This window comes from Astatotilapia calliptera, chromosome 3 (assembly GCF_900246225.1).
Source record: "Astatotilapia calliptera chromosome 3, fAstCal1.2, whole genome shotgun sequence".
In the NCBI taxonomy this organism is placed as follows: domain Eukaryota; kingdom Metazoa; phylum Chordata; class Actinopteri; order Cichliformes; family Cichlidae; genus Astatotilapia; species Astatotilapia calliptera.
This window is the reverse complement of record NC_039304.1, coordinates 43503951-43645684: the sequence shown is the minus strand read 5'-3', so window position 1 is coordinate 43645684 and position 141734 is coordinate 43503951. Positions and strand designations below refer to the sequence as shown.

The 141734-nt window shown below is 44.8% G+C and overlaps 7 protein-coding genes, 1 long non-coding RNA gene and 3 pseudogenes across 12 annotated transcripts; 5 read left to right on the top strand and 6 right to left on the bottom strand.

The window, feature by feature from the left end:
- LOC113019599 (CST complex subunit CTC1-like) overlaps nucleotides 1-3780 on the bottom strand; it is a 6292-nt pseudogene extending 2512 nt beyond the window's left edge.
- A 1579-nt stretch (nucleotides 3781-5359) lies between these two features.
- Nucleotides 5360-11250, bottom strand: LOC113010199 (uncharacterized). 2 transcript variants are annotated; one of them, XR_003270297.1, is made up of 3 exons: nucleotides 11099-11250; nucleotides 5969-6022; nucleotides 5360-5853 (listed from the first exon to the last, which is right to left on the bottom strand). It is a non-coding gene; the product is annotated as an uncharacterized LOC113010199 (long non-coding RNA). The 2 variants fall into 2 exon arrangements; XR_003270298.1 differs by having other exon boundaries at nucleotides 5851-5880.
- Nucleotides 11251-22244: 10994 nt separating this feature from the next.
- LOC113019594 (NLR family CARD domain-containing protein 3-like) lies at nucleotides 22245-46156 on the top strand. Its single transcript, XM_026163366.1, has 9 exons — nucleotides 22245-22333; nucleotides 22418-22537; nucleotides 34097-34175; nucleotides 34853-35078; nucleotides 35292-37083; nucleotides 38033-38206; nucleotides 41100-41270; nucleotides 45364-45410; nucleotides 45568-46156. Exons 1-9 carry the CDS (start codon nucleotides 22245-22247, stop codon nucleotides 46095-46097), a joined length of 3228 nt encoding a protein of 1075 aa, XP_026019151.1. The 3' UTR covers nucleotides 46098-46156.
- A 10101-nt stretch (nucleotides 46157-56257) lies between these two features.
- On the top strand, nucleotides 56258-59772 carry LOC113014911 (E3 ubiquitin-protein ligase TRIM21-like; annotated as a pseudogene).
- Nucleotides 59773-62676: 2904 nt separating this feature from the next.
- LOC113019577 (CST complex subunit CTC1-like) lies at nucleotides 62677-77740 on the bottom strand. Its single transcript, XM_026163349.1, has 25 exons — nucleotides 77425-77740; nucleotides 77108-77192; nucleotides 76624-76723; nucleotides 76326-76548; nucleotides 74526-74755; nucleotides 74320-74449; nucleotides 73954-74250; nucleotides 73751-73873; nucleotides 73435-73664; nucleotides 73170-73314; nucleotides 72894-73096; nucleotides 72652-72821; nucleotides 72459-72573; nucleotides 71910-72315; nucleotides 71741-71830; nucleotides 71288-71425; nucleotides 65851-65897; nucleotides 65625-65710; nucleotides 65317-65452; nucleotides 64972-65040; nucleotides 64736-64898; nucleotides 64480-64535; nucleotides 64217-64373; nucleotides 63422-63542; nucleotides 62677-63355 (listed from the first exon to the last, which is right to left on the bottom strand). The coding sequence occupies exons 1-25, from the start codon at nucleotides 77608-77610 to the stop codon at nucleotides 63264-63266; spliced, it is 3798 nt and encodes a 1265-aa protein (XP_026019134.1). The 5' UTR covers nucleotides 77611-77740; the 3' UTR covers nucleotides 62677-63263.
- A 1781-nt stretch (nucleotides 77741-79521) lies between these two features.
- Nucleotides 79522-85705, bottom strand: LOC113009859 (uncharacterized). 2 transcript variants are annotated; one of them, XM_026148430.1, is made up of 10 exons: nucleotides 85537-85705; nucleotides 82211-82264; nucleotides 81799-82095; nucleotides 81535-81709; nucleotides 81385-81441; nucleotides 81144-81289; nucleotides 80937-81017; nucleotides 80652-80836; nucleotides 80277-80522; nucleotides 79522-80187 (listed from the first exon to the last, which is right to left on the bottom strand). In XM_026148430.1, exons 3-10 carry the CDS (start codon nucleotides 82083-82085, stop codon nucleotides 79850-79852), a joined length of 1515 nt encoding a protein of 504 aa, XP_026004215.1. In that variant the 5' UTR covers nucleotides 82086-82095; nucleotides 82211-82264; nucleotides 85537-85705; the 3' UTR covers nucleotides 79522-79849. The 2 variants fall into 2 exon arrangements, with proteins under 2 accessions (XP_026004215.1, XP_026004219.1); XM_026148434.1 differs by lacking the exon at nucleotides 82211-82264 and having other exon boundaries at nucleotides 85537-85704.
- LOC113014909 (tigger transposable element-derived protein 1-like) lies at nucleotides 83858-85301 on the bottom strand. The gene is made up of 2 exons (XM_026156734.1): nucleotides 85294-85301; nucleotides 83858-85206 (listed from the first exon to the last, which is right to left on the bottom strand). Exons 1-2 carry the CDS (start codon nucleotides 85299-85301, stop codon nucleotides 84450-84452), a joined length of 765 nt encoding a protein of 254 aa, XP_026012519.1. The 3' UTR covers nucleotides 83858-84449.
- Nucleotides 85706-90272: 4567 nt separating the features above from the next.
- LOC113010135 (H-2 class II histocompatibility antigen, A-U alpha chain-like) lies at nucleotides 90273-97341 on the top strand (annotated as a pseudogene).
- A 64-nt stretch (nucleotides 97342-97405) lies between these two features.
- On the top strand, nucleotides 97406-103036 carry LOC113009967 (H-2 class II histocompatibility antigen, E-S beta chain-like). 2 transcript variants are annotated; one of them, XM_026148697.1, is made up of 6 exons: nucleotides 97406-98265; nucleotides 98352-98624; nucleotides 101701-101914; nucleotides 101995-102062; nucleotides 102147-102272; nucleotides 102711-103036. In XM_026148697.1, exons 1-6 carry the CDS (start codon nucleotides 98217-98219, stop codon nucleotides 102734-102736), a joined length of 756 nt encoding a protein of 251 aa, XP_026004482.1. In that variant the 5' UTR covers nucleotides 97406-98216; the 3' UTR covers nucleotides 102737-103036. The 2 variants fall into 2 exon arrangements, with proteins under 2 accessions (XP_026004482.1, XP_026004475.1); XM_026148690.1 differs by lacking the exon at nucleotides 102711-103036 and having other exon boundaries at nucleotides 102147-102686.
- A 1243-nt stretch (nucleotides 103037-104279) lies between these two features.
- On the top strand, nucleotides 104280-117111 carry LOC113009897 (putative C-type lectin domain family 20 member A). 2 transcript variants are annotated; one of them, XM_026148525.1, is made up of 5 exons: nucleotides 104280-104400; nucleotides 104539-104700; nucleotides 104889-105263; nucleotides 105424-105762; nucleotides 116197-117111. In XM_026148525.1, the coding sequence occupies exons 2-5, from the start codon at nucleotides 104631-104633 to the stop codon at nucleotides 116535-116537; spliced, it is 1125 nt and encodes a 374-aa protein (XP_026004310.1). In that variant the 5' UTR covers nucleotides 104280-104400; nucleotides 104539-104630; the 3' UTR covers nucleotides 116538-117111. The 2 variants fall into 2 exon arrangements, with proteins under 2 accessions (XP_026004310.1, XP_026004320.1); XM_026148535.1 differs by lacking the exon at nucleotides 104280-104400 and having other exon boundaries at nucleotides 104532-104700.
- A 15710-nt stretch (nucleotides 117112-132821) lies between these two features.
- Nucleotides 132822-136456, bottom strand: LOC113009916 (chymotrypsin-like protease CTRL-1). The gene is made up of 6 exons (XM_026148575.1): nucleotides 136324-136456; nucleotides 135765-135785; nucleotides 135312-135516; nucleotides 134145-134395; nucleotides 133942-134060; nucleotides 132822-133482 (listed from the first exon to the last, which is right to left on the bottom strand). Exons 1-6 carry the CDS (start codon nucleotides 136379-136381, stop codon nucleotides 133126-133128), a joined length of 1011 nt encoding a protein of 336 aa, XP_026004360.1. The 5' UTR covers nucleotides 136382-136456; the 3' UTR covers nucleotides 132822-133125.
- Nucleotides 136457-141734: the final 5278 nt, after the last annotated feature.

The window sequence follows — 141734 nt, the reverse complement described above, 5'->3', positions numbered from 1 at the left end:
CTGCAGGAGGAGGAACCATCAAACTTTATTAGTCGTGGCTGCACGAACACAAACGGGCATGATGATGTCACGTCATGTGACTCACCTCCACTCTGTCTCCCGCCCTCAGCTTCCTCTTCGCCGCCGGCTGATAGGCCACGCACAGACCCACCTTCCCATCCAGCACGTAGAGCCCCGCCCCCTCACTCACAACCTCAGTCACCGTGCCCTATCACAGCAGAGGAGGCTTAGTAATCAGCACACAGGTACAAACCTGTGGTAGCCAATCAGAGCTCACAGCACTCTCACCTGGTAGCTGATGACTTTGGATTGCTTTATCCTCACAGCTGATTGGTCCAGCTCCACCTCCTCATGCTCCGCCTCCTCACAGTCGTCCTCAGCAGGCTGTGACAGCAGGGACTCAGAGTGTGTGTGTTCCTGTGTGTGTTCCTGTGTGTGCGTGTAGTCGGCGTGCAGCTCGGAGCGCTTCGTCACACACAGGATGTTGTTTCCTCTCCAGCCTCGTAGCGCACACACACGTAGAGCTGTCACACACACGCTCTGCCCGACACACACACGCTGGATCCAGCTGAGCCGGCTGCTGTCCTGCACACACACACACACACTGAGCTTCATCGTCCCTCCTCACCATCATCATCCTCAGAGAGCTGGTACCTGTACGAGCACGGGCAGCGAGCGCGACTCATCCGTCAGCGTGAAGCAAAAGAAGGTCGTTCCTGCCACGGCCAGCAGAGGGCAGACTGAGCCCACCTCTCCGAACACGCTCAGCCGCTGACCTTTGACCCTGGAGCACACACACACACACATCTGTCACACACACTGCTCAGAAACTCCACTGCAGTTCAAAGATCATGTGACCCACCTGTGCCTCAGCAGCCTGCCGGCCTCTCCGACTCCCACCGCTCCGCTTAGCTCCACCCTTCCAGGAGCAGCAGCCAATCCCTGCTCAGCACCAGGACACAACAGGACAGGGGAGCCAATCAGCTCCAAGAAGCCTGCGGCCTCTTCCTGGCCCGATGCATTGTGGGGGATGTAGTTCCAGTGAGGGAGGAAAACGGGACGATCGAGCCACAGGGGCGAGAGAGACAGGCACTGGATGAGGGAGAGAGAGAGACGCGGGTGAGAGAGTGGCGGAGTGTGTCCTGGGTGGATGCTGGAAGCCTGTACTGATGATGACAGCTTCATCAGCTCTGATCTGCAGTGATGCCGTTTGTTTAATAGCTGCAGTAGATCAGATTAGATCAGATTAGATTAGATTAGATTAGATCTGATCAGATTAGATCAGATCAGATTAGATTAGATTAGATTAGATCAGATCTAATCTAATCTGATCTGATTAGATGAAACTTTATTGATCCCTCGGCTGCGTTCCTCCAGGAAATTCGGTTTCCAACAGCCCAGCACCGACAGAAGTTACAGAAGGTGAGCAGAAATATACACATATACAAATACAGAGTATAGAAATGGGAAGAATAGAATAAATAGCAATAAGAACACAAGGGAATTGCACATTTCAAGTACTGTGAGTCATTAATCCGTGCGGTGATGCTAGGACCACACTGAGCCTGCTGCAGCTGTCTGACTGTAATCTGTCAGGTTACTGCAGGTGATGCTATCTGTATACTTTATGTGAGGAGGAGGCTCCACATCTTTATAAAGCTCTGCTGTCATCACGTCTGTGCCAGCACAGTTACTCACTTGCTGACAGACTCTGTCTTTACATCCTTACTTATCGATCAGCTAAGTGAATCCATATAAACACAGCTCACATTTAACAAGTCCTGATGTTTCTGAGTTACAGAAATGAAAGTCAGCTGTTGAGCTTGTTTGCTTGTTTCATGCTGATGTAAACATGAGCAGAGAAGCGTGTGATGACCAGACTCTATCAGCACTTGTGTCCCTGCACAGAGAATGAGCTGAATTAAAGAGGAATTCGATTTCATTCACGTTGCACATGAACACCTGCAGTTTGTTGTGACCTCGTTACCATCAGTTCTGACCAGATCCGGTTTAGTGACGCTGCTGTGAAGAAGCTCCTGAGAACTAACCAGCTGATGGACCATGGGTTAAGGTTAGGCTCCTCCCCCTCTGACTCACCTCACACATGACGCTGCCGCTGGCGTCCGTCAGCCTGTACTCTCCGTCGGGGCCTTCTCTCAGACAGCCAATCAGCAGCAGGTTGACCCTCGGCAGCGCCCTCTGACCCGGCACGGCGAGCTCCGCCTCCCTGGCCCAGGCTCTCTGCTGATTGGTGCTCCAGGACAGGTTGCTGACGCAGGCCAGGTGCTGCTGGGAGACGAGCTGGGAGACGGACAGCAGCCTGCGGACAGACGGGAGGACAGCGGTAAGGCCAGGTCACGTGACCTGCTACAGCGATGATGTCAGCGGGCGTTACCTGTAGCTGACAGGTAAGCTGTGGGCCACACACATCTGCTGCTGGATCGCCTGCACCGCACACATGCTCAGATCGAAGAGGCTGAGGTCACCGTGGTTACCTGGGAAAACAAAGTTTAAAGGGTAAACACAAACATAAACAACTGAAGCCCCGCCCACTGAGAACACCTGAAGTGGACACCAGAGCTGGTGTGTCAACAGGTGGGACCACCTGGAGGAAGCAGCTGCTCTTCATCCTCAGACTCTTAGTCCTCCCTGTTCCTCACTGACAGTCGGTCACCTTCATGGCTCTGACCTTTGAACCACACTCACATCTACACACTGGACTGCTCTGATGACACCTGTGAGGGCAGGTGAGCCCTGCTTTCACTGTTTAAATAATGGTTTAAATAGTATTTGGTTTCATAAGTGAACATCGTCATTAAGGATTTAAAGTACAGCTGATTTATCAGCCAGCTGTTTCAAACAAACAGGAACTCACCTGTCTGCGAGGGGGCGGAGCTACACACCACAGGACTCAGGTGTTCAGAGATGGAGGTGAAGATGTTCTTTAACCACAGGGACTCCTAAAGAAACAAAGCAGCAGGTCGGAGGTCACAATAATAAATGTAGAACAGGCTCACATCCTTATATTCTCTTTTCTGTGTGGATTTCTGCTATAGAATTAGCTCGAAACAGCGATCGGCTGCTGCTCTGCCTACGTCATGACGCAGACAGTCTACGTACGCAGGGCTGTGCGTGTACGTAGACTGTTATTTATCGCTCAGTTCGGGCAAACAGGGTCAGACTGGGACTCACCGCCTCGGTGCTGGGCTTGACCCGGTCCAGGAGCTCCTGCAGGGGGTCCATGTCTTCGCTCCGGGTGCCGGTTTCTCCCCCTGCTGACAAACTCCCGCTCACGGCTTTCAAACAGCTTCCGGTCCTCCTCCTGTTGATGTCCTCCCTCTGACCGTCGCCCCCGTGTTCCCGCCTCTTACCGTTCATAAAGCCGCCATGATGCCCTACCGTCCTACTTTGTTTACTTTTGTTCTGTATTTTAAACAAAGCATCAAACTTATTAAACTGACTAGTCTCTGCTCACGCAGGATCTCTACCGCGCATGTGCGGAACAACTTTTCCCTACCCTGCATTTCACAATAAAAGCCCTTCACGTTCACATACACTCAGTGGTCTCCTACCTCCTTTCCTAACCACTTTTCCTTGTTAGAAACGCTGTGAGGTGGAGGAAATGTGTTTAGGAGATGTGATAAGAACTCAGGAAAGGAAACAGCTGTGTTTGAACTACAAGTCGATCACGTGACTCCAGCCCAGCGTGTTCTCAGCCTGATTAGTGCAGGTGAAGAACATGCTTTTATTATGAAGGGGTCAGACTTCCTGCTGAGGCTCAGGGTCATGTGACTGACAGCACCTTATGCAGCTCACCTGACGCCACAAGGTGTTTCCTTTTCGGGAGGATGACACCGTGCGAATCTCGGGAATCTCAAACAAAAACACATTTCTGTCAAGTGGAAACTTTAAAATAAAATAAAATTATATATATATATATATATATATATATATATATATATATATATAATTTTATTTTTTTATTTTTTGAGCTTGCAGAGCATAGATGCAGATCAAACTGAAGGTTTGTCACTGTTTTTTGTTCACTTTTTATCCAGGCTGCAGGTGTCTCAGTGGAAGAATAGAGCGTGGCTGAGCGCACCTGTGCAGACCAGTGATACAGTTTAAGATCAGAGAATTGTAACCCCCTCTTTCATATGGCAGGTACAACAAGCCAAGTCTTCATCTAGGACCTTTGTTATTCCAAATTAACCAATTAAAGATATCGTTTAACTTCTGAAAGGATTCTTTTGGAGGAGGCAGAGGACGTGACTCAATATAAAAACTTTGCATAACCTTTCATCCTTGTTCAGGAATAGGACGGAGGAGGATTTTGAATCATTTATAGCCAGAAAATCGTCTAAATAGCTCCATTTGTAGCATTAATTTTGCAACTTGGCTAACAGACAGCCAGTCTAGGGCCTAGGGCCAATCTCTGCTCTCGATCTCCTAACTGGAAACCAAATAGTACAGCTCTCATTGTAAGTGTCATCACCAGAGGTTCCATAGTCAGAATGAATAGCATTGGAGATAACGGGCACCCCTCATGAGTGGAACACTCCAATGTGACGGGTTAAGTTGAACCCATCTGAGAAAATGATTTCCAAATCCATATCTTGGGAGAAGGTTAAATAAATCTGACCAGTCTATTCTGTCCGAGGCCTGACGAGCGTCCAGTGATAATAAAGCTGCATCGTTAGCATCACATCTCTCATGAATTATATGAGAACCCTTCTTATATTGTGAAACCCTTGATGCTTTGGTACAAAGCGAATCAAATGTGGGATCCAAGGCTCTGATCTTCATGCTAAAGATTTAAAGTATTTTAGTGTCAACCCCCGTCAGACTCTAAATGATGAGTGTTCTGCAGGTTTAGCAGGTTTCTCAGTACTCACTGCCTGTCTCACAGTGGGTGGAGAGCCTCCGTGTGATATGCTTCTACATACATGTTAAAAAGTGGAATTATTCTTTCTTCTGGGAAGGTTTTGTAAAGTCAGAAAGCCATCTGGCCCAGGTGCCTTACCACACAGCAAATCCAACATGTCCAAATGAAGACTGTCAGATTTGATTTCAGCTCTTTTAAAGTGTCTTTATAAGTTAATTTAACTCTTATTGGAGAGTTGGAACGTTAACTCTGACTTAGTGTTGAATACCAAATCTGTCTGGAGTTGATCGTTCAACACTTATTCATGCTAACTAGGTGTTAAGAGTTTATATACTAACCCCCATAGAGGATTTTAGTTTAACTACATCAGAGTTATCTTCTAATTCATTCTGTGAATTTTACTGTTCTCAATTTCTAGAAATTCCTTTGGAAATAAACATTATTGCAAAGAGGACTGCATCAGCTGAGGCAACATGGTGTCCTGTGAGCTCAATTTCCTTTTAATCAGAAAAGGTCAGACACAACAAAAGCCAAGCAAAGCATCAAACAAAGGAAAAATAAAGACAAGTCAAATGTCCAGCCAAAGGATTTATGGGAGACTCCATCAGGGATGGATCGAGTCAACCGGAGCCACAGCTGGACTGGCCAGAGTGGCAACAAGCTCATCAGACCTCTGTGTTGGGCAGGTTTGGGGAGTGTCTGTGATGATAAAGCCACGACTCTGAAGGCGACTGCAGAGTTTGGTGCAAGATGTTGCGTCCTTGCAAAACTCCTGCAGCTCCGAGAAGCTCCAGAGTCGACCTTCCCTGGAAAACAGCTTCTGGGAGGCTTTAGCTCTGGAAGCTTCTTGCTCCCTCTCCTGTGCTGTGCCGTGTTTCAGGCACACTCCGCTCAGGTGATTCCAAATGAACAGCTGGGGCTTGTTGCACAGCAGGCAGTACACAATGTTTCTATCCATGTTGTTTGGACTGCAAATACAAAGAGAGAGACAAACTCTGCACATCACTTTATAGCACCAGTAGCGTGTCTCGGTATGATGCAAAGCTAGCTATGTCGCTACACTGGACACAGAGCAGTACCTACTTTAAAACTGAACCTTTGTTGATCCTCTGCTGTTTCTCCAAAGCACACAATGTTCTGCACAAAGACATTTAACTTTAGCACATGTATAAAACATGCACGCACACCAGCAGTTCGTTCAGCTAAAAGAAACGCTTCATAGAAACCATTTCTACAACCAGCAAACGCAAAGAAAACAAGCCATGACTAAAACAGCAGTTACGTAAATGAGCAGAAGTTGCTAAACAAACAAAACTGAACCAGAAAGTCTCCAGACATCATGTAACCACTGTTTGACAAACGGTCCTACCGTAGGATGATGTTACGGTGATGTCTGACAAACCATCCCACTTAACCGAAGCTGCAAATTCGATAGTTTTGTGCCAAAAGCAGATGGCGTTTTCACTTTAAAATGAACAAACATTCACAAAGGCTTAAAACAATATAGTATCCAAGTCAATAACATGCTAATACTTCCAAGTATGAACACAGAGTAGCGTTAAATCACCCGGTGTTCCAGATTAACTGGTGACGGTGGAAACGATGGTGGATTTTTTAATATTTTGTTGTTAACAGCAACAAGACTGGCGGAGTGTGTCTGAGGGAACCTCACAAATGTCACAGCAACACACTGCAGTGGAACCCCGACTTACGAAATTAATCTGTTCCCGACGGTTTTTCGTAAATCGAAGCAGCCATCGCGCCTTTTGAGTGCTTAGATGCTGGCTGGAGACGGAGTTCTTGGTGGCGGAGGTGGTGGAGGCTGAAGAAAGCATAGGTATGCATGCATACATACAGCACCACCACGGGGGAAACTGGCATAACATTAAGGTGTAAAGTTGTTGATTTTTTAATTCAAAGATTAATCAGGCTTTAAACATCAGGAGGTAGTGCAACAGACACTGAAGTGCACATTAAAGACCAGAGAGAACATTATTTTTATTAACAAAAAGTTTTAATCCACCAACAGCCCTGACATCTAAAACACTACAAGTAAAAAAAGAAAGGCAACAAAAAACAATTCAGACATTTTTACACAATTAGTAACACTTCAGCTTTCTTTGTAATGTCTGCTTGTATTTTAAGAAGTATCGCATTTGGGTAAAAACATTACCAATAACTCAAAATTAGAGGAATAAGTGTATATATGTGTCAGCTGTATGCATGCATACATATGCTGCATGTAGGCACACTTTCACCTGAAGGTTGACTTGTTGCTGGCCTCTTTGTGAAAAATCTATCCAACGACGTCTGTCTCTGTCTACTTTTCAAAATGGATCTGAAGTGGGAGATGTCAACAAAATGCTCTATAGCATGAGCGGTAAAGTTCTTTTCAGGGTGATTGTCCTTGATATCGGCCGATGGTATGACGGCCTCCTCCTCCTCCTCGCTGAATTGTTGCTGTACTGATGAGTGCAGCATCGCCTCCAACTCTTGCAGCTCTGCCGTTGACAGCTCCTCTCGATGTTCATGCACAAGGTCGTTTATATCCTCCTCGTCAACCTGCAGTCCCAGGGCAGTGCCAAGATTTACGATCTCCTCAACCTTGACTTCAGGTTGAGGTTCCCCCTCAAAGCCTTCAAAATCTCGAGGGGCAACAGCATCAGGCCACAGCTTCCTCCAAGCAGAATTTAGCGTTCGACGACTCACCTCCCGCCATGCCAAAGAAATCAACTTGAGGCATGCAACGATGTCGAAATGATTTTTCCAAAACTCCCTGAGGCTGAGCTGCGTACTCTCTGTTATGTCCGAACACTGTTTGAACATGTGTTTCGTGTACAGTCTCTTTAAATTAGAGGTCACTTGCTGGTCCATGGGCTGGAGGAGAGGGGTCGTGTTGGGAGGGAGGAGGAGAACCTTGATGAACGAGAACTCCTCCAGGATATCGTCCTCGAGGCCAGAGGGGTGGGCGGGGGCGTTATCGATGATCAGAGGGCACTTCATGGGGAGCTCGTTCTCCTCGAGGAACTTCTTGACAGCAGGGCCAAAGACCAAGTTGACCCATTCGACAAAGAACTGTCGGGTCACCCAGGCCTTGGGGTTGGACCTCCACATAACCTCGAGCCTCTCCTTTAAAGTTTTTGTGTTTCTTGAAGGCACGCAGATTTTCTGAGTGGTACACTAGGAGTGGCTTGACCTTACAGTCCCACTGGCATTAGCACACAGGGCGAGGGTGGAGACGGTCCTTCATGGGCTTGTGGCCTGGCATCTTTATTTCCTCTGCGGTGATGTACGTACGCCGCGGCATCTTTTTCCAGAAGAGGCCAGTCTCGTCACAGTTGAATACCTGCTGGGGGATGTAGCCTTCTTGATTTATAAGTTCAAATTTTTTAACAAATTCTTCGGCAGCCTTGTGATTGGAACTTGCTGCCTCGCCGTGACGCACAACGGAGTGGTTGCCAGTCCTCTTCTTGAACCGATAAAACCACCCATGCGATGCCCTGAACTCTGGGGAGGTTAGGGGTGCCTCCTGCGAGGACGTCGATGCCGTTGGCTGCTCATCGGAAGCTGCCTTACTTACTAAATCATTATAAATTGAGGACGTCTTCTCGCAAATGACAGTCTCTGTGAGGGTATTGCCAGTCTCTCCCTTGTCTTTAATCCAAACAAGGAGAAGCCTTTCCATCTCGTCATGTATGGGGGTCCTCCTTTTGGACATGATGGTGGTGCCCTTTGAAGGTTTACCTGCTTTGATGACTTCTTTTTGTTTTAGAATTGTTCCTATGGTCGAAGGATTTCGGCCATACTCGCGTGCAATAGCACAAAGTTTCACACCTCGCTCATATTTATCAATAATTTCTCTCTTTGTTTTCATCGACAGTACTTTACGCCAGGGCTGGGTTTTTATAATCGATTCATCGATTAAAATCGATTCTGGCTTGGATAACGTAAAATCGATTCATTAAAATCCTGAATCGATTTTTAATATAAATTTATTTTGTCCGAAATGCCAGAATCTCAGGTGACATCTCACAAAATTTCAAGAACCACCAAACAGTAAATGAGAGCAGGAACAGGGACTCTGCACATAGACTTAAACACACAGCGCGACCCGCGGATCAGAATCAGTTAGATGGCGCCTTTCTCACGGTCGGGGCTGAAAGCCGACAGCTCGCTGATTCTGATCTGTCGGCGGGTCGGCGCTTTGTGTTCACGCCCTTTATGCGCTGATTCTAAAGCTGTTAGTTTGATGTCTCTCCAAACAATATTGACCGAACCAGCAGCAAAAGAAGATCCAAACTAAGCTTCACATAAACATCGTCATGAATTCACTTTTACTGTTTTGCTTCCATCGCGATGCGCAGCTCTCTCTCTCTCTCTCTCTGTACTTCAAGAACAGTTTCCCTTTCTTCATTATTCGCTTGCTTGTTATGCACAAGTCTACCGTTGTTTACAGCGCTGTCGGCCGCTGTTTTTTTCCCTTTTACATTCTTCCGAAAAGAAAACCTCATTTCTGCCGTTCAATACTGAACAAATTTAAACTTTTTAAAATTATTCAAAATGCAAAATGCTTAGCCGTGTCTCTAATAAAACCGCTGTAACGTCAGAGGTAATGTTCATATGTTGATTAATGGTTTTCTTTCGTTTTTGATGTACTGCAGAATATTTTAATAAAATCCCAGGCCAGGAAAATCACCTTCATGTTTTTCTGTGTTTTATCCTCAGCTACTTTGACACAAAGGCCTCTGCTGTGACGCTCACACCTGTGATAAAGTCTTGCGTGTGTCAGCTTCCTTTTTATTGATACAAAAATATGTAAATGTACTGATCTGAATTATATTTCTGACTGTCAAAATTTCCCAGATTTAAATCGAATCGAACTAAATCGAATCGATTCGGGACCTTGTGAATCGGAATTGAATCGATTCTAGAAATCAGTGACGATACCCAGCCCTACTTTACGCTTCATTTTGCTAGCTGCGTGGTTCAAGTGGAACAGCGAAGCGCAGGTGTCACTACCCGATCCGTACCGGAAACCCAATCCGTACCCCGCATGCGCGAAAGGTGTCTACTTCCGGTCGTAGCGTTTTACGATAGTTACAGGTCAGAGTATCTGTTAAGATGTTAAGAATAACAAGTATCTCTTAACATGTTTCCGCTAATGAAACATTTAATATAATGTAGACAAAAATAAAAAAATTAAAAGATAGTGACGGATCGGGACTCCCGATCCTTACTGCGCATGTGCAAAGTCAGACCGTACAAATCGGTTCTACCCGATCCGTACCGCGCATGTGCAGGGGTTTTCTTCTTCTTCTGTTCCTTTAATGGCAGTGTACTCCCCAGTGTACGAGGATACCGCCACCTGCTGACTGAGCGAATGAACCCTATTGTAAACTGAATTGGCATCATTACAAACGTGTGTTAAATTTGATTTAGTGATAATCGAGTGTGTTTATGCTTGTCTGTGTGGAGAGGATTGTTGGAAAAGTGATGATAATGTCTGCTATCACTGTCAATTGCCAGTAAACACTTCATCTGGCTGCTGAATCTTCACGTGACATATTATAAAGTCTGTATTATTAACTCTGTCATTAGGCACCATTCTTCTTATTTTACGGCGCTGTTGTTCAATCGGGGAACGCTTTCTGTTGAGGAGAAAAGCAAAAATTTGTTGCGGATACGGATTATTCATTGTTTAAATGTCCTGGTAGTCGAAAAGGAGGCAGAGCTGCTGAGAAATGCTAGGAGCTAACTGGGCGCTAACCGTATCATTCAAATATATTGAATGTCGCAATGTTGGCAAAGAGAGGAAGTGACGTAAGATTTGCGCATGCGGGGTACCGATCGGGTTTCCGGTACGGATCGGGTAGTGACAGCAAGTACGGAAGCCAAGGGGTTGTCACATGATTTGGAAGGCACTGTGGGCATTGAAGGCTCAGCCAATCAGAGCCAGCGGATTTCGTTACGCGGGCATTTTGCCGTAACACGGGCAGAAGTATTGCCGTTCAGTGCCTTCGTAACTTGAACTTTTCGTGAAAGTCGGGGCTCCACTGTATTCTGCACTAGCCAAGTCGCTAGCATTAGCATCCATCAACCTGCAGCCTAAAGCCACAGTGTACACACAATGACCCGCATCCTGATGTGCGAATGACCGAACAACAGCCTGTACTGTGAGGTGCGCCGTGCACATTCATTGTAATGTTTACTAACCTGAGGCAGTGAAGCTGCTGTCAGCCTGGGTAACAAGTAGACGAAAACACAATAATCTTCTGTAAACCGTGAACACAAACGACACACATGCTGTGCTGGGGTTAGCTTCACAACAGGAAGTTCTTTCTGCGAAATTCTTCTTCTGCGCCCCAAAACACTGCTCGGTACCACCATCGCGCTCTGCGCCCTCTAGTGTCCGGATGTAGAATTGCATTTAATGCCTGAAACTCACAATCCAACAGGTTTCTGCAACGTTTTTAAATCACTGTAACGTTTGAACCGTTCGCTCAATTGAAACTAATCCAATTGTTTCTGAAAGCAGAGACTCTGCGCTTTCTCTGCATTTAACTTTAGCGTGAATATGCATGCACAGTTTGTTCACCTGATAGAAAAAGTCACATATAAAATTACCCGAGCTTAGCTTTAAAATAAGTGAGGGATGTGCTTTTCTATCTCCAGTGCACCCAGGAGGCATTTCTGCTGCACACAAAGGTAACTGAATGTCATTTCTTCTTTTCAGGTTGGAAATGTGTCCAGACTCTAACATGGACCCACGGGCCCCACCCTTGGGATTTATGAGGAACAGGGAAAATGATCGGGAGAGAAGCAACAGACTGACTGAAAGAACTGGAACGAGCTCGTATAGAATCAGCTAAACAATATTGTGGATGAACAAATAGAAGCTTAAACACCTCAGACAAAACTATTATAAAACGGCCCCAAAGCTAAAGAATAACAGCACGGAAACTGTGCAAACAGTTAGAAACATTAAAAATCCACCTGCTTATTGCTGCAAACCCAAAGATACAGAAGAATCCTTTTGGTCCTCCTTCATCACTTCCCTGCTCCTCCTCTGCCTCACCTCGTGCTCTCATCCTGGGTTTGCATTGAAAGTGTTCCCCACCTAATCCCTTATCTATGTAATGCTGAGCTTGCTAAACCTTTTTTATACTTTTTGTTTTATTGGTGACTCCAGAACTCGTGCAGCTGTTAGTGATCACAGCAAGTTTCCCAACCCCAGTTTTAGTTTCCACTCACCCTTTATTTACAGACAGACATCAGTAACATTGTCAGCTCTGTCTTGCCTGTTGATGGTCTTGTTTTCACATTTTGGGGTTAATCCTTTTAAATAAACTATAAAAACAATCCATGTGTCAGAGCCTCGTTTGTGCTGATTAGAGTCAAGTTTCTTTATTTGTCACATGCACAGTTATACAAATACAACACGCAGTGAAATCTATCCTGACACGCTCCTGCACTGTGAAGGGGACAGAAGAACATGATGTTATATACATTAAGTATAGCAAATATACTTTGATGTATATATTATATACACTGTAGGTGTTGGAGCTGTTATCGATGAAACACTGTCCTTCTCCCTGCCGTCTCTCTTCATGAGATCCTCCACCGATGGGCCAAAGTCGGCTGTCATTCCCAGAATGGTCCAGGTCTCTATCTTACAATGAAACACAGACCGATCTCTGCTTCCTCCTCTGCCTCCTTCATCCCCTCTGAGGATCCAGAAAAGGCTTCAAAGACTCTACTCCCTGTCAAAATTAGGGCTTAAAAAGTTTTCTCCCCCAATAAAGATTAAACCATAAGCTGGGAGGGCTGGGTTTGTTTGCTCTCACTGGTCTGATCGAGCATCCCTGACGTTTCACACTGGTTACCAGTTCTTCAGAGGGAAAAACACTGGTGGGAACAGGAGAGAAACAAGGCACAAGATAAACAGCTCCCCACGGGGTCACATGGGACTATTTCACACATGGTGTGTTCAAAAGCACATCATTAACCACGTACATTCTAAACCCTAACCAGCTTCACAACATCATTCACACTATATGAGGGTTAGTGTTGAGGAAAAGACTGCAGAAGCTGGTAATCCACAAGTGCACGGTGCTTCAGGAGACAGGTGGTCAGGAGCTGCTGAAAAGAAAGCTCACCATGGTAGGGACAGTGAGGAAGAACAAGCCTGAACTTCCCCCTCAGCTGGTATCAACCAGAGGAAGGACTCTCATCCAAATGTGCTTTCACTGACACACACACTCTTGTGTCATAAGTTCCCAAGAAGAATAGAAATGTCATCCTGACATCTTGTCGTCCTACACAAAGACGCCGCTGTCAGCACCACAGAGGACAGGAAGCCTCTGATGATCCAGGACTACAACAAGAACAAAGGAGGCGCTGAGAGCCTTGATAAGGTTTCATCCATCATACATTTTATTTTTATTTATGTGAATCATAGCATTTTTTATTGTTATATATAATATATATAATTATATATATTATTTATTATATTATATATATATAGATTCAATATTGTTCCTAATCTCTTATTTATTGTTCTTGTTATTACAGCTTAATGGTACAAACACCTGCAAGTGAATGACAGCACGCACACACACACACACACACACACACACACACACACACACACACACACACACACACACACATACAGCACAAATTAGTTCTTAATTAATTAAGTAAGTAAGTAACTTTTTTAATGACCTCAGTGAACTGCTGTCTGTGATCTGTGTTGATTTTGACTGTGTAATTATTGTTGGGGATTTTAACATCCATGTGGACAACCCTCAGGACAAAGGGACTAAAGACCTGAGTAACACTCTGGGCAACTTTGGGCTGACTCAGCATGTAACAGAGGCCACACATAACAGAGGACACACTCTTGACCTACTGATCTCCAAAGGCCTGAGCATTTCAAAGGTTACTGTGTCTGATGTGGGCGTGTCTGATCATTACTGTGTTTTCTTTGAAAGTAAAATCTCAGCCCACACAAATATATCAACAACAGTGATCACAAAACGGTGTATAACTGAACACAGTAGTGCAATTTTTAACCAGGTCTTCCCATTAACACCTGACCTGTCCAGAGGGTCAGTCAATGAGCTCGTCAATAGCTTCAATGCTAACATGTTAAATGTAATGGACACTATTGCTCCCATTAAGGTGAAGGTTATCTCTGGAAGGAAAAAGTCTCCATGGAGAAACTCCACACTGGTGAAAAATGAAAAAAGAGAGTGTAGGAAAGCTGAGCGCAGATGGAGAAAAACAAACCTCCAGGTTCATTATGACATTTATAAAGAGAAACTTCACAATTATAATTTACAACTGAGGAGTGCAAGGAGGTCCTACTTCTCTGACATCATCACTAAAAACAGCCATAATGCTCGGGTCTTATTTTCTACAGTTGACAGGCTAACAAACCCTCCTGTGTCAGTGGCAGCTGAACTTCATTCAACCATGGCCTGCAATGACTTTGCCAAATTCTTCACAGACAAAATCCAAAAAATTAGACAAGCAATTGTTACATCAACAGCAGATCCAGGATATGTACTGTGTCCACCAAAAAACTGTTTAAACACCATGAAACAGTTTCAACCTATTAACAGCAAAGACCTGGAGGACATCTTAGGTCAACTGAACTCCTCCTCCTGCTGTTTAGATGTCCTGCCAACAAGTTTTTTCAAAAAGGTCTCAAAGACTTTAGAGTCAGACCTGTTACAGATCGTCAACTTTTCTTTATTATCAGGTGTGTTTCCAGAATCACTAAAAACTGCTGTAATCAAACCTATACTGAAAAAGGACAATCTTGACAAGACACAAATGAACAACTACAGGCCGATCTCAAATCTCCCATTTTTAAGTAAGATCATTGAAAAAGCAGTTTCTCAACAGCTCAGTTACTTCTTAAAACAGAATAATTGCTACGATGCCTTCCAGTCAGGTTTTAGACAGAACCACAGCACTGAAACCGCTCTGACCAAAGTGTTTAATGACATATGTCTGAATACAGACAGTGGAAAAATGTCAGTCTTAGTTTTACTGGATCTCAGTGCAGCATTTGATACAGTTGACCACAACATATTACTCAAACGACTGGAGAACTGGGCAGGTCTTTCAGGAACTGTACTAAACTGGTTCAAAACATACTTAGAAAACAGGAAATACTTTGTATCAATAGGTAACTTCACATCTGAGCAGACAAGTATCACATGTGGAGTTCCCCAAGGTTCCATCTTGGGACCCCTTCTGTTTAACATCTCCATGCTCCCACTGGCACAGATTATAAAGAACAACAAAATAAACTACCACAGCTATGCAGATGACACACAAATATATATCACAATGTCACCAGGAGACCGAGGCCCTGTACAGGCTCTTGGTAAATGCATTGAGGAAATCAATGACTGGTTGTGCCACAATTTTCTCCAGCTAAACAAAAACAAAACTGAGGTAATAGTCTTTGGCGCCAAAGAAAAACGATTACAGGTCACCAGAGAACTTCAATCTATACACCTAAAAACCACAAACCAGGCGAGAAATTTGGGTGTAGTGATGGATGCAGACCTAAACTTAGAAAAACACATTAAGACAATAACAAAGTCAGCTTACTATCACCTCAAGAATATATCAAGGATAAAAGATCTGATGTCTCAACAGGACCTGGAAAAACTAGTCCATGCATTCATCTTTAGTAGGCTTGATTACTGTAACAGCATCTTTACAGGTCTACCTAAAAAATCAGTCAGACAACTACAGCTCATTCAGAACTCTGCTGCTCGAGTCCTCACTAAGACCAAAAAAGTGGACCACATCAGTCCAGCTCTGAGGTCTTTACACTGGCTGCCTGTCCGTCAGAGGATAGACTTTAAAGTTCTGATGCTGGTCTATAAAGCTCTGAATGGTTTAGGACCAAAATACATCAGTGACCTCCTGACCCAGTATGAACCTTCCAGATCCCTCAGGTCATCTGGATCCGGTCTTTTATCAGTTCCCAGAGTCAGAACCAGACACGGAGAAGCTGCATTCAGCTTTTATGCTCCTTTATGCTCCACCGAGGGCCCGGTGGCGCCAGTGTCCGGCAGCCTCGCCTCTGTCAGTGCGTCCCAGGGCGGCTGTGGCAACAATGTAGCTGCCATCACCAGTGTGTGAATGGGTGGATGACAGGTTGTGTAAAGCGCTTTGGGGTTCTTAGGGACTAGAAAAGCGCTATACAAATACAGGCCATTTATATCTGGAACAAACTCCCAGAAAGCCTCAGATCAGCTGAAACACTCAGTTTATTTAAATCCAGGTTGAAGACTCACCTGTTCTCAGCTGCATTTGAATAAAACAGCAAATCTGCACTTTTAAGCTTAAATTTTAAATTTAAATTTTAACTACTGATTTTATCTACTGTTCTGATTTTTATCTACTGTTTTTTTAAATCAATTTTAAATCGTGCTTTTTATTTGTTTTTGTTTTTTAATGTCTCTGTAAAGCACTTTGAATCACCTTGTTGTTGAATTGTGCTATATAAATAAACTTGCTTTGCCTTGCCTTATTGTATATGTACCTGATTGTTGTGGAGACACTTTCAAGTATTTGTACAGATAATAACTGAGTTTACTTTTGCTTCATTTCATGTAAAGCTTGTTTATAGATTTGGTGTTTGGAAAGATCTTGGACATGAACAGTTTCTCTAAGTTCTAAAAATGATTCATTAAACATGTTTGTGGCTTTCACAGTAAAACTCAGACTTTTCTACTGTCAGCTGGGAGGACTTCAGTGAGCCTCCAAACATGGCTGCTGCTTAGTTTTCCACACATCTGTACACATCTGTGTGTTTCAGCTTTGTCCTTCAGTCACAACATGGTTCATCTTAACTTCCTGCTTCTGTCGTGGTTAAAGCTGATGAATCCTCTGGACATCAAACACTGATGGTGTTATTGGAGCTGAGTGAAGTTTGATGGCTTTATTATCCAGGCTGTGACACATGGCAGCTGTCAGAGCAGAACACAGGAAGTCAGCAGGTGTGTTTCAATGCAGCCTCTGCTTCCTCTGAAGGTCCATGACATCACAGCGAGGCCACGAAGGCTGTCCAGACTCCCAGGCTCCCACAAACCTGTCCTCCTTCTCCCTGGATTTGAAGGACAGGTAGGCCCACCCTATCCCAGGATGCATTGCAGCGTGGTGGTGGAACATATATTACGGTCCAGAGATGGAGCAGCGCTCTCTCTGAGTCTCTGAGGCTGTTTTCTGTTTGAGTCTGGCTTCAGTCTAATTTAGCAGCTGTGACATCAGAGATTGTAGGGGAGGAACAGCCACACCCACAGCTGAGATTCCCACCTAGAAACAGAGTGTGGACATCACCTCTGTCTGCGCTGTGTTGGTCACAAGCTTTGTTCTGGGCTTTTAAGTGGAGGCTGGAGCTTGTGAGTGATGGAAGCTGAGAGCTGTGTTTGCACATGCTCAGTGTGACAGGATGTTGGCTGCTGTGTTTGCACATGCTCAGTGTGACAGGATGTTGGCTGCTGTGTTTGCACATGCTCAGTGTGACAGGATGTTGGCTGCTGTGTTTGCACATGCTCAGTGTGACAGGATGTTGGCTGCTGTGTTTGCACATGCTCAGTGTGACAGGATGTTGGCTGTTGTGTTTGCACATGCTCAGTGTGACAGGATGTTGGCTGCTGTGTTTGCACATGCTCAGTGTGACAGGATGTTGGCTGCTGTGAAAGCTGAATGCTCTCTGGTAGTGATGATATACATTAGGATGACTGTGCTAGCTCTCTGTCAGACTACCAGGGCCTCGCTTTGACCACATGACCCTCAGTACACAGCATGATGTGCGCTGTAAACAGGAAGCAGAGGAGCAGGACTGAGGTAAACCTCTGAGGGGTCAAACTGAGACTGAGCTCCAGATGTTTCCACATGTTTCTGCTCTGCATGTGTTTGGTGATTATTTCAGGTATAGATGATGGAATATGACCAGTCTGATGTCAGCCTGCTTCTCTGACAGCGCCTCGCCTCTCTGTGCTGCCCCCTGCTGGCTCTGATCATTCCTGACTTAGTCCTTGCTGCCACTTTATTAGGTACAGCTCACTAACACAGGCTCAGACCTGCTTTGCCTTCAGAGCTGCCTTAAATCTTCATGGCTCAGATTCAGCGAGGTGCTGGAAACATCCCTCAGAGTCATGTGATCAGTAAAGTGCATCCACATAAACAGGATATATAATAATAATAATAATAATAATAATAATAATAATCAAATGCTGATTTTTTCAGCCCTTTGTCTGGGTGCTGATCCAGCTGTGTGTGTTTGTGATGACATTAAATAAATGTCAGACTTACAGCTCCTGCTTTACTGCATTAAAGTGATCAGATGAGTTCAGCACTTTGACATGGATGGAAGTGAAAGCAGGAAATGTCAAATGTAGCACAGCAGCAGCGTTTAACACGTCTGAGCTGGAAACAGAAACTCTGGTATGAATATCATTCATAGAACAGCTTCCAGCTTCTTTTGTTCGGCTACAGTCTCGTTGGATTTGCATTTAAAGATGCAAAGAGACTGAAGTGGATAGGGTCAGGAGGTCAAAGGTCAGAGCTCCTGTGGGTCTGAGGGCGGCCTCACGCTGGAGAAGGATGAAGGAGTCTGACCTGAGCCAGTGTTTGACATGAACACATCAGCATTGCTACACAGCAAATTCAAAAGTGTTAAATGTTTTGGTGTTAGTAGTCTTCTTGCAAAAGTAGAGTTAATTTTACTCTAAGCAGAGTCACATTTTTTAATGTAACTCTGAGGTGTAAAATGATAGTAGTTAAAATCGAGTGTTAAAAATGAGTGTTTCTATGTCAAATCTGGAGGTGTTACAATGGAAACATTAACTCCTGACCTCTTAACTCTGAACTCCTACAGGGGCTATGACACCAACAGAGTAAATTCACAGACTCCGCCCCCAGCACGGCTCCAATCGAAGCTGAAGTGAAGCCGTTTCAGAACATTTTGCTCTACATATTTGAGTTGTTTGCCATGCTTGGTAAGTCATTTTTTTAAAGATTGTTTCAATTATTATTATGAGCTTTTACTTCTGTGGCTCTTTGGAGTTGAGACAAAGCTGTGTGAAAGGCATTAGCCATGTTGCTCGCTGATAGCATAACATTCTGTTTTAGCTAGCTGAAAGGTATTGTTTGCAGGCAAATACCACAGCCTTGAAAAAAAGCTTGCATGTGAATTTTCAGTCAAACTTTTGGTCAAATACGCCTAAAACAATGTGTAGAATGTGAAATGTTAGTATAATGGTGCTACTTGAAGCCTGAAAACGATCGCCCATAAAAAAAAACGAGCAAACAGCAGTAGCAGGCGTCCTGACTCGATTCTACGTTAGCATAGATCCCTCCAGAGTTTTGTGCACACGGTTTAGGTAAAAATGAAAAAGGTTGAGGTTTTACATTTAGTTCAGTATTACCTGTTGCCTGTGTCTTTGTGTTTTGGGAAAATACTTTACACAAGTAATGGCTCAAAGAGGATTCCTTTTTTTTTTTTTTACTGTGCTGCAATTGTTTACTGGATTATTTGTGCCATTAATTAGTGTCAACTAATTTTTATTCAATCTCCGCACAGGATATGCTTGTGAAGATGGAATATGGGGGAGAGCAGAAGTGCGTTGAAGTTCCACAAAGGGATGAATGAAGGACATGCATATTGTATTGAAGAAATAAGTGATGAGACTGCTGTTATTTGCATTTACCATGTCAGACCTTTTGATAAACAAAATTCTAATGAAAGTGAGAACATGTACACTGTTACATCTTTCAGAAAATGTTTTGAAATTGTGGTGCACAGTTCAGAATAAATGTTTTTCAAAAACCATTGCATCTTTTTAGCAAATGTTTATTTCCAAAAGAAATTTCTAGAAGTTCAGAACAGTAAAATTCCCACTTTTTAGAATGAATTAGAAGATAACTCTTACGTAGTTAAACTAAAATACTCTTTGAGAGTTAATATATAAACTCTTAACACCAAGTGTTAAATTATCAACTCCAGACAAATTTGGTGTTTAACACTAAATCAGAGTTAACGTACCAACTCTCCAAAAAGAGTTAAATTAACACTCTCTGGTGTGGACCCATATAGACACTTTAATAGTGTTGAAATCAAATCCGACAGTATTAATTTGGACATGCTGGATTTGCTGTGTATCAGTGAGCCTAACGACAGCCGTTAGCATCATTTCAGTGTTTCAGTCATAAAAACACTTCCTGTCTCTGTGGTGGTTACAGTGACATCATGCAGTTTGTGCTTTGACCTCCAGAGGGCGACAAATCAGCACAGACAGAGAGCTCCATTCAAACTTTGCTGCCATCAGTAATAATTCTTCAAATATAATCATCAGTGTTTGAGCAGTTATGATATCAGGGACAATCTAGACATGTGTGACAATACTGAACATGTCACATGACACACCTTAAACATCATGTGATCCACTCTCAGTCTGCACTTTCATTCATGACTTCAACAGGTTGAAATGAGCTTTGAACAAACATCAGTTCAGTGTTTAAATATTTAAACGCTGCAGGAAGAAGAACAACAAAGTGATGCATGATGTTTGTGCTTCAAACAGGAAAACCGAAATAAATCACGACCTGCCAACAATCTGGGAGTTTCTGAGGTGCACCTGAACGCAGCACACAGTGTTTCGATGCTCGTGAGTGTCCTCAAACGCCTCTCTGGGTGTTTCCGTCCTGCTCAAAGTTTACTTTCACTTTCCTGAGCTTCGTGGAGTGGAGCTTGTTGTTGGTGTGTATGTTTGAAGAAACTGTAAGTTTGCTTTGTTTCCTCCTTTAACAGTTTGTCTTTAGGAACTTTACTGCTTGTTCAGCTCATGTTTGAGTTCTTCACACAACAAACTGTGTGTGTTTTTATTTCCGGTCTCTCCATTAAAGTCAGTGTGTAATGTTTTTCAACGAGTGTCGAATGTGTCCGCCATTTTCTCTAAGTGTGTGTGATCAGATAAAACACACTGAATGTTGCCTGAGCTCGACCGGAGAGCTCCGCGACTTTTTATTCGCAACGACAGCAGCAGACGGAGAGCGGACATCATAAACGAATGTTTTGTTTACATGTGTGTTAGGTATAGATTCAACTTGTTGTTCTTCAAAAAAGAAGAAGAAGAAAGTGGAGACATCAACTGTTGGCTCCGCTCCAACCCTCCTGAGCTGAGCTTCAGGTGGAGCCCCGCCTCCTTCCAGGAAGCAGCTCACCTGTGTGTCCGTGTTTAGTGTCTGGGTGTGGCGTGGAACCTGTAGTTGGTGTGCGTTTGAAGAAACTCTAAGTTTGCTTTGTTTCCTTCTTTAGCATTATAACAGGACGTGGGACATTTCTATTTACATAACATAAATCAGATCAGTGAATTAGGGTGCAAATCAAATAAACTGCTGATGTATGTTAGTCTTTATATGGCTCTGTTAAATAGCATGTTGTTATTGTTGATACTTCACAAAGGTCAGCTGTGCTGCATGGGGTTACTAGTTTTGTTTGTTTGAACTTTTATGAAGTATCCTTGGCTAAAGCACCCAACATCATAAAAAAGCTTGTTTCCCTCCTCATGAGTATGACGTCACATAGAGGAGGGAGCTGCTTGTGTTCTTTTTTCTTGGGTTTAACCCCAATAAGCAGCTCCCTCTACAATATAAGTCCTTCTGTATCTAATGTCTGCATATGATTCCTCATCTTCAACCACGAGTATTTAAACTCTGACAGTTTTGCTTTGCTGTATCAAAATCCCACGACCAAAACCATGTGAGGCTCAGTTTTGAGATCCAAAGGGAGATCACATCTATATGAAAAAGAAGCTAAAGCGTGTTCTTCAAGTCAGAGAGCTGCTCAACATGTTTTCATGTTAGTGTCTGTAGGACTTGATAAAAAAAGCCCTGATTTAATTCACTACCCAGGTTAAGTGGAATGAGTGGAATATTTCCCAAACAGAGAAATCCAATAACAAAAGATAAGATCAGTTTCTTTTTTCTATCGTCTCTTTTCTTATGCTAGATTTATTTCTCTGAATCTCCACAGCAGCAGGTGGAGGAGATGATCATAGACTCTGTTTATAGAATCAAACTCAGTGGAAAGGCTAGACTTGAAGGATAATTTAAAACACTTTCAGACATCAGTATATGTAGCCGGTTGGTCTAAATTTGCCACGAGAAAGTTCTTTCACATAAAAGGAAAAAGGAGGAGGTGAGCACTCAGGGCACAGAGACCCCCCCCCCCAGCACACATGATAGAAAGGAGGATTTCAGTTGATGTGCACATGAATGATTTGTGTTTCCTCTGCAGGTAGAAAGTGTGTGTGAGCTGAGCAGCATGGATCAGTGTGAGGACAGAGAAGAGGGAGCCCCTCCCTCTAAAAGAACTCTGTGTGGGGAACATGAGAGCCAGACCAAAGCTCAGAGGTGAGATGACCATCTCTAACTGTCCATGACTCTTCTCCATGTCACAGCTCAGCACTCACATCACTGCTCCATCATTATTCACAGGAATAAACGAGGAACTAAATGGAAACATGAACCTGGACCCAGCTCTGTCTCCTTAAAGAGTGACCGGTCTAAAGCTGACATTATTGATTTTAAAGTCCAGCCTGTGTCTGCTGCAGAGAGGTGAGCTGTTAGTAACATGAACTCTTTGATTTAACTGCTTGATGTTGTTGGACATAAACTGTAGTGCAAACACTTCACTGCTCCATCATTATTCACAGGAACCAACGGGGAACTAAATGCAAACATGAACCTGGACCCAGCTCTGTCTCCTTAAAGAGTGACCGGTCTAAAGCTGACATTATTGATTTTAAAGTCCAGCCTCTGTCTGCTGCAGTGAGGTGAGCTGTGAACTCTTTGATTTAACTGCTTGATGTTGTTGGATATAAACTGCAGTGCAAACACGTCATTCCCTCAATCCCCTTTAAACTGTCTCTTAAAAACAAGCCTTTGGGTTCTAAACAACTGAAAATCGCCTTAAGCAAACCAGAAGTAAAACATATTAAAAAAAAATTTGGTCTTCTCCAAAGTGGTTAATGTAGTTGTTTGGGATCCGGCTGAGGAACCTTCACATTACAAATTTTAATACTGCATGAATTACTGGAAATAAAATGCCACAACAGAATGAAATATTTGCTTTGTGAAGAAACACCAGTGAAATAAAATCATTAATTTTAAATCAGGCACGTGTCCTCCTGCAGAGAGGTAATGTGTGTGAAAATGTTGTTGTCACTCAGTGTTTGTGAATAAATCCTCCATCATGTTTAATGTCAGCTCAGCTCTTTTTCACACACATTTCTATGTTCATATGTGAAGCGGTGTGTGTTGGACTGTTTCAAAAAACACAGCAATCAGAATGTACAGAATGGATGTTCTAGGAGGTGTTTCTGTTGCACACACACCCATCATGGTCAAGTGCATCGAGTGGTTCATTATGAGGCATATTAAGGCCCTGCTACCACCATCTTGGACTCATTGCAGTTTGCCTATTGCCCAAACTGGTCAACAGACGAGGCCATTGCCACCACCCTACATTTTGCTCTCAGCCACTTGGACAATAAGGACACATGTGTGAATGCTGTTCATAAACTTCAGTTCAGCATTCAACACAGTCGTTCCTCAGCACCTGATTGGAAAACTGAGCCTGCTGGGTCTGAACACCTACCGTAACTGGATCCTAGACTTTCTGATGGAGAGGCCTCCGAAGTTTTCCGATGACACGACTGTGGTGGGTCTCGTCAGCATATAGAGAGGAGGTGCAATAGTTAATGGACTTAGCAAATAATTTATAGCCAAAGTATTCACTCACTGTGTCTCTACTGTTTCATTAGCTTAGTTTAGCTCGTAGCCGACTCGTTAGCACCACGGCTTCTTCACCAGTTCCTCCTGCACTTTCTTGCTCATTGTGTCAGATGTTTAGTTACTCCTCGGCCTCCTTTAGCAGTAATGATATCTGTAACAAATGTAGCATATTTGCAGCTCTGGAGGCCAGGATTACTGAATTGGAGACTTGGTTCCCCCCCGATACACCCGTAGCTAGCCAGGCCCCTGTAGCTGGTGCAGCCGAAGATAGCGTAGCTAGCTGTTCCCCGGCAGACCCCAAACAGCTGGGGAAAGAGGGCGGCTGGGTCACGGTGAGGAGGAAGCATAGTCCTAAACAGAAGCCCCAGGTACACCACCAACCCGTTCATGTGTCTAACTGTTTTTCCCCACTCGGCGACAAACCCGCCGAGGGTCAAACTCTGGTAATTGGTGATTCTGTTCTCAGACATGTGAAGCTAGAGACACCGGCAACCATAGTCAATTATCTTCCAGGGGCCAGAGCAGGCGACATTGAAGGAAATTTAAAACTGCTGGCAAACTGTAAACGTAAATTCAGTAAAATTATAATTCACGTCGGCAGTAATGACACCCGGTTACGCCAATCGGAGGTCACTAAAATCAATATTGAATCGTGTGTAACTATGTCGGACTCTGTAGTTTTCTTTGGTCCCCTCCAAAATCAGACCAGGAGTGACATGTTTAGCCACATTTTCTTCTTAAACTGCTGGCTGTCTGAGTTGTGTCCAAAAAACGATGTGGGCTTCTTAGATAATTGGGAGACTTTCTGGAGGAAACCTGGTCTTTTTAAGAGAGATGTCATTCATCCCATCCTTTGGATGGAGCAGCTCTCGTTTCTAGAAATATGGACAAATTTATTAACCCCCCCCCCAAAACATGACTATCCAGAGTTGGGAACAGGGAAACAGCCAGAAGCTTGATGTCTGTAGTGCACAGCTTCTCCCTCACAATGACTGTAGAGCACCAGCTGCTGTTTACATGCAGACATGCCGCCGCCATGTTGCTTATGGTGCGTTCATGGTCTCCGTCCAGATGAAGAGGTAGTGAAAAGCCATCAATGTGCAGCGTGCTGTCGTCATCACTTATGCAAGTGGTTGACGCAGGCTTGCAGCTCGTCCAGCTTGTTGCAGAGAGAACACACATTAGGTTAATGGACAGGAGTGCTCGTTGTTTGTGTGTCTCCCTCTTGAGTCTGGCTCTCACCCCTTCTTCTTTAATCCCCTCCTGGTTACCTTGTTTTTGTGAGTTTTTTGATTTCCGTGTCCAAGAGTATTTCCTCGGGAAAATAGTCTGTAGGAGCAGAGCGGAAAAGCCGGAGCCTGGGCTGCAGCTACAGCTGAATGAGGGACTCTCTGGTGTAGGTGAGCCTTGGGGTCATGTCGAAGTGTCAGAAACAAGTCCACAAAAATGAGAAAAAGGAAAGAATACGAAATGTACAGAGTAGACGGCAAAAAACAACAATGGAAAGAGCATTAAAGTTAGAAAAGAATGCAAAACTGCTCAGCTGACCGGCCATTCGACCACACGAACAGTGACCTGGAACTGGAAACCTCAAATCACAGGCCGAGGGGGCGGTGTGGCAGCAATTTTTCACACCAGCCTATGTATAAACCTTACACAGAGTTTCTGTCTGATTTCTCAGACCTTTTATCTGATTTAGTGCTCAGCTCAGATAAAGTAATTATTGTGGGTGATTTTAACATCCATGTAGATGCTAAAAATGACAGCCTCAACATGGCATATAATTTTTTCATTAGACTCAATTGAAGTATCTCAAAATGTAAAAGAACCCACCCACCACTTTAATCACACTCTAGATCTTGTTTTAACATATGGCATAGAAACTGAACATTTAACAGTGTTTCCTGAAAACCCTCTCCTGTCTGATCATTTCCTGATAACATTTACATTTACAATAATTGATTACACAGCGGTGGAGAGTAGACTTTATCAAAGTAGATGTCTTTCTGAAAGCACTGTAACTAAGTTTAAGAATATAATCCACCCACTGTTATCATCTTCAATGCCCTGTACCAACACAGAGCAGAGCAGCTACCCGAACGCTACCCCAACAGTGGTCGATTATCTTGTTAATAACTTTGCCTCCTCTCTATGTTTAACACTGGATACTGTAGCTCCTGTGAAAACTAAGGTCTCTAATCAGAAGTACCTGACTCCGTGGTATAATTCTCAAACATGTAGCCTAAAGCAGATGACTCGTAATCTGGAGAGGAAATGGCGTGTCACAAATTTAGAAGATCATCATTTAGCCTGGAGAAATAGTTTGCTGCTTTATAAGAAAGCCCTCCGCAAAGCCAGAACATCTTACTAGTCATCACTGATTGAAGTAAATAAGAACAACCCCAGGTTTCTCTTCAGCTCTGTAGCCAGGCTGACAAAAAGTCAGAGCTCTTTTGAGCCAACCATCCCTTTAACGTTAACTAGTAATGACTTCATGAACTTCTTCACAAAAAAAAATGTAATCATTAGAGAAAAGATTACCCATAATCATCTCACAGATAATGATATTATCTACAGCTACTCTTAGTACCATTGATGTTAAGTTACTCTTTTTCTCCAATTGATCTTTCTGAGTTAACTTCAATAATTACTTCCTCCAAACCATCAACGTGTCTTTTAGACCCCATTCCTACAAAACTGCTCAAAGAAGTCCTGCCATTAATTAATTCTTCGATCTTTTTTTGTAAGTATGTTTATTGAGATGTTTTGATATAAGGAAAAAAGAAAGACACAAAGAAAACAAAAAACAGACAACATAACAACAAGGGCTAAAACACACAAATAAGACAAAATATTACACTGCAACGACAAAAATACTACTTCAACATCAGTTGAAGTAGTATTACTAGTAAAATTACTATTGTAAATTATTCAAAATTACTTCAACTGGCAATAAACAGAAATAAAACACTAAGGTGGTAGGCCGAGTTATTGGTGATCGATCAAACAGGACTTTGCTTTAATACATGGTCTAAAAATGGCTGCCACACATCAAAGAAATTACTAAGTTTGTCCGCTAATGTGTACCTAATCCTCTCCATATGTAGTAGAGCAGTCAGTTCTGTTTGCCACATTTTGAATTGAGGTACAATATCCGACTTCCAGAGAGTCAAGATAATTTTCTTAGCAATTACCATTCCGAACAAAACTGCAGTTTGTGCAGCAGGGCTGAGGTGTAAAAGGGAAGAGGAAGTTCCAAACAATGCAATTATTGGGTCCGGCTCTAATGTGCAATTATAAATACCAGAAAAATATTTAAAAATGTCCAACCAATAGTTAAGCAATTTGGGACAAGTCCAAAATAAATGAGTGAGAGAACCTTCTCCAAGTTTACAACGATCATATATCACAAATCCTGTGCAGTTTAGTTTTTGAATAATGAAGTCTGTGAAGCACTTTGAATTGAATTAACTGATGCCTTACATTTATAGAGCAAGAATGGATCCTACACAGACTCCTCTCCCACACCTCATCTCCAATTTGCAAACCAAGCTCCTCCTCCCATGCCATCTTCAAAAAGTCAGATTCAAAATTTAAATACTCAGAAAAAGCTTTCACAAAACCAGAAACCAACTTTTTAGAGTCCGGGGAACTCAGAAGAGTGTAAAAATTGACCCCTCTTCCGGAAGAGATGGAAAATTAAGAATACTCTGACGAACATAGTTTCTTATCTGTAAATAATGAAAGAAATGTGATGCGGGGAGAGAGAACTTGTTCTGCAACTGGGTAAATGATGCAAACTGCCTGTCAATAAATAAGTCTTTGACAGTAATAATACCTTTCTGTGTCTAGACCTCAAAAGAGGCGTCTAAACATGAGGGTGGAAATGCATGATTACAATATATTGGAGTATGGATCGAAGTATCTGGTAGAGCACAACCTTTTTTGATCTGACTAAAGATTTTAACGCAGTTCGAAACTATAAAATTATTGACCTTGGTTCGTGGATTAGAGGATGAAAAAAGAAGAGCAGGGAGGGAACTATTCTCAACCCCACCACTCTCTATGACCACCCAAGGTGCGGTATCGGCAGACATGACCTTTTTGTACCCTTCCTGCCAGTAAGCAAGAGTTCTAGCATTTGCAGCCCAATAATAAAACTGAAACAGTGGCAGAGCAAATCCACCCTTAAATTTAGACTTACATACATGAACTTTTGATATCCTGTTAGTTTTAAAGCCCCAAACAAATGGTAATACTACTGAGTCGATCACTTTAAAAAATTGCTTATTCAAAAAAATTGGTAAATTAAAAAATAAATATAGAAATTTAGGAAGGGAAATCATTTTAATTACGTTAATGCGACCTACCATGGGAATAGGTAGAGCCCTCCATTTCTCAATGTCCTTTTTCAATTTTTCAACTTGTTCAAGATAATTCAACTTAAACATCGATTTAGGAACCTTAGGCAAAATAACACCCAAGTATTTCAATCTGTCTGTAATTTTAAAAGGCAAAACTTTCAAAATTGCAGTTAAAGCCACAAACTCACTCTTCTGCCAATTAATTGTATAACCTGAGATTTCCCCAAACGACCTCACCACATCTAAAAGTACAGGAACCGATTGCTCAGGATTTGACAAGAACAAAACAACATCATCCGCATATAAAGAAATGTAGTGCTTGATATTCCCCAATCGGACAGGGTCAATAGAGGGCTCATTCCTAATGGCTACTGCAAGAGGTTCAATAGAAATTGCGAAGAGCAAAGGGCTCAAAGGGCAGCCTTGTCGTGTCCCGTGGTGTAAAAAAAGAAAAGGCGCTGATCTATCTTGGTTAATAAGAATGGAAGAAGAGGGATGTCTATATATCATATCAACCCATGATATAAACTGTTCGCCTAAACCAAACTTCTCCAGTACCGAAGCATATAGGCCCACTCGACCTGGTCAAACGCCTTTTCAGCATCTAAGCTCAGTACTGCGATCTTGGAAGCTCCCTAGTGCCTATGATACATAGTGTTCATCAACATTCGAACATTAAAGAAGAAAAACCTCTGGGGGACAAACCCAGTTTGATCCGGATGGATAATTCATCCAACATGTCCATTTACTGTTTGCCAAAATTTTAGTGAAAGTTTTCATATCCAAATTCAACAAAGCAATAGGTCGATAAGAGGGACATTCTGTTTCATCCTTTCCTTCTTTCAATAACAAAGAAATATTAGCTTCATATAGCGTACGGGGAAATCTTTGAGTATGGAAAGAATGCTTAAACATTCTCAATAAAAGCGGGGCCAGCTTTTCAGAGTATTTTTTATACAGTTCAATGCCAAACCCATCTGGGCCTCGGGACTTTCCATTGGGGAATTACTTAATAGCTTTCGAAACTTCTTCAATAGTAATATCTGAGTTTAAAGCCTCTCGTGCAACGTCATTCATTTTCGGGAGATCCAGCTTCCCTAACCAATCAGTAATATTGCCCCATGATTTCGACATATAGAGCTCTTCATAATATTCTCTAAATCGCTCATTAATAGCTTTAGGGCTAATTAAAATTTCGCCTGATCTTGATTAAATTTTGTGTATAGCCCTACTGGCCTGTAGGCCTCTTAGCTGCCGAGAAAGAAGCTTATGGGGCTTATCTCCAAACTGAAAATGCTTCTGTCTGATCCTAAATAGCTGATCTGTTACTTGACTAGATAAAATTGTGTTATACTCAAACTTCCTTTTAATTATGTCTTGGAAAAAAAGAGGGACAAGAGGAGGCCTTGTGGTCCTGTTCTGTGTTAATTCAGCTTCTATTTCGAACAGGCGTTTCCAGCGTTCTTTTTTTTTAACGAAGATTCAAAAGAAATAATTTCTCCTCGCATTACCACTTTAAATGTTCCCCATAAAATCGAATCAGAAACGTTTATCATTAGCTTCCAAGAAATCTGATATTTTAGTTGTCATAAATTGGCAAAAGGATGTCTCACACAGGCGTGACGGGTGAAAACGCCAGTAACCCTGTTGTTTCAGAATCAGAATCAGAATCAGAATACTTTATTGATCCCTGGGGGAAATTATTTTTTGTTACAGTGCTCCATTTTAAACCAACATTAAGACAAGACAGACAATACGCTAACTAAGAATAGTACAATATATACATATATATACATACATACATACATAAGTCACTTATAAATAAATATTTGGAAAAGAAACATGTGTAGTTGTAGCAGCAAACAGTGTGTTAAGTGGATGCGTTGTACAGGGAGATGGCCACAGGCAGGAATGATTTCCTGTGTCGTTCAGTGGTGCTTTTCGGTAATCTCAGTCTCTCACTGAACGAGCTCCTGTGACTGACCAACATGTCATGGAGTGGGTGGGAGGTGTTATCCAACATTGTCTTTATCTTGGACAGCATCCGCCTCTCCGACACCACCTTGAGGGAGTCCAGCTCCATCCCCACAACATTGCTGGCCTTACGGATCAGTTTATTAAGTCTGTTGGCATCTGCGACCCTCAGCCTGCTCCCCCAGCATGCAACAGCATAGAGGATCGCACTGGCCACCACAGACTCATAGAAAATCCTCAGCATTTTCTGGCAGATGTTGAAGGACCTCAGTCGCCTCAAAAAATAGAGACGACTCTGGCCCTTCCTGTAAAGTGCTGTGGTGTTTTTAGCCCAGTCCAGTTTATTGTCAATGTGAACTCCAAGGTATTTATAGTCCTCCACAATGTCAACACTGACCCCCTGGATTGAAACAGGGGTCAAGTGTTTCCTGGTCTTCCTGAAGTCCACGATCAGTTCCTTGGTCTTTGCCACGTTGAGCTGCAGATGATTCTGCTCACACCACGTGACAAAGGAGTCGACCACAGCCCGGTACTCTGTCTCATCATCCCTGCTGATGCATCCAACCACCGCAGAGTCATCAGAAAACTTCTGAAGATGGAGGTCTCTGTGCAGTGGCTGAAGTCTGTGGTGTAGAGGGTGAAGAGGAAGGGGGAGAGGACAGTCCCCTGTGGTGCCCCTGTGTTGCTGATCACCTTGTCAGACACACACTGTGGGAGACGTACATATTGTGGTCTTCCTGTCAGGTAATCAACAATCCAGGACACCAGAGAAGCATCCACCTGCATCGCTGCTAACTTATCACCCAGGAGGGTCGGCCTGATGGTGTTGAAAGCACTGGAAAAGTCAAAAAACATGACCCTCACAGTGCTCGCCGGCTGGTCCAGATGGGTGTAGACACGATTGAGCAGGTAGATGATGGCGTCCTCTGTTCCGAGACGAGGCTGATAAGCGAACTGAAGGGGATCCAGATGTGGTCTTACTATGGGTCGCAGCTGGTCCAGGATGAGCCTTTCCAGGGTCTTCATGATGTGGGAGGTCAGTGCCACGGGCCTGTAATCCTGGGGGCCACTGGGACGAGGCGTCTTTGGTACAGGGACGAGGCATGATGTCTTCCACATCACCGGGACCCTCTGCAGACTCAGACTCAGCATAAACAGTTTATGAAAGACTCCACACAGCTGGGGGGCACAGGCCTTGAGGACAAGGGGACTCACTCCGTCTGGTCCAGCAGACTTGCCTGAGTGAAGTCTCCTCATTTGCATCTCAACCTGGTATTGAGTGAAGGTGATGGGTGGGGGAGGGGTGTCAGGAATCTCACAGGAGGCAACATGTGAAGAGAGAGGCTGGCACAGTGGTGTGGCTCTGGATTCCAGGCTGACTGCAGGTGAGGTTGTGGGGGTGGGAGCAGACACTGTGGTGTCGAATCTATTGAAAAACAGATTCAACTCGTCGGCTCTATTCTCACCTCCCTCAGCTCCCCTGCTGTTGGTTGGCCTGAATCCAGTGATGGTCTTCATGCCCCTCCACACCTCTCTCATGCTGTTCTGCTGGAGTTTCCACTCCAGCTTCCTCCTGTAATTGTCCTTAGCCTCTCTGATCTTGTCCTTTAGTAACACCTGGACCTTCCTCACCTCCTCTTTGTTGCCCCCTCTGAAAGCCCTCTTCTTGTTGTTGAGGAGGGCTTTGATGTCCTTAGTCACCCACGGCTTGTTATTTGGGTAACAATGAACAGTCTGAGCTGGAACAATGGAGTCGGTGCAGAAAGTTATGTAGTCTGTGATACACTCAGTAAGCCCATTGATGTCCTCGGCGTGAGGCTCACAGAGTGTTTCCCAGTCGGTCACCTCGAAACAGCCCTGTAGTTCCGCTATTGCCTCCTCTGACCACCTCCTAACAGTCCTGGTGGTCACAGGTTCCCTCCTCACAATTGGCACATAGCGGGGGGTGAGGTGAATCAGGTTATGATCTGACCGACCAAGTGGGGGGAGGGAGGAGGAGCTGTATGCATCCTTGACGTTAGCATACAGTAAGTCTAAAGTTTTCTCTCCCCTGGTGGGACAGTCCACATATTGTTTGAATGTTGGTGTATTGTCCAGTGATACATGGTTGAAGTCACCCGAGATCACAATAAAGGCACTCGGGTGCTGAGTCTGTAGCCGAGCTATGGCAGAGTGGCTAGTGTCACATGCAGCTGTGGGGTTAGCAGAGGGGGGAACATAAACAGCCTCCAAGATGACGTGAGAGAATTCCCTGGGTAAATAATACGGCCTGAGTCCAACAGCACACAGTTCAGTGTCGGGGCAACAAATCCTTTCTTTGATTGTTATGTTGGCAGGGTTACACCACCGGTTGTTAACTAAAACAGCAAGCCCACCTCCTTTACGCTTACCGCTAGCGATGCTGTCCCTGTCCGCCCGAACAGTGTGGAAGCCTTCCACGGAAGCATTCTCATCGGGAATGACCTGGTGCAGCCATGATTCGGTGAAACACATCAGGCTACACTCTCGGTATTCCCTCTGACTCCGTACCAGTGCTGAGAGCTCGTCGATTTTACTTGCCAACGATCGCACATTTCCCATCACGATAGACGGCAGACACGGTTTAAACCTCCTCCTCGCTTCGAGCCTCCGCTGTCTCACCGTCACCTTTTTTCTTCTCTTCTGTCCTTGACCTCTGCATCCCCGATGTGTTTTCCTCCAAATTTCAGCTGGTACTTCTGCGGGCACTTCTGCGGGCCTGGCCAGCGAGCCGGCCGGCATCAGGGCGATCAGCTGATCTCTGGAGTAAACAGTCCGTGCGTGTAGGAGATGTGCCGCGGTCCCGTTCCATGATAAAAGTAACAGTTCCACGGCCACCAGAAGAACAAAAACTCTCTCAATCCACATGATTGAGTAAGAGATAGAAAACGGAGGAAAATACAAGTCAGAAAAAAAAGAATACGTAAGAAAAAAGAGCTAAACTAAGAGAAAAGCAGGAGCGACTGTAACAGGCTGCACGCTGGTTGGCGCATGCGCACTTTCGTACCACAGAAGTCCAGGACTAAAGAGGTTGGAGAGTGATCCCAGATCAATATGTTATGATAAGTTGAGCATACAACTTTAGACATAAATTTAGAATCAAGCAAAAAATAATCTATTCTGGAGTACGATTTGTGCACTTATGAAAAATAAGAGTAATCTCTAATCTCTTAATGCTTCAATCTTAAATATGATCAACCTATCTCTAATAATCGGCTATGTACCACAGGCCTTCAATCTGGCTGTAGTTAAACCTTTACTTAAAAAGCATCTCTAGACCCAGCAGTCTTAGCTAATTATAGGCCAATCTCCAACCTTCCTTTCATGTCAAAAATCCTTGAAAGAGTAGTTGTCAAACAGCTAACAGATCATCTGCAGAGGAATGGCTTATTTGAAGAGTTTCAGTCAGGTTTCAGAGCTCAGCACAGCACAGAAACAGCTTTAGTGAAGGTTACAAATGATCTTCTTATGGCCTCTCACAATTATACATGCTTCCCTTAGCCTGAAACGCTCGCCTGATATTGACACTTAAGTATGGGTCTGTTGATTGATTTAACTGACTGGCTTCAAGTTCCACACCACATGGCCGCTGGACCTGCTAACCGGTCCTTCCTCGCTAGACTGCTATTACAATCACTGTCTTGCAAGCTCCATGACCTGGATGACTGAGAAACTACACAGAGAGTTATGTAGTTTCCAAGGAGTCAGGTATGGATGGCTAACTCTGTGCCTTAATCCTGGCAGGTTAGAAAACACTAATGACACATGTCATCTGTGTCATTACAGTTAAGATAATTAGACCATTGGAAATATTACAAAAGATTTACCAGTCTTTATTCTTGTAAGAGCTCCAGGTATTTAGTGGTGTAAGCTGGTTTTTTTCCTTTTCCATTTCTCTTCTTTTTTTCTTTTTCTTGTTTTTGCCAGCAGCATTAAGATGGTGTTTTCTGAGAGCCAAAACTCAGCATTTTCAAATATTGATCTTTCTCCTGTGTTGAACTAATTCTTCATGATTCCTCCACAGAGTGGGCCAGCAGAGCTCAGAGGTTCCCAGAAGTCAGTCTACCCAGCAGCATCAAACACAGCTGGACTCCATATTTATGGTCTGTACATGTTCAACATCTATTCTATTCAGTCGTTTCTCAAAAAGAACGGCTATTTATACTTCAAACATATTGCAAGTATTAGTTTTTCGTAGTATTAATTGCAAGATAAGACAAGTTAGAAGCACAACTAAACACTGTTTCAAATAAACAATGAGCTTTAGCAGCTGGGCTGGTCAAAAAGACGTGTTTGTAATTTTATCTATACCCATGACCACCTTGACACATATTGCTACAGACAGGTCCTTTAATTTTTGGCTGTCATGGTAGTGTCTAATAAACTATGAAAGCTGGATAAATGATTGGAAAACTTTAGAAAAAGTTATTTATCATATTATTATAGCATTTATTCCACTCTAAACAATGCAAAGTTGAGTTATCTGATCTCAGAATTTGATTTATTTTTTTGCTTCTTTTTTTAAACATTCCAATTTAACAACCTCCCTTGAACATACTGACTACAATTACCATGATGTAGCAATATTCACTCTGTTTCCAGAATCAAAATATGCTGTGGACTGCAACAGAAATATGATTATGACAACACCTTCATATCTCCTGGCTATTTCTGTCTGTTGTTCCTGGTCTCCCTCTGTTCATTGTTCCTCTCTTCTTCCACTTCACCACCAGTTGAGGTTGTAATGTAACATATTAATTGACACAATACTCTATTCCAGCTACTGCAGGACAACATCATCACTTTTGTGAAGAATGAACTGAAGAAGATTCAAAAAGTTGTCAGTCCAGATTATCTGAAATACTTGGAAGGTCAGAGAACGGTTGAAGAGAAAGTGGGTGAGGACGAGGAGCAGAGGAATAGCAGCAGAGAGGCATTTGTGAAGATCACATTGGACTTTTTAAGGAGAATGAAGCAGGATGAACTAGCTGACCTTCTGCACAAGAGTAAGAGGATTTCTATAAAGATTTAAGCTGCTGGTTGAACAGGTTGTTTACTAATGTCTAACCCTAAAGTGATAGTCAAACATAAATATAAAAATTCTGGACTGATATTTGTTGTCTATTCTGCTGTACAATGATGCGAATGTTGTTGTGATTTGGCGCTATATAAATAAAATTGAATTGAATTATTCTTTCTTTTAGGAACTTCTAATAGAGACGTCTATTGGAGTGAGTGTAAACTTAAATCTACACTAAAGAAGAAGTTCCAGTGTGTATTTGAGGGCATCGCTAAAGCAGGAAACCCAACCCTATTGAATCACATCTACACAGAGCTCTACATCACAGAGGGAGGGACTGCAGAGGTCAATGATGAACATGAGGTCAGACAGATTGAAATGGCCTTCAGGAAACCAGACAGACCAGAAACAACAATCAGACAAGAAGACATCTTTAAAGGCTCACCTGGAAGAGATGAACCAATCAGAACAGTGCTGACAAAGGGAGTGGCTGGCATTGGGAAAACAGTCTTAACACAGAAATACAGCCTGGACTGGGCTGAAGACACAGCCAACCAGGACATCCAGTTCATATTTCCATTCACTTTCAGAGAGCTGAATGTGCTGAAAGAGGAAAAGTTCAGCTTGGTGGGACTTGTTCATCGCTTCTTTACTGAAACCAAAGAAGCAGAAATCTGCAGCTTTGAAGACTTCCAGGTTGTGTTCATCTTTGATGGTCTGGATGAGTGTCGACTTCCTCTGGACTTCCACAAAACTACAATCCTAACTGACCCTAGAAAGTCCACCTCAGTGGATGTGCTGCTGATAAACCTCATCAGGGGGAAACTGTTTCCCTCCGCTCGCGTCTGGATAACCACAAGACCTGCAGCAGCCAATCAGATCCCTCCAGAGTGTGTTGGTATGGTGACAGAAATCAGAGGGTTTGCTGACCCACAGAAAGAGGAGTACTTCAGGAAGAGATTCAGAGATAAGAAGGAGGCAAGCAGGATCATCTCCCACATTAAGACATCACGAAGCCTCCACATCATGTGCCACATCCCAGTCTTCTGCTGGATCACTGCTACAGTTCTGGAGGATGTGCTGGAAACCAGAGAGGGAGGACAGCTGCCCAAGACCCTGACTGAGATGTACATCCACTTCCTGGTGGTTCAGGCCAAAGTGAAGAAGATCAAATATGATGGAGGAGCTGAGACAGATCCACACTGGAGTCCAGAGAGCAGGAAGATGATTGAGTCTCTGGGAAAACTGGCTTTTGATCAGTTGCAGAAAGGAAACCTGATCTTCTATGAATCAGACCTGACAGAGTGTGTCATTGATATCAGAGCGGCCTCAGTGTATTCCGGGGTATTCACACAGATCTTTAAAGAGGAGAGTGGACTGTACCAGAAAAGACTGTTCTCCTTCATCCATCTGAGTGTGCAGGAGTTTCTGGCTGCTCTTCATGTCCATCTGACCTTCATCAACTCTGGAGTCAATCTGCTGGAAGAACAGCAAACAACCTCCCAGACACGTGAAACAAGAGAATCTGCAGAGACACACTTCTACCAGAGTTCTGTGGACAAGGCCTTACGGAGTCCAAGTGGACACCTGGACTTGCTCGTCCGCTTCCTCCTTGGTCTTTCACTGCAGACCAATCAGACTCTCCTACAAGGTTTGCTGACAAAGACAGGAAATAGTTCACAGAACAATCAGGAAACTGTCCAGTACATTAAGAAGAAGATCAATGACAGTCTGTCTGTAGAGCAAAGTATCAGTCTGTTCCACTGTCTGAATGAACTGAATGATCGTTCTCTAGTGGAGGAGATCCAACAGTCCCTGAGTTCAGGAAGTCTCTCCACAGACAAACTGTCTCCTGCTCAGTGGTCAGCTCTGGTCTTCATCTTACTGTCATCAGAAAAAGATCTGGATGTGTTTGACCTGAAGAAATACTCTGCTTCAGAGGAGGCTTTTCTGAGGCTGCTGCCAGTGGTCAACATCGCCAACAAAGCTCTGTAAGTAAATATGTACTCATTTTAAAGACTTTTGTAACAAAATGATACAGGGAGTGCAGAATTATTAGGCAAGTTGTATTTTTGAGGAATAATTTTATTATTGAACAACAACCATGTTCTCAATGAACCCAAAAAACTCATTAATATCAAAGCTGAATGTTTTTGGAAGTAGTTTTTAGTTTGTTTTTAGTTTTAGCTATTTTAGGGGGATATCTGTGTGTGCAGGTGACTATTACTGTGCATAATTATTAGGCAACTTAACAAAAACAAATATATACCCATTTCAATTATTTATTTTTACCATTGAAACCAATATAACATCTCCACATTCACAAATATACATTTCTGACATTCAGTCTCTGAGTATTGCACACCTTGTGCTTTTGGGCACTCCAGTGATGTTGCAGCTCTGAAATATGGCCAAACTGGTGGCAAGTGGCATCTTGGCAGCTGCACGCTTGACTTTTCTCAGTTCATGGGCAGTTATTTTGCGCCTTGGTTTTTCCACACGCTTCTTGCGACCCTGTTGGCTATTTTGAATGAAACGCTTGATTGTTCGATGATCACGCTTCAGAAGCTTTGCGATTTTGAGACTGCTGCATCCCTCTGCAAGATATCTCACTATTTTTGACTTTTCTGAGCCTGTCAAGTCCTTCTTTTGACCCATTTTGCCAAAGGAAAGGACGTTGCCTAATAATTATGCACACCTGATATAGGGTGTTGATGTCATTAGACCACACCCCTTCTCATTACAGAGATGCACATCACCTAATATGCTTAATTGGTAGTAGGCTTTCGAGCCTATACAGCTTGGAGTAAGACAACATGCATGAAGAGGATGATGTGGACAAAATACTCATTTGCCTAATGATTCTGCACTCCCTGTATGAAGTGTATTTCTCTTGTCTACATGAAACAATAAAACTATTTTCAATAATAATTGTTTCAGACTAAGTGGCTGCAACCTCTCAGAGAGAAGCTGTGCGGCTCTGTCCTCAATTCTGACCTCCCCGTCCTCTAGTCTGATGGAGCTGGACCTGAGTAACAATGATCTGCGAGATTTGGGAGCGAAACTTCTGTCTGCAGGACTGGAGAGTCCATATTGTACACTGGAAACTCTCAGGTTAGAACTCAGACAGTCAAGCAGTCATTTACCCTTCAGAAATCAAAAGTGTAACTGGCTATTTTTCACTAACTGTAATGTGACCTTTCTATTCTTTTACATTAAAAGAAAATGTCTCGTTTGTTGGCATTCTATTCAACACAACCTCACGTTTAAATTGGCAGTTTCTTTGTTTTTTTCATTTTGACGTACTGCCTTAACACAACCTAAAATCTCACAAAAAACACTTAAAAACAATGTTTTTTATTTTTATTTTTTAGCATTAAATCACCAACATGTTTAAGAAATCATTTAAAACTTTAGCCGCTAATATTAACTAGAGCAAAAATGTACTGCTATTGAGTATAGTTTACCTTTCTTTCACTAGAGGAAGCCAAACGCACCATGACTGTAGTTTGCCATTCATACCACTAGATGGACTGTAGTTTCATATTCATTTCAATAGGACCAAAATTTGTGCAGAAATTTCATATATAAAAAGTATAAAGGGTTATAACCATCAAAAGTCATAGAACACCATTTGTGATCAAGCCAGACGAAACTATATAACATATTTTAATATCCCTCCGACAGAAGACAGAGACGATATGTTATCTGGTTACCGGGTGTTTTTTATTTTTTTATTTATAAGAACAGTAACACAGGCTACCGTGGACCGTAGCCAATGCCAAAACTACAAGGGAAAAAATGTGCTCCCCTGAATCAAAACAAAAGTTTTTACAGAACCCCCGATAGAACCATGCCCAGAAAGCGACGCAACGTGTGCCGAGTTTGTGACACTGGAAAGTCCACAACGGCCTGAACTTTTTCAGTCACGGGCCATATCTGCCCTTGTCCCACTTGCTTGCCCAAATAGGTAATAGTAGCCTTCCCGAACTCACATTTAGAAAGGTTGAGCGTGAGGGAGGCATCGTTGAACCGCCCAAACACCTCAGAAAGTGTTGCGAGATGTTCAGGCCACAAGGTAAAATAGACAACCACGTCGTCCAAGTATGCCTCGCACTTAGACACTCCACACAGCACCTGCCGCATAAGGCGTTGAAACGTTGCGGGCACATTACGTAACCCGAAAGGCATCACTGTATATTGGAGGAAGTGATCGGGCGTTACAAACGCAGAGATCTCCAAAGCCCTAGGTGTTAATAGAACCTGCCAGTACCCCTTTAATAGGTCCAGCTTTGTAACATACTGAGCAGAACCAACACGATCGAGGCAATCTTCCATCCGCGGGAGCGTAAACGAGTCTGGTTTGGTAACCGCATTCACTTTCTGGAAATATTGTCCGCTATCGCTACCAGAATACAAGGCGAGCTCCACGCGTCATGACTGGAAATAGCAAGGCCATGCTCAATGAGATATTCAACTTCCTACTGCATCAAGCTCCGCTTTGTGGTGTTTACACGATAAGCGTGCTGTTTTATCGGCCTGTCAGTTTCCACCGTGATGTCGTGACACAGGACAGATGTTTGCCTACGGTAGTCAGAAAACAAAGGTTGATGAGCTTTCACTAACGCAAGGACATCCCTATGAGCAGGGGTGGCAAATGAGAGCAGGAGGACTCCAAAGTGGCCAACATCTCGCAATTCCAATCTCCGAGCCCCCAGTATACAGCCACTTTTTTCCATCAAACCATCGTCTTGTGGGTGGTACTCTGTGGTGCCCAGAGCAAATTACATCACCGGTGGCGAGCTCTTTGGACACATAACATTTGAGCATATTAACATGACACACTTGCAACTTTTGCTTCCGATCAGGCGTTTTAATGACATAGTATCACTTATTTTCCGATCCACCTCATAAGGACCAGAAAATTGAGCTCGAATGCTAGACACAGTCACTGGAAGCAAAACCAGCACCTTCTCCCCCGGGGCAAAATTCTGAACCACGGATTTCTTGTCAAAACGTGCTTTCATACTGCCCTGGGCTCGCCTCAAGTGGTCGCGGGCCAACTGCACGAGAGAGACATTCCTTAAAAGCACACACATAATCCAACACATTATCCTCCACCCGATGCGATTCGGACAATAATTTCTCTTTAAGTAATTGCAACGGCCTGCGTACCGTGTGTCCAAAAACAAGATCAGCTGGGCTGACACGGAGGAATTCCTGCTTGGCTTCTCGAACGGTAAACAACAATAAGAGAAGTTAACTCAGAGGAGCGATTGCTTACGTAGCCCCCAAAAACATAACTAAACAACAATCACTTACCTCCCTGACTAACTAAACATGAGAAAACTGTACCCAACTGAAAAGGCGATCCACTCGAACTTCCTCATGACTTGCAGAGCAACACAGGGCATGTCGCAGCCCCAGCTGGTTGGGGTAAAACCGAGGATGGATGATTGCCGTCCTCAACCGCGCCGTCTTATACTCCTGGTGTACCATCTTCGGGATCCACCACTCCTGGAGGCGCACCTGCACACTCACATTTACATGTCATAATCCCAGCCCACGACGGCAGCCGTAACAGCAGTGTGTGTGACATTCCATCATTGTCCAACTGTTCTGACACACACACCAAACAAACAAACAAAAAATGTCTAAATTGCACACTACCTACTAACTGTGTAAATTCTCTGTTATGACTGGTTTTCCTTGGTCTATAAAAAAAAAATATTACAATATTACATATCAGAATTTGATGAAATTGTCTATTTCTTCTTAAACAAATAAAACAAATCTCACAAAGTTTTCTTCAGGTGTTTGAGGGTGCATGGAATTTATCCAACAAGTCTACATGTATCTTGTGGACTTGGCATTTGACTATCATTCATTTGTTTGTGACAAATAAAATTTGAATTTGAATGGGTATTTTATCCATAAAAATAATTGAAAATAAGCCTTTAGTGAAGTTTTAACAAATGTATTGTTTTTTTTGTGTGTGTTTATATAGTCTATCAGGCTGTCTGATCACAGAGGAAGGGTGTACTTCTCTGGCTTCAGCTTTGAGCTCCAACCCCTCCCATCTGAGAGAGCTGGACCTGAGCTACAATCATCCAGGAGACTCAGTCCAGAGTTTGTTGGCTGGACTGAAGGATCCACATTGGAGACTAGACACTCTCAGGTATGGAGAGAATGTCTGATAGAGGAGGAAAAGTTGAAAACATCTGCTGTGTCCTACATTCAGTTCCTGATTGTTTCATGCAGATGTCACAAATGAAGGGAAGTGCTTGCTCATTACAGACAATCTAAGGAGCTTGAAAAGAGCAACTGGGCTTTTTCTTGCAGACATTTCATATGAGAAGCTTCTTCAGTTCTAAAATAAAATTTTGGAGAGACTTAGGTATTTAATTTAATTTAAAATTTGGTTATCCCTAAAAAGGGTCGTTGACCCATTATTAATTATGTGCCTCATCACATGAGCCAAGGTAAGAAATAGATAGAAATGTTCAGCTGAGTCTTTCCCCCAGAACACCTTACCCAGGAAGCGCCCAGGATGCATCCTTGTCAGATGCCTAAACCACTTCAGCTGGCTCCTTTCAATGTGGAGGAGAAGCAGCTCTACTCTGAGCCCCTCCCAGATGGCTGAACTTCCCTACCCTCTCCTATCTCTAAGGGAGAGACCAGCCACTGTTCGGAGGAAGCTCATTTCCACTGCTTGTATCTGTGATCTTGTTCTTTTGGTCACTACCCACAGCATGTGACCATAGGTGAGGGTAGGGACGTAGATCAGACAGGTAAATTGAGAGCTTCACTTTTGCGCTCATCTCTCTCTTCACCACGACGGACTGGTGCAGCGGCTGCAGCATCAATCCGTCTGTCGATCTCCAGCTCCCTTCTCCCATTACTCACAAACAAGACCCCGAGATACTTAAACTCCTCCATTTGGGGTAGGAACTCGTCCCCAACCCAGAGTGGGCACTCCATCCTTTTCTGGCTGAGAACCGTGGCCTCGGATTTCGAGGTGCTGATCCTCATTCCCACTGCTTCACACACGGCTGTGAACCGTTCCAGAGTGAGCTGGAGGCCATCAACCGATGAAGCCAACAGAACCACATCATCCACAAAAAGCAGAGATGAGATTCTTAGACCACCTACGTGAAAGACCTCCGCCACTTGGCTGCGCCTAGAAATCCTGTTCATAAAAATTAAGAACAGAATTGGTGACAAAGGGCAGCTCTGGCGGAGCTTATCCCCCACAGGGAACAAGTCCGAATTATTGCCGGCAATGTGAACCGAGCTCTTAATGGTTGTATAGGGATCAAATAGCCCGTAGCAATGGGCCAGACACCCCATACTCCCATAGCACCTCCCACAGGACACCCCGAGGGACATGGTCGAATGCCTTCTCCAAGTCCACAAAACACATGTAGACTGGTTGGGCAAACTCCCATGCCCCCTCAAGTATCCTTGAGAGGATAAAGAGCTGGTCCAGTGTTCCGCAACCAGGACGAAAACCGCATTGTTCCTCCTGTATCCGAGGTTCGACTAGCGGACGAACTCTCCTTTCCAGCACCCTTGTATAGACTTTCCCAGGGAGGCTGAGGAGTGTGATTCCCAATGTAGTTGGAACACACCCTCCAGTCCCCCTTTTTAAAAATGGGGACCACCACCCTGGTCTGCCAGTTCAGGGGTACTGCCCCTGATCTCCACGCAACATTGTAGAGGCGTGTCAACCAGGACAGCCCTACAACATCCCGAGCCTTCATGAACTCGGGGAGGACATCATCCACACCAAGGGCTCTGCCACCAAGGAGTTGTTTAACTGCCTCAGTGACTTCGCCCCCGTAAATTGGCGGGTCATCCCCCTCATCCCCAGACTCTGCTCCCTCCTTGGAAGACGTGTCAGTGCCTGGGGCTCGCTCGGGCCACTTCGGAGGTGGGGTGCCCCCGGCCTCTCGGCCTGGGGCTCGGTCACTCAGGCGCAGCTGGCTGCCGGCGGAGCTCACGGGCGCGTCACTGCAACTCCCCCTGGCTTCTGCTCCGCGGCTGCTGAGTGAGCCCTCATCTGGGACTCTCCTCAGCTCTTTCCGGGACAGTGGCGCGGCTGCCCCTCTGTTGGTCTTCCTTGGTCTCTTGTGTTCTGGGGGCCTCTGGATGTCTGGAGTTTTGATCTCCTCCACACCTGCTTCACGCCCTGGAGGACGGGGCTATGGCCCCCCCACACCCTCTAGCAGATTATTACATGAAGGAACCTTTTAAAAAAACAAGCGCGTCCATGCTCACAGGTGTACACACGGGTGATCACACCCACAAACTACACCCTTTTTGGCTCCTACCTCAAAGCACACTGTGTTCTGTTGATCTTATGTGCTGCACAATAATGTTTAACATTTAGTATTTAGTGTCATATTCCCATATATCATTGTGATGTTGTTTATTCTATTACTCTTGTTCTCTTCTGCTTGCTTTCTTTTTTCTTTCTCAGCAGGTGATCCAGGTGATTGATATATGCATTTTTTTTCTCTGCCCATTCTGTTGGTTTTTGGTTTTTGCCCTTCTCCCCCGTCCCTCTTCTCAGCTGTTTCTCTTTCCCTCTTTCTTTCTCCCCTTCTTTCCCCCAGTCAAGTCTGTCCCGTATTCAGTAAGTGAAAATAAAATAAACAATAAAAAAAAAAAAAAAAAAAAAAAGGAAGACGTGTCAGTGGGATTAAGGAGGTCGTCCAAGTATTCCTTCCACCGTCCGACTATTTTCTCAGTCGAAGTCAGCAGCGCTCCACCAACACTATCCACAATACTGGTAGACGCCTGACAGTTTACCAGAATCTCTTTGAGGCAGTCCAAAAGTCTTTTTCCATGGCCTCTCCGAACTCCTCCCACACCCAAATTTTTGCTTCAGCCACTGCCTCAGCCACAATCCACTTTGACTGTCTGTACCTGTCAGCTGCCTCCAAAGTCCCACAGGCTAACCAAGCCTGACAGGATTCCTTCTTCAGCCTTGTGGCTCCCTTCACCTCTTGTGTCCACCATTTGGTTTGGGGAATACCACCACGACAGGCACCAACCACCTTGCGGCTGCAACTCAATGCTGCAGCTTTGGCAATGGAGATGCTGAACATGGTCCATTAGGACTCAATGTCCCCAGTCTCCCTCTGGATGCTGTTGAAGCTCTGCCGGAGGTGTGTGTTGAAGATTTCACGGACTGGGGCCTCTGGGAGGCGTTCCCAGCACACCCTCACTACATGTTTAGGCGCACTGGGTCTGTCCAGCGTCCTCCCCAGCTCAGCCCCTCTCTTTACCTGAGTGTCCAGAACATATGGTCGCAGGTCTGGTGATACGATTACAAAATCAATCATCGACCTGTGGCCTAGAGGGTCCTGGTGCCACATGCACTTATGGACACTTTTATGTTCGAACAAGGAGTTTGCTATGGCCAAATTGTGATTTGCACAGAAGTCCAATAAGAAAACACCACTTGGGTTCAGATCAGGGAGGCCGTTCCTCCCAATCACGCCCCTCCAGGTCTCGCTGTCATTACTCACCTGAGCATTGAGGTCTCCCAGTAGGAAAACAGAGTCTTCAGGTGGAGCACCCCACCCAGGGACTCCAAGAAGGCTGGGTACTCTGAACTGCAACTCGGCGCATAAGTGCAGATGACAATCAGGACTTGTTCCCTGAACCTAAGGCGCAGAGAACAAACCCTCTCATCCACCGGGAAGAACCCCAATGTACAGGCAGCAAGCCGAGGGGATAGTAGCATACACACCCCAGCCCGCCAGACTGAGACAGAGTCCACCCCCTCTCCAGGAGACTGGTTCCAGAGCCCAAGCCATGCGTAGAGGTGAACCCGACTATATCTAGCCGGTACCTCTCAACCTCATGCACTAACTCAGGCTCATTCCCCACGAGAGAGGTGACATTCCATGTCCCAATTGCCAATTTTGGTAGCCGGGGATCGGTCCGCCAGGGCATCTGCTCCTGGCTGTCTCCCGGCACACAATGCACCCGACCCCTACGGCACCTCATGCGGGTGGTGGGCCTGCAGGAGGATGGGCCCATGTCCCCTCTTCTGGCTGTGGGCCTCAGTAACCCTATCCGGGGCAGGATAAACTGTTGTCTCAATGTTTTCCTCATAAGTGTATTTGTGAAAATGTTGCACTGTTCCTTTATCAGTGTCTAACAGTATGTATATGAGAGCCATGTAATGTCCAGTTGTGTATGCTGAAAGAGACTGTGCTGGTCTGACACCCGCCCCCCCCCCCCCCCCCTCCTTTCAGGGTGGAGCCTGCTGGAGTCCAGTGGTTGAGACCAGGTCTGAGGAAGTGTAAGTGGGTTTTTAATGTGATTCATGAAAACAAAGCAGCACACATTCAACCATCTTCAAACTGTCACATCACTCATTTACATCTCTGATGTCAGGAGTCAATCAATGAACAGATGATCAATAACTGCAGCTGGATTGTGTTTGTTCTCTCCATCAGATTCCTGTCAACTCACAGTCGACGCAAACACAGTACACACAAAACTCCAACTGTCTGACAACAACAGGAAGGTGGCACATGTGGAGGAGGTTCAGTCATTTCCTGATCATCCAGACAGATTTGATTACTGGCCTCAGCTGCTGTGTAAAAATGGTCTGACTGGTCGCTGTTACTGGGAGGTCGAGTGGAAAGGAGGGGTTTATATGTCAGTGAGTTACAGAAGAATCAGAAGGAAAGGAGACAGTAAAGATTGTTGGTTTGGTTACAATGATCAGTCCTGGAGCCTGATCTGCTACGATGATGGTCCTCATTCTGTCTGGCACAATAGCAGAGGAACATCCATCTCCTCCTCCATCTCTGTCTCTAACAGAGTAGCGGTGTATGTGGACGTTCCTGCCGGCACTCTGTCCTTCTACAGAGTCTCCTCTGACAATCTGATTCATATTCACACCTTTAGCACCACATTCACTGAAACTCTTTATCCTGGGTTTAGATTCAGGTATCTTGGTTCCTCAGTGTCCCTGTGCTGAGCTGAGTTTAAAGTAGGGCTGCTCAATTAATCGAATTTTAATCTCGATTACGATCTGGGCTTTCAACGATCATTAAAAATGACCGAGCCGATTATTAGCCCCTCCCTCGTGCTTTACTCTCGCGCTGCTCCGTGTGGCAAATCGAGCGCACCTCCCTGCATTTCGAACACGCGTCACAACAATTAAGAGCAGCGGTCTCCAACCTTTTTTGCGTCACGGACCGGTTTATGCCCGACGATATTGTCATAGACCGGCCTTTAAGGTGTCGCGGATAAATACAACAAAATAAAACTAGTACCGGTACCGAAAAAAAGAAAATTTATTCCTAACACACGTGAAAAGACCAAGGAAAACCGAGTAAATGATAAAAATGATAACAAAATAACGCTGAACACTGATAAAAACCCTGAAAACTATACATTTCACACCTGAGCCTCAACTCTCGCGGCCCGGTACCAAACGATTCACGTACCGGTCCGAGGCCCGGGGGTTGGGGACCGCTAATTAAGCGGACCCGAGGGAAGCTCGGAAAGCTCAGCCGAAGTTATTTGGAGAGGAGAGTGACTGCCATTGGTTGAAAAGAGAGGTAAAAAAAACTTCAGTGGTGTGGAAACATTATGGGTTTGAGGGGTCAGACGTGGATCAAGTAGACATAGTGTGTAAACTTTGCTACAGTGTAGCTGCACCACAGAGCAACACTGCAAAGTTCACTAAACACAGATGTTTACATTTTTCATTTATTTTTATTTTGCAAACATTTGCACTGTTATCAGTATTTGCACTATTTTATATTATTTTTTTGACAATCTTTAAAGTCATTATTCAACACATTGTTATTGTTAAATAAATATCGTCAAATAATCGAGATCTCAATGTCAGTGAAAATAATCGTGATTATCATTTTTGCCATAATCGAGCAGCCCTAGTTTAAAGAGTGTCTCCTGTTAGAGAAACACTCTGACTGTTGAACAGATAGTTCAGTCTGTACATGTCTCTCTTTCACTCAGAAACACGTTTTCAGATTCATGGATTCAATCAGTTGATGTTTGAAACTGTTCTAAATGATTCCTTGTAAACTTCTTCCTCTTCAGTCCTTTAAAGATGGAAGCTCCCATTATTACAGGATCCACATGTTGTTTTTCTGTCTTTTTACACTCAAAGTTTCAGAGTGAATATCAATATGTTGTTTTTCTCTGAAGCTCAGTTCACAACCAGCTCCTCTGCATTTTCAACAAGTCTGAGCTCATTAAAATGAATCCAAATGTTTGATTTCTCTTTCTTAATGGGATGTTTCCAAACTCTCCACATCTTTTACTCATTGTTGGAAGCTCATCATTTCAAAATGTTTCAGCCATATAAGCTGAAAATATTGGCTCAATTGTTTTGAATGCAGTTCAAGCAGAAAATGATTGTATTGTACTGAGGGATCATAATGCATGCGGCTTATCTAATAAACAGCAGACGCTGATTATTTGAAACTAGTCTTGTGTTTTTCCCATTTTGAACAAGAACAAGAACATGGTGCAGGATGTTGGTAACAGCTTCGTTATCAAACTCTTAGAAACATGTAAATATCTGTGTTTAGCACTGCGTATGTTGTGTATCACTTTAGTTTGTATGAAACATGAAAAATATCACAAAGGGTCCTGGTGAAGAATATGCTGGAATTTGGCGACAGAGATGCTCTGTATCTCATTGTACAACTGTATAGTGACAATAAAGGCATTCTATTCTATTCATTCTATTCTTTGACGTCAAACTTTTAGAAGCCGTTTCATTGTTTATCATGCAGCTCTAGTTTGATAAAACGCTGCATCAAAAACACAGGAAATAATGTCACATGTTTATTTCCACAAAGCAGAATGAGTCTATTGCTGACAATAAGTGATGTTCAAACAGAGTGAGCATTTCTGAGCCCCCCAAAATAAACTGAGTAGTTCACTAAATGAAAAATGGACTGTGAGCTCAGTTCCTTCATCATTAGTATGTATTATATATGTCTATGTATTTTATTACTATAATATATATCCGGTACCACTGCTGCTAGTTTCAATCATTGTGCAAATGTGCTGTTTATAAGGTTGGAAACCTGCAGTCAGCTAAGACTGAAGAAGTCACCTGGATCAGTGACCAAACGTTTCTCCCACTGAAAACGTCCAGATGAGCAGAATCAACCTTTTGGGATCAGCCAGCAATGCAGCTGTCAGGGTTGCTGGGTCATTGACCCAGTGATTTCAGTTTGTTCATGTTCAGTTTATTTTGCCACATCAATGTTGTTCTCACTTCCTGTTTTTCCCGTATCAGCTCGTCTCTCATGTCGTTAGCCAGATTATGTTCAGCTGTGTACTCACCGGTCTCTCATTATCATCCGCATCAGTCTGTGTATTTAAGTCCTCAGTTTCCTCCAGTTCTTTGTTGTGTCATTGATGTTGATGTTGTCTCTCCGCATGTATGTTCAGTTCAGTCACCCAGTCAGTCATTTCAGTTCATGTTCTGTTCATCCAGCCTACCTACAATAAAACACCATTAACACCATTATCCTGCACCGTGAGTCCAGCGTTTGGGTCATGTCTTCCTCGCCTCCACACACGACATGCCTGACAGAATGACACGACCCGTGCCAAGAAGACACGCTTTTGAACCAGCGGACTCTGACCTCTTTGAGCGGCAGGAGGCAGAGCTCTCCTTGTGGGCAGAAAAGCTTAAGGAGAGACAGACGCCCGTCATTAGATTTACTGCAGAAACTGGATCAAACTGGAGCTCTTGTTGGGATCCAGGATGCAGCAGGTCTGTGCTGAGCAGAATGAATAAAGCCAATAAGATGTCTCTGTATGAGGAGGCGGGGTCACAGGAGGTTCACAGAAACTCTGCAGCAGCATCATCAGCTCACATGGAAACTTTGATGATTCACTTCTGTGGTGTTTTTACAGAAACACGTCACAAAATTAGCTCCACCTGTTTTGTGAGCTTTGAGTTTCTTGTCTTCATCCTGGATGCTTGTGTTGGTGTTTTTACACACAGCAGATATTTCCTGGTTGCTTCCTTGATGACCACATGAAGCTTTCTGAAGCTTGGATTGAAAGCGCTTCATTACTCAAAGCTTTCCAACACAGGCCTCCGTGCTGCCATCCTGTGGACAAACATATGAAGTGCAGCGTGAAGCTACAAATTAAACTGCTTCAGCTATGTTTATATATAACATACTATAACCCATATAACTATATGTATAGTGTATTATGTAGGTTTTAGAACTGAGAGGTAAATTGCTGATGGCCTGGTTTTTATTTATGTTCCCCATGGTTCACCAGCTCTCACACAACATCAGCACCGATGATCCACGTCCTTATAAACCTCTGAATCAGGTCCTGAAGCAGTGACGTCCTGAGTGAAGACCTCACTGATCACATGACTCTGGTCACCTGACTCAGTGTTTCTGAAGCAGTGTGCTGGGTTTTTAAAAATACGTGGCTGCTGCCTGATGTTGGGCCCACAGAGGAAGACGACTCACTCACTCGTCTTCACTTCCTCCTTAAACATGTGGAAGGAGAGCAAAGTGCTGCCAGACTCTTATTTCTGACAGGAACAGAAGAAACCACAGCAAACTGTTCCAGTTCTTCATCTTCATCACAATCTATTTATTTCTGATGGTGTCTTCAGTCTGAGGGTTTGAAGTTTCCATGTCTGTGTGATGTGTGGTGTGAAGGCTGCTGGTTAAACTGGGACTCACTGTTTAAAGCACTGAGTGCTCATAGAGAGATGCTCCATGAGTCAAATACGAATTACCCACGTCTCCCACTGGGGAATTGTAGAAAAGAGGAGAGGCAAAAGGGGTACACTGTATTTATAGGGTTGCACCAAAGAAGAACAATGAGGAGGGGGTCTAACTGATAATAAATATAACTACAGGCTTGAAGATATACAGTCAGGTATAAAGAACACATTTTGTGAGAAGTGTTGTTTGTTTATTTACAAAGTTTGCTGTTTCAGTGATAGTTGTATATCATATTATATCACTTCAAACAGAGGTGATCCAGTAATGCTGCACCAATGAATTAGACTAACTGTTCACGTTAGCTGAAGTTATTAAGTCAGCTAAAGAGTTGGATGCTGTGTAAGACATAAATAAAGCTAAAACACAAAGGTTTGGACATTTGCATGTTGCCCTACTGTAGGGGTCTCTGCAAGCATACAGGGCTCTGACAGGGTACAAGATGACAACTTTGTCAAAGCTGAACCAGGGCAAACTACCAGGGTTAAGGGTTAACTACCAGGGTTAACCAGGGTTAAGTTTAGCTTTGCAGTTTGCTGTCTCCAGTATCAGTGAAATGCAGTGACATTTCTGTTTCTGTTCACTTTCCTGAAGCACTCGCTATTAGGAAAAAGAGAACCCCGGAAACAAACTTTAGGGCCAAAGGTCACATATAAAGCAAATACAGACAGATGTATAGAGAAAAAAATCAACTGAAAATACTAACTATGCTAAAAACAAACAAACCCGAATGTCCATAAATACAACAAATAAATAACAAAAGGCTCTTAAAGTTGTAAAGTAACATGTCAGGTAAAGTTCTTCATGTTTGTACGTGAACTTGAGTAAATGTGTTGATCTAGTTTCCAACAGTTCCTCACACAGTGAGGTGAAGTGAGTGAAGTGGATCAGGTTTTCACCACTGCAGAACACACCCACATATGTCAGGGAAGTGGGAGGGGCAGTAGGAGTGGTGGGAGGAGCAGTGGTTTGTAATGAACTGTGTGGGGAGGGGAAGGTAACAAAGCCTGCTGGTGTCCCTGTAACTGTGTCGCTGATCCATTTCTGGTACTGGGACACAGGACTGTAGGCTGAAGGAGATGCAGTGCATCCAGGCAAACTGAAAACTCCACTCTGGAGCCAGACTGATTTACTCTGAGTCATCAGTGGCACTCCAAGAGTGTCCTGTGGAAAGACAGTGATGAAAGTTATCAGGACAGATGTGTAACTCTTAGAGGTCGACCTTTTTCACCTGAGAAAGTTTGAACTTTCTCAGAGCACGTTTTTTTAAAGCAGGAACTTTTTCCAACAGATATGTAACTTACATCTTTATGATTCATTTTAGAGTTTCTAAAATCAGATCGTGGATCAGTGAGTGTGCTGCTGATAATTCTGTGTTTTCCAAAAGTTTCATGAAAGTATCAGATTAGTTGAGGTTAAACTGGTTAGTTTGCAGGGCTGTGGTGAAGGTTACAGAGGTGCTCGGTGCAGAGTGTGGTCAGTGTTAGAGTGCACCAAGGTTAGCAGACGTCAAAGTCAATTTATGCCGATCCTTAAGTTCTCTTTTGAATGCTGGAGTTACAGAGTGCAGGCTTTGGATATCAGCCAAAGAGCTCATGTAACATCTGTTTATATGTTGTTGAACTGAGTGGTGACTGTGACGTGACATCAGCTGATCACAGCTGCAAAGGAAACTCCCAAAACAAATGACTGTGTGACTGAGTCTTTCCCATCATGTGTTCATTAATGAGCCTTACAGAGGTGCGTAGTTGTATTTATTAGCAGCAGCGTTTAACCACTTAAACTTAACCCTGAAAATAAAACACAATTTAAAAAAGATTACTGGAAATTCAATGCAGATCTGTTAATTGATGATGGGGATGTTAAGATAGTTAAAGAGCTCCTCCATAACATTTGCAATGATGGAACAATTGAGAATTTTCAGTTACGTTTGAAAGTAAATTACTTTACAATATAAATAACTATTGTAATAGACAGTTTGTGTCAGAGGCTGATAAGAAATCCCTGTTGTCTTTACAGGCTCAATTAGATGATCTATACAAGAAAAAGGCTGATGGAGCTTACATTACAGCTCGTGCAAAATGGATAGAAGAAGGTGAAAAAGTGCTTCATATTTCTACAATCTGGAGAAACGGAGGCAAGAGAAGAAATCTATTAATACATCTATCGTAAATGGGGAGGAATGCACAAATCATGAGACTATAGCGGAAGAAAAACAACAATTTTATTCAAATTTATACTCATCTGAATATTTAATTACTGATTCATTAACTTTTTTTGATCAGACTGAACCTTATACTCCAAAATCGATTCTGCATTCAGAGAAATGTGTGATTCTGATATATCACTGGATGACTGAGATCAAGCCTTAAACAAACTGAACATGGACAAAGCTCCTGGTCAGGACGGCTTGACTGCAATCTTTTATAAATTCTTCTGGAAAGAAATAAAATAATTTTTCTTCAAAACAATTAGTGAAATCATTAGTAATGAAACATTAGCAACGACAATGAAACAGGGTCTTATCTCCCTTATTCCCAAACCTGGTAAATATAAAAGATTAATCGATAATCTACGACCAATTACTCTATTGAATACAGATTATAAAATTCTTGCTCATGTTATTGCAAACAGATTAAAGGACGGCTTAGATCAGATTATTAGTGAAACACAATCTGGGTTCCTTAAAAAATCGTTCCACAATAATATTAGACTGGTTTTAGATCTACTGGATTAAAATCACTTAATTGAAGATGATGGTGTGATTCTTTTAGACTTTTATAAAGCATTTGATACGGTCGAACATCCTTTCATTTTAAAAGCTCTGCACTATTTTGGTGTTGGTAAAAAAAAATCACAGATTTAATCTCTCTATTATACTCTGACATCAATAGTTCTGTTTCTTTACATTTTGGAACGTCTGAACGATTTAACATCAGTCGAGGAGTCAGGGGTGTCCAGCTTCTCCGTTACTTTTCATTATTGTAACGGAACTTTTAGCTACTTTCATGAAACACAATCCAAACATTCAACCCCTGAATTTGATGGGAGCCCCGTTGATCATAAGTCAATTAGCAGATGACACTACACTGTTTTTAAAGAACATGTCACAGGTTCCTCTCGCACTAAATGAAATTTCACTTTTCTCAAAGGCCTCTGGTTTGTACCTGAATCTTAGAAAATGTGAATTATTAACTATTCATGATTGTAAACCCAGTAGCTCTCTTAACATAGCTATTAAAACTGACATTAAATATTTGGGTATTATAATCTCAAAGAACACAGATAATAGAGAGAAACTAAATTTTGAGTATATTACCCAGAAATCTAAAAAGATCCTAATCAGCTGGTTACAAAGACACCTCTCCATCTTTGGACGCATCTTGCTTACTAAAACAGAAGGTGTCTCTCGACTGATTTATCCATCACAATGCTGATATATTTCCAATAGACTAATCAACAATATAAATCAAATTAACTTTAATTACATTTGGAGAAACAAGCAACATGTTAGGAAGAATGATGTAGTGAAGTCATTTGAAGAAGGAGGTTTGACTGTGATGGATTTTGAAGCAATGATGGTTCCATCAAACTCAAATGGTTGCAGTCTTTCATAAACAACTCAAACAGTATTTGGTTTTATATCCCCAAAGTAATCTTTGAGAAGCTTGGTGGCATTGAATTTCTCTTAAAGTGTGACTTTGAAATCTCCAAATTACCAATTAAATTATCCAATTTTCACAAACAGGTTCTCCAGTACTGGAAAATGATTTACAAGCATCATTTTTCTCCACATATAAACTCGATTTGGAACAACAATGTGTATTGATAGAAAGAAAATCCATCTTTTATAAGGATTGGATGGATCGTGGAATTTGGACCGTTTTACACCTTTTAGACAATGACGGCAATTTATTATCGTATAATAAATTCATAGATAATTACGGCTTACCATGTACTCAAAGTAAATTCACTAAAGTTGTGAAAGCCATTCCCCCTGCAGTGATTCAGATGGCTAAAGCCAGTTTAACCTGTTCTTCCTCTATAATTCGTGAGCCGTCCTTAATTATTGATGATCGTCAATTTGAAGGAAAGACATGCAAAATTCTAACCAAACAACTTTTTCCTTCTCAATTAAAAAGAAAATATTTGTTTAAAGATTATAATTCGAGGTTTTTGACTGAGTATCTTTCTTTTCCAATTCCACCAAAAGCAAAAGCAAATCACTTTAAAATCTTAAATGCCATATACCCGTCCAAGGACTGTCTTCACAAGAAATTCAGTATAGATACGAACACACTTTTTGCAACAGTGATATTGAGACTACAGAGCACCTTTTTTATTCATGTGAGAGTTCCAGATGTTTGTGGGATGGTTTTCAGTCCTGGTTAACCTCTAAAATATTGACTGCCCTTCACTAACCAGGTGGTGGTGGTCAGACTGAAGAGGGAACATAAGAAGAGTTTCATGCTGGATTTGAACAGGACAGGAAGATAAGCTCCGCCCAGCAGCTGAGTCCTCTCTGCTCACACTGGTGTTGGACTGCAACATCAGGGAGTCTGCTTCCACATCTGGTTTCCACAGCTGGAGGAAGCTGTCCCACGAGCACGCCTACGCCCCTCTGTCATTACTGAAGTAGTGATGGTGTTTAATCAGTGTGAGACTGTTTCACTGGTCCAAGCAGAGATTTACATAAATGAGCTTTTATGAGTTCTTATATTATCTGATCAGGCCGTTTGCTCCTGTTAAAGAGAAATGTGCATCGAACGTTGTGGGTATTCATGAGTCTAACAGTTTAAACCTGTGTGTGACGTTGTGTCCTTGAACGGCCCTGACAGACGGCTGTAGTCCATAATATTAATGTTTCCTGCTGACTGAAATAAGCAGCTGAGCTCTGTGAGGGCAGAGCTGCTGCTAACAGGTGAGTCTGTTACCTGGACTGGACTGAGTGAGCTGCTGTGTCACAGCTTTATCAGTGACACACTCAGCATGTGTGTGTGTGATATGTCACAGTGCTTGAAACACACATGAAAATATATTAAAGGTTGATTCTTTTTTCTTTTGGTTTGTGGAACAAAAATCAGCAACGAAGAAACGCGAGCGTAAAACTTGGTGTAGAAGTGCAACAAAGGTAAGCCGGCTCATTTGATGCTGTGACGCTTGAAAAGGATTTGCGCACCTACATCATTATTTACGGTTTAAGTTGTGCTGCCTTCAGGTGCACCTGGTAAATTCAGGAATCTACCCCAAACCACAGCAGGTTGTTTTAGAGGCTTTTCTAGGTTAATGTTGGTTTGTTGGCAGAAACATGTCTGTGATCGCTGTGTTGTTCTTTTTGATGCAGGATTTCATGTAACTCGGTGCTAAAGTCATAACAATGAAGTTTAACAGTTCTAGTGCTCATGCGTTAGCTAGCATGCGTCAGCTAGCATGCAGCCTGTTTCAGTTGCTCCTGCTTTTACTCTTTACTCTAATTTTTTCTTACTTATTTCTTTGTCCTTTGCTGAGTGTGTTCATCTGTTTAAAAGCTTTCTTTTCAAACGTGTGGATCGAGAGAGTTTTTGTTCTGCTGTTGCTTTCACTGAGGAATGGGAGCGCAGCACAGCAGCTACACACCAGAGATCAGCTGAGCCGCCTGATGCTGCTGTTGCAGATTAACTGGTGTCTCAGATTAACTGGAGACGGTCAAACAGATGTGTGACAGACTTTAAGGAGCTGCTGCCAACAAACCAGCAAATAAACACTGAATATTTCATGTGTGACATTTGTGAGGTGGCCTTAAACACAGTCCGTCAGTCTTTTTGCTCTTGAACAGTGAAATATTAAAAACTGTCTGGAGTTTATTTGGTGATGTTCTCGTGCACGAGGCGAAAACAGCAAACAAACGTCACAGTAAATCTTTCCAGCTGATGTTAGGCATCCTCCACCTGCTGAATCCACTTCAGCCTCTTCCTGCTCATGTTCCTGTTTAGAGGCACAGTCGGCCTGTAAATGGAGAAAACTGAACACAGGAATATTTGGATTTCCTTCTTTTTCTCTGCTCATGTTCAACTTGTCTGATTCAAGCTGGGAATATTTATTAGAAACAAAGTGAATAATATTATTTTATTATCACGTTGATGCAGCACATGGTTCAGTTAGCTTTGTATAAACACGTGTTAGAAATGTTCTTCAATCAGCTCTTTTTACTCTCATTTCACAGCCAGTACTTTTTACTTTTACTTGAGTAAAGAAGTTGAATTAGTACTTGGAGTATTTTTAACAGTAGTACTTCTACTTCAGTACACACTGTGTGTACTTTTACCACCTGTGTCTGAGACCTCCTTCAGGGTCCAGCTGAAGCTCTCAGTCTGCTGTGGAAAAAGGAAATCCAGGTGAGTTTCTGCTGATCACCTGAGGCCGTCATTACTGTGTGAACCCACACACCACTCCTCACTCCTCCCACCCGCTGCACACAGTCACTGAGTACAGACCGGCTGATTCCTGTAAAGGGAGAGGCAGGAAGAGGCGGAGCAACAGCTGAAAAACAAGAAGCCCAACGTCATTTTGCAGAAGTGAAAGTGTGAGAGAGCAGCAGCAGAGCTGCAGTCGAGTCCTGTTTGTCTCTAAAAGAAGATTCACTGGAGTCCATCAGGTTCCTCTCAGCAACAGTGGTGAGTGCAGCTGATCACACTTCCTGTTTCTACACAAATCTTCACTCTGTTCACTTCATCAGGACTCATCACAGTCACACTGGATCCATAGAAATCTGCTCATGTAACCACAGATCCACTGTAGGAGCATCGAGCTGCTGCTTCAGCCTCACTGTGGCTCTGCTCAGGACTGTGGACTCAGGCTGTGCTCTGGACTTCAGACTGACTCCACACTTCCTGGTTATTCATCACTTCCTGTTCCTCTTAGATTGATTCTGGATCTGATTGATCATAAGGATTACAGACGTGAAAACACCTATTTATTCTTTATTGATATAAAGCCTTTGATACTGTAAACCAGCAGATTTTGGTCAGTACTTCAAAAAGTCATTCACACATTTTACAAAGATTATCTGACTTAGTTTATCCTGTAAGAGTCACAGATGTTCCTCAATCATTCAGAAAACAGTCGATGCTGCACTTTATAACTTTGTGTGGAAACATGAATCTCATTATTTAGACAGATGTGTTTGAATCATCCTGATAATCAGGCTTTAAACATGTCAGAGTTCCACACATCAGCTGTGATATTCAAGCTGACCTGGATCAAACATGTCATCAGACACAAACATAGATGATGCTGTTTAATCCCAAAGCTTATTTAAACAAACTGGAGGACAGAATTCCTCCTTAAATGGGATTTTGATCAAATCCACTGATCTCATTTTCACACACAGGCTTTATCATGGTGGCTTCTTCTCTACTAACATCAATCTTTGATTTGGACAAACAAATATGTGAAACACAAAAATAAATCAATGTTTTCTGAGGATCCAGAATAACATGAATGATGTATCCCAGCGAGTGACTGGGAAAGTTCATCTTCTTCCACATCCTGAGTTTGTGAGGATGTTCCAGTATCTGTGAGAGAAAACAGGACAGTTTTTACTGACGCACACATGGACCAAATATACAGACACCTCTGAATAAACATGTTCTCATCAATGCCATTAAAATAGTGGATCAACAGTTAATAACACATTTCTGAGGTTTGTGATTCATCGTCCTCCTCACTGTCAGCTCTACTGGAACAGTCACTGTTTAATATTAATGGCTCGTTGATCTGGACGTACAATAAGAAGTATTCAGTCACCAACAAGGTCGAAGTTTACTTCACAGTGATTGATGGAAAATATCCAACAAACTGATTTATTCAAGTATACAAATGATCTGGATGAATCTTGGACCTTCTGTAAAACAGAGAAACAATTTCACATCTTTGTAACGACTGTATTTATCTTCATCCCCAAACGTTGATCCTGTCCATCTGGACGCTGCACTGTACAGCAGACACTACGATGTTAGGTTTGTGTTTGGATGAACCAGTTTGTGTCTGAGTGTGTTGCTGGGTCTCCACCAGTTACTCTGAGAACTGAAGAAGCTTCTCTGATGAAACGTCTTCAAGAAACTCAAAGAAGTCCAGACGCTTTTCTCTCCAAGCTCCTCAGACTACTGACGCTTGTTTCTCTCTTTGTAAAATGAAATTTAAAGTGAATTTTGAATCAAATGTTTCTCTTCTTTCTCCCTCAGAGTGCAGACATGTCTGCTGCCAGCAATCTGCGATCTGAAGATCAGTTTCTGTGCTCCATCTGTCTGGATGTGTTCACTGATCCAGTCTCTACACCATGTGGACACAACTTCTGCAAAACCTGCATCAGTCAGCACTGGGACATGAATCAGAGCTGTCAGTGTCCCATGTGTAAAGAGACTTTCTACACTCGACCTCAGCTGAGGGTCAACACCTTCATCTCTGAGATGGTTGCTCAGTTCAGACGTGAAGCTCAGCAGAAAGCCAGCAGCAGCAGCTCAGAGCAACAAGCTGCCAAACCAGGAGAAGTTCCCTGTGACGTCTGCACTGGAACCAGACTGAAGGCCCTGAAGTCCTGCCTGGTGTGTCAGACCTCCTACTGTCAGACTCACCTGGAGCCTCATCTGACACTGAAACGTCTGAAAAGACATCAGCTGGTTGATGCTGTGGAGAACCTGGAAGGCAGGATGTGCACGAAGCACGATAAACTCCTTGAGCTGTTCTGTAAGACCGACCAGACATGTGTCTGCATGCTCTGCCCTGTTTTAGACCACAAGAACCACGAGTTTGTTCCTCTGAGAGAAGAATATGAAGGAAAGAAGGCAGAGCTGGAGAAGACAGAGGCTGAGATTCAGCAGATGATCCAGAAGAGACGACTGAAGATTCAGGAGATCACAGAGTCGGTGAAGATGAGTAAAGATGCTGCAGACAGACAGAAAGCAGAAGGTGTTCAGGTCCTCACGGCTCTGATGGAGTCTGTTGAGAGACGCCTGAAGGAGCTCATGAAGGAGATCGAAGACAAACAGGAAGCTACAGAGAAACAGGCTGAAGGTCTCATCAAAGATCTGGAACAGGAAATCTCTGAGCTGATGGAGAGAAGCTCTGAGGTGGAGCAGCTCTCACGCTCTGAAGACCACCTCCACCTCCTCCAAAGCTTCTCCTCCCTGAAAGCTGCTCCACCCAGCAAGGACTGGACAGAGGTCAGAGTTCATCCACCATCATATGAGGGGACTGTGGGGAGAGCTGTGGCTCAGCTGGAGGAGACAGTCTGGAAACCCATGAAGAAGAAGATGTTTGAGGCTGAGCTGCAGAGGGTGCAGCAGCATGAGGTGGATGTGACTCTGGATCCTGATACAGCTCATCCTGAACTCATCCTGTCTGATGATGGAAAACAAGTTTATCATAGTGATGTGTGGAAGAAACTTCCAGACAACCCAGAGAGATTTTCTCCATGTCCTTATGGTTTTAGGAGAGCAGAGTTTCTCTTCAGGCAGATTTTACTTTGAGGTTCAGGTTAAAGGAAAGACTGACTGGGATTTAGGAGTGGCCACAGAGTCGATCAACAGGAAGGGACAAATCACACTGAGTCCTCAGGATGGTTTCTGGACTGTAGTGCTGAGAAATGGAAATGAGTACGAAGCTAATGCTGACCCTCTAGTCCCCCTCTGTCTCCATCCTGGTCCTGAGAAGGTGGGGGTGTTTGTGGATTATGAGGAGGGTCTGGTCTCCTTTTATGATGTAGGTGCTGCAGCTCTGATCTACTCCTTTACTGGCTGCTCCTTCACTCACAAACTCCACCCATACTTCAGTCCCTGTCCTAATGATGGAGGTAAAAACTCTGCACCTCTGATCATCTGTCCTGTCAATCAAACTGATCAACGACTGATTTATTGGATGAATGATTGATTTTTCTTGAAGGGAACAAATGAACATATTGAGTGTAAATCCTCTACAGTCTCCATGTTTCTATAGAATCTGATCATCAGGACTCTGATTCACACTTTGATTCTCATGGAGTTTGATTTGAACAGAAGAAAAGTTGAATCAGGAAATGTTCCCACTGATGGAGACTCGAGCTGAAGAGCAAATATCAGAGAACAAATGTCCAAAAGCTTCATTTCCAATAAAGTTTGTTCAATGCTTTGAGTGAATCCAGACTCATGTGTGGCTGTTATACGGAGCATCAGAGTCCAGCTGAGTTATGTTGGATACAAACTGCTTATTTTGGCTCTGTGAGGAGTTTTGTTCACTGAAAACTGATGAGACGGATAATATTCAAAGAACTCTGTAGAGATTCATGCATCCATGTTCTCCACCTGCAGGTGTGGAGGAGAAAGGTGGAGCACAGACTGCTGCATCCTTCCAGTCACATCATTTTGATGATTATATTTGCATGTTGTGATGATTTGGGTTAAAGACAAACAGAGTTGAACGGCTGCAGTCACAGCATGAAGACGATGCTGAAGCTGAGCTGTCAGTGAACATGTTTCACTGTGATTTGATTTGAAGAATAGAAAGTGTGTGTGGCTGCTGACAGCTGCAGTCTCTGCTAGTCTGCATAACACACACACAACTTTCCCCCTGAGGCAACGATGCAGCAACAACACAACAGCTGCAGACACACACACGATTGTGCGCTCCCTTTCAGTCTGAACTCTCAAACACACAAACAAACTCTATCAATGTCGTACTGTTAAAGAACTCCTCCTTCTTCAGTAACAATGATTTGAGGTCTCTACCAGTGTCTCTTGTTTTGACCTTTGACCTCTTTATTCCTTATAACCAAAAAAACCCTTTTATCTGATATTTTCACCTTATTGATTGATTATATATATCTATTATATTTTCTCACCTTATTTTGACCTTTGACCTATGTCCTTGTTAGCCTTGATCTTCCTTCATCAAAGGTGAAATTTCTTTCACCTTTGAACTTAAAGCTTGAATCAAACCTTTGTTAAAAAGCTTCTTACCAACTTGTAATTCCAACTCTCTGCATTAAACACGTATCTTATCATATAAACACTGGATCACTGAGAGAACTTTAGGCAGAACCAAATGAAGCAGCTGACCTCGTCAAACTCACAGCGACAGTAACTGACAGTGAATTATTTTAATCTTCTTCATTGTATTTGTTAGAAACATTTATTTTCCTTTAATTGGACTTTGGTTAAGTTCAATCCGATGTATTAACCGACCTTTGAGGTGAAGTGCAGCTGCGAAGAACGCTACGGCAGGCAATGAGGTGCGTTTAATGTCGCTCTGTTAATTTGAGCGTCCATAAATTGAATGTCTTATTTTTTCTTACTTTATTATTGCTCATTTATTGGAGAATTAGGCCATTTAATCAAGATAGATTTTATGTTGTTGGTGGTAAAGATCTGGATGGATGTTTTATTCTGTGTTTCTATTTTTCAGTTTAACTTTTCAAGACTTGGTGAATTGCCTTTTTCTACTTTTTGTTTAGTTTTGTTAAAATTAGCAGCAGTGAGAAGTGTTGTTGTCGGTCTTGAATATATTTGATGTAGCCCATACTGTTAAGGTAAGTGTCATGTTTTTAGTTGTTAGTCTGATGAAGAATCTTTTATTTTTCTCCAAAAGTTGATTGTGTTTATCTGGACATAGTGTTTTTCAAGTCCAGCTGAATGCAGGTTTCCCCAGTCTTATACGTTGTGACAGCCACTATGGTGTGGTGTCCCTTTAAGACACCCAAGTCGAGGGTTGATGGTGTCATCAGTTTGTGCCGCTGCTCTCTCTCTCTGGGATTATGAGGACACGTGCCTGCACGCTTCTGCTTAACGAGGGACGGATTTACGTTTTCTTCTTGTTTTGTTTGCAACGCTTGGGTTGTATGAACGCTGGGCGTTATGTTGTTGAGCCGCAGCCGTTCAGCCGGGCTTTTATATGGTTGTTGAAGAAGGCGTATTAAAGAACCACCGTGGATTACCGATACCAGCGTGGGTGTGTGTTCTTCCGACTAGCCTGCTAGGTGTTTTGCCGCCTCCTCTCAACCACGCAACACAACCCAACGTTCCAACGTGTCAGGAGCATCAGCACAGCTGAAATGCATTTTTTCTAAGCACCGCGTCTCTGTGGCTTTTAAACCCCAAAACACGCTACAACAAAAATGGGTCCACCCCAAGGATGGGGTCCCCCGGTGTAGTTTCCACTGTGAGAGACTGTGGGCTTCCTCAGAGTGAGGCTGAGAGCGGCAGGCCCAGCTGGAGTCTGACCTGTGGCCCTTCAGATAAAGCTGAAAACGGCCAATATATGATATTAAATATAAAATATAATTAAAAAACAACATCAGAATGAACAACGAGCTGCTGTTAAGAACTCCCGACGTCCATCCAAGGCCCGATTGGTTTGTTTCCATGACAACAACAACCGTATGTGGAAAAGACCAAAAACTGAAGCGGTGAAAAAGTTTTGTTGCAGATTAACTATTAACTTTATGTTATTCATTGTCAGCTCGTGCCATCATTAAAGCATGTTAGAACACACATGTAGGATTTCACAAATCATCGCTCCTACATTTAATCGTATCCATAACAACTGTGTGTACGTGTTCGCTTTGAAAACATCACGTTCTTTATGTTGGTTGGTTTAGACGAGTGATCTCCAGGATGAATGAGGGCAGAGGCCCGTTTCATGGAGACTGTTTAAGTGTAAACCTGGATTAAAAGCCACATTTGAACACCTTCATCAGAGGCTGTGACCATGTTGAAGGACTGATGCTGACGTGCTCTGACACTCATTAGCATAGAAAACAAAGTGGTGAAAGCACAGAGCCCTGAGGAGCTCCACTGGACGGTCTGTTCACAGAACATTTAATTATTTCACTTTTATTTACATGCAAAACAGCCTCAGAGAGAACAGCTGTTTCAGAGCTGCCAGCTTTATTGGAAAGATGAACTGAAATCCTAAAATAGTCCAATTCATGACAAACTGACACGGTGAAATGTTGCAGGATTCAAATGTGTCGATGGATGAACTCTTTCAGTATAAGATGCAATAATACAAAACACATGAAGGTGAGGAGGAATTCATTTAAAGTAAGTGTGATTTAAAGAGGACTGATTCTTTCCTGGTCAGGCTGAAGCTTTCACCGTCTGACCTCTGTAAACAAACCGAAACACGTTCAGTGTTTAGTTTTACCAATTAGGTTTCATGAATCACCATCTGAGAACGTCTCCGATGTGGGCGCCACTCACAGGGATCACTTCCTGTAGAAGGGTCACATGACCTGTTAAACCCAGAGAGCTTCGTGTGACCTCTGACCCTGATCACCAGCGTCAGGGTCAGTGAAGGTGAGATACCGTGTGACAGGAGGAGGAACTATAAAGTTTTATTTGTACGAACACGTAGAACAGATGAAGTCAGAACGAAGCAGGTGGAGCTCAGTCAGGGTGGAGGTGCAGACAGGTGAGCTGAAGGGGAGGAGCCAGTCTGGTCAGGAACTCTCTGTCTCCTCGAGTGAACCTCCTCACCTCTGAAACACACACACTCTGAAGGTTGCAGTCAGGGTGGTGAGGGTGGTGTGTGAGGGTGGGGTTACCTTCTGGTCTCTGGTTGGTGTGTTTCCTGCAGGTGAGGCTGAGCGGCCGAATCATGACATCGCTGCTGCACAGACACAACAGGAAGTGGAGGAGGAAGTCGTCAGCGTCCCCGTCACACACCTGAGACAGACACAGAGGTTATGTCTCTGCAGACTCACGGCTCGGCCCTGTGGAAACGTCCTGCAGGACGCCTGTTTCTCTCTGTGGTGGCCCCCCCACAGCGTCCCCACCGTGCTTCACTGTGTGGACGCTGTTCTTTGGGTTGTAGCTGCATCTTCTTCTCGTTTCACCTCCTCTGACCACAGGACGTTTCAGTCTGCAGGGTCTTTTAACACAGCTCCACCTGTGGGTGGAGGGGCCCTGTGGGTTCTCCTGGTGTGACCCGAGTCCTAAATGCCTCTCGCTGTCCTGCCCCTCCCCTGTGGTCTCCACCCTCCATTACCCTAAGAACTACACCACCTGCTGCTTCATCAGGTCGAGTGGGTGGAGTCAGGGGCACGACCTGAGTCTCACTGAAACACACGGCTGTAAGGCCCCTCCCTCCTGTTCACGTGAGCCCAGCGTGGGTCCGTCACACCTACAGACTTTTAAAGGTGGAAGTGGCCACGCCCCCAAACCAGTTCAGCAGTAAGGTGTGAGCAGACGGAGCTGTTACCAGGATACAAACAGGATGTGCCCTTTCACAGTTAAAGCCTCATCTTAAATTTTAAAGACAAAATAAAGTCTAAAGACGACGATGAGCCTGTGACTCACCTGTGACAGGTTAACATATACACCTGACAGGTGCTACTGACCTGGCTCTGCCCACGAGGGAAGACTCTGATGTGACCTCTGACCCTGAGTGCTCTCTGAAGCCCCTCCCACTGAGCATCAGCCAATCCCAGCAGAGCACGAACCAGAGCAGCTGAGAACCAGACGTGAGCCTCACCTGTCCCGTCATCGATCACCAGCCTGATCGAAGAGCAGAGCCACATGGTTTGATCATGTGACTGTCACCTGACTCATCCAGGTGATTAACACGTATCAGCAGGTGAGCTCAACAGGAAGCTGCTCTTACTTTGCTTTGGACTGAAACACTGACGAGGTCGAGTGACACTGAGAGCTGCTGCAGCCCTGAGAGAGAGAGAGCAACAGGTAAACACACACACCTGAAATCGTGAGCAGTTTCCTCCAAAACGACACTTTACTTACTGCACCAACACTAACACGCCACCAACACGCTAACAACACATGAAGCACTGAGTACTTTCACTGCACCCGAGAAACTGACACTAAACACATCCTGTACACACTGTGTGTATTTTATGCAGTACCTGTGTGTACACGCTGCCACACAGCGAGCAGCTCCACTGCAGTTGCAGGAACAGGAAACACACCACGTGACCTTTGACCTGTCCCACAGCGCACCTCTGCTTGCTGCTCAGAGCCCACTCACCCAGGTGCATGATGGGAGCAGGAGGAGGAGGCTGGGCCGAGCTGATAGAAACCAAACAAACAAGTAAACAACAGCACGACAAACACGTGAACCAGACTTTACCTGTAAACTTACCTGGTGTCTCCCAGGGAGACCACAGTTATGGAGCTGACAGGTAAGTACGTGCAGTACACACTTCCTGTCCTGAAACACACACACAGGTAAACCGCACAGGTACGTAACCATGGGCGTGACTTTGTATTGAACATTGGGGGGTCAAGATCTCTGTCTAAATAAATAAATCTGGGTACATTTCCAGATGATCAAACAACTATTTTACTGGTAACACCTGAAACCAGTAAAGAAAACCAGCAGCCTATTGATGCAAGATGATCCAGAACTTTATTGGGGCTGACATTGTTGGAAATAAGTCCAAATAAAGAGTCCAAACTTTTATAAGCCTGTCTATGTGTGTCTCACCTGGACAGCCTCCTCTGGAAACCAGACAACAGCAGAGTGTTACCCGGCAACAGGCCAGGTGGGTAGGGGGTGTGGCTTAAGTCCAGGTACACCTGCAGACTCCTCCCAGCTTGGTCACAAAGAGTGAGACGCACACCTGCACACACACATTGAGCTAACAGTCAGAACTGAGACTCAGACCTGAAGCACTGATGCCTGCAGTTTCTCTAGTGTCCAGCAGAGGCAGCAGTGAGTCGCCCCCATAGACTCCCCATGTTAAAACTTCACAGCAGAAAAGCCTGATTCACAAACCACCTGTGTGTTTGTACCTGAGTGTGTGTGTCCAGAGTGGGCGGTCCTGTTGTTCACACTGATCCTTTCAGACACCACACCCTGAAAACACACCAGCTCTGAGCTGAAACACACACACACACACACACACACACACACACACACACACACACACACACACACCAGTAAGAGTTTAAAGCAGGCTGCAGCTGCAGTTCCTCAGATGGCCACAGGGGGCGACTCAGTGAGGGACGAGCAGTTTACCTGCAGTCTAAGACCTCTGAGACGGACAAGACTGTGGGTGGGACGGCCTGAAAACACAGAGAAGAGACATTAAAAATATGACGTCATTCAGGGGTAAAACCGCAAAGGATTGTGGGAACGAGTGGCAAGAGGTACTAGCGCACGCAGGCTTTCACACGTAAACAGTTACAACAATAAAAACAAACACATAAATGGCAAGAAGCTGCTGTATTATTAACTGTGTTGTATTATTAAGTCTTCTGTTGGAGTTATTACGTAATTTATCATAACATGATTGTTGATGTAGGTTACAAATAAGTCTTATATTGATTTGAATTTAATTCGTTGCTATGCTGCTTTGTTCACTGTGGCTTTGCAGGCTAATGTTTGTTGTGTTTTGTAGGAAAACCAGAAACAAAATGCAGGAATGTGATCCAGACTGGGCGCCTCTATCAGCCTGGGTCATACCGAGTTTAAAGCTGCTACCACAGCCAGATCTGATTGGTTAAGAGAGAGAGCGATATCGAAACAGCCACGAAACGTCCGCATATATGTGCCCAAGGGTTGTACTGAAGCAAGCAAGTGATGAATAACTGTTTTCCAGTTTGTTTTTAGCAATGTTTTTTTTCTTCTTCTTTTTTTTGCATTGTTGATTTGTTTTTCAGGAAGCAGCTAATAAAGCTGATGGATTTTTACAATGTTGCCTCTTTCTTGTAAGATTCTATAATAGAATGAAACAATGATGCCAGTTAGAAATAAAGACAATAAATTGAATGAATTACGAAACACTCATTGTTTTTCTATTAGATCTGAAAATGTTGTGTTGTGGCGGACCACCAGGTGGCTCCACTCACATCCAAGTTGAACGGAAGTGTTGGGGTGGAGATTTTGGCGCTCAATATATGTGAAGTTCTGAGAGTCAAATAAAAAAGTTGTTGGAGTGAGACACAGAGACCTCTCCTGTCGTTATCACATACCTCCACATTGGTCACCCCTGTAGTGAACATGCTAAGGCTCGACGACGAAGCCAGCTCCGGCCTGGAAGCATCGGCTGCCGCCGGACTTTCACCTCCACCGATGGCTGCGTTTGCTGTGGCGCTTAAATTGCCGGATTTTTGGCTTCACGATCCTCCTTCATGGTTCGTGCACGTAGAAGCTCAGTTTGCTCTTCGTGGAGTTTCAGCCGACGATACTAAATACCACCATGTGGTGGCCTCACTTGACCCGCTGTCAACCCGCCGCGTGATGACTCTCCTCCGGGACCCCCCAGCCCAAGGCAAGTACGCCGCCCTCAAGGCGCTGCTGCTGCGGCGTTACTCCCTCTCTGATGCTGAGCGGGCCGAGAAACTCCTTTCCCTCGCGGGCCTGGGCGACGGCACCGCTCTCGAGCTCATGGAGAGCATGCTGTCCTTGCTGGGCGCGGATGACGGAGGATTTCTCTTCACCCACCTCTTTCTCCGACAGCTGCCGGCTCCAGTGCGCGCTGGCCTTGCCAACTCCCTGCTATTGGCCACGAAGGATTACCGCTCCCTTGCGGAAGAGGCGGATCGCATCCTCCTGGCTACCAGGACTTTCGGCGTCCAGGCGATTGTTCACGACTCACCAGCATTTTCCCCCGCCCCCTCACCGATGCTCCAGGGGCCCTCCGACTCGTCCACAGTGGCCGGAATCGCTGCACGGCGGCACCGCGGAAAAGGGCTTTGTTTTTATCACCAGCGTTTTGGAGCGAAGGCACGGCGCTGTCTCCCGCCTTGCAGTTTCCAGACCCAGGGAAACGGGCATGTCAGCGCTCTGTAGCAGCCGCGACCGCTGGCAACAAGGAAAGGCTGCTTTTCTTAGAGGACTCACGCTCGGGGAGGCGTTTCCTGGTGGATTCCGGCTCACAGAAGAGCCTTCTTCCCCCGGCTGGCTCGGACAGGCTAGCTGAGGGCTGCGGGCCATTGCTAACAGCGGCTAATGGCTCTCCCATCAAAACCTTCGGTGAAAGGTTGGTGACTGTTTGCTTTCACGACCGTGACTTTCAGTGGAACTTTGTTGTTGCTGCTAGCTCTGTGCCTATAATAGGCGCTGATTTTCTTTGTGCTCACGGACTGCTGGTTGATGTTGCTAACAGACGTTTAATTGATGCTGTGTCATTTTCCTCATTACCCTGTTTGACTCGGGGTGCTCAGCCCGTGGTGCATGCTAAGTCAGTAGATTCGGGTGATGTTTTTCAGTGTTTGCTTTCTGAGTTTCCCTCACTCTCTGTCCCCACTTTCTCGAGCACTGTGACGAAGCATGGGGTGGAGCATTACATAACTACAGTAGGGCCCCCGGTGTTCGCGCGCGCGCGCCGCCTCGACCCTGCCAAGCTGGCTGTTGCTCGGGAAGAATTTGCCACCATGGAGCGTCTGGGCATCGTGCAACATTCGAACAGTGCCTGGGCTTCTCCGTTACACATGGTGCCTAAATCTGATGGTCGGTGGCGACCTTGTGGGGATTTCCGCCGTCTTAATAATGTCACAGAGAACGATCGTTATCCCATTCCCCACATCCAAGATTTTTCAGCCCATCTTGCGGGGACCTCGGTTTTTTCGAAGATCGATTTGGTACGGGGATATCACCAGGTTCCCGTGCGCGCGGAGGATGTCCCCAAAACCGCCGTAATTGCACCTTTCGGCCTTTTCGAGTTTCTGCGCATGCCGTTTGGCCTGAAAGGTGCCGCCCAAACCTTCCAGCGGTTGATGGACTCGGTCTTGCGCGGGCTGCCCTTTGTTTTTGTATATCTTGATGATATACTGGTGGCCAGCAGCTCAAAGGAGCAGCACATGTTCCATCTGCGGCAGGTTTTTCAGCGTTTGGCGGAGCATGGACTGATTATTAATCCGTCTAAATACCAGTTTGGGTTGCCCGTTCTTGATTTTCTTGGGCACCGTATTTCCGCCGAGGGCGCGGTTCCGTTGCCTGACAAAGTCTGAGCTGTTTCGGATTTTCCGCGTCCCACGAATGTTAAGGCACTGCAGGAATTTTTGGGGATGGTGAATTTTTACAACCGTTTTCTCCCCAGAGCGGCACATCTGCTGAAGCCCCTTTATGGGGCGTTAAAAGGTAAAAAAGCTAATGACTCCGTTGACTGGTTTCCGGAAAGCATCCAAGCGTTTTCTGATGCTAAGTCAGCGTTAGCTAATGCTGCCCTTCTGGCCCACCCATCCCCCTCAGCGCCGATTGCGTTGACCACCGATGCGTCCGACATAGCGGTGGGTGCGGTGCTGGAACAACGAATCTCGGGTGTCTGGCAGCCCCTCGCCTTTTTCAGCCGTACGCTACGTGACAGCGAACGCAATTACAGCGTTTTTGACAGGGAGCTACTGGCGCTCCACCTGGCGACTCGTCATTTCAGTTTTTTTCTCGAGGGTCGTCACTTTACCGCATACGTGGACCACAAACCCTTGACGTTTGCCATGTCCAAGGTTTCTGATCCATGGAGTGCACGCCAGCAGCGCCAGTTGGCAGCCATTTCTGAGTTTACCACAGACATTCGGCACGTGGCTGGTAAATCCAATCATGTGGCTGACTGTTTGTCCCGTGCGCTGGTTTCTCCCGTCTTTCTCGGCATAGACTACTCCGCCATGGCTGCCGATCAGAGCGGTGACCCGGACATCCTTGCGCTTAAATCCACCCAGACGGGCCTCATACTAGAGGACAGACCCGTGCAGGACGGTGGTCCCCTCCTCGTCTGTGATGTTTCCACCGGCCGCCCTCGCCCAGTGGTTCCCGCTTCCTGGCGTCATCAAGTTTTTAACTCTGTACATGCTCTCTCTCATCCAGGGGTCCGGGCCTCTGTTAAACTGGTCAGCTCTAAATTTGTTTGGCCAGGCCTTCGCAAATCTGTTAAGGAATGGGCGTCGGCGTGCATTCCCTGCCAGCGAGCAAAGGTTCATAAACACACCAAGGCGCCCCTGGAGCCGTTCTTCATACCCGGCAAACGTTTCGATCATGTTCATGTCGATCTGGTGGGTCCTCTGCCGCAGTCACAAGGTTTTACACACCTTTTGACTGTTGTTGACCGGACCACCAGGTGGCCGGAGGCGGTTCCCCTGGCGTCCACTACCGCAGCAGTGGTGGCCAAGGCATTTTTGTCAAGCTGGGTCTCGCGTTTCGGCCCACCCGCGGACATTACGTCAGACAGAGGCCCCCAGTTCATATCCGAGCTTTGGTCGGCCATGGCTGATGGACTGGGGGCTAAAGTCCACCGCACAACCGCATACAACCCGCAAGCTAATGGGATGTGTGAACGGTTTCACCGGTCGCTTAAGGCTGCTTTTCGCGCCTCCTTAAAGGATGGCAATTGGGTTGACCGCCTCCCGTGGGTTTTGCTTGGGCTGCGCTCTGCGGTTAAGGAGGATCTCGGCGCTTCCCCAGCTGAGCTAGTGTTTGGTCAGCCCCTCCGCGTGCCTGGAGAATTCTTGCCCGAAAATCCTCCTCCCTGCTTCGATCCATCGGTGCTATCTCTCAACCCACTTTTGCACTCGCTTCGGGTTCCTGGTCCGGTGCACCATTGCGTGCCTGAAACCTTTGTTCCAAAGACTCTAGAGACTGCTAAGTTTGTTTTTGTCAGGCACGATGCCCACAGGACACCGCTGCGGCCGCTGTATGACGGCCCATTCAGGGTTATTGAACCGGGCCAGAAACATTTTGTTTTGGATTTTGGGGGTCGAAGGGAGACTGTGTGTGTTGACAGACTTAAACCTGCACATGTTCTTCCGGACAGTAATGTGGTGCCGGCCCAGGCCCCTCGCCGTGGCTGCCCTCCTTCAATGGGGTTGACAGACTCTGGTTTTCCCCCCAGGACTACCCCCGGACCACCGGCGTTTGAGCCTCCTCCTGCCTTTCCTGCTCGCCTTCACCAGCCTCGTTCACAGGATGGACCTTCCTCTGCATGTTCTCTCCCTCCCAGGTTCAGTCGTTCGGGTCGTTTGCTTAGACCCAGGGTCCTGGACTGAATAGGGACCTAACTGTGTGTTCAAGGGGGGGTATGTGTGGCGGACCACCAGGTGGCTCCACTCACACCCAAGTTGAACGGAAGTGTTGAGGTGGAGATTTTGGCGCTCAATATATGTGAAGTTCTGAGAGTCAAATAAAAAAGTTGTTGGAGTGAGACACAGAGACCTCTCCTGTTGTTATCACATACCTCCACAGTGTAACACTACAACCTGAAACGACAAACAGATTGTGTTGGCCTGTACAGGAGATAAAATATTTAACAACAGCTAAATAAACGGTAAATGGCCTGTATTTGTATTCTTTACTTAGTCCCGAAGGACCCCAAAGTGCTGGAAATGCTAGCGCTTAATGCAGTGTTTTGATTTTGTTGCCACTTGTACCCACAATGCAATGCGTGAAAGTGACATGGTCTGTCAATCTCTATAAAAAAAGTTTAAGGGTCCTGGAGGAAGACGGGGAGCAAACCGAGTGTTACCTGTCTGCAGGTGGGCAGCAGCAGTGGGCGTGTCAGAGTGTGGAATCTCCAACCACGTCTGACTTGTAGGGTTGACTCAGCGTGGAGATCCACCCCACTGCGCTCAGAAACTCCACAGCCAATCAGAACACTGGGATCCTGATTGACAGACACATGGGCCAATCAGCTGCAAGGATTCAGGTCAGATCAACTCCCCACAAACAGGAATGGTGGGAGTCATCTGCATAGCAGTAAAAAGGTAAGCTGTGTTTTGATGATGCTGCCTAAGGGAAGCATGTATAATGTAAACAGAGCTGGTCCAAGCACTGAACCCTGTGGAACTCCATAATTAACCTCAGTGTGTGAACAACTACAGTTAAAGCTGAAAAATGTGTTCATGTGTACTAATATCAGAGAGCAGAGACCGACCTCTGGCCACGCCCCTTAGTGACATCATCAAAGCTGGGTTGCTACCTGAGTGTTAGCAGCGATGAGTCTGTAGAAACATCCAGGCTGGAGGACAGGAAACCACCGCGTACACACACCTGAGAACGCCAGCACCACCTGCACGCACACAGACACACACACACGTAACTGTGTATCCAGGTGAGCTCAGGTAAACACACACAGGTGCGTCTCTCACCTTTCTCTCCTGCTTTTGTTCACTTTCTTTCTCTGTCATTGGCTCATTCTTCGGGTCCCGCCTCCAGCTGACCACTGGACCAATCACAGCAGCTTTCACTGAGAAGCACAGTCTCAGCCCTGCCTCCTGATCCTCTGCCTCCGCCCCTGTATTCCTCCAGGACACACCCTCCTTCTGCTCCACCCTGATCACCATGGAGACACAGGGCCAGGGGTTGCCGGAGTTGGCTTCTTCTTCTCCTCTTCTCCTCCTCTTACTCCCAGCAGTCTCTTCTTCTTCTTCTACTGTCTGCTTCCTGGCAGTGACATCCCCTCCTGGCTCCTTCCCCTTGTGTCTCAGGTGTGTCTCCATGGCAACAGATGGACTCAGGATGTGCAGGTGGTCCAGAGAGAACTGCAGGTAAACCCTGTGAATTGAACCCAGCTTTATTTAACTCATAATGTTTACAACCAGGAAGGAAGCTCACACCTTGAACCAATCAGACGCCCTCCTACATCACAGAATGGACCAATGAGCAGTGAGCATGCTGCAGGTTGTGCGTGTGTGTACCTGCAGTGTTTGTGTGTGATGAACCTGTCCTGGTCCAGGTGTTGGTAGGAGGGGAAATCTGATTGGAGGAATCTCTCTGTCACCATGGTGAACTGCACCACACCCACCAGACAACCTGCAGCACACACACACACACACACTAAAGAATAAAGCTGTGTGTCCCTGTGTGTGTGTCTGTGTGCGTGCAGTGTACCGATCCAGGCGTTGTTAAAGACCGCCCTCTGCGCTCCCTCCTCCTCCTCGCTGCTCTCCGTCAGCACGCAGGCTGCAGCTCCCGCGGCGTCTCTGAGCTGCATCGAGTGTTTGAACTCAGACGTCTGTGACGGCAGCTCCAGCACGCCGACCAGCAGCAGGGGGCGCTGCCTGACACACAAACCGGCAAAAATCATTGGTACGTAATCACATGACTTCATGTGGGAGCTGCTGTCACCTTACCTGACAGCGTCTCCACCCCGAGGCTCGGAGGACAGAGTCCTGCAAGACCAGGACAGGAACCCGTTGATCTGGGCGGAGGTCAGGTTGGAGCCATCAGGGGGCAGCAGAGAGCTCAGAGGGGCCGACGACCAGCAGCCAGTCTGCAGGGACTCCAGGAGCTCCGACACACCGAGGTACTGCCGGACCGCCGAGGACACGCGGTACTGCAGGGACACAGAGCACACTGAGCATGCTCCACACTCACCTGTAAGGAAGACAGGTGAGAGTGGGACCTACCTGCGTCACAGGACAGGTGTGAGGCTCGTCCAGCATCTCAGCGTAGATGTCTCTGCGTCCTCGTCCTCCAGCTCTGCTCAGAGTCTCCATCAGCCTCCAGGACAGCAAGCACACACACTGCTGCCTCCACACACCTTGGACCAGACTGAGGACCAAGACCAGAACCAGGACCAGGAAACAAGCCAGAGCCAGCGCAGGACAGGAGGACAAAGGTTAGGCTCTGCTGTCTCTGACTGTGGACAGGTGGTGGTGGGTGGAGCCTCACCTGTGTGCCAGCTGCGAGCTTAGGTGACAGGTCCACAGGTAATCGGACACATCTGTGTTTCTCTGCAGCAGTAACCGTGGTAACGCCCCATCTCCCGGGCAGCGGTTGTCGGGTGGCGAGCCTCCCGCCCTGCTGAAGGTCGTCACCCTCAGGCTGGAGCGCAGGCAGGTGCAAAGCATGCTGGGAGGGAAGTCCGGGCAGGGCCGATACAGGAAGTGGGCGTGATGCAACTGCAGGGGGAGGAACCATCAAACTTTATTAGTCGTGGCTGCCACGAACACAAACGGGCATGATGATGTCACATCATGTGACTCACCTCCACTCTGTCTCCCGCCCTCAGCTTCCTCTTCGCCGCCGGCTGATAGGCCACGCACAGACCCACCTTCCCATCCAGCACGTAGAGCCCCGCCCCCTCACTCACAACCTCAGTCACCGTGCCCTATCACAGCAGAGGAGGCTTAGTAATCAGCACACAGGTACAAACCTGTGGTAGCCAATCAGAGCTCACAGCACTCTCACCTGGTAGCTGATGACTTTGGATTGCTTTATCCTCACAGCTGATTGGTCCAGCTCCACCTCCTCATGCTCCGCCTCCTCACAGTCGTCCTCAGCAGGCTGTGACAGCAGGGACTCAGAGTGTGTGTGTTCCTGTGTGTGTTCCTGTGTGTGCGTGTAGTCGGCGTGCAGCTCGGAGCGCTTCGTCACACACAGGATGTTGTTTCCTCTCCAGCCTCGTAGCGCACACACACGTAGAGCTGTCACACACACGCTCTGCCCGACACACACACGCTGGATCCAGCTGAGCCGGCTGCTGTCCTGCACACACACACACACACTGAGCTTCATCGTCCCTCCTCACCATCATCATCCTCAGAGAGCTGGTACCTGTACGAGCACGGGCAGCGAGCGCGACTCATCCGTCAGCGTGAAGCAAAAGAAGGTCGTTCCTGCCACGGCCAGCAGAGGGGAAACTGAGCCCACCTCTCCGAACACGCTCAGCCGCTGACCTTTGACCCTGGAGCACACACACACACATCTGTCACACACACTGCTCATAAACTCCACTGCAGTTCAGAGGTCATGTGACCCACCTGTGCCTCAGCAGCCTGCCGGCCTCTCCGACTCCCACCGCTCCGCTTAGCTCCACCCTTCCAGGAGCAGCAGCCAATCCCTGCTCAGCACCAGGACACAACAGGACAGGGGAGCCAATCAGCTCCAAGAAGCCTGCGGCCTCTTCCTGGCCCGATGCATTGTGGGGGATGTAGTTCCAGTGAGGGAGGAAAACGGGACGATGGAGCCACAGGGGCGAGAGAGACAGGCACTGGATGAGAGAGAGAGAGAGACGCGGGTGAGAGAGTGGCGGAGTGTGTCCTGGGTGGATGCTGGAAGCCTGTACTGATGATGACAGCTTCATCAGCTCTGATCTGCAGTGATGCCGTTTGTTTAATAGCTGCAGTAGATCAGATTAGATCAGATTAGATCAGATCAGATGAAACTTTATTGATCCCTCGGGTGCGTTCCTCCAGGAAATTCGGTTTCCAGCAGCCCAGCACCGACAGAAGTTACAGAAGGTGAGCAGAAATATACACATATACAAATACAGAGTATAGAAAAGGGAAGAATAGAATAAATAGCAATAAGAAAACAAGGGAATTGCACATTTCAAGTACTGTGAGTAGGGCTGCTCAATTAATCGAATTTTAATCACGATTACGATGTGGGCTTTCAACGATCATTAAAAATGACTGAGCCGATTATTAGCCCCTCCCTCGTGCTTTACTCTCGCGCTGCTCCATGTGGTAAATCGAGCGCACCTCTCTGCATTTCGAACACATGTCACAACAAAAAGAGGTACCAAACGACTCACGGACCGGTACCGGTCCGAGGCCCGGGGGGTTGGGGACCGCTGATTAAGAGGACCGAGGGAAGCTCGGAAAGCTCAGCAGAAGTTATTTGGAGAGGAGAGTGACTGCCGTTGGTTGAAAAGAGGTAAAAAACTTCAGTGGTGTGGAAACATTATGGGTTCAGTCAGACGTGGATCAAGTGGACACAGTGTGTAAACGTTGCTACAGTGTAGCTGCACCACAGAGCAACACTGCAAAGTTCACTAAACACAGATGTTTACATTTTTCATTCATTTTTATATTGCAAACATTTGCACTGTTATCAGTATTTGCACTATTTTATATTATTTTTTGACAAACTTTAAAGTCATTATTCAACACATTGTTATTGTTAAATAAATATCGTCAAATAATCGAGATCTCAATGTCAGTGAAAATAATCGTGATGATCATTTTTGCCATAATCGAGCAGCCCTACCTGTGAGTCATTAATCCGTGCGGTGATGCCAGGACCACACTGAGCCTGCTGCAGCTGTCTGACTGTAATCTGTCAGGTTACTGCAGGTGATGCTATCTGTATACTTTATGTGAGGAGGAGGCTCCACATCTTTATAAAGCTCTGCTGTCATCACGTCTGTGCCAGCACAGTTACTCACTTGCTGACAGACTCTGTCTTTACATCCTTACTTATCGATCAGCTAAGTGAATCCATATAAACACAGCTCACATTTAACAAGTCCTGATGTTTCTGAGTTACAGAAATGAAAGTCAGCTGTTGAGCTTGTTTCATGCTGATGTAAACATCAGCAGAGAAGCGTGTGATGACCAGACTCTATCAGCACTTGTGTCCCTGCACAGAGAATGAGCTGAATTAAAGAGGAATTCGATTTCATTCACGTTGCACATGAACACCTGCAGTTTGTTGTGACCTCGTTACCATCAGTTCTGACCAGATCCGGTTTAGTGACGCTGCTGTGAAGAAGCTCCTGAGAACTAACCAGCTGATGGACCATGGGTTAAGGTTAGGCTCCTCCCCCTCTGACTCACCTCACACGTGACGCTGCCGCTGGCATCCGTCAGCCTGTACTCTCCGTCAGGGCCTTCTCTCAGACAGCCAATCAGCAGCAGGTTGACCCTCGGCAGCGCCCTCTGACCCGGCACGGCGAGCTCCGCCTCCCTGGCCCAGGCTCTCTGCCGATTGGTGCTCCAGGACAGGTTGCTGACGCAGGCCAGGTGCTGCTGGGAGACGAGCTGGGAGACGGACAGCAGCCTGCGGACAGACGGGAGGACAGCGGTAAGGCCAGGTCACGTGACCTGCGACAGCGATGATGTCAGCGGGCGTTACCTGTAGCTGACAGGTAAGCTGTGGGCCACACACATCTGCTGCTGGATCGCCTGCACCGCACACATGCTCAGATCGAAGAGGCTGAGGTCACCGTGGTTACCTGGGAAAACAAAGTTTAAAGGGTAAACACAAACATAAACAACTGAAGCCCCGCCCACTGAGAACACCTGAAGTGGACACCAGAGCTGGTGTGTCAACAGGTGGGACCACCTGAGGAAGCAGCTGCTCTTCATCCTCACACTCTTAGTCCTCCCTGTTCCTCACTGACAGTTGGTCACCTTCATGGCTCTGACCTTTGAACCACACTCACATCTACACACTGGACTGCTCTGATGACACCTGTGAGGGCAGGTGAGCCCTGCTTTCACTGTTTAAATAATGGTTTAAATAGTATTTGGTTTCATAAAAGACATGGACATCGTCATTAAGGATTTAAAGTACAGCTGATTTATCAGCCAGCTGTTTCAAACAAACAGGAACTCACCTGTCTGCGAGGGGGCGGAGCTACACACCACAGGACTCAGGTGTTCAGAGATGGAGGTGAAGATGTTCTTTAACCACAGGGACTCCTAAAGAAACAAAGCAGCAGGTCGGAGGTCACAATAATAAATGTAGAACAGGCTCACATCCTTATATTCTCTTTTCTGTGTGGATTTCTGCTATAGAATTAGCTCGAAACAGCGATCGGCTGCTGCTCTGCCTACGTCATGACGCAGACAGTCTACGTACGCAGGGCTGTGCGTGTACGTAGACTGTTATTTATCGCTCAGTTCGGGCAAACAGGGTCAGTCTGGGACTCACCGCCTCGGTGCTGGGCTTGACCCGGTCCAGGAGCTCCTGCAGGGGGTCCATGTCTTCGCTCCGGGTGCCGGTTTCTCCCCCTGCTGACAAACTCCCGCTCACGGCTTTCAAACAGCTTCCGGTCCTCCTCCTGTTGATGTCCTCCCTCTGACCGTCGCCGCCGTGTTCCCGCCTCTTACCGTTCATAAAGCCGCCATGATGCCCTACCGTCCTACTTTGTTTACTTTTGTTCTGTATTTTAAACAAATCATCAAACTTATTAAACTGACTAGTCTCTGCTCACGCAGGATCTCTACCGCGCATGTGCGGAACAACTTTTCCCTTCCCCGCATTTCACAATAAAAGCCCTTCACGTTCACATACACTCTGTGGTCTTCTACCTCCTTTCCTAAGCACTTTTCCTTGATAGAAACGTTCTGAGGTGGAGGAAATGCGTTTAGGAGATGTGATAAGAACTCAGGAAAGGAAACAGCTGTGTTTGAACTACAAGTCGATCACGTGACTCCAGCCCAGCGTGTTCTCAGCCTGATTAGTGCAGGTGAAGAACATGCTTTTATTATGAAGGGGTCAGACTTCCTGCTGAGGCTCAGGGTCATGTGACTGACAGCACCTTTTGCAGCTCACCTGACGCCACAAGGTGTTTCCTTTTCAGGAGGATGACACCGTGTGAACCTCGGGAATCGCCAACAAAAACACATTTCTGTCAAGTGGAAACTTTAAAATAAAATAAAATAATATATATATATTATTTTATTTTTTTTATTTTTGAGCTTGCAGAGCATAGATGCAGATCTGAAGGTTTGTCACTGTTTTTTGTTCACTTTTTATCCAGGCTGCAGGTGTCTCAGTGGAAGAATAGAGCGTGGCTGAGCGCACCTGTGCAGACCAGTGATACAGTTTAAGATCAGAGAATTGTAACCCCCTCTTTCATATGGCAGGTACAACAAGCCAAGTCTTCATCTAGGACCTTTGTTATTCCAAATGAATCAATTAAAGATATCGTTTAACTTCTGAAAGGATTCTTTTGGAGGAGGCAGAGGAAGTGACTCAATATAAAAACTCTGCATAACCTTTCATCCTTGTTCAGGAATAGGACGGAGGAGGATTTTGAATCATTTATAGCCAGAAAATCGTCTAAATAGCTCCATTTGTAGCATTAATTTTGCAACTTGGCTAACAGACAGCCTAGTCTAGGGCCTAGGGCCAATCTCTGCTCTCGATCTCCTAACTGGAAACCAAATAGTACAGCTCTCATTGTAAGTGTCATCACCAGAGGTTCCATAGTCAGAATAAATAGCATTGGAGATAACGGGCACCCCTGATGAGTGGAACACTCCAATGTGACGGGTTTAGAAACTATTGTTTGTTACAAAAGTTGAACCCATCTGAGAAAATGATTTCCAAATCCATATCTTGGGAGAAGGTTAAATAAATCTGACCAGTCTATTCTGTCCGAGGCCTGACGAGCGTCCAGTGATAATAAAGCTGCATCGTTAGCATCACATCTCTCATGAATTATATGAGAACCCTTCTTATATTGTGAAACCCTTGATGCTTTGGTACAAAGTGAATCAAATGTGGGATCCAAGGCTCTGATCTTCATGCTAAACATTTAAAGTATTTTAGTGTCAACCCCCGTCAGACTCTAAATGATGAGTGTTCTGCAGGTTTCTCAGTACTCACTGCCTGTCTCACAGTGGGTGGAGAGCCTCCGTGTGATATGCTTCTACATGCATGTTAAAAAGTGAAAAAAAAGTGAAAAGTAAAAAAAATCCAACATGTCCAAATGAAGACTGTCAGGTTTGATTTCAGCTCTTTTAAAGTGTCTTTATAAGTTAATTTAACTCTTATTGGAGAGTTGGAACGTTAACTCTGACTTAGTGTTGAATACCAAATCTGTCTGGAGTTGATCGTTCAACACTTATTCATGCTAACTAGGTGTTAAGAGTTTATATACTAACCCCCATAGAGGATTTTAGTTTAACTACATCAGAGTTATCTTCTAATTCATTCTGTGAATTTTACTGTTCTCAATTTCTAGAAATTCCTTTGGAAATAAACATTATTGCAAAGAGGACTGCATCAGCTGAGGCAACATGGTGTCCTGTGAGCTCAATTTCCTTTTAATCAGAAAAGGTCAGACACAACAAAAGCCAAGCAAAGCATCAAACAAAGGAAAAATAAAGACAAGTCAAATGTCCAGCCAAAGGATTTATGGGAGACTCCATCAGGGATGGACCGAGTCAACCGGCATTTCACCTCTGAGAAAGATATATAACAGAACAGCTTTAGTTTGAACTTATACAAAACGCAGCAATATATTAAAAAACACAGTTTTATTGATTATAAAATACTCTATTGGAGTCATGTCGCTGTGGGCAGAAATCCAAATGTAGGATATGGGACATAAAACACGGTGCCATCTCTAGACTCCATAGTCCCACAGGAGCTCCTCTCCAACCGCGATGTCCCTCAGGGCGATGAACAGCACACTCTCCCGAGGACCAGCAGGGAAGTTCATGGTGAACCTTTGTGGCTTCACGTTTGGATTCCTTTGGCAATGGTTCATGTGCCTTCTATAGGAGTCCTTGTGCAGGTGGCAGGCACAGGGGGACGCAGTGGCATCAACCCTGTGGCACTCGTCCCTGTAGAAGAAGAGAGACCCTGACTGCCGCCTCTGATTCCCTGCAGCTTTGGTGATGCACGTCCCGTGGTAGTCGCAGACGACGTCTCCTTTGTTGAAGGGCATCAGGGCGATGACACCTGTGAGCAACAGGAAGTCATCATAAGCTCTTTAGAAATGTTGACTTGCTGTCAAACGAGGGTGTGGTCCAAACGATAGGTGCATTTACCTTTGCCCTTTTCCTCCCCGAAGTCCTTCAAAGCCAGGCCCTTCCATTTCTGCTCTAAAATCGAGGACATGAGGGACGGGCTGTCCTGGATCCTAGGCTGTGGAGCAACCCAGGCCCGTAGGACGGCATCAACAGTGGGCTTGTTGGTGCTCCAGGTCTCCTTATCTAATGCCGTCTGTACTCTTGCACGCTGAGGGGCGTTGCCTCTTCTGGCACACCCTGTCCCAGAGCGAGGCGTGAGGAATACTGCAAATCAACCATCTGAGTCAATCGTATATATTTGAACCTCTGTGATGTGAAGTATTGCTGAGCTATGTGTATATATTAGAGCTGTAAATAATGGAGGCAGAGCGTCCATTAGCATGACGGGCTTACCGAGGATGTGCTGAACTCTCTGCTTAAGCTGAAGCTCCCTCCACCTTTTGTAGTGGGCTCGGTAGTGTGGAAAACCAGCCTGTACACACCGGCGTTTTGAAGGTGGCTCTCCATTTAGGGTTACTGGGAAGGTCTGCTGGAAGGCATCCCATTCCCTGAGTGGTAGGTGCTTTGTGGAAATGGACCTACACAGAATGAGAGAGAAACCCACCAATAGTTTGTATGTGGAAACTTGTAACGCAGGTTTTCTTGTGCTAGTGGGTAACATAAAAACGAAAAGCATACCTGGCCTGTCCCGAGGTTTCTACTCCTGCTGAGTGTGATGCTGACCCAGCCGCAGGATCCTCAGTGTCGCTGCGCAGGTATCTAACCAAATTAGAAAGGTGAAGCAGTTCTACATCCACCAACAAACGCAGCAACACATGTGTTTGAGTGCTATGACCACACTGGCAAAGTTTTGCCAGTATGGATCCAGTGGTGTGCAGCACTCACCTGGCCCTCAGGCGCCATACATCTCCTCCTGGGTTGGTCAGAGGGACCCCACCTTCTCCCAGGAAGAACCTGCCCCCGTCGTCACTGCCAGCTCTTTGGTTTTGTAAGCACACTGGGCGGATGTTCTTAAAGTAGCACTCCAACAGCTGCAGAGACAAGAGCCATCAATGACAACTATAAATCACCTCCCAGGGTCCACACAGAGCAGGAAGAGAGTCGCTGCTGAGAACAAAGGACTTACTTCTTCTTCCTGGATGGTCATCCTCAAGCTTGCCCTTCGCTCCATCCAGTCCTGCACCTGTGGGTGTGGGACAAAGTGTTGGAGCTCAGGGTGATGCACACTTCCATCAACTATCACTTATAATTTACTGTTTTTGTTGGCGGCTCTTACAGAAAGTTCCTGAACAGCACCTGCTGTCAGTCCGTGCTGTAACATCAGGATGGCCTCGCAGTACTGCCTGAACGTTGTCATGGCAACGCTGGGGATGCAATCACCGCCTGCAAGCTTTTGGTGGAAATACTCGATGTCCTTTTTGGCCACGGCGAGGATTTCCTTCTTATCAAAGCTGTTGCAAAGGTGACAGTAAGACAGTGTTCAAAGTGTGTATGTGTCCTGCAGTATGTGTGAGCCAGAGTGGCAACAAGCTCATCAGACCTCTGTGTTGGGAAGGTTTGGGGAGTGTCTGTGATGATAAAGCCACGACTCTGAAGGCGACTGCAGAGTTTGGTGCAAGATGTTGCGTCCTTGCAAAACTCCTGCAGCTCCGAGAAGCTCCAGAGTCGACCTTCCCTGGAAAACAGCTTCTGGGAGGCTTTAGCTCTGGAAGCTTCTTGCTCCCTCTCCTGTGCTGTGCCGTCTTTCAGGCACACTCCGCTCAGGTGATTCCAAATGAACAGCTGGGGCTTGTTGCACAGCAGGCAGTACACAATGTTTTTCTCCATGTTGTTTGGACTGCAAATACAAAGAGAGAGACAAACTCTGCACATCACTTTATAGCACCAGTAGCGTGTCTCGGTATGATGCAAAGCTAGCTATGTCGCTACACTGGACACAGAGCAGTACCTACTTTAAAACTGAACCTTTGTTGATCCTCTGCTGTTTCTCCAAAGCACACAATGTTCTGCACAAAGACATTTAACTTTAGCACATGTATAAAACATGCACGCACACCAGCAGTTCGTTCAGCTAAAAGAAACGCTTCATAGAAACCATTTCTACAACCAGCAAACGCAAAGAAAACAAGCCATGACTAAAACAGCAGTTACGTAAATGAGCAGAAGTTGCTAAACAAACAAAACTGAACCAGAAAGTCTCCAGACATCATGTAACCACTGTTTGACAAACGGTCCTACTGTAGGATGATGTTACAGTGATGTCTGACAAACCATCCCACCTAACTGAAGCTGCAAATTCGATAGTTTTGTGCCAAAAGCAGATGGCGTTTTCACTTTAAAATGAACAAACATTCACAAAGGCTTAAAACAATATAGTATCCAAGTCAATAACATGCTAATACTTCCAAGTATGAACACAGAGTAGCGTTAAATCACCCGGTGTTCCAGATTAACTGGTGACGGTGGAACAGATGGTGGATTTTTTAATATTTTGTTGTTAACAGCAACAAGACTGGCGGAGTGTGTCTGAGGGAACCTCACAAATGTCACAGCAACACACTGCAGTGGAACCCCGACTTACGAAATTAATCTGTTCCCGACGGTTTTTCGTAAATCGAAGCAGCCATCGCGCCTTTTGAGTGCTTAGATGCTGGCTGGAGACGGAGTTCTTGGTGGCGGAGGTGGTGGAGGCTGAAGAAAGCATACGTATGCATGCATGCATACAGCACCACCACGGGGGAAACTGGCATAACATTAAGGTGTAAAGTTGTTGATTTTTTAATTCAAAGATTAATCAGGCTTTAAACATCAGGAGGTAGTGCAACAGACACTGAAGTGCACATTAAAGACCAGAGAGAACATTATTTTTATTAACAAAAAGTTTTAATCCACCAACAGCCCTGACATCTAAAACACTACAAGTAAAAAAGAAAGGCAACAAAAAACAATTCAGACATTTTTACACAATTAGTAACACTTCAGCTTTCTTTGTAATGTCTGCTTGTATTTTAAGAAGTATCGCATTTGGGTAAAACATTACCAATAACTCAAAATTAGAGGAATAAGTGTATATATGTGTCAGCTGTATGCATGCATACATATGCTGCATGTACATGACGTTCTAAACATTAAAACTAAAACTTTTTTTAAACTTAGATAATTTAAAAAAAAAAATCTATTTTATCATTTATTTTTAGTGCATTTTTATGTTTTTGAACTAATCACTACTGCTACTTCCATCGCTTTTCCCCCTGTAAGGCACACTTTCACCTGAAGGTTGACTTGTTGCTGGCCTCTTTGTGAAAAATCTATCCAACGACGTCTGTCTCCGTCTACTTTTCAAAATGGATCTGAAGTGGGAGAGGCAGACGTCACCAAAATGCTCTATAGCATGAGCGGTAAAGTTCTTTTCAGGGTGATTGTCCTTGATATCGGCCGATGGTATGACGGCCTCCTCCTCGCTGAATTGTTGCCGTACTGATGAGTGCAGCATCGCCTCCAACTCTTGCAGCTCTGCCGTTGACAGCTCCTCTCAATGTTCATGCACAAGGTCGTTTATATCCTCCTCGTCAACCTGCAGTCCCAGGGCGGTGCCAAGATTTACGATCTCCTCAACCTTGACTTCAGGTCGAGGTTCCCCCTCAAAGCCTTCAAAATCTCGAGGGGCAACAGCATCAGACCACAGCTTCCTCCAAGCAGAATTTAGCGTTCGACGACTCACCTCCCGCCATGCCAAAGAAATCAACTTGAGGCATGCAACGATGTCGAAATGATATTTCCAAAACTCCCGAGGCTGAGCTGCGTACTCTCTGTTATGTCCGAACACCGTTTGAACATGTGTTTCGTGTACGGTCTCTTTAAATTAGAGGTCACTTGCTGGTCCATGGGCTGGAGGAGAGGGGTCGTGTTGGGAGGGAGGAAGAGAACCTTGATGAACGAGAACTCCTCCAGGATATCGTCCTCGAGGCCAGAGGGGTGGGCGGGGGCATAATCGATGATCAGCAGGCACTTCATGGGGAGCTCGTTCTCCTCGAGGAACTTCTTGACAGCAGGGCCAAAAACCAAGTTGACCCATTCGACAAAGAACTGTCGGGTCACCCAGGCCTTGGGGTTGGACCTCCACATAACCTCGAGCCTCTCCTTTAAAGTTTTTGTGTTTCTTGAAGGCACGCAGATTTTCTGAGTGGTACACTAGGAGTGGCTTGACCTTACAGTCCCACTGGCATTAGCACACAGGGCGAGGGTGAGACGGTCCTTCATGGGCTTGTGGCCTGGCATCTTTATTTCCTCCGCGGTGATGTACGTACGCCACGGCATCTTTTTCCAGAAGAGGCCAGTCTCGTCACAGTTGAATACCTGCTGGGGGATGTAGCCTTCTTGATTTATAAGTTCCTCAAATTTTTTAACAAATTCTTCGGCAGCCGTGTGATCGGAACTTGCTGCCTCGCCGTGACGCACAACGGAGTGGTTGCCAGTCCTCTTCTTGAACCGATAAAACCACCCATGCGATGCCCTGAACTCTGGGGAGGTTAGCGGTGCCTCCTGCGAGGACGTCGATGCCGTTGGCTGCTCATCGGAAGCTGCCTTACTTACTAAATCATTATAAATTGAGGACGCCTTCTCGCAAATGACAGTCTCTGTGGGGGTATTGCCAGTCTCTCCCTTGTCTTTAATCCAAACAAGGAGAAGCCTTTCCATCTCGTCGTGTATGGGGGTCCTCCTTTTGGACATGATGGTGGGGCCCTTTGAAGGTTTACCTGCTTTCATGACTTCTTTTTGTTTTAGAATTGTTCCTATGGTCGAAGGATTTCGGCCATACTCGCGTGCAATAGCACTAAGTTTCCCACCTCGCTCATATTTATCAATAATTTCTCTCTTTGTTTTCATCGACAGCACTTTACGCTTCATTTTGCTAGCTGCGTGGTTCAAGTGGAACAGCGAAGCGCAAGTACGGAAGCCAAGGGGTTGTCACATGATTCGGAAGGCATTGTGGGCATTGAAGGCTCAGCCAATCAGAGCCAGCGGATTTCGTTACGCGGGCATTTTGCCGTAACACGGGCAGAAGTATTGCCGTTCAGTGCCTTCGTAACTTGAACTTTTCGTAAGTCGGGGCTCCACTGTATTCTGCATTAGCCAAGTCAGCTAGCATTAGCATCCATCAACCTGCAGCCTAAAGCCACAGTGTACACACAATGACCCGCATCCTGATGTGCGAATGACCGAACAACATCCTGTACTGTGAGGTGCGCCGTGCACGGTCATTGTAATGTTTACTAACCTGAGGCAGTGAAGCTGCTGTCAGCCTGGGTAACAAGTAGACGAAAACACAATAATCTTCTGTAAACCGTGAACACAAACGACACACATGCTGTGCTGGGGTTAGCTTCACAACAGGAAGTTCTTTCTGTGAAATTCTTCTTCTGCGCCCCAAAACACTGCTCGGTACCACCATCGCGCTCTGCGCCCTCTAGTGTCCGGATGTAGAATAGCATTTAATGCCTGAAACTCACAATCCAACAGGTTTTTGCAACGTTTTTAAATCACTGTAACGTTTGAACCGTTCGCTCAATTGAAACTAATCCAATTGTTTCTGAAAGCAGAGACTGCGCTTTCTCTGCATTTATCTTTAGCGTGAATATGCATGCACAGTTTGTTCACCTGATAGAAAAAGTCACATATAAAATTACCCGATACTTGAAAAAACACCAAAGTTAGCAGGTTTACTCTCGCTGTAGTTTCTCCGTAGCGTTACATTCACCTGGAATTATGTCGGTTCTCAGTCATCCAGCTCAGCGTAGTGTAAGGAGCTGCTGATGGAGAGTCCCACATTTAGCCATATGGGAGAGTCCCCAAGAGGGTCATGGACCCCTAATCATCCTCTACCTAATCATATGAGCCGAGGTGTGAAGATAACAAAGCCAGCAGACAGGGTGGCACCTTTGTCTCTCATGCACGAAGAGAGACGCCTCTGAAAAGGCCTCCAGGCCTCTTTAAGTGCAGTCACACCTGACAAAAAGGGATCTTAAAACTGGATTATAGATGTTCAACGATGGTCGTGCAGCACAAAAGCATTGCACATCTGCCTTTCACGAGCTGCCGTCTTCCAACAAAAAGCATTTACAATTCCTCATCAGCCGTCAAAGGGTTTCCCACAGCTCGCCTCCTGCCTCTGCACAGCCAGGGAGCTTCTAACGACCTCTGACCTCCTGTAGTTTGGAGTTATCAAAGTAACCCATGACAGTAATGTTTATGCTGAGAGATGGGCTTAATATGATGGAATAAAAATCAGGTCTGATTTTATAGAAATGCTGTTGAATGCATTAGCTTTAAAATAAGTGAGGAATGTGCTTTTCTATCTCCAGTGCACCCAGGAGGCATTTCTGCTGCACACAAAGGTAACTGAATGTCATTTCTTCTTTTCAGGGTGGAAATGTGTCCAGACTCTAACATGGACCCACGGGCCCCACCCTTGGGATTTATGAGGAACAGGGAAAATGATCGGGAGAGAAGCAACAGACTGACTGAAAGAACTGGAACGAGCTCATATAGAATCAGCTAAACAATATTGTGGATGAACAAATAGAAGCTTAAACACCTCAGACAAAACTATTATAAAACGGCCCCAAAGCTAAAGAATAACAGCACGGAAACTGTGCAAACAGTTAGAAACATTAAAAATCCACCTGCTTATTGCTGCAAACCCAAAGATACAGAAGAATCCTTTTGGTCCTCCTTCATCACTTCCCTGCTCCTCCTCTGCCTCACCTCGTGCTCTCATCCTGGGTTTGCATTGAAAGTGTTCCCCACCTAATCCCTTATCCATGTAATGCTGAGCTTGCTAAACCTTTTTTATACTTTTTGTTTTATTGGTGACTCCAGAACTCGTGCAGCTGTTAGTGATCACAGCAAGTTTCCCAACCCCAGTTTTAGTTTCCACTCACCCTTTATTTACAGACAGACATCAGTAACATTGTCAGCTCTGTCTTGCCTGTTGATGGTCTTGTTTTCACATTTTGGGGTTAATCCTTTTAAATAAACTATAAAAACAATCCATGTGTCAGAGCCTCGTTTGTGCTGATTAGAGTCAAGTTTCTTTATTTGTCACATGCACAGTTATACAAATACAACACGCAGTGAAATCTATCCTGACACGCTCCTGCACTGTGAAGGGGACAGAAGAACATGATGTTATATACATTAAGTATAGCAAATATACTTTGATGTATATATTATATACACTGTAGGTGTTGGAGCTGTTATCGATGAAACACTGTCCTTCTCCCTGCCGTCTCTCTTCATGAGATCCTCCACCGATGGGCCAAAGTCGGCTGTCATTCCCAGAATGGTCCAGGTCTCTATCTTACAATGAAACACAGACCGATCTCTGCTTCCTCCTCTGCCTCCTTCATCCCCTCTGAGGATCCAGAAAAGGCTTCAAAGACTCTACTCCCTGTCAAAATTAGGGCTTAAAAAGTTTTCTCCCCCAATAAAGATTAAACCATAAGCTGGGAGGGCTGGGTTTGTTTGCTCTCACTGGTCTGATCGAGCATCCCTGACGTTTCACACTGGTTACCAGTTCTTCAGAGGGAAAAACACAGGTGGGAACAGGAGAGAAACAAGGCACAAGCCCACACTCCCCACTCTGAATGGCACATCTTGCCTGCAGTTGGCCACACCGTTCCTCTACGTGGATTAGATGCATCTATGCAGTGAGTAACACACCAGTTTCTCTGAGGGCATTTTGACCTTCCCCTCTGATTTTGCTCTCATTAAAATGTCACACAAACTGGGATTTTTCCCCCGAGAGCTTTAAAATGTAAAATCTATGCTGCAGAACGTGTGAGGCAGATGGTAACTTGTTCTGTGCAAGAAAAATACCCTCTGCTCAGCTTTCTGTTATGGCCTCTATCACTTCAAAAATACTGTGCTATCTAAGACATGAAGTTTTAAGTGGCTACTCTCATATTGGAGTTTAATTGACCAATGATGTGTATTTAAAATCTGTGTGGAAAAGTGTCTTCCACATGCACCCACTCACCATAGTTCCTGGTGGAGAACAGCTGCTCTAGTGCGTTTTGCTCCCTGTAGTCGTATGAATGGCAAACTACACTCACTGGCAGCAGCATGGGCACACTGAAGCTTTCTTCTGACATTTTCGCTCTCTAGTGTCATCACCATAGTCAGAATAAATAGCATTGGAGATAACGGGCACCCCTGATGAGTGATCAATAGTTAGACGTCTGTCTAATTCCTGCTTTGTGTCTTCTGTTCGTGTCGGGAACTGAAGTTCAGATGGATCGACTGATACATTCCTCTCACTCTGCATTTCCTTCATTCTCCATACCAAGAGTTTTCTCGCTTTCCCTCCTCGGTCATACTAAAACTGCCACATTAGGCTTTTTGCTGATGCATCAGAAGAGAATTTATTATATTCAGTTCTCAAACGTAACAATTCACTTTGATGAGCTCGATGTTAAGTTGTTTTGTGGAGCGGAAAACAAACTCCCGATCTTGGAGGTTCAGGAATCGGATAAGCACACCTGTGTTGGTTTGGCTTTCGAGGTGTTAGGGTGCAACTGCTGATCCTCGGCGCCGTCCAAGAGACCAAACAGACGCAGCTTCTTGCGTCGGACGTGGTTCTCCAGGTCGTCAGTCTGATTTTCAGCTTCCTCATCACAGAAACACATGAACATTAGACCGGAGCATTCAGGGAGTGAAAGCAGTATTTCAACCTTTAAGCTGAACTAACGTTTTACCCTCCTCTTCATCGTCTCGTCTCCCTGCTGTCAGAGACACGACACCCAAATGAACCTCTAAGAGATGATGTCGTCAGTGACCAATCAAGAACGAGAATAGATGACTGACACGTGCTACAATAAGTCTTAGTTTCCCTGTCACTGTATTTTAGGAGTGTGAAGCTATAACGTTATTTTAAAAACTAAGCCGAGCCTGAGAGTCGTGGTTGTGGTGAAGCAGAGAGCTCTGACGGCCCGGACCCGCCCCACAGGTGGAGCTCTGCACAGCCTGAGCCAGCTCACACACTCAGCTACACCTCTTAGTTTACATCAGCGTGTTGATGTTTGACTCCATCCACCAACACGAACCTGATGTAGTTTACTCTCATTTTGAGTCGATCAGCTGACTCTCAGATCACAGCACGGGAGATGTACGTCACTAGCCTGCACGATCGACACAGATGACAAGAGATGAATCCTGACCAATCCTGGCACCTGTCAAGAACAGGAAGGTGGACACAGAACGCTGCGTATTCCAGGAAAAGCTGGCAAATGATTGTTTGGTGTTGGAGTGTTGGAGACAGTATCTGTGTGCAGTGTGATGCTGAGGAGCATCAGGACATTCACAGTGCTGACAGTGAAGTAGCTGCTTGCCCTGAAGTAGACGATGAGCAGCAAAGTTTGCAGCCAGCTGGGAACAACATCTAAACAATCTGCAGTCTGTGATCTGAACACAGCACATAATGATCGTGTGTCACAAAGCTTTGCTGAATAAAAGTGTCGTCACCTTTGTTTTCTTGCAGATTATCATCGTACACGTGAGCTCTGCTGATCTCTCCACCTTCTTCTACTTCTTGACACCTTTAAGTGACATCATCCAGGTGTGTTTGTGCTGATGCCTACAGGTGTGTGTGTGTGTGCAGGTAATACCCTGGAAGAGGTGAACATGATGAATGTTTCAGGCTGCTGTGATGTAACATGTTCTAATCAGGCCCAGACACAGAAACCATTTTAAAAGACAAATTCATATTTTATTTCTTCTTCTAAATCTTTGTAAACAAACTGAATCAGTTTTTCAAATAAAGTTTGTTTTATTTTGAAAATCATCAGAGGGGAAACTGATGACGATAAACATTATTGTGAAGAGTCTATAAATACTGATGATTGATTGGAGCTGTCTCCAGCTGTTTGTAGATCGTTTTCCCTTCAGCTGCCTGGATACTGATGACATCATGGGGTGTGACCTCTGTGATTGGCTACTCTGAGTTAGTGCTCAGCTGCTGCTACACTTTCAGTCGGTTCACTCACACACACACACACACATACTCACACACAGTTTAACGGTCAGAGAGCTGCTGATGAAGATGAAGGAGCTGCTCCTCTTCCTCTCCTGTGTCCTCTGTGTCTCTGCCGATGGTGAGTTTGTCTCGGTAAACTCTGGCAGGCCGGCAGCAGCTTATTGATCGGTGTTTCATTTCAGGTCTGCACGGTGACGTTCATATAAACGGCTGTTCAGACTTCGATGCAGAGGACATGTATGGACTGGATGGGGAGGAGGTTGCCTACGCAGACTTTAACAACCACACGGAAGTCTACATGCTGCCTCCTTTTGCCGATCCTATGACTTACCCCGGCGCTTATAAACAAGCTGTGACTGAGCTGAAGGTCTGCAGACACAACCTGAAGGCTCTTGGCGCGGTGATGAAGGACTACCCTTCCAATAACCGTAAATACAAACATTTAACGTGTGTCTCACCTCACCTGTGTTTACCTGAAATGATCAGTCCAATCAAACACAGCCAGTGAAACAAACTGATTAAAGGTATGAAATCATTCCACCTTAAACACATTTAGAAATTGACATGTTTCTATTTGTGTTTCTATTAAAGACCACATTTATTTTTCTTCATTAGTTTCTCTGGAGCTGAGCAGAGTTCTGTCTGTGCTCCTGTTTCTCTAGTTTCTCTCACACAGACAATGATGGCATCATCTCAGTGAATGACTGAACAAGTCATTGATGTTTATCACGATCACCTGCTGATGGGAACCAGCTGAAGCTCTGATCCTCTGCCTGATGTGTTTGTGCACAGATGCTCCTTCAGCTGTGATGATCTACACCAGAGACGAGGTGGAGTTTGGAGAGGAGAACACTCTGATCTGTCACGTGACTGGTTTCTATCCTGCTCCTGTCAACGTCTCCTGGACCAAGAACGGACAGAAGGTCACAGAAGGATCCAGCACCAACGTTCCCTATCCCAACAAAGATGGACCCTTCACCCAGATCTCCAGACTGCAGTTCACCGCACAGCTGGGAGACATCTACAGCTGCACAGTGCGACATCTGGCCCTGACTGAACCACTGACCAAGATCTATAGTAAGAAAACTTTATTTAAACAAAAGACTGAGGCCAGTGTTCATCAGAGCAGCTGGATCTGATCTGATAGTTTGACACGATGATTTTTGTCACACATTTTGGAGCCAATATGATCATCTCATCCCACCAATGATGGGAACAGAGTTTAACACACTGAATCATATGAACAGTAAGTAAGAACATACAGAGAACAGCAAGACGACACAGAGCAAAGCAAGCAAAGCAAACTGTGGGCTGTAGAGCCTTAAGTACAGACAGCAGAGCAACACAGAGACAGACAGAGCAGATGTCTCTGTGGCTTCTCTTTATAGGGGCCAGTAACTCCACCTCCTGCTGCTGCTGCAGGGTAACTTTCCACTCGTCCTCCAGCCAAAAACAGCTGGTGCTGGGTCAGGGGCTGGTCAGGGCTCTGGATCAGGGTTATCTGCAGCTGGGGGCCCTTTGATGAACTCTTTGCTTTGCATTATCACAATAGGTCACGACACAGTCAAACGCCACATATTAATCCTGGTTGTTAAATCTCGCAACAAGCAGAATGCATCAACAGGTGCTCTGACAGCAAGTGGCATAATCTTATGATAAACATGTTAATAATAGCTGACCTAATTATACAGGTTATATACAGTAGTATTGTAATGATCGTTAAGGTGACTTTACTGTGATGTGTTCAGTATCTGTTACAACGTAACCACCTTAATAACCCACGGTGAGGGCAAAACTACTTGAAAGTTACAGTACATATGTTCACTGCACATAGATATATAGTGCATATAGTTATATAAGTATACTTTCCCAACATTCCCCTGGTCAACCAATTTAAGACAAATGAATTCCTGTTCGTCTGCAAAGCAGACGACACAGCATCCCTGAAAGAATTCTCAAGAAACTTAAAACGAGACTAATTATAGGAAAATGAAAATAAGGCATGAAACATACCAGTAGACACAAATTACATACGTGGATTACATGACACCATATGTGAAATTGATATAATTAAACAATTAATTCCCAGTTTTGGATTTCATCTTGGTGCAGCTTCTTTTTCTGAACAAAGGTCTGAGTGTGAGCTGTGAAATGTCCTTTGATAGCTTCAGGGTTATTTCTGGAGTTCCACAGGGCTCAGTGCTAGGACCAGTTCTGTTTACATTACACATGCGTCCTTTAGGTAACACCACAATAGGCATAACATACCTCCGTCATGCAGATGACACCCTCTTCCATGTATCCAACACACACCAGTCAACCTGCAGGAATGTCTCCAGAAACCAAAGACCTGGATGACCTCGAACATTTTGCTCCTACATTTAGATAAGACTGAGTTTACTGTCCTAAAAAACCTTAGACATATATGGTATCTAACCAGATACTTAGTCTGGATTTTTAACCAGGATCTGTCCTTCAATGCACATATTGAAAACTGCTTTCTTCCATTTTTGCACCCATGCTTCTATCTCTAAAATTAGAAATATCCTGTCTCACACTTACTGAAAAATGAGTTCATGCATTTGTTACTTCCAGGCTGGACGACTGTCATTCATTATTATCAGGATGTCCTAAAAACTCCCTGAAAAGCCTTCGAGCATGAATACTGGCAGGGACTAGATGACACAGTATATCTCTGTCATCCGGTCGGGGGCAGGGATAGCTCAGTGGGTAGTGTGGACGCCCCCACTGAACGGCTACCCTGAGGTACTCCTGAGGGTCCCTGCACACTGCTCCCCGGGCGCCTGATTTTTCTGCTGCCCACTGTTACACTGAGTTACATGCAGAGAGAGTAATTTCCCCACGGAGATCAATAAAGCATACGTTATTAGCATGACAGCCTTTATTCTTACGGTAAAGGACCCATTGAAAAGCTAAAGCAGCTGTATTAGACTAATCATACACATTTACACAGACATGCATGAATTTCAGTTTACAATCATACAAAGTTCCCTATTGGACCTTGTTACATATTTGGGTGGTTGACTCTGAGGCAGACAGTTTACCCTATAGATTGAACTAAGACCTTACAAATTTAAGAAGCACAATGACAACATTCAACAATTAGACTTAACAACCCCATTTCCCTTAATTTGAAATAATACATGTAACTGAAATCCTTCTGGTTTGCACCGTAATATCAGCACAGACAGGAGCTCTGAGTCAGCAACACTTTAAATGAGACAGTGAGAGTGAGGAGGTCCGACAGATGTTTGAGGGTGCAGCTGATGGCAACATCAATGAACTCTGTCATTGGATATATTGGAAAATGCATGGACGATATCATCACTAAAACCACTGTCTGCAAATATCCAAATCAGAAACCCTGGTAGATAAGGACATTCTTGCTAAGCTCAAAGTGCGGACCTCTGCCTTTAACTCAGGGCGTTCTGATGCATATGAAGCAGCCAGGTACGACCTCTGAAAAGGGGCCACAAAGGACTACAGGGACAAAGTGGAGTCCAGCTACCACAGCTTTGACGCCAGGCGCCTGTTGAATGGACTACGCTGCATCACTGACTACAAGAAGGAAAACACGGCAGTGTCCAGCCCACAGCGTCTCTCACAGACGAGCTCAACAACTTCTACGCTTGTTTTGTTGCAGACAACGAGGAGCCGCTGCTCTATCCTCAGGAGCACAGTGAGGCTGTAACTTATACTCTTAAAACAGAAGCTGTGAGATGGTCTTTCAAAAAGGTCAATCTTCACAAAGCTCCGGGACCGGACGGCATCTCAGGCCGGGTTCTCAGAGCATGCGCCGACCAGCTGGCAGGGTGTTCACCAACATCTTCAACCTCTCCCTGAGGCAGTCAGGGGTCCCCACATCCCTCAAAACAACCACCATCATTCCCATTCCTAAGAAATCAGAGGTCTCCTGTCTGAAATGCTACCGCCCTGTTGCACTGACATCCGTCATCATCAAGTGCCTTGAGTGGCTGGTCAAAGGTCACCTCTGCTCCTCCCTCCATGTTACATATCTGCAAAGTTTGGCATGAACGCCAACCATCCCTCCAAATTTCTACAATCTAAGACCGAGAGCTTGCTGACGAGCTGCATCACAGTTTGGAACAGAAGCTGCTCTGCAGCAGCAGGAAGCCACAGAGCATCACTGGCACGAGGCTTCCTGCCACTCAGGATGTTTATCCCCAGAAGTGTCTCAAAGCACACAGCATCATCAAGGACCACAGCCACCCAGCACATCAGCTGTTCTCCTTGTTACCATCTGGCAGACGTTACAGGAGTCTGTCTGCTCGGACTACAAGACTCAAACTCTTTTTACCATCAAGCCAGCACCACAACACATAATCCATATATGATGTAACGTTTATGTAAATCCCTCTGTGCAGGTCTCATCCCTTCAATAATGTGATGCTCATTGGGGCCATCATAAACATATAAATACAGAGTAATGAAATACAGTAAGACGAGGGCTGGAGCTCTGGGCTTTAATCTTAGGAGTTTGTTGGGAGGATCAGTGATGCAGCTGCTTCATGTGGTCCACTGCAGATATGATGGATAGTTAGGTGATAGTTGTTCCCCTCCTACGCCTGCCGACCCTTAGACGTCGTCCTCCGCCTGACTCCTCCACTCCACCTTTGTGCAGGCCCCATCGCTGACCCTGGCCTGCGTACTGCCGGTGTTGCTCCTCCACAGGCTCTGGCCTGCTGATCTGTGTTGTACCCTTCAGTTGGTGAGCTCCTTCATCTGTGAGCAGTTATCTGTTTTCCTTCATGTCAGGAGAGTCGTTATTGCGAGTGTGTGCAAACATCAGTTAAGTAACTGTTTTCTCGTCCTGTGAGCTCGACCTCTTCTTACTCTCCCTTTCTTTAACTTCCTTTTCCTCTCACTTGCATGTTTCCTCTTCCACAAACTGTCTAATCACACTCTCCAGTGTGTGTGTGACTTCCTGCATCTCTTACTTTCTCATTCCCAGTTCATTCCTTAAACATATAAAGTGCAATTTGCTTCTTTTGTTGAGCAGTAAAAATCCCTCTGATGTTGTGGGACTCTCAAAAACTTAGTTCCTGGTTCAAGCCTGACACTTTGGGCTTTGCAGGGTGAAGGCCTCGTGTTTTATGCTTCTCTGATGCTCTTTGAAATGTTGTTTCTATTTTAGCCATAGAAGAAGGATTGCACGCAGTCTGACCAGCATCAAGGCAAGTGTTTCAGATACCACTGATCTCTTTATGATTCTCTCCAACACAACACCTAACTGTGCTCTTTCTGTCCCTCCTAAGACCCTCCCTCTCTCTCTTTCATGGCATTTCTAATCTCTCTTTGCTGTTTTGGCTGATTGGGACCTGATGAGTGTAGAAACAAAGAATTACCTGATTTCTTTTTTAAACCTGATTGTTGTTTCTGAGAAAAATGAGATCCACATATGAGGACATTTGTTTTAAATGCTGATCGAGCAGTGACAGTATAATGTCTATAATGGTCCAGACAACCTAAGATGTGATGTCCACATATGTGGAGGTTAATCAGCTATTCTAGTGATTCAAATAACTTGATCAGTTCTGCATCACACAGCTGTTATTCCTGTTTTTCTTTTCCCAGACAGATATTTTTGTTCTTTGAATTTAAATGTTTCTTTTCCTCTAAAATGCTCAAGTGTAGCTACTTTGCCTTCATTCCTACTTGTTTGGGAAGAGCTGTGATCCAGCTGTTTGAGTGTATTTTAATTTCTTATATTATATTTGGAGATGTGTTGTTTCCATTGCCCTGATCACCTCCTGTGTGTATTTAGTGTGTGTTTCATTCACTCTTTGTCAGGTCGTCTGTGTATTTCCCCTCAATGTCATGTCACAGTGCTCATAATCACCATAGTTTTTCATAGTTACCTCATTCTTGGGGCTCTTCAGGTTGTTTTGTTGCTTTAACTAATTTATTATTAACACCCATATAAGATTATGCATAAAATGAATGACTAATGTAAAAAATTGTGTTTTCTTTATATATGTTTGTTATGTAAATGTGCTTTTATTTCTTCACTCCACATAAAATGTAAAAAATAGTTGTTTTTTGTCTGTTTACAATTCAAATTTAAACTATTTACATTTTTTTTGCTTTGGGCTCTGGGTTGGTTCAGGTGGATGTGGTGGTGTACTGCATGCTGCTGTAGATGCAGCAGCAGCAACAGTTGCAGACACACTGGCACCTTCACACTCAACTGACTGTGTTTCATCTTCCCATTGCACTGATGGGTGGACAGCTGTCAGGAGCCTGTGCAGTTTGTGGAGCGGCTCCGTATGATATCCTCTACACTCTGGCTTTGTGTTGTCAACAACATTAAAATGCTTCCAGATTTGGCTTTTCTTGGTTTCACTTAATGACCCAGGTGATTAAAAACATGTTCAAGAGTCTGCGTGAAAGTTACAGTGCACATGCTCAGTGCAGGTAGATGTAGAGTGTATATAGTTACATAGACATACATGTCATCCTGTTTCTCTCTGTGTGTTTGTGTCTCCAGATGTGGAGGCGTCTGCTCAGCCTGATCCAGGTGTTGGACCCTCTGTGTTCTGTGGAGTGGGTCTGACTCTCGGTCTGGTCGGTGTGGCTGTTGGAACCTTCTTCCTCATCAAAGGAAACGAGTGCAGCTGATTGGCTCACGGTGACGATGTCATTCTATGACGAGCACCTAATCAGTGTGACTGTGCTGTAGGTGAGTGTGCAGAGTTCGCCTGTAATGAGCATCAGATCCTTTGTTCTGGTTTACCTGCCTCACCTGACGTGCTTAATAATGGAACATCTGTATGAGCTGTGCCGTCAGCCGCTGGTGTCAATAAAGTTTAACTCTGGAATTCAAAGCAAAGCTATTTTCAGGTGCTCTCGCACCACCAGCAGATTTTACCTGGACTCTGTTCCTGCCACAAAAGTGATGAGACTGAGATCAGTTTGATGTGACCTCAGTGTTCATAAACTCCTATAATGTGTCTTTGTTTACCAAACCGTGTTTCAGATTTTCATATATCAATAAAGTTTAATGACAGATTCTGTGTGTGTGTGTGGAGTCAGACTTTGAGCTCTAACAGAATGAACATTAATGATGTCTGAATTTGTCTTTGCAAACACAAAGATGTCAAACTAAATCCTGATGAAGACTCTGCTGATGAAAGCAGGTGAAAGAAAAATCAGTGAGTGTTTATAGAAATGAATCTAACATGTTTATATTCCAGATGTTTTAATATCTGGCATTTAAATTTACTCTGAATATGGATAAAATCTCATTCTGATTTCATTCAGTTTAATTTCTACAGCACAAAATCACAACAACAGTCAGCTGAAGCAGCTTCATATTGTGATGTAAATACTCTTCAATAACACAACATTAATACGAGCTGAAGTTCATCTGCTGCAGTCTGACTGTTAATGGTTTATAAATGTGAATCTGAATTTCTCTGCTTGAATATTTAAATGCAGATTGAGTGTAATGTTAATGTAACAGTGAAATGTGATCCAGCTGCTCTGAAGAGCTCGCCATGATGACATCACACTGTGGCGTCCACGCAGGAACATCAGCCACACACAAGTCCCACACACCCACAGAGCTGATTGTAAATCTGATCACTGTCCTGTTACAGGTTCATTGTTACAGCAGGTCTGACATCAGTGTTGGGTGCAGATAACTATTACACACGAATGTGTTTCCATGACTGCAGACTGTGACTGAAACGTAAATGAAAGCAGGTTTTCAGTTTGCTCTGCTTTCAGAGCTTTAACGGACAGAAACACACGTGGAGGTGAAGGGTGTGAACTATGAGCTGATCCCACAGTAACAGATGATGCTGTGGTCATGTGACCTGACTTCCTGTTTCTCGAGCAGCATTCCGTCAGACTGAGTCAGTTTGTCTGCAGAACTTAGAAACATGGCTTCATCCTTCCTCTGCCTCCTCTTCATCAGCCTCAGCACAGCAGGTACCATCAATACGCTGACCAGTGATCACTAATACACTGATCGGTGACATGATTCGCCCTCGGTCTGATGTTCTGTTTGTTCTCAGATGGATTCATGACTTACAGACTGTCTCGCTGTGACTTTAACTCCACGGAGCTGAAGGACATCCGGTTCACCGACTCTTACTATTACAACATGATAGAGATCATCAGGTTTGACAGCAATGTGGGGACGTTTGTTGGATTCACTGACTTTGGAGTGAAGACCGCAGAGGCCTGGAACAATATTCCTGCAAGGCTGGCTACCATGAGGGCTCAGAAGGGGACGTACTGCAAACCAAACATTGATGTTAGATACCACAACCTTATGTCTAAATCAGGTGAGCGTGCGTGGTCTGTGTGACATCATCAGGTGTTCCTGCTGACCTCACTCTGAATCATTTATGATGGACTCACAGCTGCAGCTAATTTTGATGATTAATAACTTTAATAAATCATCGATCACGGAACATAAGACGCCAGAGAACGAATCTAACCTGCGGCGCCCCCTGCTGGTGACACAGGCAAACTGCAGCTGTTCCTCATAACACACTCATTGTGATATTATTTTTTTAAACTCTTTGAGCTGAAAAATCATCCACAATTGTTTTTTAATATTTCCATATACATATTTTAACAGCACGGAGCAGCCTGACAGGTTAATTATTTCCTTCTTTTCATCTTATTCATTTATTTTAAATATGATAAATATGAAACACTGATGTCTGCAGTTCATTTATTGGTTGTGACCTTCACAGCTTGTTTAGCAGCTTCACACCTGCAAACATTTACAGCTCAGATCTATGACTCAGTGTAACAGTGGAGTTATTCAATATGAGGCAACACTTATAAAGTTATCATCAGAACACACACATATAAATGTGACTGCTGTTATTTAATCTGTGTGTGTTTCACTCTCTACAGCATCTTTGCAGTAAAGTGAGCTAAAATGCTGAAACAGCTGCTGTGCTGACAGGCTGACCTGACTGATCAGTGAAACGTAAACACACACAAGCTGTGACTGTGTAACATCAGAAACAGAGAGTGCAGGGGAAGCTGTCTGATAGTGTGAAGTCATCCTGTGTGTTCTGCTTTTGGGTTATAGATGGTTCGATCTACGAGTGCACCTAAACACAGCATGAATGTTGAACCACACGAGCAGGCTGTTTACAACAGTAACTTCCTCTCTGGAGTGAGACGGTGCAACCTCAGAGAAAGAAACGTGTGAGAAGTTTCCTCCATCAGGCTGCAGCTCTTATCTGACCCATCTGTGTGAGACTGGTTACAAATATGATTAATTAAACAGGCAAAGCGCCCCCTGCAGGCCCCGGATGGTACAGTCTGATCAAAGTGCCTTCCATCGGGGCCTCGATCACAAGCTCCTCCACCGTTGTTTGCAGCCCACAGATTTACACGATCAGCTCTTCCAGTTCAGGTCCTGTCGCCTAGCAACCACCACCTAGAATGATAATGTAAAACTTTCATTAATCAGAAGCTCAGAGTTTTGACTTTAATTTTGTTAAAATTTTAAATCTAAACATATTGTAAATCAAATAAACGTATCTATCAAATATATATAACTTTGACTACAACAACCAACAGCAGCTTTCTTTCTGTGCTGTCACCACAGCAGATTTTGGATTTCCGAGAGATATAATCTCTCCAGTGTGTCGTGGGCAGTGTTGGGTGTAATGCGTTACTAAGTAACGCGTTACTGTAATTAAATTACTTTTCCACTGAAAAAGTAGAGTAACTGATTACTGTTCATTTTTAGGTATTTTAATTACAGTTACTTACAATGTACTTGTGTTACATTGTAAAATAATAAAACTCGCTGAATACCATTATTTAATTTCATTAATTTAATTAATTAATTAACTCTGCTCTTTAACATCGCTGTAGTGCAGCTGCGCGTCATTTCGCGCCAGTTTGCTGCACAGTCGTTTTCTACAGCGTAAGATGTCGGACTCGGCTGAAGCGAGTGGCTGTTTTATGACATGGACATATTCCCGTATCTTCACTTTTCTGAAACAAGCAGACAAGAACATTACAGTAATATGTAAAAACTATCGGCTGCTGTTAATAGCACGAGTAATCTACTGAATCGCCTGACACAGAGCATAGATGAACACTTCTGAGTGATCCTTGTTCATCATCCATGGATAACATGGCAACTCCTGCTAAGCAGCAAAACCTGATTTTACTTCAGCAGCACAGAAAGCGTCTGAAGGGGAGCTTAAAGAATGATTGCAGGCTCCACTGTGGAAGAGATGCTGCCGCTGCGTACTGTAGTCTCCGTCTTTAAAAAAAATTATTATTAAAGAGTTTAATTTCTATTGTTTGCCCACTCAAGGTTTATAGGGATTTTAAGAAGTATTTAGTTAAATTACTTATTTAGTAATTAAGTTACTTTTCTGGCACAGTAATTAGATAAGTATTTTAAATACAATATTGACTAAGTAATTAGTAATTAGTAATTAATTACTTTTTTAAAGTAACTTACCCAACACTGGTCGTGGGTCTGCCTTTGGGCCTCCTCCTGGTGGGATCTTATCCAGACCTCGCTCTGTCGGTCACTACCCACAGCTGGTGAACACGGGTAAGGGTGGGGCAGTAGATCGACGTAGATCGAGAGCCCTGCTTTTACACTCAGCTGTCCAATCTGTTTGTCAACCTCCTGTCACTCGTGAACAAGACCCCAAGATACTTCAACTCCTCCACTTGTGGCAAGGACTCGTCCCCAACCTGGAGTGGGCACTCCATTCTTTTTCTGAGGAGAATGGCTGCAGATTTGGAGGCGCTGATTCTCATCGGCTGTGAACCATTCCAGTGCGAGCTGGAGGCCACCTCCTCCTGACCTCCTGCCTGGTTGGGCAAACTCCCTCAATGCACCCTTGAGTATCCTTAAGAGGATGAAGAGCTGGTCCAGTGTTCCATGTATAACGGACGGACTGTCCTTTCCAGCACCCTGGCATAGACCTTCCCAGGGAGGCTGAGTAGTGTGATCCCCCTATAGTTGTAAGACATCCTCCGGTCCCCCTTCCTAAAGATGGGAACCAATCCAGAGGTACCACCCCAAACACAACCAAAACATCCCCAAAACATCCAGAGTCTTCAGGAACTCAGGCTGAACCCAGGGGCTCTGCCACCAACGAGTTGTTTAACTGCCTCAGTGACTTGACTCACTGGACATTGGTGGGTCTTCCCCCTCAACGCCAGGCTCTGCTTCCTCCACGAAAGACGTGTCAGTGGGATTATGGAGGTCCTCGAAGTATTCCTTCCACTGCCTGACAATGTCTTCAGTCGAAGTCAGCAGCACTCCACCCGCACTATTAATATGCACTGTGCCTTTTAAATAAATGCATTCAAATTATACAGAGAACGTTAATGATAATACAAACTAATAATGTCTTGCAGCTCCGCCCACTGTCAAACTTCACTCCACCACGCCTCTCTCCAGTCACCATCCTGCCATGTTGGTCTGCAGTGTCTATGACTTCTTTCCCAGTAAGATCAAAGTGAGCTGGCACAGAGACGGACAGGAAGTCACCTCTGATGTCACTTCCACTGAGGAGATGGAGGATGGGGATTGGTACTACCAGACCCACTGCTACCTGGAGTACACACCCAGGTGAGCATCATGATAATAATAGTGCTAAAGTTTAAACATTTAAAGTCCAGATCTGAGAGTCACTAATGTTTGTGTCGAAGGTCTGGAGAGAAGATCTCCTGTGTGGTGGAGCACGCCAGCCTGGAGAAACCTCTGATCACTAACTGGGGTAAATACCTGTCTGCTTGTATCTACACACCTGTACACACCTGTCTGTCTGTCCACCTGTCTGACCCTCACCTGTGTGACTCAGATCCCTCCTCATCCTCATTCATGCCTAAGACAGAGAGGGACAAGCTTGCCGTCGGCGCCTCAGGACTGCTCCTCTGTCTGATCTTGTCTCTGGCTGGGTTCATCTACTACAGACAGAGAGCTCGAGGTCAGAGAACCACTCTCACTCACAGACCAGTTCATACCAGAAACCAGTTCAGACCAGAAACCAGTTCAGACCAGACTGAAACCGTTCAGAGATACAAAATCTCAAACCACATACGATGGGTCTAAAACTGGTGTTGATCAGGTTTACATCAATATTTTTTTTAATATATTGATGTTTTAAAATGTACACTTTTGGGCAGGTTAAGGCCAGTTTCACACATTTCTAGAACAATACTGTACATTTTCAGACAAGTGTTAGTTTTTGGCTGCATTCAAACGCAGGTTTTCTACTGGTTTCAGAGAACTCTTGGTCCTTGTCCAATCCCTAAAACATGAAACTTTTCTGAATCATCAGTATTGCTCAGTTTAAAATCAGCTTCCATGAAGTGCTTTCAGAGTTTGCTGGTGACTGTGTCCTCATCTCTTCTTCTTTCTCCAGGTCGTATCCTGGTTCCCACAAACTGAGGCTGTTCCTGGTCCTGGTTTTCTCTGATGTTTTAAAGTCAGCTGCTTCCTGTGTTTAGCAGACTGATGACGGTGTAGCCAATATGTCAGCACACCAAAGAATAACTGAAACAACATCTGTGCCAAAAGAAGAAAATGTATTCAGGGTCTGACTGCAGTTTACCATCTGTGCTTAATATGTTATAGAGCAGCGGTCCCCCAACCCCGAGTCGTTTGGTGCCGGGCTGTGAGAGTTGAGGTTCGGGTGTAAAATGTATGGTTTTCAGGGTTTTTAGCGGTTTTTAGTGTTATTTTTGTTTTTGTCGTTAACTCGGTTTTTGTGGGTCTTTAAACGCGTGTTATGAATAAATCTTCTTTTTTCGTTAGCGGTGCTAATTTTCTTTTGTGGTGTTTATTTGCGACACCTTAAAGGCCGTGAAAACATTGTCAGGCATAAACCGGTCCGTGGCGCAAAAAAGGTTGGGGACCGCTGCCATAGAGATTTCTGGATTGGAGCATGTCATCCTTCAGGACTCGCATCCACTTTGAAAAGAAGAGAAGCTGTTCTTTACGGGATATTTGGTGTATTACGGTAGCACAAAGCATTCACAGGCTACTGCTGTCTGAACTCTGCTTAGGTTTTACCGTCAGTGTTTTGCAATGCCGTAGCTCCTCCACCAACTGGGCTAGAGAGACATTTCAAAGACGAGCTTTACGAAACTTTACTGTGCATCATTACAGTCCAATCACAGATAAGAATTGATGATTGATTGATGATGATGCACGGAGCAGAGAGGCAGGAATGGAGAAGTGGCAACGCACAAAAAAAGAGCAGGAGATTTAAAAACTCCAGTGTGGCCCAGGCTGAAAAACCTTTTTATACATATTTTTTATATTTCATATTTAAAGTTGGTGTTGTGTTACATTTTGTTCATGTTCAATATCAGTTTCCACTTAAGTATAAAGCTGAAAAAACTGTCTGTTTTGTTTCTTTCTAAATGTCTGTGTATAGTCTGGCCAGCAAATACTAAAAATGAAAAGAGCTACAGTGTCTTGCAAAAGTATTCGGCCCCCTTGAACTTTCCCACATTTTGTCGCATTACAGCCACAAACATGAATCAATGTTATTGGACTTCCACATGAAAGACCAACACAAAGTGGTGCACATGTGAGAAGTGGAACGGAAATCATACATGATTCCAAACATTTGTTATAAATAAATAACTGAAAAGTGGCGTGTGTGTGATTATTCAGCTTGAACAGGATTGACTGCTGCATCAGTGCACACAAAAGTCTTTGACAGGTTTATAAGATCATGTCAGCGTCAGAGCGATCCAGCGATATTGATCAGTACAGGCAGCATTATGTTTATATTCTCAAAAATCAACAGACTCATATTCATGTTTCTGTCACAGAGTGGTGACCTGTTCAGGTGCACCTCTGCTGTCATATTTGGATATTAGAAACTTCCTCTTTCTGCTTGTTGGACAGTCCAGTGTTTCTTCTTTCCAGAGCTTAATGTAAATGAGTCCCTATGTAACTGATATTAACAGTGTGTCTTTGAGTCAGTGGGAAAAACTCTATATTTTCATATTCAAATACTGAGTACAAAGAGCGTGTGTGTGTTAGTACAGATGGTTATTTACTGCACAGCTGTCTGCATGAACACCAGAGAAGAACCAGATGTAAGTTTCAAACCTGCAGGCTCATTTCATGTCTGTGTACAGGTGCTGTGTGGACCACATTTGAACTGTTCCTTTTTTCTTCTTGGACAATTTTAAACAGATGATCATTTATTAAGAACAATCATATATTTCTTACAGCAGTGTGTGACAAACTAGATATCTGTGTTTAATATAAAGTGCTGCGTGTCCATCAAACACTGAAGAGCTGCTGGATTCATTGTTTCCTCCAAATGACAGAAAAGTCATTTTCATGTGACAGAGCGACGATGCAGTGGAGTCTGTTTCTGCTTCTGCTGATGGGTGAGTGATCATTTTACCAGGACTCCTGATTGTTTCCACCTCAAATCCTTTAGTTTGATCAGGACTCATTAAACAAATGAACCCTTACTGAGAAAATCAAGGACTGACCTGTAAATTGGACAGTTTGATGGGAACATGAGTTTCCTGCTTGTATCAGCAGATATTCAACAGTATTTCTTCTGTTTCAGGTCAGTGTGTCTTCATCACATGTCAGCTGTATGAGTACCACTTTATTAAAGAAGAGATGAGCTGGGATGAAGCACGGGCATACTGCAGAGAGAAGTACACAGACCTGGCCAAAGTGTTTGACCTGACAGACATGAGAAGACTTCAAGACTCTGCACAGAATCAAACACAAGCCTGGATTGGACTGTACAGCGAGCCAGGAAGAGACAACAGGAGGTGGCACTGGTCTCTGCCGGGGGAGGAATACACTGAAAATAAGACCTGTTGGGGAGATACAGAGCCAAATGATGGAGCATACCCTGAGAACTGTGTGATGACAAGCATGGCGTGGATAGATTTCCCATGTACTCACACATTTCAGTTCATCTGCTATAACGGTGAGAATATGTGGACAGTAATATGATAATACAATATTTATTAATGTTATAATGTAGTTTATAATCTGTGTTATATCACATGTTCTTGAAAGAGGCAGTTTTAAGAATGAAACAAATTAGTTGATAAAGATGTTTTTGTGTTTTTCTGTTGACTCGACAGAAACGATGAAAAACAACAAAACCTTTCATTTGACTGAGACGTCTGTGACCTGGACTCAGGCTCAGAGCTACTGCAGACAGCATCACACCGACCTGGCCAGTGGACTCGATCAGATATACAGTGAAGAGTTTAAGAAGCTGAAGAACTCTACAGCCTCGTGGATCGGCCTGTTCAGAGACAGCTGGAGGTGGTCAGATGGGAGTAACTTCTCTTTCAGATACTGGGACTCATTTAATGATGGACTAAACAACAGGACATGTGCTACGACTCTGTTGGGGAGATCAGGAAGATGGAGCTCTGCTGGATGTGACCAAAGAAAGCCTTTCTTCTGCTATGATGGTGAGTTTACACAGATTTATCTCAGCTGTTTGTCCAATAGATGAACTGCTGGAATCACTGAGAGGATTTAGGTCAGTATGTTTCTTCAGCCACTTATTTCTAAAGGCAAAGAAAGATGCCCAACGGATTCACTTTACCAAATTGACCATCCCAGCCTTGCCGTAATGGTCTATTTGATTCACCTTTTATTGTTTATTTTATTTATTTTTTATTTTCACTTGCTAGATACGGGACAGACTTGAATGAGGAAAAGAAAAGGGAGAAAGGAAGAGGGGGAAAAACAGCTGAGAAGAGGGACGGGGATAAAGGGCAAAAAAACAAAAAACAACTAAATAAGCAGACAACAAAAATGCATATATCAATCACCTGGATCACCTGTTGAGAAAGAAAAAAGAAAACAAGCTGAAGAAAATGAGAGCAATACAGTAAACAACATCACAATGATATATGGGAATATGACAGTGAATACTAAATATTAAACATTATTGTGCAGCACATAAGATCAACAGAACACAGTGTGCTTTGAGGTAGGAGCCAAAAAGGGTGTAGTTTGTGAGTGTGATCACCCGTGTGTACACCTGTGAGCATGGACGCGCTTGTTTTTTTTAAAAGGTTCCTTCATGTAATGATCTGCTAGAGGGTGTGGGGGGGCCACAGCCCCATCCTCCAGGGCATGAAGCAGGTATGGAGGAGATCAAAACTCCAGACATCCAGAGGCCCCCAGAACACAAGAGACCATGGAAGACCAACAGCGGGGCAGCCGCGCCACTGTCCCAGAAAGAGCTGAGGAGAGTCCCAGATGAGGGTTCACCCAGCAGCCGCGGAGCAGAAGCCAGGGGGAGTTGCAGTGACGCGCCCGTGAGCTCCGCCGGCAGCCAGCTGTGCCTGAGTGACCGAATCCCAGGCCGAGAGGCCGAGGGCACCCAAACCCCCGAAGTGGCCCGAGCGAGCCCCAGGCTCCAGGCCCCGATAAGCGGCTGCCAAGGAGTGAGCCGGTGTGTACCTGGACGCCCATCCCCGGACACAAAGAACCACCAACGCACCGATGTCTGAGGGAGTCCGCCACTGGCAGGGGAAGTGGTGGTGGGTGGAGATAGGCCTCCAAACCTTGGAGGACCTGAGATGTCCCCAGAGAGGTGGCGTCTGATACCCAACCTGACATATAGACACAGACATACAGGCACACACAGATACAAACATCCATTCCCACCCTCATGCTCTCATATGCACTCACTCCACACTCAACCGACGTGGAGACAGACATAAAGAGACGCTGTACACACGATCACACTCACCAAGCGTACTCTACGAACCAGGTCTAGGTACCCTTGCCCCTGGTGGGGGAAACTGCACCCAGACCCAGGTGGTGTTACCCTTTTCCCTGCAGTGGGGAGAAGCAGACCGCCCTGACTCTGCAGCAGCAGGGAGGCCCCACACTCCAGACCGCAGTCGGACGGCCAACTCCTCCTCCCAGACCCCCCGCTCCAGCAGGCAACAGAGAACGGGGGTGAGAGAAGACTCCAAACCTCCCTCCACCCGCTCATTGTAGTGTTGATGCATGTGTGTTCTAAGGTGCATTTAAAACCCAGGAGGGCATGGAGCTACCTGCCAGAGAGCAGCAGGTAAGCGCATAGTCCCTCCTGATAGCCCTCAATGTCTACATGTATTTAAAATTGAGAGGTGGGCAACGACGCCAGGGGTGAGGTGTACACCCCGATGGTAACTTGGACTCCGTGTAGCATGCCCACCCCCAAGATCCTATATGTATGTGTAATGAGGGTGTGAGTAATGTGAATGTCTAAGTTGTGGGATAAAATTGAGGCAGAGGCAGCCAGAAGAAGACAGAGGGGGGGGGGTAGCCTCCTCTGCACCCTGGTGACATACCTTTACCCCAAGGCCCTGCATGTGCGGGTGGTTGTGGTGGAGCGGGAAGAGGGAGGCAGCTGGAGATGGGGAGGGAAGGAAGGGAGGGGCAAGTGACCCCTCCCTGGGGCCAGCTGTATGGGGGTCGAGCCCCCATACACCCACCCGCCCACAACCCCAGCAACATACCAACCAGGACCCAAGCCCCCGAGGCCCAGCCAGGGCCCCAGCCCAGAGACGGAGCGCCCCCAGATCCTCACGCCTGTCCCGGACCCACCCAGGGGCAGCCAGACTACCAGGTCAGTAACCCACGTCCATCAGCACAGACCCTCCCCTAGCCCCGCTGCACGCAGCCACAAGGAAACCGTCACCTAAGAGTCAACAGAGCCCTTAATAGGCCATGACCGCTACCCCGGGTTGAGCCCCCCAAGGAAGATGCTCCTAGGGAACCCCCTGATGCCCTAAGCCTGTCCCTACCCCCACACCAATCACAACAGTGAAGGCGGGACCAAACTATGACCCCCCACCCCCACTAGGTGATGGAGCTATTCAAAGGAGCCCAGAGCAATTGATCTGATGTGGTGGCAGAGGCTGTATCAAGACTAATGTAATCTAATAGATAATTTCTATATTGGTTAGAATTAAGATTATTTTTATTTTTCCAGTTCATGAGGACTGTTTTCTTGGCTATGCATAGGGCAGTGAAAACCATATGGGCTATATTCTTTTCTGTAGTGACATTATCTAAGCTGCCCAACAAACACACTAAGGGGGAAGTTGGAATGTTACATTTCAGACACTTTGATAAGTCTTCACATATCTCGCGCCAAAACTTCTGAACTGGTGGACAGAACCAAAGAGCGTGGATATAATTGTCCGGTGAATTGGTTTGGCAGTGTGAGCAGTTGTTGGTAGACGTAAAGCCCATCTTGAACATCCGATGACCTGTATAGTGCACTCTATGTAATATTTTGTATTGAATTAATTGAAGACTGGGATTTCTAATTAGATGAAAGGTTTTTAAGCAAATCTGAGACCAGAAGTTTTGGTCTAAGTTAACTGATAAATCCGCTTCCCATTTTGCAATAGGAAGTTATATTGATTCATCTGTTTTAGAAAGCATTCTGTATATTTTGGATAGTAATTTGGGGGGTTTAAGAGTAAGAAATTGAACCACACTTGGTGGTGTTTGTAGTTCAACTTGACCCGGTTTAAATTTCTTTTTTACTATGGATTTAATTTGTTGATATTCTAAAAATCTTTTCTTGTTGATCCCATATTGTGTAACTAGTCCGTCAAATGAAATAAATTCTGTTCCTGCTAATATATGTTCTAAATATTTGATTCCTTTATCACTCCAATCTGGAAAGTTTATCATATTATTGTTTTGTAATATGTCAGGGTTGTTCCAGATAGGTGTACGTTTGCATGGGATTAATGAAGACTCCGCCAATTTTAGAAACTCCCACCATGCTGTCAGAGAAGAGCTGATGTTGATGCTTTTAAAGCATTCATGTCGTTGGATGTTTGAGCTGATAAATGGTAGGTCTGAGATCTCTAGATTATTACAGAGTGCTTGTTCTACATCTAGCCAAGGTTCATCTAAGAGGGTATGTTTTAGCCATCCTGAGATAAACTGAAGCCTGTTGGCTAAGAAGTAGTGCTGAAAGTTAGGTAGTTCTAATCCTCCTTTATCCTTGGTCTTTTGTAGTGTTTTTAAGCTTATACGTGGGGGTTTATTTTTCCAAAGGAATTTGGACATACATGAATCTAGAGATCTGAACCAATCTTGCAGCGGTTTAGTTGGGATCATTGAGAATAAATAATTTATTTTGGGTAATACCATCATTTTTATAGCGGCAACCCTTCCCATGAGTGATATGGGTAGACATTTCCACCTAGCCAGATCACCTTCTACCTTCTTTAAAAGTGGGATATGGTTTAATTTAGTTAGATCTGCAAGCTTGGGAGAAACATTAATACCTAAATATTTTATATTTCCTGATTGCAGTGGTGTAGAAGAGGAATTATGGAGGGAGCAATTAATCGGTAGGACTGTAGATTTTGACCAGTTAATTGAGTAATCTTATATTCTTGCAAAAGAGGTAATCAATTCAATCACCCCAGAGATATTGGTTTGTGAGTTTTGGAGAAAGAGTAACACATCATCCGCATAAAGGCTGATTTTATGTTCCACGTTCTTGCATTTTATGCCTTTAATTACTGAATTCTGACTAATTGCTGCTGCTAGTGGTTCAATAAAAATTGCAAACAGTGAAGGGGAGAGTGGGCATCCCTGCCTGGTGCCCCTCAAGAGACAGAAGCTGGAGGATGTCTGGTCATTTGTTCTAACACAAGCTGTTGGGGAATTATATAATATTTTTAACCAGTTTATGAAAGAGGATCCAAAACCAAATTTGTGTAAAGTTGCAAATAGAAATTTCCAGTTAACTCTGTCAAATGCTTTTTCTGCGTCTAAAGAGAATATTGTAGTTTCTAGGTTTTTACTGTATGAGTAGTCTATCAAATTAAGTAATCTACGTGTATTTGTTGATGAGTGCCTACCTTTTATAAAACCAGTTTGGTCAGGATGAATTAAGAGGGGGGTTATTTTCTCCAGTCTCTTTGAGAGAGCTTTGCAGATTATTTTAAGGTCTACATTTATAAGGGATATTGGACGATAGCTTGAGGGATATATAGGGTCTTTGCCTGGTTTTAGCAGGAGATTAATGTTTGCAGAATTCATATTTGATGGAAGTCTGCCCTTTTCTTTGATTTCCAACAACGTTCTGTAGAAAACTGGTGCTAGAATCGACCAGAATTCTTTGTAGAATTCTGCAGGAAAGCTGTCTGGACCTGGAGCCTTATTATTGAGGCGATCGTGGCTCAAGAGTTGGGAGTTCGCCTTGTAATCAGAAGGTTGCCGGTTCAAGCCCCGGCTTGGACAGTCTTGGTCGTTGTGTCCTTGGGCAAGACACTTCACCCGTTGCCTACTGGCGGTGGTCAGAGGGCCCGGTGGCGCCAGCCTCGCCTCTGTCAGTGCGCCCCAGGGTGGCTATGGCTACAATGTAGCTTGCCATCACCAGTGTGTGAATGGGTGGATGACTTGATATGTAAAGCGCTTCGGGGTCCTTAAGGACTAGTAAAGCGCTATATAAATACAGGCCATTTACCATTTATTGGGCAACCTCAGTGTACCCATAGATGTTTGTGTGTAACTAGGGGTGTATGCTGTGTGCGTCGCTTAGACAGGTGGAGAGAATACATCACTTGTTCATAAATAAGGAGAAGGAGAGAGAGAAAAAATGTGTGGCGAGATGCTCCCTGAGTCTGACTATGTGTTTGCATATTTACTAATATGAGTAGGCTTGGCTTAAGTGTGTGTATCCTATACGCCTGGGTGCGCTGTCTGACTGAAGTAAATGTGCTGCCGTTGAGCGCATGGTGCGTATGTGTCGAAATAAAGGATGTTTGTGGATGAGTGTCGAAGCAGGTGATCGAAGCAGTGAAAGAAATAAAGAAAGAAACCAAGGACAGGGGTGAGCAGCATAAAAACAAGAGGGAGGAAAGAGAGAAAAAAAACAAGAAGGAAAAAAACAAACAAACAAAAAAATGAAACATTCCAATCAAACCACTGATGGGGAGTGACGGTGTTAATTCTGCTATCATATCACACTTAAGATGCGATTTGATACCGGTAAGTTATACAGATGTTAATTTTAAGTTAATGCAAGTTAGTGTGAGTGGATAGGGAAAGGGTGTAGTGGATTCTTATCTGGTGTGAGGTTAATACAGCCACGGAGTGATGTTGGGGTCGCGGTGGAGCTGTCCGTCCACATACAGCCGGTCCACAGCGATGACAGCGCGGGAGCCCTTCTGGATGAAGCCGCATCGGATTGGGAAGAGGACCCTGCGTCGTTCCAGGATCTCTTTGGGGAACTGGTCGTTCACGCTGAAGTCCGTTCCTTTTAATTCCCTGCCGCGGCTTTTCACATGTTGCTTTTGTTTGAAGTGGCCGAATTTGGCCACAATAGGACGTGGTCTCCCGGCCGTAGCCCGAATGGCGATGTACCCTATCGAAGACGATGTTCTTCACCGTGTCCTTCGGCAGCTTTCATTTCATTTCATTTTCATTTATTTATTTATTTCACACTTGGTACAACAATTCAAACAAACCAACCACACTTTCTATCAATAAAGCACTACAACCATGTGTGAAAAGGAGCAGGAAGAAGAAAATATTCTTATTAAACCCCGCCCCCTATCTACATTCAAACTTATATTACAAGTGGGCACCAAAAATCAGGGAACAAACTAACATTAACATTTATCTCCGGTCCTAACCCAAACCAAACAACAAATTTACGATCAGAATATACCACTCCACATAGTAACAAGGAGAAAAATAAAATTAAAATAAATAAAACAAAAATTATAATGGATCCTTTTTCAATGAACTCCAATTTCATTCACATTCTTCATATTGCGTTATCGTTGTAAGCATGTAACACTTTTTAAAACAATGTAAACTTATACAATTCTTTAAATTATAATGAAGTGAGTTCCACAGTCGTATACCCCTAACCGCTGGACTCATTAATCTTTGTTGTCCTAGCTAACTGATGCTTAAAATAAAATTTCCTTTTGCTATCTTCTCCCCCTGAACACAATAAAAATACTGTCATGGTCCTGGGTCGTGCGACCCAGTGTTTTGTGTTTAGTATTCAATGTCAGTGTATTCAGTTTCACTTCTCCTGTCCTGTCGTTAGGTTCATGTGTTTCAGCTGTGCTCCCATGTGTGGCCACTTCCCCTGATCATTATCTCGGCAATACCTCTGAAAGATTGAAGATTGTATGTGGCGTTCCTCAAGGTTCTATTTTGGGATCTAAACTTTTAAATTTATATATTAATGATATCTGTGACATATCAAAAAGGTTAAATTCTATTTTATTTACAGATGACACAAATTTGTATTGCTCTGGAGAGAATTTGAAAGATTAGGTTGAAATTATGACTTCTGAGATGTTAAGATTAAAAAAATGGTTTGATGTAAATAAATTATCTTTGAATCTGACAAAAACGAAATTCATGATATTTGGCTATCGTGTAAAGGAAGATGAAGTCATTATGTCCATTGATGGAGAATTGATTGATAGAGTTACTGAATTTCGTTTTTTGAGTGTAATAGTAGATGAAAATTTATTAGACTAAAAAACAATGCACATTTTATATTTTTCATTGTTTTTCTCATATTTTAGTTACTGTATTGAAGTCTGGGGGAATACATATGAGAATACTATAAAACCTCTAAACTTATTACAGAAGAAAGTGATACGAATGATTCAGAATGTTAAATATAGAGAACATACAAATAAATTATTTATAAAATTGAAATTATTAAAATTAGGAGATTTAGTGAAATTACGGACACTATTAATTATGTTTAAGGCTAAAAATAATATTTTGCCCTTTAACCTCTCACACCATAATTATACACTTCAGAAATCAAAATAGAATGTTGTAACATATCAAAAGCTTTTTTTTAAATCAACAAATACCCCCACTGTATATTTATTATTATTGGTTGCAGATGAAATATCGTCAATGAAAGTCAACAATGCTAATGCCGTTGATCTATTTTTACGAAATCCAAATTGATTTTCATTTATTAGTTGATATTTTTCAATAAAACTATCAAGTCTTTGCGCAAAAAGTTTTTCGAGCACTTTTGAAAACTGTGACAAAAGAGACACTGGCCTATAGTTGTTAAAACTATGCTTATCTCCTGATTTATATAAGGGTATCACTTTTGCCACTTTCATTCGATCAGGAAATACTCCTGATTGTAACGAAAGATTAAAAATATAGCAAAGAGGAATACTTATACAATCTAAAGTCTTTTTAATTACAACCATGTCTGTACCATCACAGTCAGTAGATTTTTTATTTTTAAAGTTTTCTACAATTGCTACTATTTCTTTTATGGTAGTATCAGCTAAGAATATAGAATTAACCACTCTACTTTCTCCTTTCCAGGCTTCGTCATTTTTTCTAATTAAATTTGCTAAAGTGGGTCCAACATTTGCAAAAAGGAATTGAATTCGTTTACTACTTCAGTCTTGTCTTCGACAACTTGATTATTCTTAATAAAATAATTAGGGCGATCTAAGGGTGTGTTCTTGTTACCCAATACCTCCTTAAAAATATTCCAAATGCCCTTAAATTATTCTTGTTTTCCTGAAAAAGTTTATTATAGTAGTCTTTCTTGGCTTTCCTCAATATTAATACCAACTTATTTTTATAAACTTTATATTTCATTTCCGCATTCTTAGTTCTCTGTGTTATATAATCCCTATATAAATTATTTTTCTTTTTACACGCATTTGCAAGACCCTTAGTTATCCAAGGTTTCATATTCTTATTCTTATACTTAAATGATACCAATGGACAATGTTTATCAAACAAGGCCAAATATGTATTTAAAAATGCTCCGTGTGCAACGTCGACCTCATTAACATAAACCTCCTTCCAGTCCACTTCCATGAGATCTTGTCTAAACTTGTTAATTGCCTCGTTATTTCTTAACCTTCTATGACTCACAAAACCAACCTCTTCCTTTCTTTTCACATTTAAATCAAAAGTAAAAAAGACTGGTAGATGATCGCTTATATCATTCATGATGAGGCCACTCATAATATTACTCTCCAAACTATTAATGAAAATATGATCAATTAGTGTTTCTGATTTATCTGTTATTCTACTCGGCTTTATAATTAAAGGATAAAATCCCTTACCAAGTAATAATTCAAAAGAATCTGACGCAGCCTTATCATTTGCCTCTTTACAAAGATCAATATTGTAATCACCACACAAACATACAGTCTCTTTTCCCTTAGCCTTACTCAATAAGTCTTCTACTGCCTCTGTAAATAACTCAATCTGTGACCCCGGTTTCCTATATATGCACGTTACAATTACTTCTTCTTTCTATGTCCAACTCCACTGTCACAGACTCCATTACATCGTCTATAGCCACAGACATATATTCAACTTTTTTACATTTCAAATCACAATTAACAAAAAGTGCCGTCCCTCCTGCCTTCTTCTTAGTTCTGTTTACAAAGTATAAATCGTACCCTTCCATACAGAAACCCCCTCTTCTCATCTAACCATGTTTCAGACGGAGCAATTATTTGAAACCTGCCTCTCAAACTATACAGAAAATCTTTAATCAAAGCAAAACTTCTATAAAGACTTCTGCAATTAATATGAATTAATGAAAATGTATTAACTATTTCAACTGTATCCCTGAATTGCTCCTCTGTATAATATTCACATGTGACATTAATTGTATTAAGCACATTCCTTTCAGGGTCAATACCTACTTCAATATCATATGATTTATTATCTGAGTCGTCGAGCATTATGCATAATTATTCTAAAACTATTAACCTCAAAAAAAGAAAGGGATCCTTAGCAATCGCACATTCATTTATCGACATATTTTAAAGTCCGTTGATCTTGTTTTCTTCCATGTCCAATTTACAATTTCCTTTTGTCCTTTTCCACCCGAAGTAGCATCTGTTCTTGTAAAGGATGACCTAATTGTTTTTAGGCTCATAGCCATGATTGACTATCTTCAGGTGGGTTTTGATGAAGCTTTTTACCGTGGTCTCCGCGTCCTCTCCAGCGGCTTCTGGAATACCAGAAAATACCAGATTATCACGCATGCTCCGAGCTTGTAGATCAATAACTGTTTCTTTTCTTTTCTCTATTGAGCTGGGTAACATTTTCTGTGAGACATTTCACCGACTCCCTTAGCGTGGCATTTTCAGCAGTGAGCGTTTCCACCTGCTGCTGGCTGAACTGAGGGATTCTCGCAAGCATTTAAATTCCCGGTGAAGAATCTCCACCAAGGACAGCCTTGCATTGAAACTGGACATCATTGGTCGATTGACTCCAGCATGTCAACAATATCTTTGCCGGCTGGCGATGTTGTGGGGAATCTGCCGGACGAAGTCTTTTCGACGACGGCGTCTCAGGTTTGGCCGGGGAAGCTGCACACTGGGCCTTCTTCATCACGAGATCCTGGAAGCACTGATAAATATAATCTTGGAGAGTTTCTAAACTCTCCTCGTTGTTCTCCAGGGTGTTGGAGATGATTTAGACAAATGTTGTTAGTTATAAGACAATTGATAAGTGTATTTGGTAATACTGAAGCTTAAAGGAATTTGTTCAAATCTAAACTACCATTCGCTTTAATTTTCTGCCAAAATCTCCGGCGTCTGACGTCAGTTACAACACGAGTCGCTTACCTTGTCCGTCACTTACCTCCTTACGATGAAGGAGAAGGAACCGCAGCCACTTATTTCTGCATGTATGTTGAACTTCTGTCACAGGTGAAGATGTTTAGCTGATGGTTGGAACAGAGATTTCTCTGTAGAGCTGCTGATTCGTCTGAAGAATCACTGAAATGTTTTCTTTTGTTCTTCCAGTGAAACTGGACCAAACATCCAGAGACTTGAAGTCCAGATTCAACTGATTTCATGTTTTCTCTGATTTTATGGCAGATAAACTGATTCTGATCAGGGAAAACAAAACCTGGGAGAAAGCCTTGAATTACTGCAGACAGACACATCATGACCTGGTTTCAATCAGCAACCCTCATCAGCAGCGATGGGTCCAGGAAAGAGCCAAAAACGCCTCGACTCCTTTCGTGTGGCTGGGACTGCAGTACTCCTGCACTCTGGATTTATGGTTCTGGGTCAATGACAACCTAGTGTGCTTTGATAGGTGGGCTTTAGGGGGAAAGACTGAAGACTGTGGCATGTCTGCAGCCATGACCACAGGAGGGCAGTGGGTCAGTCAGAGGGAGAATGAGACATTTAATTTTATTTGTATAAAACACTAAAGTTTAAACCTAAAGTCACTTCTTAGCTGCACATGTAGATTTTCTGGGGTGAACTCTGTGTTTCTGCTCAGTGTTTACAGTCTCTGGGTTTGAAAATGACCAACAGATTTTTACCTGCAGCTTAGACATTTGCAGAGAGCAGTCTGTGTTTCATGTCCTCTCCTTTACCAGAGTCAGGAGCATCTTGGTTTCTTCCTTCATTGTTGCTGGATTGGTTCATTATTAAACTGTAGCAGGATGTTTGTTGTATTTAGTTCAGATAAGATGAAGGTTTTAATGTTTCTGCTTCATGTGCTGTAAATCTTTGTCTCACACCATTGTATCCTCAGCTTGAATTACAAAGCCTGTCACTAAAAGCAGGTAAAACCATGTTTGTGTCATGACTCCATATGAGCTCTATAATCTGATCATGTGTTCATGAAGACAAATAAACCTTCATTTAACCAAGTCTGTCACTGTTACAGCTTTCACAGGAACAAATACAAACAGCGCCACCTAAAGGTAAAACCAGGAAACTAACATGTAGCTCCATGACATTTCCACAAATGAAGATATGCAATGAAATGAGGACTGTGTGAACCAATCAGTGATCAGAGCTGCCGCCAGTTATGTTAACAGTTTTTTACCATTTTGGTAAAATGTTTTTGTCAAAGTCTTGATTAAATATAATGATGTTGTCAGGCTACTCTGCAGCTCCTCACTCCTTTGTTAAGTAACTTGTTCTGGACAAAGCAGCAGGACAGATCTCTCCCCATCTCTGTGCAACCTCTGTAAACCTGGTCCTGTTTATCTCGCTGATTTTTTCCACTCTCATTCACGTGGACCTTCATCTGTTCAGCTTCAGTGAGTCTCCAATCCACTATGACGTCCTGACAAATATCAGATTTGGTTATAAGTGGCAGCATGTCAGACTCCTCCCTCTCTGTCTCCTCCACCATCTGAACCTCAGGAACTGAGAGGAGAACACGAGACAGACAGATGTCAGTGATGGCGATCCTCCATCATCTACAGCCACTGTTGTTCGGTCATTTCCTGTTTTATTTTGATAGTTCTACTCTGAGTTCCCTGATCTTCACTCCTGTTTTCAGTCACTGTGGACAAACAGCTGTTACACTCACCTCTGACTCTGAGAGTCACTGATTTCTGTAGCAGCATGTGTCCATCCTTGTTGTAGATGGTGCAGGTGTAGACTCCACTGTCAGTGAGGTGGAGGTCTTTCAGGGTCAGACTGAGGTCTTTAGTGTTCAGTGGGTCTTTGTTCACCTCAGTGCGCCCTTGTATGTCAGGCTGACTCTGGCCTCTCTGATACGTGTGGACCGTCACATTTTCATGTCTCCACAGGCAGGTTGTCTTTGATCTGAAGGGCAGAAGGACAGACTTTTCCCCCCGGGTCACCTCCACCATCTCCACCTGCAGAACTGACAACAGAACATGAAACAGACTGACATCAGTGAGGTGGATCCTCCATCATGTCCTCTGCTGTGTAACCAGCAGCTCCTGTTTTCAGTGTTTCTCTGACTTGGAGCTGAACTGATGTGTGTTGATGTGTGAGGCTGCACAAACAGCTGTGCAGCTTTTATTCTCACTCAGCTGGAAACAGCTGGACCCACACACAGGTTTACACATCTGGGATTCAGAATATTTTTCTCACCTGTGATATTTAGTAACAGTACTTTGTGTAGCAGGATGTACCCACCCTTGTAGACGGTGCAGGTGTAGCCACCATGGTCACTAAGTTGGGGGTCTTTCAGTTTCAGACTGAAGTCTTTAGTTCTCAGAGGATCTTCATTCATCTCTGTGGTCTCTGTGATCCTGGTCCTGTAAGAGATGCTGGTGTTCATTGCTCTGATACACATGGACCGTCGTATTTCGGTGTTTCCAGTCCGCTTTGATGTCCTGAGGAACATCATCTTTGTTTTTTCCTTTGTTTGTTTTCTGTTTTCAGGGTCAGACTGAGGTCTCTGCTTCTCGTGGGTCTTTTCTGTATTTCTGCTCCTTTAACACAGCTGTTCTAACACCTCAGATACACCTGGACCAAATCTCCTCAGGTGAGTAAAGGATGCCTTTAAATGCTGTGAGCTGAAGAAACATTCTGAGCTCTTGTCTTGATGCTTGATGCTCAATCATGCAGATGAGTAAATCCCAAAAAGTGGATTCTGTTCATCTGGAGCGTTTTCAGTGGGAGGAACATTTCTTCTCTCTGATGAAATGACAAAATGTTTCTTCCACTGAAAATGTTACGTCCAGATGAACAGAATCCAGCTTTTGGGATTCTGAGATCTTCATTAACCAAAGGATCCTCCTATCAGAGCTCTGCTCTATCTATATTTCAGGGAGTACAGGATTTCCTTCCCATCTTTCAAAATGGGGAAAAATGCTGTGCTTTCTTAGGCACAGGCCATGTTTTCAGGTAACTTAGCCTTGCCAAACATCCAGGGATTTTATAGGAAAGGCAGCGCGGGCTCAGCTTTCCCTTGCTCCCGTACCAGTTCTTCGGGAGAGGTTGGCTGAGGTCCAGCTGGTCCCTGCTTCTGTCCCCAGCCTGGCAGACCCTGCCGACTCCTGCACCCGTCTCAGTTCCTCGGGTGGGAGCGACAGAGGTCCAGCTAGCTCCTGCACCTACACCGGCCCCCAGGGTAAAGGCAGCCAGAGCCCAGCTCGTCCCTGCACCCGTAGCTGTTTCTCGGGTGGGGACGGCTGGTGTTCGGCCAGGCCCAGCACCCGTCCCTGTCCCTCGGAGGAGAGCAGCCAAGAGTCAGTCACCTGTTCAGTCACCAGTTCAGCTACCTGCTGTTCCACCATCACTACAACCACACCTACAACTTGCACTTCTGTCCTCAGCACAGTCACCAGCTCAGTCTCTAGTTCAGTTAGCTCAGTCACCAGCCGAGTTAATCGCTCAGCAACCCATTCAGACACTGCCAACCTCAGCTGGAAGCCTTTGTGAGCTTTCTCCGCCAGCTGAGGACTGCTTGGTGCTGACAAACTTTGGACAGACTGTTTGCCCTGCACAGCCCTAGCCGTTGCATCCTAAGCCGACTGCGTGCCCTGTGCAGCTACAGTTAGCGTCCCCTCAGCCAGAAGTCTCTGCACCTGCTGGCTCTGCATCTGTCTCCGCTGGGGGTTCAGGAGGACCCCTCCAGCAGCTCCTCGTCTCCGCTGGCGGCTCTGCCCAGCCCGGCCAGCACCTCCTCATCTCCGCTGGGGGTTCAGGAGAACCTCTCCAGCCGCTCCTCGTCTCCACTGGGGGTTCAGGGGAACCTCTCCAGCCGCTCCTCGTCTCCGCTGGCGGCTCAGGTCAGCCCGGCCAGCACCTCCTCGTCTCCGCTGGAGGGTCCGAGGGGCCCGTTCAGCCGTGGTCTGGTCCGGCCTCTGCATCAGCTGCACCCACGCCCGGTCCGGCCTCTGCATCAGCTGCACCCACGCCCGGTCCGGCCTCTGCATCGCCTTCAACGTCGCCCGGTCCAGCTTCGGCCTCTGCTTCTGCTCCGCCTGGTCCGGCTCCGGCTTCAGCTTCATGTTCGCCTGGCCCAGCCTCAGAGTCTTCGTCCTCGTCTGGCCCAGCCTCAGAGTCTTCGTCCTCGTCTGGCCCAGCCTCAGAGTCTTCGTCCTCTGTTTCGCCTGCTGCAGCTCCAGCCTGTGCTTCGCCTGGTCATCGCCTTTGCCTGGTCGGGCCCCGTCATCGCCTTTGCCTGGTCATGCCTCGACTGGTCCTGTGCCCACCAGCCATGGCCAACACTGGAGAGCCGCCGCTGCCTTCCGCGCGGCCGGCCCCCTGAACTGCTCCGTCTCCTTCGCCGCCGCCGCTGCCTTCCGCGCGGCCGGCCTCCTGAACCGCTCCTTCGTCGCCGCCGTTGCCTTCCGCACGGCCGGCCCCCTGAACTGTTTCCACGTCGTCGCCATTGCCTTCCGCGCGGCCGGCCCCCTGAACTGTTTCCACGTCTCCACCGTTGCCGTCCGCATGGTCGGCCCCCTGAACTGCACTGTGTTTTTGGGTTGTTTTTCTTGGGCTCCGGTGTTTGCTGTGCTCTTTTGTTTTCTGTTCCGAGCCCTCCATCCTGGGCCCCTGCCGCCCGCCCTGGGTCGTTTTCTGTTTGGTTTTGTTTTTCTGTGTTTGGGCTGTCTGGTGCCAGCCCTTAAGGGGGGGGGGGGGGGGGGGTGATGTCATGGTCAGTATTCTTAGTTCCTTGTATTTTTGTATTTCGATCCTTATTTAGGCCATGTTTCCTGAGTTGCCCTTTTGTGTTGTTCCCTAAGTGTTTTCCCTTCGTGACTCTTACCCCCTGTGTGCCCCTTTGTGTATTTATGAGCCCTTGTCTCTCTTTGTGTTTTATTCTATGTTTTCCCCAGCCCGTTATGTCTGTGTTCTCCCCGTGCTCTCTCTCCTCCTGTCTGAACCTCTGTACTTCCTGTTTTACTTTGCCCGTCTCCCGTTAGTGTTGTGTTCACTCCTGCCGTGTCTTGTTATGATTATCAGTGTCACCTTTGTTCCCCGTGTGCTCCCACTTCCCTCGTCAACCCTCTGTGTATTTATGTCTGCGTCTCCCTCAGTTCTGTGTCGCGTTCTCCCTCATGCTGTGTGTGATTCCCCCTGTGTTTCCTGGTGAGCTTTATGTTAGTTTTTCCCAGTTTAGTTGTTCCTATTATCTTTTGTCAGCAATAAAGCTGCATTTTGAGTTTATCCCCTGAGTCCGTGAGTTTGCATTTTGGGTCCTCATCCTGCCTGCCACACAGCGACCATGACAATTTGGAGTGTGGTGGATGAAAATAATTAACAACAACATCAAGAAGATTTTTGTGTTTGCGGTTAAGACCAAATAAAAATTTCATTTTTGGGGTTTAAAGTCAGTAGAGTTCAAAAGAAAATAAGCAGAGATGTGTTGCTTTAGGAGTAATGAAAACATATGCAGTCACAGTGAATAACGAAAGTCTCTCAGTCTGTCGATTACAGGTGGGGAACGGACCTGGATCAATTCTCCACGGGCAGCAGTCGTAAGAAAATTATAGGTTAAAATCATTAGAAAAATTAGAAACACTCAGCCAGAATTTTTGGCTGAATTGTTTTGCAGCTTCCCGTCCTCATCCTGAAGAAGCAAGCTCCAAGGAAGCTAATCTCTCCCTGAAGACACCGAGTGCAGTTCCAGAAGCACGAGCATGAACATCAACAGTGGACAGGAGTCCAAGAGACAATACCAGAGTCCTGAGCAGAGAGGTCCAGCAGCACTGTGGGCAAACGGCATCAGAAAGAGAAGAACTACCATCTAGATTGGGTGGATGGAGATGCGTTTCCAGCCAGCTGCAACCTCACTGTGTGTGAAGGACTTTTGAGAAGACTGTCTGAGTTTGACATTTGCCATGTTTGGAGCGAGATGGCAATGAAAGAGACAGTGGGACAAAGAGAGACACGGGACAAAGCTGAAGAAACTGACTGCCATTGGACTGAAAAGTGGGAGAGAAGAAAAGGAGCAGAAGAGGGCTGAGGCTGCTGTTTTAGTGTGGGCAATCAAATTAGGTTAAGGAATCCGGGGAGACAAGCGACTTCCTGGAAGTGGAGGATTGACACAGTGTCCAGACCAGCACAAAAGGGGGAGGAAGACAAGCACTGAGGTATGCAACTGTGCTGTTAGAAAAATGGAAAGGTGACACCACACATGCACATAATATGCACCAGAGATATGGAGATAGGCCTCCAAACCTTGGAGGGCCTGAGATGTCCCCAGAGAGGTGGCGTCTGATACCCAACCTGACATATAGACACAGACATACAGGCACACACAGACACAAACATCCATTCCCACCCTCATGCTCTCATATGCACTCACTCCACACTCAACCAACGTGGAGACAGACATAAAGAGACGCTGTACACACGATCACACTCCCCAAGCGTACTCTACGAACCGGGTCTAGGTACCCTTGCCCCTGGAGGGGGGAACTGCACCCAGACCCAGGTGGTGTTACCCTTTTCCCTGCGGTGGGGAGAGGCAGACCGCCCCGACTCCGCAGCAGCAGGGAGGCCCCACACTCCAGACCGCTGTCGGACGGCCAACTCCTCCTCCTAGCCCCCCCGCTCCAGCAGGCCGCAGAGAATGGGGGTGAGTGAAGACTCCAAACCTCTCTCCCTCCAACATTGTAGTGTTGATGCATGTGTGTTCTAAGGTGCAATTAAAACCCAGGAGGGCATGGAGCTACCTGCCAGAGAGCAGCAGGTAAGCGCATAGTCCCTCCTGTTAGCCCTCAATGTCTACGTGTATTTAAAATTGAGAGGTGGGCAACGATGCCAGGGGTGAGGTGTACACCCTGATGGTAACTTGGACTCCGTGTATCGTGCCCACCCCCAAGATCCTATATGTATGTGTAATGAGGGTGTGAGTAATGTGAATGTCTAAGTTGTGGGATTTTGGTATTCTGTGTCCCCCACCCTTGTGTCCAGTTCGTGTTATAGATTTCCTGTTTTATTCTGAAGGTCTCTGTCTGTTGTCATTGTGTTCAGTACCCGATTACCTTGTGTGTGTATATTTAGTGGGTGTCGGTCTGTGTTCGTTGTCGGCTCGTCTGTGCTTCTTGGTGTCCTATTCGTTAGTCTGCGTCTCTCTGCCTTTCTCCCCGTTTCTTGAGAATTTCAAATTTGCTCTTTAGTTTTTCCCAGTTTAGGTTTCCGTTAGTATCTCTCATGTTTCATTTCCCGTTTTTGTCGCCATGCCACTCTGTAAATAAGATAAGATAAGATAAGATAAGATAAGATAACCTTTATTAGTCCCACACGTGGGAAATTTGTTTTGTCACAGCAGGAAGTGGACAGTGCAAAAGTTATGACGCAAAAATTAGAATACAATAAGAATAAATACAGTACACAGCTGTACAGAATAGAATAAAATAAAATACTATATACAGTAGAATAAAATAGAATAAAAATATACAATAAGATAAAAATAGAATACGAATGCTATATACAACTGAGTAAAAATACAACGATGCCAGAAAAGATTATTGCACTTAGTATTATTGCATATGTATGGATGTGTGTGTTTGTTCAGTTAAAGTCTTTGTTGTGGAGTCTGACAGCAGTGGGGAGGAAAGACCTGCGAAATCTCTCCGTCCCACACCGTGGGTGCCGCAGTCTCCCACTGAAGGAGCTGCTCAGTGCTGTCACAGTCTGCTGCATGGGGTGGGAGACGTTGTCCAACAGGGATGACAGCTTAGCCGCCGTTCTCCTGTCACTCACCACCTCCACTGGGTCCAGAGGGCATCCTAGAACAGAGCTGGCCCTTCGGATCACCCTGTTCAGTCTCTTCCTGTCCCCAGCAGAGATGCTGCCGCCCCAGCAGACCACACCATAAAAGATGGCTGAGGCCACAACAGAGTCATAGAAGGTCTTCAGGAGTGGGCCCTCCACTCCAAACGACCTGAGTCTCCGCAGCAGGTACAGCCTGCTCTGCCCTTTCCTGTAGAGGGCGTCTGAGTTATGAGTCCAGTCCAGTCTATTGTTCAGATGAACACCAAGGTACCTGTAGCTGTCCACAGCCTCAATGTCCATACCTTGGATGTTCAGTGGTTGCAGTGGAGGATGCTTGTGCCTGCGGAAGTCTACCACCAGCTCCTTGGTTTTACTGGCATTGATCTGGAGGTAGTTCAGCTGGCACCAGTCCACAAAGTCTTGAGTCAGTCCTCTGTACTCCTTGTCGTCCCCATCAGTGATGAGGCCGACGATTGCAGAGTCATCAGAGAACTTCTGCAGGAAGCACTGGGTGGAGTTGTGGGAGAAGTCTGCAGTGTAGATGGTGAAGAGGAACGGAGCCAGAACCGTTCCCTGTGGGGCCCCCGTACTGCAGACGACCCTGTCCGACACACAGCCCTGAGTCCTCACATACTGTGGTCGGTCGGGGTCATATAAGTTCGGGGTCAATCAGCTGCATGTCCCTGCACCTGCTGTTGTCCCTGGGGTTGGCGTACTTGTCAGATATCGACAAATTTTACACTACAGACCAGTTAACAGCGTGCAATAACCCGGCCAATTTATTCATCTTTACACCACCTCACAATCGACTCAACGGTGAGTTGTTTGTTTTTGTCACAATTAATGAAAATGTGGAGCCGCGATCGCACATCCTAAAACGCCGGAAAGCTAATGCTAGGCTAGCGACAGCAAGTGCAATTACTAGTTTCATTTATTGAATATTGTTGTTTTTGTTTATTCCATTATGGCCGAATGTTGACTTAACGTATCTAGAGTTGAACGAGTGATTAGATTTTTGTAGTTTTGTCCGTTTTGGATGTTTTTTGTTACTTTTCTGATGAAATGTCTAAACGGCCTATGAGATTTTGCATTGAGTTAAATTCCATTGAGATTATTGAATCTGTTGCGCAACACCTGTGGTTAAATGAGTTTTGTAAATATATTTGATTAACTTTGGATAATGTTTATTAGCTTTATTGCTGATATACTTTGATGGGACCCATGAGAATGTTTTTCTATGATAGTGCTGTGCTGCCAGATTGTGTTGCACATTCACAACATTATTGACATTGTTAAATAAATGGATGAATATATCGTTGCATTCTCAGCTGCTCATGTGTGACTGTTGTGAACCAATCACAGATCAGTTCAGTGTTCTGACAGTGTGTGCTTGCACGCACAATTATTGTGTTGTTTTTACCTGCTCATCCATGTGCAGCCTTTTGTCATGGTTGGCTGTGTGGCAGGCAAGCAGAAGTGGTGGACCCGAAATTGCCGGACTCTTGGAGACGGGAATAAACTGACAACGCAGCTTTATTGCTGGAGGAATGATTCACAAAACTCTAAACCGAGGTGCTGGAGGCCAGGACATTACAAACACACAGCAAGTTGAGGGTACAATGCGACACAGAGAAACAAAGGGCTTAAATACACAGACGGCAGTAATCAAGTGATGAGAGACAGGAGGGGAACACACCTGGGAGAAATCACAGCTGACGAGACAGGGGAAACGTAAACTGAGCACACTCACCTACGATACAGACCTTCACAATAAAACAGGAAACTCAGACAAAGGGAACCAGACAAGACGTTGAACTAAACAGACTCACAAACAGACGGGGGGACACCATAGACAGACGGATACACAGACGCAGACCAAATATAAGACGTAGAACTCAAACAATAATAAAAATCATGATAATAAACTGGAAAATGATGATAATAATAAACTTAAAGCGCTGGGTCACCGACCCAGGACCATGACACCTTTCTCTCTGTGCTCATCTGACCCACTGTCACCTCCTCCTTTTCAGATGTTACAGACGGGACAGACATGAGTGAGGGATAGGAAAGGGAGAGAGAAACAGGAAGGAAAAGAAAAACAGAAGGGGAGAGGGACAGTGAGAAAGGGGGAGAAAAAAAATCTCCTGGATCACCTGTTGAGAGAGAGAAAGAAGAGAAAACAAGCAAAAAGGAAAAACCCCAAAGCAACATACTAAACACAAGCATTAATCTAGCTAAGTGTAAACAGCAGTAAATACTAAATATTCAATGTTGTTGTGCAGCACGCAGGACAGACAGCGCACAATGTGACTTACGTGACTTAATTAGACTTACGGTTTTCCAAGATGGCGCCAGTGTGTACGGCAAGCCGTCTCTGGATCCGTCTTTCTGAGTGTTGTTTACTCTTTGCCTTACTACTTTCTATAATCTTTCCGGATGTTACTGCTCTAATTGCCTATGATCGACAAACTCTTTTAAATCTTCGACCCTTGAATCATCAAAAGCCGGATCTATATTGGAACTTAGGGAATTTTTCCCAGTCTCGACCAGATACTTCCGCCTGCACATACTACCTGCCTTTTTTTCCACCACACAAGAAACGATATAGGAAACGGGGTAAACGGAGTGGTTTTCGCGTTCGTATTAAAGCCTATTTAAAAGCACATGAAGTGATTAATTACCGCTCCATCATAGACATCTTGCGGCCCTCCCAGTATACTTTCAGACTGTGTCGTCACCGATGGATTCGCTATGCTGGCCAGCAAGCCCACTCGGTCCTACCAGTTGAGTGTCCACCTGTATGGAGCTGGAAGTGGGTCTCTGGAGGAGGTGTGGATCACAGCAATCTTCGCCGACTGGGACGTGCTCCTAGTAGCGTCAACGTGGCTACGCTCCGAATGGCTCTGCTAAACACTAGGTCACTGGTGAACAAGTCCTTCGTTGTAAACGACTTTTTTCTCGCGTCAAGGCTGGACGTTCTGTTTCTAACAGACCTGGATTCGCCCTGGTGAGTCCTCTTCCTTTTCGGAACTTCTTCCACTGGATTGTGCTTTCTTTAACTCTCCTAGGATCGCGGGCAGGGGTGGAGGGCTAGCCTCGGTTTTTAGAAGTAAATTCCGAGTGAGGCAACTGCCTCCCGCTTCGCATTCCAGCTTCGAAGTACAACTACTGGAGCTGTCCGGTTCCCCCCGGACTCTCTGTGCGGTGGTGTATCGACCTCCGAAGCGCAGCAAGGATTTTATCTGTGAATTTGCTGATCTTTTAGGAATTATCTTTTTAAATTATGATCGTGTTCTTATTTGTGGTGATTTTAATATTCATATATGCTGTGAAGAGGACCTATTGGCTAAGGACTTTCTTGCCCTTATTGACTCTTTTAATATCACTCAGTGGGTGAGGAAATCAACCCACACTAAAGGGCATATGCTGGACTTGGTATTGTCGTATGGACTGGATATTTGCATCACAGACATTAATGATGCTGGGATTTCGGACCATTTCCCAGTTACAGTGGGGCAAAAAAGTATTTAGTCAGCCACCGATTGTGCAAGTTCCCCCACTTAAAATGATGACAGAGGTCAGTAATTTGCACCAGAGGTACACTTCAAATGTGAGAGACAGAATGTGAAAAAAAAATCCATGAATTCACATGGTAGGATTTGTAAAGAATTTATCTGTAAATCAGGGTGGCAAATAAGTATTTGGTCACCTCAAACAAGGAAAATCTCTGGCTCTCACAGACCTGTAACGTCTTCTGTAAGAAGCTTTTCTGTCCCCCACTCGTTACCTGTATGAATGGCACCTGTTTGAACTCATCATCTGTATAAAAGACACCTGTCCACAGCCTCAAACAGTCAGACTCCAAACTCCGCCATGGCCAAGACCAAAGAGCTTTCGAAGGACACCAGGAAAAGTATTGTAGACCTGCACCAGACTGGGAAGAGTGAATCTACAATAGGCAAGCAGCTTGGTGTGAAAAAATCAACTGTGGGAGCAATCATCAGAAAATGGAAGACATACAAGACCACTGATAATCTCCCTCGATCTGGGGCTCCACGCAAGATCTCATCCCGTGGGGTCAAAATGATCATGAGAACGGTGAGCAAAGATCCCAGAACCACACGGGGGGACCTGGTGAATGACCTGCAGAGAGCTGGGACCAAAGTAACAAAGGTCACCATCAGTGACACACTACAACGGCAGGGAATCAAATCCCGCAGTGCCAGACGTGTTCCGCTGCTGAAGCCAGTGCATGTCCAGGCCCGTCTGAAGTTTGCCAGAGAGCACATGGATGATACAGCAGAGGATTGGGAGAATGACATGTGGTCAGATGAAACCAAAGTAGAACTTTTTGGTATAAACTCAACTCGTCGTGTTTGGAGGACGAAGAATACTGAGTTGCATCCCAAGAACACCATACCTACTGTGAAGCATGGGGGTGGAAACATCATGCTATGGGGCTGTTTTTCTGCCAAGGGGACAGGACGACTGATCCGTGTTAAGGACAGAATGAATGGGGCCATGTATCGTGAGATTTTGAGCCAAAACCTCCTTCCATCAGTGAGAACTTTGAAGATGAAACGAGGCTGGGTCTTCCAACATGACAATGATCCAAAACACACCGCCCGGGCAACAAAGGAGTGGCTCCGTAAGAAGCATTTGAAAGTCCTGGAGTGGCCTAGCCAGTCTCCAGACCTCAACCCCATAGAAAATCTGTGGCGGGAGTTGAAAGTCCGTGTTGCTCGGCGACAGCCCCAAAACATCACTGCTCTCGAGAAGATCTGCATGGAGGAATGGGCCAAAATACCAGCTACTGTGTGTGCAAACCTGGTAAAGACCTATAGTAAACGTTTGACCTCTGTTATTGCCAACAAAGGTTATGTTACAAAGTATTGAGTTGTATTTTTGTTATTGACCAAATACTTATTTTCCACCCTGATTTACGAATAAATTCTTTACAAATCCTACCATGTGGATTCATGGATTTTTTTTTTTCACATTCTGTCTCTCACAGTTGAAGTGTGCAAATTACTGACCTCTGTCATCATTTTAGGTGGGGGAACTTGCACAATCGGTGGCTGACTAAATACTTTTTTGCCCCACTGTATGTTTGATGTTCAGTTATGCAATATGGAATTGAGCTCTGAGGGTCCACTGAGCCTATCGCATCTGATTAATTCTGAGGCTGTTGCCCTTTTCTCTGCGGCCTTTGCTAACTCTTTCTGTTATGATGACATCAGTAATGCACCTCTTGGTTGATGGCGTAGTCAACTTTTTTATTTCTACATGTTCTTCTATTTTGGACACTGTGGCTCCAGTAAAGACTAAACGCCGTAAAACCTCTCGCCAACTTTGGCTAAATGAATCCACCCTCGCTCTTAGACGTGAATGTCGTCGAGCTGAGAGAAGATGGGGGGGAAAAAAGATCAACTTCAGGTGTCCCTTGACATCCTGCATATGAGCCGGTCTAAATTTCAGAAGGCTGCCAAAATGGCAAAAACTTCTTTTTTTTTTTGTCAAACATTATTGCGACTAATAGTCACAATCCTCGAGTTCTGTTCAAAATCTTTAATTCAGTGGTTAATCCCTGCTCTGATGTTTCGATGGGTGCCTCCCCGGCCCTCTGCGAAAAATTTCTAAATTATTTTATAGATAAAATCTCAGTGTTAAGGGCCACACATTCTCCGGTAGTAAATCAAGCCCCAGTTTCTGAATGTTCAACGGTTTTTCAACAGTTTGAACCTGTGTCATTCTCGACTTTAAAGGAAATAATTAATAACCTGAGAAGCTCAAATTCTCTGCATGACAGGGATTGCTCAGTAGGTAAAGTGGTCACCCCATGATCGGAAGGTCGGCGGTTCGAATCCACTTAACGGCTACCCTGAGGTACCCCTGAGCAAGGTACCGTCCCTACACACTGCTCCCTGGGCGCCTGCTTAGTGGGCTGCCCACTGCTTCACTGAGTGAATGGGTCAAATGCAGAGAAAAACAAGTAATTTCCCCATGGGGATCAATAAAATATCCATTATTATTATTATTATTATGACATTATTCCTTCTCGTATCATTAAGGATGCATTGAATACAATCGGGTCCTGTATCTTATTTTTAATGAACTCATCACTGTTATCTGGCTATGTTCCGACTGTCTTTAAACATGCAGTCGTGCAACTGTTATCAAGAAAAGTAGCCTTGATCGTAACACTAGCAAATTACAGGCCGATTTCTAAACTCCCCTTCATGTCAAAAGTTTTAGAGAAAATAGTGCTTCAACAACTACAGACCCACTTAGAGAGAAACGGTATAAGTGATAAATTCCAGTCTGGATTTAGACCGCGTCACAGCACTGAAACTGCCCTACTAAGAGTCTTCAATGACCTTCTTCGAATCGCCGACTCTGGGCGCTCTGCGGTCTTAGTTCTATTGGATTTGACCTCAGCCTTTGACACGGTTGACCATGATATCCTTTTGGCAAGATTGGAACAAGTAGCAGGCCATAAAGGAAATGTTGGTTTAAATCATATTTCTCTGAGAGGTCGTTCTCTGTCATGATGGGAAAATATTTCTCTTCTTCTGCCCATTTTTGCTGTGGTGTGCCCCAGGGCTCGGTATTGGGTCCTGTGTTGTTTTCTCTGTATATGCTGCCCTTGGGCTCCATTTTTGAAAAACATAATGTCTCTTTTCATTGCTGTGCTGCTGATATTCAAATCTACCTCCACTTGACTGGGGATGTTTCATCTTCACTACATCCTCTGTTTGATTGTCTGAGTGATGTCAAGGACTGGTTATCACGTAACTTTCTTACTTTAAATGAAAAGAAGACAGAAATTATTGTTTTTGATAAAAAATATGCCTCTGAGACAACTGACTGGCACACTCGGGCCTGTTGCTATCCACCTCACTGATACTGCCAGGAATCTTGGAGTTTTCATGGATAGTTCCTTCAAACTAGATAAACAGGTCTGTACTGTGGTAAAAACCAGCTTTCACCAACTACGCCTAATTTCTAAGGCTAAACCTTACATACCACACAAAGATCTGGAGAAACTCATTCATGCTTTCATCACTTCAAGACTGGATTATTGTAATTCTCTCTACTTGGGCCTACAATCTTCTCTTCTGCAGCGTCTGCAGCTGGTCCAGAATGCCGCAGCACGTCTCTTGACCGGCACTAGAAAGTATGACTCTATCACCCCTGTTCTGGCAAATTTACACTGGCTTCCTATTAAATACCGAATTGATTTTAAAATTTTATTGTTTACTTATAAAATTCTAAACAATATGGCACCTGACTACTTAGCTGATCTTCTCTGTCTGTACAGCCCTCAGAGAGCACTAAGATCATCGGGCCAACTGCTCTTAGTGCAACCTAGGTCTCGGCTGAAGACCAGAGGAGACCGTGCCTTTGCCGTTGCTGCACCCAGGCTATGGAATACTCTCCCTCTTCATATTCGCGCGTCAGATTCCATTCAGTCTTTTAAATGACGTTTAAAAACGTATTTGTTTAACCTGGCATTCAAGGCGAATTAGGGTAATTTACATCTGGCTTTGCATTTAGATTATGTGATTATTTTATATTTTATTTATATCTGTAATTTATATTTTATATTGTGATTTTATCTGTATCATGATTCTACTGGAAAGCACTTTGGTGTACTTCGGTCTTTAAAAATGTGCTATATAAATAAATTTTGATGGATTGATTGAATGTGCTTTGAAGTAGCTGTCATGGTCTGGTTGGGCACCTGCAGGTCTCAGACAGCGGCTCCTCCTCCTTTAGGCGGAGTCCGGTTGCCCCTCCCTGGCTGACCACCTGTGAGCAATCGTGCCAGCGGTATATCAGACCTGCGCTCTCAACCACTCATCGCCTGAGTATCTCCTATTCCCATCGATAGCACCCGGAGTGGAGATCTTGTTCCCCTCGCTCCCGTCCTCCTGGACCTGGGCCGCCAGCTGCTCACACAACGTGGCCTGCCGACCCACTGCTCACCTGCCTGCCTCCCCACGCCTCGACCGCTTCCGGGTTTTCCGCTCCACCTGTCCCCTCCATCTGAAACCAAGTAAGGCAATTCAATTCAACTGCGGAGGATTATTGGTTGTCTGCTGGATCCCTCTGATCGTGATCTCCTCTTGTTCCAGTGCCCCGGCCCCTACCTAGTCCTGTTTCTACCTCCCCGCTGTCCCCGCTGTTCAGCCGTCTCCTAGAGGTGTCTAGGTCGCCCTCATTTTCACAGACGAATCCTACGCGCCACTAGTGTGGCGGCGTCGCTTTGTGTTTCACCTTTGTTTTCCTGTGGGCGGAAATAAATCATTTGTTTTCTGTCACCTCGCTTCCGGGTTGGTTTCTGCGCCTGTGTCCATCCCTGTTCCCTCGTGCCGTTGAGCCGTGACAGTTGCAGCCAAGAAAGGTGTAAATTAAGTCTACGAGTAGTGAACACCCGTGTGCACACCTGTGGGGATCAGCGCGCTTGTATTCTAATGGTTTCCACATGTAATGGTCTGCAAGAGGATGTAGGGAGCCATAGCCCCGTCCCCCAGGGCATGAAGCAGGCATGGAGGAGATCCAGGCCCCAGACATCCAGAGGCCCCAGAGTGCGAGAGCCCAAGGAGGACCACCGGAGGGGCATCCGTGCCACCCTCATGGGAAGGGCTGAGGATCCCCAGACAAGGCGTCACCCAGTAGCCACCGAGCAGAAGCTAGAGGGGGCTGCACCGGCGTGCCCGCCGGCTCTGCCGGCAGCCAGCTGTGCCCGAGTGAACCGAGCCGCAGGCCCAGAGGCCGGAGGCCCGAGGGCCCCCCGCACCCCAGAGGAGGCCTGACCGAGCAACAGGCGCCAGGCCCCGCCAGGTAGCCACCGGGAGCAAGCTAGTACATACCTGAGTGCCCAGCCCCGGACACCAAGAACCACCAATGCACCGACCCCTGAGGGCATCAGTCACAGGGAGTGTGGTGAGGGGAGATAGGCCTGGGAGTTCCCAGAGAGGTGGAGTCTAAGACCCGACCTGACATATAGACACAGACAAACAGGCACACACAGACACAAAGGATTTCAAAAGATTTTAATAGATTAGTTTAGTTTAAGATTTTGAGCAAAACACAGAAATAAGTGTGCGATAACAACATCTCACTCCTCAGAATTATGTAAGAAGGCTTCATTTCATAATGACAGTAAAGCAAGTACAGACAGATGTGTAGAGAAAATAATCACATAAAAATAATAACTGTGCTAATAAGAAAACCCTCCTGATGTGCATAAATACGGTGAAATCAAAGGTTCCTAAACTTATAAAGTAACATGTCGGGTAAAGTTCTTCATGTTTGTACTTGAACTTGAGTAAATGTGTTGATCTAGTTTCCAACAGTTGCAGCAAACACATGGAGCAACACAACGAGAACACACAGTGATGTGAAGTGAGTGAAGTGGATCAGGTTTTCACCACTGCAATACACATCCACACATGTCGGGGAAGTGGGAGGAGCGGTGGGAGGAGCGGTGGGAGGAGGAGAGGTTTGTAATGAACTGTCTGGGGAGGGGAAGGTAACAAAGCCTGGTGGTGTCCCTGTAACTGTGTCGCTGATCCATTGCTGGTACTGGGACACAGGAGTGTAGAATGAAGGACGTACAGAGCATCCAAAATCAATGAGAAGTCCACTCTGCAGCCAGACGGATCCACTCTGAGTCATCAGTGGTGCCCCAACACTAAGCTGTGGAAAGACCGTGATAAAGTTATCAGGACAGATGTGTAACTGTTAGAGGTCGACCTTTGTCACCCACTAAAGTTTGAACTTTGTTGGTAGTTTTGTTACAAACTGCTGAAATAAATGAAGTAATAAATAAATTGATCGTCCCAGTATAACACAGTCAGTAACACTTCATGGATATCAGTCTGTCCACTTAGGAAACATGAACCACTGTGAATCCACTTCAGCTGCTTTGGTGCAATGAAAGTGACAATTCCACGGACAGAAAGTTTCAGACAGCTCGTTTAAAGTAATCAGTTTCATCAAATAAATTAGAGGCTTTAGAAAAAACAACCTTTGATAAACATGAATATTAATATTTATGGTCCATTACAGCAAAACAAGCAAACCAAAGTGTGACTAAAGGTGAGATTATCTCAGTGACTGTCAACAACAGATTATAAGAAATAAACTTGTGCTCACCAAACATGACTCCATCTCTCCAGTACAGATGATGCTGTCTGGGACCCGTGGATATCTGGCTTTGCACTCACTGTTTCCCACTATTGGTACTTTTGCCTCCTGCAGGTTATTGCTGGAGTCTAGTTGGAGAGAATTTAAACATCAGGCTGTTCTAAAGACTCCAACACAATGCTGTAAAATACAATAAATATTTTACGATTTACCACCAAAGCCGATGGCCCAGCTGCTGCTCTCATTGTTGAAGGTGCTGTTTTGTGAGGCTAAGCAGATCGGCCGAATGTAGTCTGTGAAATTGACAGGAGCCGACAGCTTCAGAAGACAAATGTCGTTCTCATGAGTCGACGAGTTGAAGCCAGGATGGTAGGTGATGTTTACCACTGTGCGACTCACTTCATTTGGGTTTGGACCTGAGTGGCTGTTGCGGCCCAGATAGACCACCCTGCTACTGAAATCCCTTCACACACAACAGATATTTTTATTGTGCCTCATGCTGACCATCAGCACAGGGCAAAGCAGTCGAGTCACGAGTTTCCTTTCAGGCCTTTGTTGTGTGTGTGTTTCTGTGTGTGTGCGTGCACAGGTGGTTGAACCTGCTGGCTCGTTACATGAATAAGTAATTAACGCTGATGGTCAGATTCATCCACAGCACTGAGTGCGTTCATGTTTCAGGTGCTGCATGGAGATCTAGTGTTTGAGAAGAGGAGCGAGCTCAACAAGCATCAGCAAACACACAAACTGTGTGTGTGCAGTTTGTGTCTCTGTGGGTGAGTGTACAGCTGGAGTATTCACCAGGAAGACACAAAATATTATCAGACATCAAAGTCAACTTCTGCTGATCCTGAAGGTCTCTTTGAATGCCAGCATTAGAGAGTGCAGGGTGTGGATATCAGCCACAGAGCTCATGTAACATCTGTTTACATGTTGTTGAACTGAGCAGTGAGGTCAGCTGATCACAGCTGCACACAAACAAAACACATGACTGTGACTTTTCCTCACTTTTCTCTCCAGTCTCAGTTTCCCAGCATGTGTTCATTAACGAGCCTCACAGAGGTGTGTAGTTGTTTGTAATAGCAGCAGCTTTATGCTAAGCTAACCATCTTCTGTCATCAGTGGACAGAAAAATCAATGCTTCTCAAATACAAGGACATCTATGAAATGACTTTATAGTTTAGATTAAACTAATGTGGCGTCTGGTTTGATTGTTGTGCAGACAACTTTGCAGTTCAGCACTTTGGGCAGCAGCTGCTGTTTTTAAATGTTAGAAGAAGTGAGGAAATATTAAAAATATCTCTAGTGCACATGAAAGCTACACTTCACCTTCATCATCATATTAATATTCAACAAAGTGTAAACTGGCAGCACTGACTCACAGTGACATGGTGGATGCAGCTGTCAGCACCCACTGGTCGTTGATCAGAGACCCTCCAAAACCAAGGCTGGTATCCAGCTCTCCAAGACCAGCATCAATGAATGGAGGCCCTCCATCAACTCTTATATCAGCGAACCAGGGCCAACTTCCTGCTGCAGCGTCACCAACTCCTGTGAAGCTGCTGTTCACAGCCCTGCTGCCACATGCTGACAAAGCAGAGAGAGCACAGCTAAACATTAAAACCACTGAGAGAGAAAACACTGATCAACGCTCTGCTGGGAGATCCTGAGCTCTGACATTCATGTGGAAGTTACTCTAACATCAGACTGTGGTTTACATGTGATCCACAGACGTCCCTCCTCTGTGTCAGAACAAAAATCATTTCAGTTTTCTATGTGCTCATTGCTGTCCAGCTGACAGAAGGAAGACGGGTTAAATGTCTTTGGATGCTTACCGGGCTGCTGTGAGTCACAACCTGAAAATGAGAAACACAGACAAACCTGTGAAAGTGAGCAGTGATGGTTTTCTTCAACTTGAAGAACCGATCACACTAAACACAACACTTTAATGCTGACTGCAGTTACAACCTTGATGAAGGTCAGAGTCGCCTGTGTCGTTACTCTGGCATCAAAGCTTTGCCTCGGTGTTCCTCACCAAATACATGTTCTCAGTTTACTCAAACATCAGTAACTGTAATATAAAGTTACTCTCTGCTGAATATCATCAACTGTTAGAAATCCAACACAACAAAGTAAACTAACGAACGCAACAACACGTCTGTAAAAGAAACTGTTGATATCAAATAAAGAGTGAAGACGTCCACTGACTGTGACTTCATTACATTATCATATTAAATACGATGCTGAATGACATTAATGCTAAATGGACTCTTTCCTTGTATCCAGCAGCAACATTTCGTTTAGAAACATTCGTACCTGTAATTAATCTCGTTCTTCTTCCAGCCCTGATAAAACCTCAGCAATGAGAGGAAGGAAATTCAAACAGTTTCTCACCTTTGCAGAAGAAAATGATCAGCACAGTGACGCAGCACACAAACTGCTGCAGAGCCATAGTTAACTGCAGCTGTTTCAGCTCACCGTAGACTTTAAATATGTCAGATGTATGTTCAGCTCCACCTGTTTCTAGAAGTCATCAGGGCCCCACCAAAGAATCCGGTCAGACTCGTTGGTCTTTGTGCTGTTTGGACTGCAGTTAAGCTCGAGGCACTGAAAGTTGGAGCAGGTTTTTCAATCACAGCAACAGTCAGCTGGTGCTGCTTTATGCTGTAAGGTAGACCCTACAGTAGCAGGTAAAGTCTGCAGACTGCAATCAGCCCTGATCAGTTTGTTACTGCCGTCATGTTTTTGGGATTTGTTACGCACACTTTGGGGCAAACATGACACTTTGTAGGTTACAAATAATCCTGTTAAATTAACACCACAGGAGAGAGGGGGGGCAGTGTGTGTACATGGGTCTTTATGTCTTTGTGTGGGTCACTAGTGGGTGGGTGGATCAGGGGCTGGCTGGCCCTTGGCCCCAGTGGGACATGGTCACCTCTCCCCTCTGGACACTTCAGCCCCTCCCTGGGATGCGGGGGCTGGATTGTCCCCGGGGTCTCCCTCCATCTCCTGCTGGGTATCCGTCCCAGGTGTCGTATCTTTGTTTTGGTTTTCGGTCTCTTACGGGTGCAGCAGCTGGCGACACATTTTATTTGTTTCTATCAGGAAGCCCTCAGACAGGTTTCCTTTTTGTTTTTCCTCTGCAATCTCTGCACTCTCTGTTCATACGAAATCATTTAAAGAACATATTTTAACGTCGCACTCAACAACAAACAAAAAGTCTCTTCAACGGCTAAACTGCTTTATATTTCTTCACGCCAATATACGAGCCACCAGTGGAGTGACGGGGGCTGCGAGTTTGAGACTCTAGAAAGTGCTACTCAAAGCAGGAAGGTGCTCAAAAAGCCATATTTAGTTTGCTGTAATGTCATCAAATGTCAGTTTTGTACCAAGACAGAGTAGAAAGCACTGACCACGGCACTCTTTCATGGAAGTTCAACACTGACCCAAACACTGCCAGCACCCAGCATCACACACCAAAGGACACACTGAGCAGGTCCACCAGAGCTCCCACGGCTTTGCTCTCATGGGGTTTGAGCTGGTTTTGAAGCAAAACACAAAGTGTGACGAGGAGACGTCCAGGTTACTCAACAACAGCCACTTCTAGAGGGAGGTAGGCAGAGTTTGTGGTCACACAGGTCTTTTTAAAGGAAAACAGCCACGATTAAGCTAGAGATTAATAATATTTTTCAAAGTGGACTGTCAGGGTAACATAAAAGATGGATGAGCTTACAGATGACCGTGTTGCTTTGGTATTTAGTTTGTTACCAAGCTAATATGCAAATGAACGACTCTTCGCATGTGCTGCCAAACACACCTGTGACAAACATCTGGAGTATCTGGTTCTGCACGTATAGTGAGATGTTCTGGCATCCTTTTAATGAATTCCCTGAAGTCTTAAACAGATGACGCATGCTTCTCATCTGGGAGGTTCAGAGAGGCTTTGGAGCCCTGAGTTTTGTTCAGGTTTTGAGGAGACGGTGGTGGAGGGAGGACAGTGGGGAGGACACATCATCTCGGGAAAATCTCCAACCACAGGCTCATGCTGTTCAGCATTAACTTTATTTACACGCACAGTTGTTGTTCTAACACACAGCTGCAGCTCTCCAGCTACCAGCTCCACATAGCAACAACATGACAGGACCCAGTTCAGTCTTTGTGACCTGCAGGTGCGTTTGCCTACCCTGCAGCCGCACCGTTGACCACGCCTCGCCACAGATACACTGCTAATTTTCTGGGGTTTTGTAGGGACTTTCTTTGTTATGAGTGTATTTCAGCAAATAGAGACCTTGGATTATTTTGTCATCGAATGACGGCCTGTTCCGGCCCATCGGTGGGGTCCTACACGAGTGACGACAAGGAGTTAGGAGGAACAATGTGTCAATGCTCCTTTGTTAACAACTGGACAATAAAGCCCCACCCCCAAAAATCAGGCCTCTAATAAATCGTCCAAAGAGAGAATTGCACCTGGGGATCTTTAACGACCAACACGCCACACTGTGGAAGAAACTTGTCACAGAGCTCTAACACTTAGCTCGATATGAGCCAAGGTAAGGAATGGACACCCATTGCCGCTTTAAGCTGCAACAATGACAAGCTTGGAGACGCTCTTGACCCAGGACTCAGAATGCTGGCGGAAAAAACTTTCAGTAATGGTAGAGGACCATGGACCCGTATCAACCAAACAAGGTACTTTTTATCACCACCCATGTCCACATCTATATGAGGACAGGATGAAATTAATTTGGAGACTGCCTCTGCGCATTAGAAGCAACCCTTGAGCGCAATAGACACCCACCCGAACTGTGGCTGGCAAATACGGAGGGTGCTAGTTTTTCCGAAGCCGTATTTAAAGGAGAGTGCCTGCGATTATGCAGAGGGGCCTGCGAAAGAGGCGGGAACGGGAGGTAACGCGTTCCCCATCACATTCCGAGCAAAATGTCCAGGTTGCTGCACAACGACGGCATATAATGGAATCGCCCCGTCCTGAGCGAGGCATTCGATGGGGCCCTGCAATCGAGCAATGCTCTGAGTGAGCTGATTTAGTTGCTCCTGCTGGCACTTTACAATTCTTCATCTCGCTCAATCTCAGACAAATGGGTAGACTGGGCTATTCCGAAGGACCGCTATGGACCCCATACTGAATGCCAAAACAGAAGGGACAGAACTGCTTCTATGCCTAACGCCACTAGGCAACCCTTCACGTTCCCACCTAATAGCTTCCCCTCTAATCTCCAGCAAAGTCAGTGTTGGCTGCCCCTTACTAGCTGCTTTAACTCCCGCCGCAAGGTACTATCTAAGACCTGTTCAACAAATTGATCTCTTAATAAAACATCAGCATTGGGCATGCCATTGGGGCACTCGATTTAACTTTCTCCATAAGACCCAAGAGAGCGAGGGAAAACTCTTGCAGTGTCTCACTTTCCTGCTGTTTCTAGAGAAGAAAGCTTCCTGCAATGCTACATAGGAGTCTGAACAGCCAATAAGTTTCGTGCAATTAGTAATTATTTAGCAGGATCAGTCCTCTCTGCACTAGAGCGATATTTAATCTCCTCACGTGCTTCTCCTTCTAGGTGGTCAAACAGGAAAAATGCTTTATCAGCCAAAGACAAATGACGTGCTCTAGCACAACCTTCTATATTCCTCAACCATTCATTCAACCCTATACCTGATTTTCCTCTAAACATAGGGCATTTTCTGTCACGGGGCACAAAACTAGTCTCTCTGCTACAGAGACACCAGCCGTTGGGGGTTAACAGATGATGCAGTTGAAGTAGAAGGTGTGCACTAGTACCTGACCCATCAGCCCTCTCCTGACGCAGCCTCTCATTGTCTGCTTTCAGCTGCGCGATCAAGTCCCTGAGTTCCTGTAACTCTTCTCCATCTCTGTAAGACAGCTGTGAAATCCCACACCAAAGTAGCTGCTGCTTTGCCTTTATTCTGTACAAAATAATATAAAAACAGTTTACGTTACACCAGACAAAAAAGAAGAACACACGTCTCTGTTTTAAAGAGTATATCCTGTCGACAACAACGCCAAGTTTGTGGCGAGACGAGGTTGGGATATAAAGTAAATACTCTTTGCAGTTTTAAAAAGACAACGCCACCCTGGGAATTTCACCCAGAGAATACTGAAAGTAACACTAATCACCAGAAAGGCACTTAGGTTCGCTATACTCAATCCAGAGACGAGGTTCAATGATCAATAAATTAACAATTTATTAATAATTATTTAAAACACCATATAAAAGCACAATCATAAATATTCAAGTACAATAATGCTTAAAAAGGTATTCAGAGCTGAGGCTTACCAGTGGAGGGGCAGGGATGCCACACACAACTAAAGAAAGAAAACACACCCCAAAACACAAGTGCAGCACACTATCACACACACTCACACTAATAAACTAAACAAGGCAGGTGTGTACACTCAAGGGATCCCACCACCAAGGCACCCTAGTCTCCTCCACGTCGGCACTCCGCATCTGAATAAAAGAAACAAAGAAAATTTTAATATATTACAACAAACTAATGTGTAGCACCACCAGTGGTGTAACAAAAGTCCAAACTACAAATCAAAAGCAATAAAACATACAATCTGGATAAAACTCTAAAATCTGGAGCAAACGGAATCGCCGTACTGCTCCAACTTGCCGTCACACGACGACAAGGTATACAGTCAATCAATATGCACGCCAGCTGACTCCGATAACCGGCATGCATATAGCCGTTGTCCACGCCGACGTCCACTGTAAAAGCTGACAGCAGCAGGGAGAGAATTCTCACAACGGGAACAGACGATAAAAGCACAGCAAGGCAAAACAGCAGCACTTCAGTTTGCGTAGCTTGGCGCAAAACTAAGGCCCACACTTCCTGCGAAACATAATAAATAATTACTATAAAAGAACAATAGAAGCCAGAGAGCGTAACAAAAGTTGATTACGTACCAAGTAAGCCGTGTCATAGAACGTAAGCAGAATAGCTCAGAGGAGGCTTCATAGCATACGCAGCCGCGATGGAGACTTCAAAGGAGTAACCCACAAATGATCTCTACCACACCGAGGGGAAGTCAGGTGACCAAAAGGGAGATCACAGGCAAGCAATGCAGAGACACTCAAATGGCCACTATTTATACCAGCGCCCCCTAATGGGCCAGGCTGAAAGTGGGTTGGACTGAGGGATAACATTCATCCTGCCACACAAGCATAAGACACTAAGAACGACATTCTGAACAGCAGATCTAGAGTTTTATGGTGTGACGAACGCCTCTCTCTAACATTTCTCATTTATAGCAGCCGTTCATCATCTGCCTCCCTCCTGCTTCTGTGTGTGTGTGTGTGTGTGTGTGTGTGTGTGTGTGCGAGTGTGTGTGTGTGTGTGTGTGTGTGTGTGTGTGTGTGTGTGTACATGTTTACATGTCTCTGTGGGGACCAACAGCCCTTATGGGGACATTTTGAAACTCAAAATTTTTGTTTTAGGGTCAGAGTTACAGTTGGGTTATGGTTAGGAATTTAAAACAGCATGGCTCAGTTTACCTGGTTTCTCATTGAAGTTGTTCTGACTCTAAGTCGGCTGTGCTGTAAACTTTAGGAATTAATCTAAAAAGGAGAAAGAACCAATTTCAAACATGTCTCTCTGTCTGTCTCAGCAGAAGAGTAATTTTTCATTTTTGTTTTTATCCTTTTCCAAAGGGAGACTATATTCTCAGACCATGAAATTGTTAGAATATCACCTCAAATGAACAATTCCACCTCTCAATCAGAGTTTCTCACTTTATTTACAGTCACACATAACATGTGAGGGGA

Bases quoted from the DNA above. Each gene is read 5' to 3' on its own strand.
- LOC113009916 (XM_026148575.1), bottom strand. From the start codon at position 136,381: ATGGCTCTGCAGCAGTTTGTGTGCTGCGTCACTGTGCTGATCATTTTC. The intron at 135,786-136,323 runs GTGAGAAACTGT...TCTCATTTTCAG, and splicing joins GATCATTTTCTTCTGCAAAG to GTTGTGACTCACAGCAGCCC. The intron at 134,061-134,144 runs GTAAATCGTAAA...CTCTCCAACTAG, and splicing joins CTGGGCCATCGGCTTTGGTG to ACTCCAGCAATAACCTGCAG.
- LOC113019577 (XM_026163349.1), bottom strand. From the start codon at position 77,610: ATGAACGGTAAGAGGCGGGAACACGGCGGCGACGGTCAGAGGGAGGAC. The intron at 76,724-77,107 runs GTGAGTTCCTGT...TTGTTTTCCCAG, and splicing joins CTCCGCCCCCTCGCAGACAG to GTAACCACGGTGACCTCAGC. The intron at 73,315-73,434 runs GTGAGGCTCCAC...CTTGGTCCTCAG, and splicing joins AGCTCGCAGCTGGCACACAG to TCTGGTCCAAGGTGTGTGGA.
- LOC113009967 (XM_026148690.1), top strand. From the start codon at position 98,217: ATGGCTTCATCCTTCCTCTGCCTCCTCTTCATCAGCCTCAGCACAGCA. The intron at 98,266-98,351 runs GTACCATCAATA...GTTTGTTCTCAG, and splicing joins CATCAGCCTCAGCACAGCAG to ATGGATTCATGACTTACAGA. The intron at 98,625-101,700 runs GTGAGCGTGCGT...AATGTCTTGCAG, and splicing joins CAACCTTATGTCTAAATCAG to CTCCGCCCACTGTCAAACTT.
- LOC113009859 (XM_026148430.1), bottom strand. From the start codon at position 82,085: ATGGAGAAAAACATTGTGTACTGCCTGCTGTGCAACAAGCCCCAGCTG. The intron at 81,710-81,798 runs GTCTGATGAGCT...CCTTTGCAACAG, and splicing joins CAAACCTTCCCAACACAGAG to CTTTGATAAGAAGGAAATCC. The intron at 81,018-81,143 runs GTGAGTGCTGCA...TAATTTGGTTAG, and splicing joins GTATGGCGCCTGAGGGCCAG to ATACCTGCGCAGCGACACTG.
- LOC113009897 (XM_026148525.1), top strand. From the start codon at position 104,631: ATGACAGAAAAGTCATTTTCATGTGACAGAGCGACGATGCAGTGGAGT. The intron at 104,701-104,888 runs GTGAGTGATCAT...CTTCTGTTTCAG, and splicing joins GTTTCTGCTTCTGCTGATGG to GTCAGTGTGTCTTCATCACA. The intron at 105,763-116,196 runs GTGAGTTTACAC...ATTTTATGGCAG, and splicing joins GCCTTTCTTCTGCTATGATG to ATAAACTGATTCTGATCAGG.
- LOC113019594 (XM_026163366.1), top strand. From the start codon at position 22,245: ATGGATCAGTGTGAGGACAGAGAAGAGGGAGCCCCTCCCTCTAAAAGA. The intron at 22,334-22,417 runs GTGAGATGACCA...CATTATTCACAG, and splicing joins AGCCAGACCAAAGCTCAGAG to GAATAAACGAGGAACTAAAT. The intron at 34,176-34,852 runs GTCTGTACATGT...ACTCTATTCCAG, and splicing joins AGCTGGACTCCATATTTATG to CTACTGCAGGACAACATCAT.